Raw genomic sequence first — 132,321 nt, 5'->3', positions numbered from 1 at the left:
TCTTTAACCAACCAAACAACAAACCCAGACAAACTACACAAAAACCTAAACAAAACAAAACAAAATCCCCCAATTTTCCCCACTAAACAATCCCTCTTGTTTTTAACAATTTCAACACCTTTTGTCAGTTTTGAGTATTGGTTCTGAAGTCCCAATTAGTCCAATTAGTCCCCTAGGAGTGATTAAGTGTTTAGAAATTCCACCAGTGTTGGAGAACACGTTCGGTGGAGCGCTACGGGAAGATGACTCTTTGCTCACCAATATGGTTAGATGGTCAAATCCACTTTATTTCCGTGATACAGTGACTTAAATGCATTCTAGCAAGAGGCGTGCTCAGCTTAAGATTGGTTACAGTCAGAGGGTCCAGAGTTACATGTAAGGTGTGCATAGGTTAACTTATCACAACATTCTAAGGGTCAGCCTCTCAGACCACCCACTCCAGTCCCTTGGTTATCTAGTCTCTGCCCACTGCAGCTGTGTGTGGGGTGCTCAGTTGTTTAGATCTCGATTACCTAGCCTCGCTGGGAACCAAGGACGTTCTCAGCACAAGTTACCCACGTTTATGACTTTATGTCCTCGACTGGTGAGAAATTCTTCCACACACCAGTGCTTATCTTATTGCCTCTTTAGTGTCACTTTTGTTTCTCCTGGGTCCGAAGTCACTTGCCACTCCTAGACAGGTCCTTTTACTCGTGAGGTGTGTGTTCATCCTTCTTCTGCTGTTCTGATGGCCATTTCTGTGGTGAGCAACACAAGAAAAGGGCCTTTCCACATAGTTAACAAAGTTTCTTCTTTCCAAGTCTTTATCAGTACCTTATCACCAGGTTTAATTTTATGGATTGCAAACCCCAGAGGCGGAGTTTGATCTAGCATCCCCCTATTTCTGGATGTTCTCATCATTCATTCAACCTTCCCTGAACTCTGGGGGTGCCACGGAGTGTGATATTCCCATGAAATACCTAAGATTTCTGATAGTTTCCTAATTGTTTTTGAAGTGAAATGTGTCCCTTGATCTGAATCAATATGCTCCACTATTCCATACCTTGGTATTATATTTTCCAATAATACCTTTACCACCATATGTGCAGATGCTCTGCTCACTGGGTAAGCTTCCACCCATTGGGTTAGGTGATCTACTATAACTAATAAATATTTTTTTTCCTTCCTGCTTTAGGTAATTCTGTAAAGTCTATTTGCACTCGTTCGAATGGTCGATACGCTGTTTTTCTCCCTCCCTGAGCTTTTTGCTTAAATACTGCCTTGTTTACCCTTTTACAGGTTAGCCATCCCTGTGTGATCTGTTTTGCTATATCATATATCCCTATACACCCATACTGTTTCAGGAACTGGTCTCCTAATGCTTTGGTTCCCCAGTGGGTCTGATTATGCAGTCTTTGAAGAATTTGTCAGCTGCATGCCTTGGGCAAAATCTCCCTCCCGTCCAGGAGCTGCCACTTCCATCTTTAAACTCCGCTCCCATCTTCTTGATCTTATGAGGATAAGATCATTTAATTTTTCCACTGAAAACTTTTTTCCCATAAATGTGTTAATTTCCTGTTCTTGGTGAAGTGTATAGGTCTCACAAGGGCTGCCTTCACCTTGAACTGCAGCCTTTTGGGCCTCTATATCAGCCCTGTTGTTTCCCTGAACTCGTAAATCAAATCCTTGCTGGTGTCCCTTTATGTGTACTACAGCAACCTCCTTTGGTCCCCTTAATTCCTTTAATATCAGGGTTATCGATTCTTGATGGATCAATCCTTTCCCTTGGGTATTTATGAGTCCTCTTTCTTCCCATATTTTCCCAAATGTATGCACCACTCCGTAGGCATATTTAGAGTCTGTGTAGATGGTTCCTGTTTTGTCCTTTAATAATTTAAGAGCCCTGTAAAGGGCGTACAACTCACAGGCCTGAGCTGACCATGACGGATTTAGGGACCCTGATTCCACTGGCTCTACCTCCCCATTAATTATTGCATATCCTGATTTCCGTTTCCCTTCTATGACTCTAGAGGATCCATCCACAAACAATTTTTCCCCTTTATCTAATTCACTCTCCTGAAGGTCTGGTATGACCTTCGTCTGAGTTTCTATAACCCTTATACAGTCATGTTCTAAATTGTCTGGAGGTTTCCCATATAAGAATTGAGCAGGATTCTGAGCAGCTGTTATCCTTAATTCCAAACTTGGAGAGTGTTATGGAGGGTGACAAAGCCCCTGAAAGGCCCCCATGCCATGAAGGTTACAGTGTCTCACATTTACGCCAGAAGCATCGTAAAACCAAAACAATCATCTAGTCCCATGAGAAGTCTCCTCCCTAGAGGAGATAAAAGGTAAACACAGGCCTTGTTTTCCAACTTTTGGCCTTGGTTCTCAGACACACTGACCACCTGGTGATGGGCCGAGCTTTGGGTGGTCCTACAGGTTGTTTTGGTAAGAACTGTCCAATTATATAGGTTAATTATAACTTTGTACCAATCTGTAATAATATAGAAAAAATTGTCAGAACTGGTGAACACAGCTCTTTTGGACATTATAAAAATGGTGTGTCTGCCTGCTTCGTTGTTCGGACCACTCGGACTGTTCGGAACTGTTCGGACTGTTCGGGTCAGCTGGTTCGGTTCATATGCTACCAACCTGCCTGCGGCCCGTTCCACCTTATCAGCCTGCTCTAGCGTGCTTGCCTGCTGTGATCTGCCTGCTTGCTTCGGTCTCAGCCCGGCGTAAGACTGCTGACGCCCGACTCTCAGAGACCGAGGGCTGTTGGAAAACACGTTCGGTGGAGCGCTATGGGAAGATGACTCTTTGTTCACCAATATGGTTAGATGGTCAAATCCACTTTATTTCCATGATACAGTGACTTATATGCATTCTAGCAAGAGGCGTGCTCGGCTTAAGATTGGTTACAGTCAGAGGGTCCAGAGTTACATGTAAGGTGTGCATAGGTTAACTTATCACAACATTCTAAGGGTCAGCCTCCCAGACCACCCACTCCAGCCCCCTTGGTTATCTAGTCTCTGCCCACTGCAGCTGTGTGTGGGGTGGTCAGTTGTTTACATCTCGATTTCCTAGCCTCGCTGGGAACCAAGGACGTTCTCAGTGCAAGTTACCCACGTTTATGACTTTATGTCCTCGACTGGTGAGAAATTCTTCCACAGAGGGCCTGCATGGACCCGATCCTGGCCGGGGGAAAAGGGACAATGCCCTAGTGGTGCACCGAAACCCTGCTAAGCTGCTGACTGTGAGTAGACTGATGAACTCTTAAATCGAAACTGAACAACTTCAAAGACTCAAAACTCTTCAAAGAACCATAGACTCTCTTTTATTTACCATTTTCTGAAATGTTACTCTTGCCTAATCGAGAATAATTCACGTGGGTAATTCGGTTTTCGGGAAGGGGATCTTCGCTTTTGGCAATAAATCACTTGGTCTCTACAAGCCAGCCTCGCGTGTTTTCCCCATGAATTTCTCGTGAAACTGCGTTCCACGACAGAGAGTCAATGAGTATGGCTTCATATTTCAGTATTCGGCTGTCCGTGAGCCATCTCTCTGCTTTCTGTTGTAACACTCCCCTCACACTGTGGGGGGTGTAAGTTGTCAATTGAGCATGTAAGGTTATTCTTCTTGCTTCCTCAATTAAAAAGCTGTGGCCACCAAGGCTTGAAGGCAAGCTGCCCATCCTCTGCTTACCGGGTCCAATAATTTTGAACAATATGCCACTGGTTTCTTGCTCCCTGCCCAATCTTGAGCCAGTTCCCCATAAGCAGTTTGGTTTGAAATATTTACAAACAAATAAAAAGGCCTTCCCAAATCTGGTAAGCTCAAAACAGGAGCTTGCAATAAAATATTTTTAAGGTCACTCAACCTCTGCTCATCTTCCTGAGTCCACCTGGGATGTTCATGGGTGAGTTTTTCATATAGAAATTTTACCCTTTCGCTATATCCTTCTATCCATTGTCTACAATATCCAAGGAGTCCCAATAACTGTCTGACTTCCTTCTTATTTTCTGGAGTCTTCATCCCCAAGATCCCAGATATTCTTTCGGGGTCTAGTTTCTTTTCCCCTTTGCTCAACCAGTGTCCTAAATACTTTAGTTCTTGTTCCACAAATTGTAGCTTTGGTTTTGATACCTTAAGTCCTTTTGCTCCTAAAAAATGTAGAGTCTGTATGGTGGCTTCTCGGACTACCTCTTCAGTTTTTCCTGCTATCAATAAATCATCCACATACTGCAGCAATTTTATCCCTTCTGGAAACACCAGCTGTTCTAATAGCTTCTCCAGTGTCTGACCAAATAAGTTGGGGGATTCTGTAAATCCCTGAGGTAATACCGTCCACCTTAACTGTTGCCTTCTCCCTGTCTCTGGATCTTCCCAATCAAAGGCAAAGTAATCCCGTGATTCTTCCTTTAGTGGGCAAGCCCAGAAGGCAGCCTTTAGGTCTATGACACTGTACCACTGAAATTCTGGAGGTAAATTGTTTAGTAGGGTATGAGGGTTTGCTACCACAGGGAATTTAGTGACTGTTCTCTGATTTACTGCTCTGAGATCCTGTACCATCCTAAAGGAGCCATCCGGCTTCTTAACTGGTAAGATGGGTGTGTTATGTGGGGACATACAAGGTTCCAAGAGCCCCTGTTGTAACAATCTGTCTACAATAGGTTTGAGTCCTTTATGTCCCTCCTGAGAAATTGGATATTGTTTTATTCTGATTGGACATTTAGAATCCCTTATATGTATCTTGATGGGATCCATTTCTATTTTCCCCATCTCCTGACCATCAGACTATACAGAGGGGTTCACATGTTCTTCATCCCTTTGCGTTAAGGTGTACATCCTCACCTGTAATTTATTTCCCTCACTCTGAATTCCCAGTTTTAGTTTCAAGATTAAATCTTGTCCTAGTAGGTTATGCTCTGCCTCCAGCAATAATAACAAATCGTTTAGACAAATTTTATCCTCTGCTTCTATTTCTACTTCCTTTAAAACAGGTACTTTAAATGGTTCCCCTTTAGCTCCTATAACCATTGTGTGACTCTTTCCTTTTTGTACTCCTGTTGGGAGTTTTTTAATAGTGGTTCTCTCAGCTCCTGTGTCCACTAAAAATTCTACTTCCTCCTTATGGGGACCTATTAATAATTTTATCAAGGGCTCAGTAGATGGTGGGGTCCCCAAAAGATATAGCCCCTGACTCCCCTAGTCTTCCTTGAATAATTTCTCATCCTGTGTCCTTTTGCGGCACTGTTGCTGGATATGTCCCTTCTTGTTGCAACAATGACACAAAGGAGGTTCCCTTTCTCTTGCACTCTGATTCTCCAGATGCCCCTTGGGAGTACAAGCTACAACTAAAGAATTAAAAGTCCCTTTTAATTCTTTAGTTGTAGCTTGTACTTTCTGACTCTCCCTTACTGCTGCTACAAGGATCTTAGCTTTTGCTTTCTGTTTTTCTGCATCCCTTCGGACATACACTTTCTGGGCTTCTCTAAGTAACTCTTCTCTTCCCCTCTCCTGCCAGTTTTCCAATTTTTCAAGTTTCCTTCTAATGTCTTCCCAGGCTTTAGCCACAAATTGTGTCCTTAGGAGAGTAACCCCTGCCACTGAATTAGGCTCTATTCCTGAGTACATTTGTAAACTCTTCCTCAGCCTTTCCATCCATAATGTGGGGGATTCATCTTTTCCTTGTTCTTCCTCAAAGGCCTTGTTTATATTCTGTCCTCGAGGGACTGCTTCCTTTATTCCTTGTATTATTAGGGTTCTTAGGTCTCTCATATTCTGCCTTCCAAGGGGTTGCTGATGATCCCAATGGGGATCCACATTTGGCCATTTCTGATTCTGGTGTTCCCATATTCTCATTCCAGCTTGTCTGATCATTCCCCTTTCTTCAACAGTAGATAGGATACCCAAAATTGACTGTATTTCCTCCCACATATATGTGCTGGGACCTAAAAATTGGTCTAGCCTCTCAGCCACTCCTAAGGGATCATCCAGTAATGTTCCCATTTCCTTCTTAAAATTTCTTACATCAGTCGTGGTCAATGGTAGGGCCACGAATCCTATCCCTCCTTGATTGCCCCCTAAAGGGACTTCCCTTAGGGGATACAGGTCAGCCCCTGCATTCTCCCTTGTCCTGCTCCTCGTTCTGGTAGCTGGGGGTTGATTATCCTGCAGAAGTGGCACGGGGGCTGAGGCAGCAGTGGCAGCGAGGGGGAGAGGGGGAGCTGAGGCAGCAGTGGCGGTGAGGGGGAGGGGGGGGCTGAGGCAGGTGGTAAGTTATCTAAGGACTCCCATTCCTCCCTTTTCTCCCTCCCTCCTCCTTCTGCTGTTAGAGCATACAGTGCTGTAACTTTTCTTTCTGCTGATAGTTTCCAGAGCTCAGCATATTCACCCTCCTCCAGGCTTAACATTTTTTGTTGCCCACATATTCTACTAGGGCTTGACAAACCCAGTCCTCAAAAGATCCAAACATAGGCCAATACACATGTGGCCGTAGTGGTTTCTTTGGCCATATCCTCATACAATAATGGACTAATTTCATTTTTGTTTTTCCCTTTCTGGGGCCCCTATCATTCCAGTATTCAATCATTAATCCCAAAGGGCTTTCTGGGGGAATATCTGGTAACTTTGTTTCGCTCCCTTTGTTAGGGTCTCGGGTCCTCGACTTAGTTTGACCCATCTGTTCCTGACTGTCTAAAGAGTGTCTTGCAGGGGGTTAAACGACCCTCCTCTAACCCACTCACGAATCCTATAGGAATCGCTTCAGTCCTTTACCAGCCAAGTCCCCCGTGGGAGTTTGGAACCGTGGCTTATCGGACCTCCGCACTCGCTTCGGAGTCAGACTCTGTCTCAAACAGGCTCTTTCACACCAGGCAATCGAATCCCACCCAACCGAACGGATTCCACAGCACTCACGACTCTGTCGCCTTCGCTCGGGTCTGTGCGCACAGAATTAAGGTCTATAAATGGTTGCAGCCTCATCAGGGAGCTCAAAAAAATGTATTGGTTGATTCCAGCTGGGTTCAGGGTACCACCAGCCCCGACCGGCCCTCCCCAGGGAGCCACCAAGAGGTGGGGGCATCCCTCCCTAGGTGAACCTCCAGGGTCTAGTGATATCCCGGACGAGCCCCCAAGTTGTCATAAATAACAGGCACAAACTTGCGTTCATGCAAGGTAAGGCTTTAATAGAGTTGCAGGAATCAAGCAATGTACAGGCCTGGGTGCGTGGGGAGGCTCTGCTCTGCCCTAACGCACACCTTTTGTTTTCAGTGTTCCCTTTTTATATCCTATTCTATTACAGATTCATTACTTATTCTAAGAAAAGGTTGGGTTTTGCTTATCAGTTCTAAGAATGGGAGGTGTCTCTTCCACGCATGTCTCTTTTTACTCGGTGGTCCCTCTGGTGGTCTTCAGGGATGAAGTAAGGGGTCTTCAGGGATGAAGTAAGGGATCTTCCTCAAGTGTCTGCTCCGTGAACTCCCAACTAGTCCTCTGTTTGCTCATGCCAAAGGCTGTCTCTTCCACCTGCCTCACTCCTCCACCAAGCTTTCTAGCTTCTAATTATTTATTGCTGTTATCTTAAGCCAAGTGTATGCTTCTGTGATGGCTGTGCAAGGAGGAGTGCAGCTCCATTCAAACCCCCCCTTCCTCCCTGTCCTGGGCCTCCTGCCACGAATTGATCGGATCAGATATATATTTCTCACATTGGCATAGCAAAAGCCAATCTTGTAAAGCTGTCGGTGTCCTTCTCTCACAGGGAGGAAGAATTCAGAGCTTTCAGAGCTCTCTTTATTATTTTTTACAGCTGTTTCTGTCTCTTTCTTTCTCGGGTTCCAGTGTCAGGCCCACGGCTCTCAGCAGATACAGCTTTACGATGTTCATCACTGCCATAAATATCCTCCTGCCTTTTGCCAGACCTCTGTTAAAAACCTCTTGCTTAAGTCTTTTAAAAGTCTGAAACAGTTCATGAATAGCAATTTCTTCCCACTTGTGATGGTTTGGGCTCTTACCCGCCCCCCCCCCCACACACACTTTTGAATTTGCCCCAGCTAACTCAGATGGCCTCTGGGAATATAAATGAAGCAATTTATTGTACAGCAGCAAATATACAGGCAGATATTTACATTATATACAATTATATACAGAAATATACAAAGGATAAACAATACAGAAGCACAACTCCCCTCCCAGAAACCTGAGTCCCCAGGAGGGGCTCTCAAACCACCCCAATACCTCCCCCTTGCCCTCTCAACCTTACCCCAGTTCTCAGGAAGAAGAGAGGTGCAGCCAAGAGGTTAGGGAGCAAGGTTAGTGGGAGCAAAGTTAATGAGATGTGACTATGTCTGAAGGCAAAGACAGAAAAAAAAATGGAGAATGTTTTACTTCTTCTTCCCAGAGGTCTCAGCGTGACTGTGAGCAAAGGAGACACAATTGTTTTTCATTTCACTGCCCTTTATCTAGCTCTTTTACCAAAACATTCTAGCTTGCTTCAAACTAGCACACCACTTCACGCCCAATTCTAAGTCATGGCCAGAAAGAGCTTTGCCATGCTTCTTAAAGAGCTCTTTTCATAGCACATCTCTATTGAGGATGCTTAATTCCTCATGGTTGCTATCCACGAGTTTCCCTTTGGCTCACCTTTCTCTCTCTCCTGGAAAGGCAATCAACTCTGGGCCCAATCTTGCTTCCTTTCAGCAGCTTCAGTTCCGAGGGACCCCGTGGCCGGTCTCCTGCCCGGTGATCTCTTTCCCCACACGTTGGGGTCACCATTTGCCACGGGCATCAGAAGAGATGGGGAGATGCTTGGTACAAGCCAATCCATTTATGGCATTCCAAACTTGTGTTTCTAGACCTTCCATCAGAAGGCTACAAATTGTGTTAAACTGCAACTGGTTACATGAACTCGTGTTAGAAATTACACACTGATGGGCACAGACATCCATCACATTCCCTCACCAGCACATACACTGTGTCTGAGCAATCCAAGCCAGCAGAGATAGGAGAAAACCACAGGCTCCAGCCTTACCTCTGTTTCTGTTCGTTACACCATTCTCTAAGGTCATTCCAACCTTCTACTTTACCTTAACTCAGCACTTCTGAGCTCCTGCACTGTCACCTGCCCATGGCTTATGTTCCAGTAGCTGCACCATTCCAACAGTGTGGCTGCTCGAGGAGCTCATAGCCTGTGCCCTGTGCCAGAGGCCAAGCAGAGTCAGTCAGGGGTGGGAGGGGCTGCAGGTGAGAGATCAGAGCACAGGAAGAAGGTTTGGGGATGAGGTGTTCAGGGGAGGGCTAAGAGCTCAGAGCTGCCTTTGAGGTCTGGGTCTCAGGCCAAGGCTGAGGAGAGGCTTTGGTGTCCTGCTGAGGGTGCTGGGCAAGGCTCAGCTGAGGGCCAGCCCTGAGGGGCAGGGGATCTTTTTGGCTGAACTTGGGCCTGGGGTTAAGGCCAAGGGGTCAATGCCAGGGGTAAAGTCCGGGGCCAGGTCAAGCAATGGAGCCGGAGTCAGGGGCAGGTGTGGGCTTGAGAGGGTCTCAGCTGGAAGGGGTCAGGTGAGGGTTGGGGTCAGCTCTGCTAGTTTAGAGCAGGGCACTTGGATTCAGGGGAGGAACAGAGGATAGGGATAGGGTGGGGGGCAGTGGTTAGAGAGAGTGTGAGGGGCCCAGGCTCTACTGGGAGGGAATCAGTGAATCTAGGTGGTACTAGGAGGGGGCTAAATCTATACTGGGATGGGATCAGGGGATGGAGTTTAGTACTGTAAGGGGATCCACTCTTTTCTGGGCTGGTGCCGAGATTGTAGGAAGAAGGTGCCAGAGGATCCAGACTGTGAATCCTGGGGGTGGGCCACACTATAGTGAGAGAGGATAAAGCAGTTTGGGGTGGGTGGGAAGGGGCTCAGCTTGTACTGGGACAAGACCCAGTATCTACTGGTGGGAGTTGAAAGGATCCACTTCTAGCAGTCCTGGATCTGTTCACGAGTCCTGGACCTCATTGGGGATTTCAACTCCCTGACATCTGCTGGAGGAAGTGCTGGGCAGGGCTCAGGTGAGGGCCAGCTCTGAGGTGCAGGGACTGGGCTGGGACTGGGCTGAGGGCTGCAGTTAAGGCCAAGGAGTCAATGTAAAGGGTAAAGGCTGGGGCCAGGGTGAGCAATGGGGACAGAATCAAGGGCAGGGATGGGTTTGGGAGGGGCTGAGTGTGAAGAGGTGAGGTGAAGAATGGATTCAGGTTTGCTGTGTTAGAGCAGGGGCCTGGGGTCAGGGGAGGAGCAGAGGTTAGGGGCAGGGCTTGGGGCCACTGACTAGAGAGAGTGTGAGGGGACCAAAGTGCGCTGGGAGTGGATCAGGGGATCCAGTTTGTAATGGGCCTGAGCCAAGTGAGTATGGAGAAGGTATCCAGAGATCCACTTTGCACTGGGAGAGAGGCCAGGCTGTGCTGAGAGAGGTACTGGCAGTGGGCTGCAATATCAATTAGCAGAGCCAGGTGTGAACTGAGGGGGGGAAAACCAAAGCAGTTTGTACTGGTGTGTGGCCTGGTCTAGATTGGAGGTGATCAGGAGGTCTGATCTGTACTAGAAAATGTGCCAGAGTGACCTGGGATGGTGCCAAGGATCCACTGAGTACTGGGAAGGAGGACGGGAGGGGTTCAGAGTATCCATTTTGCACTTGGAGGGATCCAGTCAGTACCAGGTGGGTCAAGGGGATCCAGTTTGTACTGGGCTGTAGCCCAGTCTGTCCTGGGATGGGATCAGGGGAGCAAATTAAACTGGGACAATACCAAGTCTGTCCTTGGACATATTACTGGGATTCAGTTCAGACAGGGATGGGATCCAGCCTGTACTGGGAGGGGAAGAGAGGATTCATTTCACACTAGAGCTTGTCCTGTCTTTGCTGGGAGGGGATAAAGGGATCCACTTTTTAGTGGGACAAGGCTTAGCCTGTCCTTGGAGGGCTTAAAGGGACACTGTTAGAACTGGGACAGGGCTCAGACCATACTGGGGTGGGCTCAGATGTGCAGTTGGTACTGTAATGGACACAGGCACTGCTGGAAGGGGACAGGGGATCCACTCTGCACTGAAGGGAGACCCAGTTGGTACTGGGAGGGCATCAGTGGAACCAGATCATGCTGGGACAAGGCCAGGGCTGTGCTTGGAGATGTTGATGGGACCCAGGTTGTGTGAGCCAAGGCCCAGTCAGTACTGGGATGAGCTCAGGGTGTCCAGTTTGTGCTCTGGCCAGAGCCAGTCTGCCCTGGGAGCAGAGCAGGGCATGCAGTTTGTGCTGGGCCTGGGCCAGGCTGTGCTGGGAGGGGATCAGGGATACAGTTCCCACTGACATAAGGACTGCAAAGGATTCAGTGTGAATCCCACTGGAGATGGGCTCTGGCCAGGCCACACCTCGAGTGCTGGGTTCAGTTTGAGGCACCTCAATACAAGAGAGCTGTGGAGGTGCTGGAGGCAGTGCAGAGGAGGGCAAGGAAGCTGTGAAGGGCCTGGAGAGTAAATCTGATGAGGAGCGACTGAGGGAGCTGGGGGTGGTTAGTGTGAGGAAGAGGAGGCTGAGGGGAGACCTCGTTGCTGTCTGCAGCTACCTGAAAGGACATTGTAGAGAGGCTGCTGCAGGTCTCTGCTCACAGGGAACTGAAGACAGAACAAGGGGGAATGGCCTGGAGGCTGGAGGCTGGAGAGGTTCAGATTGAACATGAGGAAAAAGTTTTTCACAGAGAGAGTGGTCAGGGACTGGAATGAGCTGCCCAGGGAGGTGGTGGAGTCACCCAGCCTGGGTGTGTTTGAAAGTGCTTAGGATGTGGCGCTTGGGGCTATGGTTTAAGCTGAGTCTTGTAGAGTAGGGTTTGTTGTGGAGGGCCTGTAGGCCCGAAAAGAGGCTTGTTTATGCCCCTACATGCCTGGACATGTTTTTCTGCCAGGACCCCTGGTTGTAAACAAGTTGTGTAAGCCACACACACCCAGCTCGTGACTGCCTGGGGCAAGCCCATGTGATCCCCATATTTGGGACAGTCCAGGCAAGAGCCTCCTGCCTGTTATGGTAAGGTTTGGCTGACTGCCAACCTGATTGGTCACTCTGGTGTCCAAAGGGCACATCAATCTCAGCCCACAGTCAATAAAGATGGGTGCACAGGAGAACCACATGCTCAGCTCTCTGACCCACCTGCAAGGATCAGACACAGCTCTGACCTTCACCTGAAGCACTCAGCCACTCACACTCACACGCTCGGAAGCCATTGCACAGCTCTGATGCTCAGAGGCTCAGACCTCATGCTTTGATTCAAACGCAGCTAATCTGCCTGTGTACCTTAGATGCAGAGCTCATTTAAGCCTGCACATTTATGTAAGAGGAGCCTATAGCCTCCCAAGCCAGCTGTACACATCTGCAAGCTGTATTGCCGTCAGGACCTGAGCCTGCACTGATCTACAGAGCTCAGTCTCCCAGCAGCAGAGCACACTTCGCATGCCTGCTGCTTATTGCCTGGTAAGAGCCATTGCTGCTGAGAGAACCAGGAAGCAGACTTCTGGATTGTCTGCACACACACCCACGACCTGAACCTGTGAAGAGAACCATGCCAGAGGCAGCACGGACATTCTTCTCCTGTTCCTGTAACCCTGCCAAGCTGATAATCCCTGGATGCAGTATCCAGAAGAAGACAGCAGCATCAAGGCAGAGATCATCCCTCACCAGGAGAAAGGTTAGAAAACCTAAGACCCCAGTGACAGGGAAGATTTTTCCTCTCCCCTCAAGCCAGGAAGATTCCAGTGTCCAAGTCCACAGGCAGAGCCCCTGAACTCCGGACACTGGGCACAGGCTGTGACACAGCCCTGGAGGGTGAATAATAATAATAATAATAATAATAATAATAATAATAATAATAATAATAATAATAATAATACTTGTGAGTAAAGCTTTAATCCCTCTGTAATGTAAGTTGTCTCTGCCATAGAGCAGAAAGAGTTCCAGCCTCTCTGCTGGGCAAATAGCATCAGCTCCCAAGCGGCACTAAGCCAAAGGGAAAGCTCCTCTCTCTGTTTACAGTTTGATGTTTGCCAGTTAAATAACCAAATCCCTGTAGAGATTCTGTCCTAAGTTGTTTTCATAACCTTGCCCCAAACTAAACATTGATACACAGTGGTTGGGGGTGGCAGAGTTCATAAATATTAAATTTAATCAATTATATTTTTACATAAAATTTATATTGCCTGAAATTAAATTCTCTCCTCTGGCAAATAGGCGTAGGCACAGAAGTCCCCCTCTGAAACAGGGTTCTGAGTTGGCCTTGGTGCTCCTGAGGCTCTGCCTACCAGAATGTTTCTGTGACTCTGTGATTCTGTGACCAGAGCCAAACTTGGGCATCAGACTGAGCCTGGAGAAACCTCTGTGAAGCTTTGCTAAATGACATCAACCTGTGGCAAATGATCTCCTGCCTCAGAACAAGTCATTGCTGCTTGCCTGCTCTCAGATGCAGCTGGCTTTGGGCTTGTTTCTCTGCCCCCATGGCCATGCATGGCCCAGACATGGCAACCCTTTCTAGGCCAGGTGCAAACACCCCCATGGTGTATGTAGGGAGCTGCAGTCCTGTGGGAAAGGGCTGGGGATGTTAGGATCAAAGAGTGGTGGAATGGTTTGGGTTGGAAGGGACCTAAAAGAGCATCAGGTGCAAGCCCCTGAGCATGGGCAGGGACATCTGCCATTAGTTCAGGCTGCTCAGTTGCTAAGCTTGGGCACTTGCAGGGATGTGGCATCCTCTTCTCTGGGAAAGCTGTTCCAGTGTCCTGACACCTTCACCAGGAAATCGCTGCAGGCTGTGTGCCTGCTATCACTGCTTGCCGTCGGGACAGCGGCAGACAGGCTCATAAATCAGTATGGTTCGGGCCTGAGCTTCAGAAAGAGCCAAATCCGAATTGTGCCGAAGCCATTTATCGATCATGACAGCCCAAAGTGATACACTCAGCCAGCAGAGCACAGGCCCACACATCAGCACAGTCAGTCAGGGATGGCCCAGCACATCTGCACAAGTAGCGTCTTGTTCTCGTTTGACCAAGGTCCTCTGCCCACCGCCTCCGGGATAAGGTGCCCAGCTGCACGCGGAGCCGAGGTCTGTCGTTGTGAGAATCTGCCTGTTGGTTATCTCTCCTCACATCCTTGCCCATGGCTCTCCTGCACCTGCATTCCCACAGGAAATAGCTTTTCCTTCTCTGCAATCTAAGCCTCCTCTTGCAGCTCAAAGCCACTGTCTCTTGACTAGAGGTTTGCAGGCCTCTGGCATATGACCACTAAACAGAGGCTAAAGGATCTGGGCTCAGTGATGGGGAGGCTGAGGACAGCAGAGGAGTAGGCAGAGAGTGCTTGAGGAGTGCTCTAAGACATGGAGAAGGTTTTCTGCACAGTGAAGAGCAGCATGGGAAAGAAATAAAGGCACGAAATGAATCAGGAGAGGTCCAGGCTGGACATGAGGAGAGAGAAATGTCCCTGCCAGGGTAGTGCTGTGCTGCAAGACATCACCCAGCAGGGGCCTGCAGCAGCCCAAGGCTTTGTGCTTCAAGGAACACCCAGGGAGGATGCAGAGACAGCAGCAAAGGAAGGTGGCAGCAAGGTGAGCAGCTGGGTGGTGACTACAGCCTGCAGGGAAAGAGGCTGAGGGGATGCAGCAGCACAGGACAGCCTGAGGTGGAGAGGACAGAGGGGTGTGGAAGAGCTGAAAGGGCCTGGCAGAGCCAAGCTCTTCATGCCTTTGCTTCTGGCTGCTGTCTGTGCCACTGCTGCCTCTGAGGAGACAACTCCTCCTTCCAGCCCTGGGGCCTCAGTGCCTCCTTGTTCACCCTCAGGACCCTGGCAGGGTTTGTGCCACAGGCCTGCCCTTGGCATTGCTCCTGTCCACATCCTACTGCCTCAGGGAGAGCCCTGGGGAGTGAGTGAGGGACAGGATCTCCCTTCACAGGGTGTGGAGGTCAAGGCTTGGCCCTTTGGATTCATGAAAGCCCTCCAGGTGTGCTCAGCATCAGAGCCACCTTCCCCTGCTTGTCCTGCCCTCTCAGCACTGCCTCCAGTTCTCTACCCTAACCAGAGCCTGAGGACACCTTCCCAGTAGTGTCCTCCCTGGGACCCACTAACACTGCAAGAAACTTCAGAGTCTGAAGCTGACTTCAGCTTCTGGAGAGGTTTCCTCATCTTCCTCTCAGCCTCTGAGGCTTACCTGGCACCGAAGCCACCAGAGAGGTCATTAACATGCCCAGGGCTGCTCCTCTGCTGCTGATCTGGGCTGGGCTCCTGGGCTGCAGGGAGCTGCTGAAAGCAGGCAGCACAGAAAGGAGACAGCTCTGGCCAGGAGCAGCTCCTCTGCACAGCACAGCAGGGCTGAGAGCACTGCCAGGGCATCTCAGGCAGATGAGGGAGGCAGAGAGAGCTCCAAGGCGGCCAGGACCAGGAGGGTGCTGAGAACTCACTGGAGGAGAAGTCACTGCAGTCCCTGACATGGTGAGTCTGTGGGTGCAGGGCAGTGCAGGTGCAGGTCCTGGAGGCATCTCCTGCAGCTGGCACAGCCACAGCTGGTGAGCTCTGTAAGGAGGACTCCCTGCCCAGAGGCTCTCCTCAGACCATTCTGAGGAGCTGTGCAGCCCTGGGCTGCAGGCAGGGGTGGGCAGGGCTGTCCTGCAGAGCAGGGTCCCTGCAGCCCAGGGGCTGTGTGCTGGGGCAGGGACTCTGCTGCCTGCCAGCCTCAGCTCTCAGCCTGCCTGCAGAGCTCCCCATGGCGCTGTGGGCAGAAGCTGTGGGTGGGAGAAGCCCTCCCTGGCAGGGCAGGGGAGAACATGGCAAGGCAGGGTCCTTCTGCTGAGCAGAGGGTGCTGCATGGGTCAGGTTTGCTCCCAGCTGCAGCTCCCCCCTGGGCATTTCTGAGGAGCCTTTCCAGGAGATCAGGGCAGCCTTTTCTGGAAGGGAAGGAGTCTTGGCCCTGGAGTTTGCTCTCCTTGCTGGGCAGGGTGAGACTGGAATTTAGTTCTCCACTCTGCAGAAGACACTGAAGCCTCAGGTCCCCTTGGTGCTTCCTGAGCTGCTGCTGAGTCTCCGCACAGCTCCAGATCAGCCTGGGCAGTGCCCAGCTGCTGGGAGGGGTCTGCAGGGTAGAGCTGAGCACACAGCAGGTGGGATGAGCTCTGCCAGCAGGGACAGGGAGAGACCTGGGCACAGAGAAGCAGCTGCTGGCAGGGACAGCTGCAGGCAGCAGAGACATGGGCAGGCAGATGGAGAGGGATCTGCTGCCAAGAAGCCTGGCAGGGGGCATCAGGCAGCTCTGGGCCACTCTCTGCCCTGCAGACACTTTTCCCAATGCAACCTTTTGGTCTCCTCTCCTACCCAGCAGAGGCAGTGCCCTCAAAGCTGTGGGCTCCGGCTCATGAGTCGTGGCCTTGGCATCTGGACATGCAGCTGAAGGCTCCTGCAGTGTGCACACAGAAGGGTGACCAAAGGTCTTCAGTTGCACCGTGTGAGGTGCAGGGAGCAGAGCAGGGCAAGGAGAAGGCTTCACACCAAGCCCCTCTGCCTTTGTGCCTTCACTTCATTGTTTGCAGAGCTCTGCAGTGCTGCTCCCTGAGTCTCCCTTGAGCCACAGGACTCCTGCTGTGTGGGACTGGGGCTGGGCTGTGGTCACTTTGTGCTCTGACACTGGCTCTGGAGGTCCTGCCCCGGAGGTGGCTTCATGGCAACGAAGTGCCCAAGCTGCATTGGAAGCTGTGCTGAAGCCTGCCAGTGGTTGGTGGGGATGGGGCATGAGCAGAGCCCTTCCTCACTCAGCTGAGGCAGAGGCTGTTCTGTGGGCACTGAACCTTTGTTTCCAGAGAGAAGTGTCCCCTAACTTGTCACTGCTTTTCCTCCTTGGACAGGTCTCCATGGCCAGAGGCAGGCAATGTCCAACAGCAGCTCCATCACCCACTTCCTCCTGCTGCCATTCGCAGGCACACAGCAGCTGCAGCTGCTGCACTTCTGCCTCTTCCTGGCCACCTACCTGGCTGCCCTCCTGGGCAACAGCCTCATCATCACCATCATAGCCTGGCACCACCACCTGCACACCCCCATGTACTTCTTCCTCCTCAACCTCGCCCTCCTTGACCTGGGCACCATCTCCACCACTGTGCCCAAGTCCATGGCCAATTCCCTGAGGCACTCCAGGGCCATCTCCTATGCAGGATGTGTTCTCCAGCTCTTCTTTTTAGTATTCCTAATTGCTGCAGAGATTTCTCTCCTCACCATCATGGCCTACGACCGCTACGTTGCCATCTGCAGACCCCTGCACTATGGCACCCTCCTGGGCAGCAGAGCTTGTGCCCACATGGCAGCAGCTGCCTGGGCCTCTGCAGGTCTCTATGCTCTGCTGCACACAGCCAATACATTTTCCCTGCCCCTCTGCCAGGGCAATGCTGTGCACCAGTTCTTCTGTGAGATCCCCCAGATCCTCAAGCTCTCCTGCTCCACAGCCTACCTCAGGGAGGTTTGGCTTCTGGTGCCCAGTGCCTGTGTAGTCTTTGGCTGCTTTGTGTTCATTGTGGTGTCCTATGTGCAGATCTTCAGGGCAGTGCTGAGGATGCCCTCTGAGCAGGGACGCCACAAAGCCTTTGCCACCTGCCTCCCTCACCTGGCTGTGCTCTCCCTCTTTATCAGCAGTGGATCCTTTGCCTACCTGAAGCCCCCCTCCATCTCCTCCCCATTCTGGAACCTGTTTGTGTCAGTTCTGTACTCAGTGGTGCCTCCAGCAGTGAACCCTCTCATCTACAGCCTGAGGAACCAGGAGCTGAAGGCTGCCCTGAGCAAGCTGCTCACTGGATGCTTTCAGAAGCAGTAAACTGTTTCTTTTCTGCTGCAGGGCAGTTCTGGTGTCACTCAGTGCAGGCTCAGTCTGCTTCTCAGGTGTTTGCTGTTTGTGGTGGACTTTTAATCCTGTTTCCTTCCCCTTTCTTGTTCCCTCTGTGCTTTGTTTTTCTGACTGAGAGTCTATGCAGGAGGAGCTCTGATCCTTGCTTGGGTAAACCAACAAAAGGACCTTTCAGTAACATTTCTGTTCCTGAGATCCTTCCTCCAAGAGTTTTCTGGAGCTCCAGGGACAATTCCTGTGTGCAGAGTTGGCAGAGAAAAGAGTCCCAGACTAGCAGCACTGCCAGGCAGCAGCACTCCCTGTACCCCCTGGCCCCTTCCCAACACAGACTGGCTCCTTCCGGTGCCACTTGGATCTCCTGGACCCCTCCTGGTACAACCTCTTCCTCAGCCCAGTAAAAACTGATTCCCTGACCCTGTCCCACACCAGCTCCATCCATCCCAATACCAATTCCATATCTTGACCCCTCCCTGATGCCCTGATCCCATCCCACTGTAGACTCCCAGTCCCAACAGAGTCCCTTGAAGCCCTCAGTGTACAGACTTGGCCTTGTCCCAGCAAAAACTGATTCTCCTCATCCCATCCCAGTACAGCCTGAGACCCACCCCAGAACAAACTGGGAGCCCTGGATAGGTGCCAGTGTCAAATGAATTCCTTCCAAGGGCAAAGTCAGTAATGTGACCACGCTCCCAGAGCAGGCTGTGTTCCTTGCCAGTAAAAACAGCAGAGCCTGAACAGCTCCCAGTACAGCTGTGGCCTCCTCCCAGAACAATCTGGATCCTCTTGCCCTCTCCCAAAATCCTCCCAGTCCCATCCCAGTACAGAGTGCATCCCCTGCCTCCCTCCTAGCACTGACTGCATCCATTCCAGTACAAACAGGACACACCCAGCACAGTCTGGGCCCTGTCCCAGTCCAAACAGGGACCCTTTAATCTCTCCAAGTACACCTCAGGCCTTGTCCCAGTAGGAACTGGATCCCTGATCCCCTCCCAGCACAGACTGGGTAAAGCTTGCTCTAAACTTCATCCCTTGGTCCCTTCCCAGTACAGACCAGACCTGACCCAGTACAACTGGGGTCCCCTCTTGTTGGAGAGACTCTTGCTAGCAGAGGACACGAAATGATGAACAAGAGCAACCTGTGCTGGGAAGTGTCCTTGGGCCTGTCTCTGGCTCAGGAAACCAAACTGTAAGCAGTGAGCACCCCACACACAGCTGCAGTGGGCAGAGTTAGCCAGCCTGGGGGCTGCCCCTGTAGAGTGTTGTTGTGTACAACCCAATCCGTGCCTCACCTGTAACCCTGCACCATCCACACGTAACCAATCTCAGTCTTGCAGGAAAGCATCTAAGTGTCTGTGACACCAGAAATAAACAGACTGTGACCACCTAAGCACATTGGGGAACAAAGAGTCATTCTACCCAGGTGCTCCACCAGCACCCTCTCTCCATTCCAGTCACCTCAGTACAAGCAGCATCTCCTGAACCCCTCCCAGCACAGCTGTGGCCTCCTCCCAGCACACAGAGGATTGTTTCCCATCTCCCAGCACAGTCTGGCTCCCCTGCACACCCTCATTGCACATCCTCTGCAAACCCTCATTGCACCCCAGCACAGCCTGGGCCTCACTGCAGTGCCAACAGGACCCCCCCAGTGCCAGCCCAGCTCACACTGGGCTCTCCTCCCCCTGCAGACTGAGCCTCTTTAACCCCTCCCAGCACAGCCTGGCCCAGGCCCAGCACAAACTGCATGCCCTGCTCTGCTCCCAGGGCAGACTGGCTCTGGCCAGAGCACAAACTGGACACCCTGTGTGGTGAGGCAGATCTCGCGGAGAAGGGCTGAACTCACTATGCAAGGACACTGCACAATCCAATGTGGATCAAAAGCGAGTGACAACTTTATTTAGTAGCCACGCGCTTATATGTGTTACAGATAATATATGCATACATGTAAGAAGCTAAATGGCTGAATCTCTAAATACCCCATTTGCATGGTGCACCTACTTGCTACATGCAGCTGCAAGCAGCAAACTACTTCTTATCTTATTCAGAGTTAGCTGTATCCTGCTCTGCTTGAGTTGTCTGCTGACTCATCAAGGACAGTGCCTCCCTAGCTGGTTATATTAAATGCTGCCTTTGTTTATTCAATATGTCTTTGTTTCTTCAATGTGGCCTTTGTTTCAGTGTGGCCTAGCACAACCTTAATTTAGTTCCATATACTCATCCTGCTTGCCCACCTCTAAGTCATGTCCATTTTCCTTTAGCCATTCTGCAACAACCCTGAGCTCATCCCAGTACTGACTGGGCCTTGGCCCACACAACCTGGGTCCCATCAACATCTCTAAGCACAGCCCTGGCCTTGTCCCAGCATGACCTGGTTCCACTGATGCCCTCCCAGTACCAACTGGGTCTCCCTTCAGTGCAGAGTGGATCCCCTGTCCCCTTCCAGCAGTGCCTGTGTCCATTACAGTACCAACTGCACATCTGAGCCCACCCCAGTATGGTCTGAGCCCTGTCCCAGTTCTAACAGTGTCCCTTTAAGCATTCCAAGGACAGACCAAGCCTTGTCCCAGTAGAAACTGGAGTGGCTGGAGAGCAGCCAAACAGAAAGGGATCTGGGGGTGCTGATTGATACCCGCCTGAACATGAGCCAGCAGTGTGCCCAGGTGGCCAAGAGAGCCAGTGGCATCCTGGCCTGCATCAGGAATGGTGTGGCCAGCAGGAGTAGGGAGGTCATTCTGCCCCTGTACTCTGCACTGGTTAGACCTCACCTTGAGTGCTGTGTTCAGTTCTGGGCGCCCCAGTTTAGAAGGGACATTGAGATGCTTGAGCATGTCCAGAGAAGGGCGGCAAGGCTGGTGAGAGACCTTGAGCACAGCCCTACGAGGAGAGGCTGAGGGAGCTGGGATTGGTTAGCCTGGAGAAGAGGAGGCTCAGGGGTGACCTTATTGCTGTCTACAACTACCTGAGGGTTGGTTGTGGCCAGGAGGAGGTTGCTCTCTTCTCTCAGGTGGCCAGCACCAGAACGAGAGGACACAGCCTCAGGCTGTGCCAGGGGAAATTTAGGCTGGAGGTGAGGAGAAAGTTCTTCACTGAGAGAGTCATTGGACACTGGAATGGGCTGCCCGGGGAGGTGGTGGAGTCGCCGTCCCTGGAGCTGTTCAAGGCAGGACTGGACGTGGCACTTGGTGCCATGGTCTGGCCTTGAGCTCTGTGGTAAAGGGTTGGACTGGATGATCTGTGAGGTCTCTTCCAACCTTGGTGATACTCTGATACTGTGATACTTTTATCCCCTCCCAGCATAGACCTGGCAGCATCTCAGTCAAAACTGAGCCCCTTTAACCCCTGTCAGTACAGACAGGACAAGCTCTAGCATAGACTGGCTCCACTCTTCCCCTCCCAGTACAGCCTGTGCCCCATCCCAGTACACATTGATCCCCTGGTCCCATGCCAGTACAGTTTCACTCTCATCCCAGTCCAAACCTGATCCCCTGATGCCCAGCACATACTGGATCCCTTTTAGCTCTCTCAGCACAGACTGGGCCCTGTCAGAGTAGAAACTGGATACCCTGACCCCCTCCCAGCACAGACTGGGCAAGGCACCAGGTCCAGCCTGGCTGCCTTTAACCTCTCCCAGTAAAGTCTGGGCAGTCACATTGCAAACTGGATCCTCTGCTCCCAGTCCACTGCAGACTGGATCCCTCCCTTGTCCAAACTGGATCCCATTAAAGCCTCCAAGGATAGACTTGGCCCTGTCCCAGGTGCATTTGTTCCCCTAATGCCTTCCCAGCACAGACTGGGCTGCAATCCAGTACAAACTGGATCCCCTTCACCCTCCCTGCACTGAGTGGATCCCTGCAAGTGTAAAATGGACACTCTGACCCCTCCCAGTACTCACTGAACTCACTCCCAGGACAACCTGCACCCCTCAGCACCATCCCACTTCACTCTGGACCTTTTCTGGCACAAATCAGATCTGTTGATCCCCTCCCAGTCCAGACTGGGCCATGAGCCAGTGCAAACTGTTTTGCTTTTCCCCTTCCCACTTTGCATTTGGCTCAGCACAGCCTGGCCTCTGTCCCAGTGCAAGTTGGATCTTTGGACACCTTCCCCATAGACACTTGGTTCCACCCCATTACTGACTGGATCTTCTGATCCCTTCCAATACACCTTGGGCCCCTCACACTCTCTCCAGCCAGTGTCACCAAGCCCTACCCCTAATCCTTGCTCCTCCCCAGACTTTAGGCCCCTGCTCTAGCCCAAAGGATCTGAGCCCTTCCCTCACCTCACTCCTTAAGACTCAGTTTCTCTCCAAAACATCTCTGACTATGCCCCCATTGCTCACTCTGGCCTCAGCCTTCACTCCTGGCATTGACTCCTCCATCTAAACCCCAGCCCTCTGCCCAGCCCAAGCCAAATCCCTGTCCTTAGAGCTGGCCCTCTAAGGTGCCCAGCACCCCCCAGCAGGACACTAAAGCCTCTCCTCAGCCTTGGCCAGAGATCTAGACCTCAAAGGCAGCTCTGAGCTCTTAGCCCTCCCTTGAACACCTCATCCCCAAACCTTCTTCCTGTGCTCTGACCTCTCACCTTTTCCCCCTCCCCCCCCGACTGATTCTGCTTAGCCCCTGGCACAGAGCAGGATCTGTGAGCTCCCTGAGCAGCCACATGGCCTTGGAAGAGGAGCAGGAGGTGGCCTGTGGCTGAGCAGATGATGGACACCAGCAGGAGATGGGTGGCAATGCCATGGGGAGCTGAGCTGTGCCTCAGCATCTCAGGGCCAGCAGCAGGCACAAGGCTGTGCAGGGGTTGGGAGGTCACTGCTGCCTCAGAAGTTGAGAGGGCAGCAGCAGGAAGAGGGCAGCAAAGGGACTGGGGGGTCACTTCTTGCTGCAGCAGCTGAAGGGCAGCCCTGACTCCTGCCTGGGCTCTGTGCTTTTGGGCTGCCAGCTGCCAGTGTCCCCAGCAGGCAGCAGAAGGCCTGTGGTGGGCAAGGCACTTGTGTGAGTCTCTGTCCCTGAGCACCTGGTGGCCTCTGCAGGAAGAGGCTTGGGGCTGGGTTGTCACCTCCCTGCCCCCTGAGTGCCTGAGGGGACAGCAGCAGGCACAGGCCTTGGGAGCCCATGCAGAGCTTTCTGCTGCCCTCTCAGCTGCCAGCCACAAGGGAGCCTGAAGGGCAAGAGGTGCAGGCGTGGGACAGCACAGGACAGGCTGCAGTGGACATGGCCAAGGGTTCTGGCCAGGCTGAAAGGCCCAAGAGCATTGAGGCATTTGTCCCATCAGCTCTGGAAGTTGCTTCTGCTCCCATGGCAGCTGAGATGAAACTTTATTTGGAGGGTCTCAGGTGCTGCCTTTGCAAGGCCTCGGGGTCAGGGCTTGGCCTTTCTGCTTCACAAACCAAGCCCAGGGATTGCTGCCCTGCACTGTGCCTTTGTTTGCCTGCAGCCATGGCCCCTGTGAGCTGCTCTAACAAGGCCCTGGGAGGCTTTGTCAGTAACAACCCTCAGTGAGGCCAATCAATGCTTCAAGGTAGTTGAGGTTTTGCTTCTGACTTCCTGAGCAGTTTCTTCAGGCTCCTCTCAGTACCTGTGATGAGCCCCAGGTGCACTCAGGAGCTGTTTGTGTCTCTGAAGCTCTCTCCAAGCTGTCAAAGTGCAGCTAACAAAGCTCATTTGGGCAGAGGTGAGAATTCAGCAATGATTCCAGCCCAGGAGGTCTGCACTGGCAGAAGCTCTCCCTCGAGGACTGGCAGTGAATGGACAACTTTGCTCCTCGCCTGTGGGAATGCAGGTGCAGGAGAGCCATGGGAAAGGATGTGAGGAGAAGTAAACAATGAGCAGATTCTTACAATAACAGACCTTGGTTCTCACAAGCAACTGACCCACTCATCTCAGAAGAAGCAGGTAATGGGGGCTCTGCTAAGGAGAATAACAGGGCCTGTATGTATGCAGGTGGGGTGGGTTGTCCCTGACTAATTATGCTCATGTGCAGGCCTGTGCTCTGCTGGCTGAGTGTGTATGTTTTGGGCTGTGTGTAATAAAATTGGCTTCTGCATAATTCATATTGAATCATCTGAAAACCCTCGTGGCGAGTCGCAACCACACTGGTCTATGGGTTTGTTCACCACGGCCCAACGGCAAGCAGTGATAGCAGGCAGCACGGCCTGCGACATCTGGTGCACCGAACAGTGGGATCTGACCCCCCCTTCGGGTGAACGGAACCGAGAGGCTTAACCTTCCTCCGCAGCTGCAAGTTCTCCTTCTGGGGGATGTGAAGATGGCTGACGAGAGAGAAAGGGCGCGGGAGACTGGCCGCATCAATCCCTGCATGCCTAGAGAGGTAACTAGATTCTGCCCCTGATCAGGGCAGATGGCTGGGGAGGGGATGGGGTCTACACTCAGCAAGGAACAAGAGGCAGTAGTGAAGCTCCTCCAATGTTTTCTCTCTAAGAGAGGTTTATCGTGTGATGGTCAGACATTACAGGCCCTGTTTCGGTGGGCAAACAAACGTTTTCTGCTTTCTGGAGTGGAGGCAGCTTTTGAAGTGGTCACTTGGGAGGCTATGGGACAAGCTCTGAAAAAAGAGGTGACTGAGGGCTCCAAAGACACTGAAAGACTTTTCTTTCCATGGCAATTGATCTTTGACACCCTGGTGACTATCAGACTTTGGAGAACTGATAAGAAACACCTATCCTGCACACAAACTTTTGGCCCTGTTAACCGATCACTGCATAGAACAGAGGCCCATTCGGTCTGAAAGCCCAGTACAAGATTTAACTTTCTTTACAGATGTGGGGAAAAAATCTCGCAAAGCAGTTGCAACTTGGGTGGGTCAGGATGGCTGGATGGAACACATTCTGTCAGCATCCCCACAGGACTCACTGCAAATGTTAGAACTTAAGGCAGTGGTGTGGGTTTTTCAGAATTGGTCAGCCGAACCTGTCAATATAGTGTCTGACTCCCTCTATGTTGTGGGTGTGGTGTGGTGATTAGAATGTGCAATGCTTAGAGAAGTCTCCAATGCCCTTTTATTTGAACTTCTTCAATCCCTGTTGTCGCTGCTGAACCATCGCTCATCTCCCTATTTCATTACCCACATACGCAGCCACCAGAGCACAGAGGGCTTAGCAGCTGGCAACAACAGAGCAGACTGCCTGGTAGTGCCTGCTTGGAGTGGGCTGCCAGTTAACAGCTTTGAGCAAGCGCATCTGTCGCATTCCTTTTTTCACCAGGCTGCAAAGATGCTGTCGCGGAAGGTAGTTTGGGAGGTTGTGGGGAAAATACGTGGAGACTCACTTGTGGATTTTCAAGTGATTTATTGCTCAAACACGGAGATCCCCCTCCCGAACTAAATTCCCCACGTGAGTTCTTTTGGATTGAAGTTGTAAAATAACAGTTCAGAAAATAGCAGATAAAAGAGAGTCTGTGATTTCTTTAGAGTTCCTTTGAGTCTTTAAAGTTACTCAGTCTTTAGGTAAAGAGTTCTTTCTCCAATTTACTCACTGTTCATAGTTCAGTTCAGCAAAGTTCGAAGGTTTTGGGCGGTGTCCCTTTGTTCGTCAGGATCGGGCCCAAGCAGGTTTCAGGCCTCTGCGAGCCCCTCGTCGGGCAGGGCCGATCAGGAACGTGAGGGCACCGCGTCAGGAGCGAGGCAGGCAGGCAGGCTAGCGAGCGAGCGGGTAGGAGCAGGTACCAGCAAGCTCAAGCCAGCAAGCCCCGATCCAGGAAGGCACACCATTTTTATAATGTTCAAAAGAGGTGTAACCCTCCAGTCCAAGCTATTTTACGTTATTCTTGCAGATTGGCACAAAATTACAATTAACCTATATAATTGGACAGTTCTTACCAAAACAACCTGTAGGACCACCCAAAGCTCGGCCCACACCAGGTGTCGAGCGGGCATGAGAACTGCCGTTCCCCCTAGCCAAAACAGTGGCCATTGTTTACCTTTTATCTCGACTAGGGAGAGACTTTCTCATGGGGCTGAAGGACTGTTTTGGTTTATGATACTTCTGGCTTAAAATGTGAGACACTGAAACTTTTACAGCAGGGAGGCCTGCTAAGGGCTTCTGCTACCCTCCATGACAGATGCTCGTCAGGCAGTTCCAGATATCCAGCAATGATGCACAGGGCATCGTCAATACTTGCTCGTACTGTCAACAAATGGGTTTTGGTATGGAACTAGGAGTGAACCTCAGAGGCCTGTTACCCTTACAGGTCTGGCAGATGGATGTGACTCACATTGCAGAATTTGGCCACCAGCGATATGTACATGTCTGCATCAATGCCTTCTCATTGGTCGTTTGGGCAACAGCACAACCTGGTGAAACAGCTCAACACGTCATGAAACATTTATATGTGTGTTGCGCGGTCTTAGGTGTCCCATTGCAAATCAAAACAGATAATGGCCCGGCCTATATCTCTCAAACATTTAGGGACTTTTGTCAGAAGTGGGGCGTTCAGCATGTCACTGGAATCCCTTATTCCCCCACTGGCCAGGCTATGGTGGAAAGGGCACATCAGACTCTAAAGGCTTTGCTCAATGAACAAGAGAGAGGGGAAAGTAGAAGTGCTCCAAATGAACGATTAGGAAAAGCATTGAATGTGCTAAACTACCTGCGACTAGCAGGCGATAGGCAAGAACTGCCAGTGGTAATACATGGGAGTCATTTATGTAGAGAAAACAGGAAAGCAAAGGAGAAATTTCTTGTACAATATAAAGATTTAGATACAGGAGAATGGAAGGGCCCTGCAGAGGTAAAAATGACCTGCCAAGGTTACATGTGTTTACTTACAGGGAAGGGCATATGGTGGGTTCCACCATGATGGGTCAAACCGTGGAGACAGACTCCGGCGGATCCACCGTCAGGATAATGATTTTACCATGGGCAAAAGGTACAAGCCCCACACAAATGGGGTATACCACCCCCCCCCCCCCCCCCTCCTCCCTCCTTCCCCATAAAAGCACAGCTTGGTGTTGGGAGGCCCCCCCCACCTCCCTCCCCTGGCGCCTGCTGGTCCAGCAGACCTACACTCCCCTCCCCACTCCTTGCAACTTCTTCAGCTGAGATGAGCAGCTGATCCTTAAAGTGGCAGACTTACATTTTCTTTTTATGTTTTGCTGACTCTGCTTTCCTGATGCAAATTTTGATAATGCAATTTTGATAATATTTTTAGCCTTCTGCTTGTACATGGGTTTTTAGACATTACTAGATAAGCTGTTAAGTGCTTGTTAGTGGTAATACTGTATTAGAGTAAGAATATTAAGTTTATAGTTGTCTTTACCTGGGTAAGATTGATAGAATAGCAAATGATTTTTTTTTTTTAGTTAGCTGACTTACACAGGTTTTTTTTTCCCCTTTTTCCTTTTATTTTTTAACATGCTGGCAGCTCAAGAGAGCTCTCTGTAATACAGCATCTTGGATTCCCTTTTTCTTTCATACTGGCTTAATGGTATTTGAAAATTTTTCTTCATTTTAGCAATTTTTGGCATTAATATAGTTAAGGATAGCAGCTTATGTGCTAGTTTGAAGCAGGGTAGAATGTTTTGGTGAGAAGAACTAGATCATAGGCTGTGAAAGGAAAACAAAGGTGATGTCTCCTTCCCTCAGAGTCTTGCTGAAGAAGAAATGAAAACATTAACACTCTTGCAATTTTTTTTTTCACTCACTCTGCCTTGGGCTTCTGACTGAGCTGCATCTCCCTAACCTCACCTTCCACTCACTTTTCCTTCTTAACCTCTTGGCTGAACCTCTATTCTTCCTTGGGACTGGGGTAAGGTTGAGAGGGGCAGGGGGAAGGTGCAGGTGTGGTTGAGAGCTCCTCTTGGGGACTCAGGTTTCTGGGAGGGGAGTTGTGTTTCTGTATTACTTTTACCTTGTATATTTCTGTCTATAACTGTATGTACTGTAAATATCTGCTTGTATATTGTGCTAGCTGTAAATAAATAGCTTCATTTATATTCCCAGAGCCGGCTGAGTCTAGTCTCGGTAACTTCTAAAGTGTTGGGGGGCGGGGAACACCCAAACCATCACGTATCTTTAGTTGGCTCCCCCAACGTGGGGCAAATTCATTTTGAGTGACTGTTAATTAACTCTGGGAATCAGAATGAAGCTAATGAAGCAGCTATTTTACTTGGTGGGGGCTACTGTGTGGTCTGTTTTCTGTTTCCTTGTGCACAATTGGATCAAAGCCCACATTGGTTATTTCTTGCTTAATGTAGTTTTTAAGAAGGTCAAAGCTAAACTCGCAACTCTTTTCTGGAGCTGGGGTGATCTCATTCTTGGGTATGATGATTTTAATGCCTCTGAAAGTTTTACCAGTAATATTACAGGGGTATTTATCAATAATTTTACAAGCAATCAAAACACTGCTTTATCTACAGCACTGATGAGAGTTATCTTACCCCAAACTGAGATGCCAGACCCTTGTTCAGAATTTTATTCATGGCAGGCTATGGCATTTCTGGTGGGTGTGATTTTAGGTCTTGTAATTTTGATTTTCATATTAATTCTGCCATTCTGTGTGAAAAATTCGAGTGCAATGCCTGTAAGAACTAGGAAGCTGTCTGTGTCCAAACCGAAAGGGACAGTGTCGCAAAAACAAAGCGATCCAAACCAAAACAAAGATAACTCAGGGAGAACACCACCTTCTTCCCAACAAGGGACAGCTACCACTATGCCTTCCTTGCCAGATTCTGGGAAGGCTGCCAATACTCCTAGAGGCAAAGATAACATGGCAGGATTGGCAGGCGTCCCAGGAGTACAGGCAAATAATCAAAGCCAGAATGTTCCCACTACTAGTAACACCAGTAACACTAACTCAGCAAGTTCGAATCCCCAGCCAGCAGACAACCAGAACCCTGTTAGCTCTAAGTCAGATCTGAACTCACAGGCCTCAGGTCAGACCCCCAATGATTCAAACTCTCCAGTAGACACGTTAAAGTCTGTCACTGTGCAGGCCTTTTTGGCAGCTGCTAAAGCAAAAGCCAAGAAACAGCATTTGACAAAGTGTGATTCAAAGGAGGATGTAAGAGAGGGGACCTCTAGTGAGCAAGAGGAGTTAGAGGAGGCATCTCGTCTTTGGGATCTAGTGAACATGCTCAGATCTCAGTACTCTTATGAGAAGAGCACTGTGAGGTTGGCTGCCAAGAAAGGATGGTTCTGATGAGTTTAAGAATGCTCTTAGGAAAGTTCTGTTTCTAGGCCAAGGACAACCAGATCAACAATAGGAAGAGGAGGAGGATGACATCCAGGACTCCAACGATCCACTCAGGTCAGGGAAGTTAGAAAGGAATACTCAAGGGAATCAGGAGAGCCAATCCTAATCTGGCTAGTGAGATGCCATAGCATTGGTGCCAATGCCCTGCAGGTAGGAGACAAGTCTGCCAAACACCTAGGACCACTCACTAAGGAGAGTGGAGTGGACAAATACCTAGCAAGTCCTCTTGGAAAGGTTAGCTTGTGGACACGCCTCCTGTTGGCTGTGGCTATGAGATATCCTTCCCGACATGATCTGCCATGGGCTGCCAAGAAGTGGAACACCATTGAGCAGGGAATTAAGCTTCTGAAGGAGTTTGCTATGAAGGAAGTGCTCTATGGAGATTATGGCACACATGAGCCAGATGACTTTCCTCTTGGAACAGGTCTCATGAAGAAGCTTATTAAGCTTGCTCCTTCATCCTATGCTAATATCTTGGCCAGCAAGTTCCTATCAAGGAGTGATAATGGAAGGTCTTTCACTGTTGGTGAGTTCACTGACCACTTCAGGCAGGTAGAGGACAGCTTGGCACATTCTGCCATAATCTGTGCCTTAAAACCCCTAGGTACAGAGATAAAAGAAGGAATTAAAGATTGCATTAAGGATAGCATTGAGAATGGCATTAGAAATGGCATGAAAGAACTGAAGGAGGTTCTCAGAAACATTACCAATCTGATAAAAGATACTGTCCCTGCATCATCTGAATGGGTGCCTGTTTCTGCCATCAGGAACAGACGCCCACCTCCTGCAAGGCAATTCCAGCCCAGGAGGAGACAAATTCCACCCAGACATCAGCAATCATGTGCGTCACTGTGGATACTTCTGCGTGACACATATGGTGAGAACATGAACAAGTGGGATGGTCAACCTACTTCAGCTCTTTCAAAGAGAGTCAGGGAACTGCAGAGTGGCAGAAACAGAGGCAGCAATGCCAGAAAAGTAGCTGTCACTTCTTCAGCTCCCCAGAGCAACGGCAATTTCTGTCACAACAACACCAATCACTGTGTACACCCTACATGCCATGTTCAGCATTAGGGGTGCCCTGCCTCCAGCCAGGAGGAGGAAAGGGATAGTGGAGAGAACCGAATCTATTGGAATGTATTCATTAGGTGGCCTGGCAGTTCAAAAGTTTGGAAATACAGGGCTTTAGTTGACACAGGAGCTCAGTGTATTTTGTTGCCATCCAATTGCAAAGGGACAGAGTCCATATCTATTTTTAGAATCACTGGTGGATCTCAAGAGTTAACCAAGTTCCAGGCTGAGATCAGTTTAACTGGTCAAGAGTGGAAGACACATACTATTGTAACTGGTCCTGATGTGCCTTGCATTCTGGGAATTGACTTTTTGAGACAAGGTTGTTTCAAAGATCCTAAGGGTCACAAATAGGCTTTTGGAAGAGCATCTGTAGAGATTAAGGATGGTAACTGGAAATTGTCCATTAGACCTGAACTTTCAGATGAATCTGCAGTTGTGGGACATCATGACATAGACGACCTGGAAATGCCAATTGCATCTCAATCTGTGCACCACAGGCAGTACAGAACTAACTGTGACTCTTTGTTGCCCATTCATCAGCTGATTCGTCAACTGGAGAGTCAGGCTGTCATCGAGAAAGCTCATTCACCTTTCAGCAGTCCCATCTGGCCTGTGCGGAAACCTAAGTGAGACGGGAGGCTGACAGTTGATTTTCATGCCCTCAACGAGGTGACGTCACCCATGAGCACAGCTGTGCCAGACATGCTGGAACTCCAGTACGAGCTGGAATCGAAGGAGGCTAAATGGTATGCAACAATAGACATTGCTAATGCTTTCTTCTCTATTCCCATAGCAAAGGAGTGCAGGCCTCAGTTTGCATTCACCTGGAGAGGAATCCAGTACCAGTTCAATCGTTTGCCTCAGGGGTGGAAACACAGCTCAACCATCTGTCACTCAGTCATCCACAATGCACTGGAGAAAGGTAAAGCTCCAGAGCACATCCAGTACATCGACGACATCATTGTGTGGGGCCAAACTGCTGAGGAAGTCCTTGAGAAAGGTAACAAAATCATTGACATTCTGCTGCAAGCAGGTTTTGCCATTAAGAGAGACAAGGTCAAAGGACCTGCCAGAGAAATTCAGTTTCTGGGAGTGTGATGGCAGGATGGTCGCCGTCACATTTCTCAGGATGTGATCAACAAAGTCTCCACCATGGCAGTTCCCACCAATAAGAAGGAGATTCTCTCTTTCTTGGGTGCAGTGGGATTTGAGTGACTACACATTCCTGGTTTCAGTCAGATTGTCAAACCTCTGCACGATGTGACTCATAAGAGAAACGATTTCGAGTAGGGACCTGAACACCAAGCAGCCTTTGATCAGATCAAGCAAGAAGGAGTCCATGCAGTGGGCTTGGGACCTGTGAGATCTGGTCCGGACATTAAAAACATTCTGTACACGGCTGCCAGTGACAATGTCCAACTTGGAGCCTTTGGCAGAGAGCTCCAAACGAGACACGTGGTCGTCCTCTTGGTTTCTGGGGTTGTAGCTACAGAGGTTCAGAGGCAAATTACACCCCAACAGAGAAAGAGATACTAGCAGCTTATGAAGGAGAGAAAGCAGCTTCTGAAGTGATTGGAACTGAGTCACAGTTGCTTTTAGCTCCTAGACTGCCAGTTCTAAACTGGACATTCAAGGGCAGAGGTTCATCACCGTATCATGCCACAGATGCAACCGGGTCTAAATGGATGGCTTTGATAACCCAACGAGCACAAATGGGGAATCTTGACCGACCTGGTCTGGTGGAGGTGATCACCAACTGGCTGGAAGGCACAGACTGTACCCAAACCTCCAGAGGAGAAAATAACTCGTGCTGAAGAAGCTCCTCCCTATAATGAACTCTCTGATCAGGAAAAGAACTATGCTTTGTTCACAGATGGTTCCTGTCGTCTTGCTGGGAACAAGCGAATATGGAAGTCAGCAGTTTGGAGTCCAACCAGGAGAGTTACTGAAACGAAAGATGGAGAAGGAGAATCCAGTCAGTTCACTGAGGTAAAAGCTGTCCAACTTGCTCTTGATGTGGCTGAACGTGAAAATTGGCCTATCCTTTACCACTACACCGACTAGTGGACAGTAGCCAATGCTCTATGGGGTTGGCTAAAGGACTGGAAGAAGCATGGTTGGCAGAGGAAAGGAAAGCCTATTTCGTGTGCTGATCTATGGCAGGACATTGATGCATGGCTGGAGAGAACTCCAGTGAAGGTGCGGCACATAGACGCACTCATGCCCAAGAGCAGAGCTACTGAGGAACACCAACACAACCAGCAGGCAGACCAAGCTGCTAAGATCTCTCAAGTTGATACGAACTCTGATTCTTGACCTTGATTGGAAACACCGAGGTGAGCTGTTCTTAGCTCGGTGGGCCCATGACTCATCTGGACATCAAGGCAGAGATGCAACATACCGATGGGCACGCGATAGGTCAATTGACTTGTCCATGGATGCTATCACCCAAGTCACAGTATCACAGTATCATCAGGGTTGGAAGAGACCTCACAGATCATCAAGTCCAACCCTTTACCACAGAGCTCAAGGCTAGACCATGGCACCAAGTGCCACGTCCAACCTTGCCCTGAACAGCCCCAGGGACGGCGACTCCACCACCTCCCCGGGCAGCCCATTCCAGTGTCCAATGACTCTCTCAGTGAAGAACTTTCTCCTCACCTCAAGCCTAAATCTCCCCTGGTGCAGCCTGAGGCTGTGTCCTCTCGTTCTGGCACTGGCCACCTGAGAGAAGAGAGCAACCTCCCCCTGGCCACAACCACCCCTCAGGTAGTTGTAGACAGCAATAAGGTCACCCCGAGCCTCCTCTTCTCCAGGCTAACCAATCCCAGCTCCCTCAGCCTCTCCTCATAGGGCTTGTGCTCGAGGTCTCTCACCAGCCTTGTCGCCCTTCTCTGGACACGCTCAAGCATCTCGATGTCCCTTCTAAACTGGGGGGCCCAGAACTGAACACAGTACTCAAGGTGAGGTCTAACCAGTGCAGAGTACAGGGGCAGAATGACCTCCCTGCTCCTGCTGGCCACACCATTCTTGATGCAGGCCAGGATGCCACTGGCTCTCTTGGCCACCTGGGCACACTGCTGGCTTATGTTCAGGAGGGTATCAATCAGCACCCCCAGATCCCTCTCTGTCTGGCTGCTCTCCAGCCACTCCGATTCCAGTCTGTATCTCTGCATGGGGTTGCTGTGGCCAAAGTGCAGCACCCTGCACTTGGAGCTATTGAACCCCATCCCCTTGGACTCTGCCCATCTGTCCAGGTGGTCAAGGTCCTGCTGCAGAGCCCTTCTGGCCTCCAACTCAGTCACATCTGCCCCCAGCTTAGTGTCATCTGCAAACTTGCTGATGACTGACTCCATGGCCTCATCCAGGTCATCTATGAAGATGTTAAAGAGGATGGGGCCCAGCACTGATCCCTGAGGGACACCACTAGTGACAGCTGCCAGCTGGATGTGGCACCATTCACCACCACTCTCTGGGTCCGGCCCTCCAGCCAGTTCCTAACCCAGCACAGAGTGTTGCCATCCAAGCTGTGGGCTGATAGCTTAGCCAGCAGTTTGCTGTGGGGGACAGTGTCAAAGGCCTTGCTGAAGCCCAGATAGACCACATCCACAGGCTTCCCCACATCCACCAAGCAGTCACCTGATCATAGAAGGAGATCAGGTTGGATAGGCAGGATCTGCCCTTCCTAAACCCATGCTGGCTGAAGTCATCCATGACTGTGACATTTGTGCTGCTATTAAGCAGGCTAAGCGAATCAAGCCCTTATGGTATGGTGAGAGATGGTCAAAGTACAAGTATGGTGAAGCCTGGCAGATTGACTACTTCACTTTACCTCGATCTCGTTCTGGCAAGCAGTATGTGCTAACGATGGTAGAGGCCAGCACCGGATGGCTGGAAACCTATCCAGTTCCACATGCTACTGCACGTAACACCATTGTTGGCTTGGAAAGACAAATCATGTGGAGACATGGAACTCCAGAGGGAATCGAGTCAGACAATGGCACTCATTTCCAGAACAATCTTGTGAAAAACTGGGCCAAAGAGCATGGTATTGAGTGGATCTATCACATACCCTACTATGCACCAGCCTCAGGGAAGATTGAGCACTACAATGGTTTGCTGAAAACCACCCTAAAAGCCATGGGGGGTGGAACTCTGAAAAACTGGGACAAATATTTAGCACAAGCCACCTGGTTGGTAAATAGTAGAGGTTCAGTAAACAGAGCAGGACCTGCACAATCAGACTTGGTCCAAACAGTAGATGGTGATAAAGTTCCTGTTGTAGGTGAAAAGAATCTGTTAGGGAAAACTGTTTGGGTATTTTCTCCTTTGGGCGAAGGGAAACCTGTCCGAGAGGTGGTGTCTGCTGAAGGTCCTGGTCACACCTACTGGGTAATGCAGGAGAATGGTGAAATCCAGTGTGTGCCATAGAGAAATCTAACCTTAGCTGAGAGAGTCTAAATTCAGAGTGTATAATACAAGCTGTTAGGAGTTTCTGTTCTAGCTACCATCGGCGTCCAATGAAAGAATCTATGAGAGAATCTACAGTACGTGAGCACAAACCCAGTGTCATCTGGGAGTCCCTGTTCTCGTCTCATTTGTGAGGAGACAAACTGTTCTGAGCTTTTGAACAATCTACATCTGAGATAGAGTCACAGAATCATAGAATCAACCAGGTTGGAAGAGACCTCCAAGATCATCCAGTCCAACCTATCCCCTAGCCCTGGCCAGTCAACCAGACCATGGCACTGAGTGCCTCATCCAGTCTTTTCTTGAACACCTCCAGGGACGGTGCCTCCACCACCTCCCTGGGCAGCCCATTCCAATGGGAAATCACTCTCTCTGGGAAGAACTTCCTCCTAACATCCAGCCTATACTTTCCCCAGCACAACTTGAGACTTTGTCCCCTTGTTCTGTTGCTGGTTGCCTGGGAGAAGAGGCCACCCCCCACCTGGCTACAATGTCCCTTCAGGTAGTTGTAGACAGCAGTGAGGTCACCCCTGAGCCTCCTCTTCTCCAGGCTAAACAACCCCAGCTCCCTCAGTCTCTCCACATAGGGTTTATGTTCCAGGCCTCTCACCAGCTTTGTTGCCCCCTCTCGACATGTTCCAGCACCTCAACATCTCTCTTGACTTGAGGGGCCCAGAACTGGACACAGTACTCAAGGTGTGGCCTGACCAGTGCTGAGTACAGGGGCAGAATAACCTCCCTTGTCCTACTGGCCACACTGTTCCTGATGCAGGCCAGGATGCCATTGGCTCTCTTGGCCACCTGGGCACACTGCGGGCTCATCTTCAGCCTACTATCTATCAGTACCCCTGAAGTGTGAACTGAACTTTTAAATATTGTTTTAGTGTAAATATTGGTTTAGATTAGATCAGATAATTGTCAGCGATACTCTGAGTGAAGTAGACAGGGGTGGATTGTGCTAGTTTGAAGCAGGGTATAGTGTTTTGGTGAGAAGAACTAGATCATAGGCTGTGAAAGAAAAACAGTGGTGATGTCTACTCCCCTCAGAGTCTTGCTGAAGAAGAAATGTAAACATTAGATAACGCTCTCGCCATTTTTGTCTGGCACTCTGCCTCGGGCTGCTGGCTGAGCAACATCTTACTCCCTAACCTCACTTTCCATTTGGCCTAACCCACCTTTGCTTCTTAACCTCTTGGCTGAACCTCTATTCTTCTTTAGGACTTGGATAAGGTTGAGAGGGGCAGGGGGAATGTGAAGGCGTGGTTGAGAGCCCCTCCTGGGGACTCAGGTTTCTGGGAGGGGAGTTGTGTTTCTGTGTTACCTTTTCCCTTGTATATTTCTGTCTATAACTGTATATACTGTAAATAGCTGCTTGTATATTGTGCTAGCTGTAAATAAATAGCTTCATTTATATTCCCAGAGCCAACTGAGACTAGTCTGGGTGATTTCTAAAGTGTGGGGGGGTGGGGAACACCCAAACCATCACAGGGCCCCAGTTAATTGGCCTCTTTCCCCTCTGGCAGTTGCCTGTCAGCCATGTTGTCCCAGCACCAGAGCAGCCAAGCAGTAATCTGCTCTCCTGGCTGGCAGCTTATGGTGGAAGGCCATATAGGCCCAACTGGCCGTGTTTAAAAGCCTATTCTTGCCCGGACATGTTGTCTGCTCAAAAGGTGTTTTTCTATCCAAACCAGGGGAAAACAAATCAAGGGGGACAAAGGAGCACAATAAGCCTGGTGCCTTCAAGTCTGGCCTGCCTGCTTGCAAGGTTGAAGTAAACATGTTGTGTAAGCTCACGCGCCTAGGGTGGGGACCAACCTGAGCCCCCTCCATATTTGGGGGTACTGGACCCATGGATTTCACCTTATTTGGCATGTTTTTGCCTACTGCCAGACTCTTATTGGATAGTACTATGGCCAAGGGACTATTAACGAAGGCAGATGCTCCTCATGTCATCCAATGTGTAGGTTCTTCTGCACTCCAGTAACACAGGGTCGAGCTGGCAACTCTACTTTTGCAATTGACTACTCATTAAAATAGCGTTGCTAGAAGCTTGTGAAGCAGGAACCTGAATCATTCAGCCTGATCAAAAGCTTAACCATATGTCAGTATGCATTGCAATACAGTCATCTGAGCAAAAATCTTTGCACACCACCAAGAAAACAGACTGAACATACAAGCTGACATCCATCAAACCAAAATTCCAAGCACATTTGCCCACCTTTACCCCCCCCCCCTTTTTTTTTTATGCAAGAGCCCTGGTGTGCAATCAGCATAAGCAGGTGCAAAGTATAATATCTGAGCACATAACTTGCATAAGTGTGATGGTACAATTGCAGTGGCCTGTCACGGGCCAATCCCACAGAAAGCCAGGGCCTAAGCTGGCATGGAACTGGATCCAAGAATCTTTGCCATAGTAGCCTTGCCACAATCATAACCATGTTACCTCTCTGTGCTGTCTTGTTGTGTTTTGTTTCCACATGAGTCTTATCCTTAAAAGAAAAATCCTAAGAAAAGTTATCCTACAATATACCTATGAGAAACTACAGAATCCTTAACTATAGTAATGCTAAAAATTGATAAAGGAAAAATTTTGAACCGTGGAATCGATTCCCAATACAGAAAAATTAAGAAACCCAAAGGAAAAAAATTGAAAAAGAACTGTTACTCTACGTAGTGTTGTCAAAAAAAAAAAGAAAAAACTCATAAAGCCCTGGCATGTAGAAAAAAAAGAAACCTTTAGATCAGTCAATCCCAAAAGGGGAAAAAAGCAAACTGTTAATCTATCAGTTTTACCCTAGTAGAACCAGTCCAAACTTAGCATTCTTACTCCAATATACCATTACAATTAACAAGCACTGAACATCTTATCCAGTAACCTCTAGGATCCAGTGCAATCAGAAGGATAAAAACATCATCAAGATTTACATCAGTAACATACAGGTAGCAAGATACAAAAATGTGAATCTGTCACTTTAAGGAATCAAGGCACTGAGAAAGTGCAGGGAGAGGGGAGTGTAGCTGAGCCACGCTCATTACACACCGGGGGAGGGAGGTGGGGGGGGCCTCCCAGTTCCCCGGGGAAGGGGGGTGATGTATGTGTCCCACAGAGCCAGCGCCAGGAGGAGGTGGGGTGCGCACTCCCAGCGTGATCCTGCAGGGTGGGGGGGAAGAAGGAGGGTGAGCCACACTGCTTCAGCAGGCGTGGGGGGATGAGGGGGAAGTGTGGACATGAAACCAACAACTGAGAACCAGCCCAGAAACTCCCAAGACCCAAAATGTATTCAGACACCAAGGTGAGGGGCGTGCAGATGGCGAATCCAGTGAAGAGACGCCACCCTGTCGTCCTCCATCCTGCAGCTGAAAGTTCCAAGGCGAAGGAAAAAAAAACACTTGATCAGCCATCCAACCTGTTGAATGCAAACAGCCCAGCTCCTTGACGCCCAGACAGAGACCCAGCACCTCCTCAAAACAGACCCATCACCCTCGGCCACGATGGATCAGCCGCAACCACAGGAAATGCTGGATGGAAGCATTTCATAGGTCCCACAGTCAGTAACGACATGGATTATACTCAGCCGTCTCAGGAAGATCTTTCAGATGCTTCGACTTGCAGGGCTTCGTCTTTCATGGGACGATCTTATGAAGCATGGGGGATGGCAAGAGTAGGTCTCTGAAGGAGGATGAAGCATCTGCTGATGTGGACTTGGTCGCTTCTCCTTGGTCTCTTCTTTTCCTCTTGAAACTTCATGTCTGCAGCTGAAAAGTTAGCTTGAACGGACTTTGAGACACTTCAGCTGCCAGTTAATCACTTAGCTGGGATTCAGCTTATCAGCAAACAGTTGCAAACAGCAGTCTGGACTGAAATACCTCTGCGGCTTCTATTACTCTCCCCAGCCTGACTTTAAGGCAAATCTAAGAGTCTTTAGAAACAACATTCACATCTCTTTTCAGGTTTTTTCCCATTGTCACCTAGATGGCCGCTTCAAGACGTCACATATATATTGCAGGGATCAAGAATCGCTCCTTTTGGCCAGCAAAAATAGAGCCTTCACCATCTCATAGAGACTTCTTTGGGGGGCCTCCCACCACTGCTTCTCCAAGTGTGGACCCCAAGTACCCCCCAGCCACCTACCTTGGAGAGGGGGTAGGATCAGAGTATCTCTGGATGTGTGCATGTTTTAACCTGATCCCTGGGGCAGGGATCGATACAGCCGGTTCTCCTGCTCCCCTCTCTCTCATCAGCATTATTCCACATCCTCACAAGGAGAATTTACATCTGCGGAGGAAGATCAAGCCTCTCTATTCTGTGCGCCTGAGGGGATCAAATCCCACTGTTCAGTGTGCCAGATGTTGCAGGCCACACTGCCTGCTATCACTGCTTGCCAGCGGGCCATGGTAAACAGGCCCATAGACCAGTATGGTGGCAGGCCAGCTGTGAGGGTCTTCAGATGATTCAATGTGAATTATGCAAAGCCCAATTTTGTTGTTGTAACAGCCCGAACAGCTGTAACAGCTACTCAGCCAGTAGAGCACAGGCCTACACATTAGCATAATTAGTCAGGGACAACCCACCACATCTGCATACATACAGGCCTTGTTATTCTCATTAGCAAAGGTCCAGTATCTACCTCTTCTGAGATAAGGTGGCCAGCTGCATGTGAGAACCAAGGTCTGTTATTACAAGCATCTGCCTGTTGTCACTTCACTCCATTCCCACAGCTCTCCTGCACCCCACAACTCTTCCGCATTCTGCATTCCCACAGACTTTGTCTAGAAAAGCACAAACAGAGCAAGGGAGAAGGCAAAAAGGCTCCTGCCTTGAGAGGTTGTCTTGAAAAAGCGCCTGACAGAGTGCCCGAGAGGACAGGTTCCTCCTGTGACTGGACTATCCCTGCTTTTGGACAGCTCCTACCTTTTGTATAGCTTTTGGTTTTACACTGTTCCTTCCTTTGGGATGGTTCTCCCCACTTTTCCACCCTTCTGTGCAAACTTGCAGGCTTGGCAAGCTCTGGGGTCCTTTGAGAGAGCCACCAGCAGCATCCAGACCAGTTCCTCTTGGATCATATCAGCAGCCGACTTCCTGACTGCCTCCTGCATTTTGGCTCTCCCCTGCCACTGTGAAGGCAGCATCATTCCATGATCATCCCATTTGTAGAAGAAGTGCTTGAGACATTTCTGAGTTTGGTGGCTCTGCCACTCACCTAAGAGCTTCTGCTGTGTCGATCTCTATTATTGGATATTGCCTGTGATGTCAGAAGGCTGCTCCTGCAGAGGAATCCAGCAAGGGATCACTGTCAAATACCTATGTCACCTCCGTGAGTAAGACTCACTGTTCCCTTAATTCCCTGCTTCAGCTTGATTGATAGTGGGGTAAAGCTGTGTTTATAGCTTAGCCTTTTCTATTTCCTGACTTCCTAAATTTATCTGTAATATAATTTTTTAAGAAATTCCTGATTGAACTGAATCTGTAACTAAACCTAAGCTAATTATTGTATATAGTTTGGGGACAGGTGCTGCAATGAAGGGACGGGGAGACAGCTTGATGCAAGCTAAGTTCCGATTTTATTAGGCAACATACAGGAATATATATACTGTCAAGAAGGCTTAAGGCTTTTACCTATTGATTAGTCATTTCATCACATGCAAAATCATCTAATCTAAATTCTGTTGGCCACATCTGCTTCCCGGGGAGCAACAGTCTCAGCATATTCATCAGATAAGAAGGACGGTCTTAGCATATTCATCAGATAGCAAGGTCCTGTCTCCTTGCTTCTTCTGATCTGCAAATTCTCATTCTTCTTCTCTTGCACAATGTTCAGGTCCACTCTGACTCAGATAGTTTGCCCAAGGCTTGTGTTGACACTGATCCATGATTGACCATTGTTACATTAATGGCCTGTGATCCCACATTTCCCCCTTTCTGTTGCACAAAAAAGATCCTGAATGTGGAACGTTCAATCATTCTTTGAATACATTGCAAAAAAAAACAAGGTAATAATATAAGCAATAAGAGTATTACAATTATGACATAACAAATCATTTTTACAATACTACAAATCCATCCTGACAATCCCCATCCCACAAAAAGTTTGTCAAACCAATCTCCACTGTCATCCAAACACAGTTTACTGACTCCCTCTTCCAGTTGTCGAATGCTTGCATGTATTGATTCAGAATGATCAAATAGATTCATACAGCATAGTCCTTCAAAGTCTTCACAACCGTGTCCCTGCGCCAAAAGCAAAGAATCAGTCGCAGCCCAATTTTGCAAGGTAGCATGGCTGACACTATCTACAGCTAGTAGGAGACCTGAAAGTGACACGCTGGTAGCATTTGTTAGTTTTGCTAACCAGCATCCTAATTTATTTAATGTCGCTAAAGCTTGGGCTGATGCTACCTGTGGTGCAAAGAAGGCAGCAGCAATCCTTTCTCCTTCATTCCAGAATTCTACATTATCTTTACAACCTTGTTGAAAAGCATGAACTGATCTTTTTAAATGATGGGGAACATACCTTTTTTTCCCTTTTTCTGTTTTATTAAAAATAAAGGCAGTGCAAGGCGCCTTTTACAGAAAGATAACAAGCACAGCACTTTAAACATTGCCAGTAAAACTGTTGTTTCCCATCTTTACCTAGGAGTAGGAATTGTTGGAAACTCATTATTTTTTTCTTCTCTCTCTTTTCTCAAAAGAATCATTGGCATTAAAATTTCTGATAATCAGGGGTTGTTATCCATAAGAGAGCAGTTTAAAAATTGAAAATTTATAAGGTTTTCTTTTAGCAGTCCCTCTTTCAGGGTGGCTGCCCTCATACCCCCTCTTTTTATATTTTAAAAATTTTATTTTTATATAATCCTTATCCTACAATGCTATATTAATATACAGAAAAGACTTAAGAAAAAATATTTTATAATATTCTATTATAAACTCTTAACCTTAACTATATTATCAACTTAAAAAGTCTAAACCAGTAAATCATTACTGAGGAAAAAAGCACAGAAAATCTAAGCAGATGATACATTTGTGGAGCTCCTTGAAAATACCCTGGTATTCAGAAAAGGAAAAGAACCTTAAATCATAAAACCAGATACACTTACAAAACAACTCTTCCCATAATATTTCATTATATTCTACCACTTACTTAATATACTCTATCATAATAACTTTATTTTAAATACTTAAGCCTTATTACAATTATTCTGCTAAAACTATTCCTAAACTTATCCTATTGCAACTAACAATTATCCAGTAAATTCCTAAAACTCCAAGATGTATTACAATCAAAATTAGAAACATTATGAGGATTTTAATTTGCAAGGCATCTATTAGAAATTCAGTCTGGTCCCTTTAAGAAAGGTGCTTCTTCTTCCGAGCCGCTGTAAAGAAAAAAAACCTTTAGGAGAAGGCAGGGTGAGCCTCTGTAGTAGTAGGCTCTGGCATCATATTTTTGCTTCTGTGTGCCCGGTGAAAAGTTAGAAGACCTTCACAGAGGGATCAGGATTACCACAACAGACCCTGGGTGGATCTATTTGTGCCTCCCCTGCAGTGTGGGTTGCTCACCAGTGTGGGTGCAACGGTGTTGGGTCAGATATCTGTTCTGGCTGAAGCTCTTGCCACAATTGGTGCAGCTGTACGGTTTCTCACCGCTGTGGACGAGCTGGTGACGGATGAAACTGGTGCTCGTGGTGAAGCTCTTGCTGCATTCAGCACATGGGAATAGCTGCTCTCCCGTGTGGATGCGGCGGTGGATGTGGAGGGTAGAGACCCGGCTGAAGCTCTTACTGCAATCAAGGCAGGCGAAGGGCTTCTTACCACTGGTGCCGGTGCAGCGGTGTTGGGTAAGTCCAGACTTCTGTCTGAAGGTCTTGCCACAGTCAGGGCAGGTGAAAGGCTTCTTGCCAGTGTGGATGCGATGGTGTCGGAGAAGATTGCTCTTAATGCTGAAACTGCGGCCACAGTCAGCACAGCTGAAGGGCTTTTCACCAGTGTGGATACGGCGGTGTTCACTGAGACTGGTCCTCTGGGTGAAGCTCTTACTGCAGTCAGGGCAGGTGAAAGGCTTCTTGCCAGCGTGGATATGACGGTGCCGGATGAGAGTGGGCTTGCAGCTGAAGCTCTTGCCACACTCAGCACAGCTGAAGGGCTTCTCGCCGGTGTGGATGAGGCGGTGTTGAGTCAGATTGCCTCTGTTACTGAAGCTCTTGCCACAGTCAGTGCAGCTATACAGTTTCTCACCACTGTGGATGAGTTGGTGCTGGATGAAAGCGGAGCTCGTGGTGAAGTTCTTGCCACACTCAGCACAGGGGAACAACTTCTCTCTAGTGTGAATACGGCGGTGGACACGGAGGGTAGACATCAGTGTGAAGCTCTTGCCACAGTCAGGGCAGGTGAAGGCCTTCTTTCCAGTGTGGGTGAAGCGGTGTTGCGCGAGTCCAGAGAGCTGGCTGAAGCTCTTGCCACAGTCAGGGCAGGTGAAAGGCTTCTCACCAGTGTGGGTGCGACGGTGCCTGAGGAGAATTCTCCTGTCACCGAAGCCCTGGCCACACTCAGCACAGGTGAAAGGCCTCTCGCCAGTGTGGTTACGGTGATGGACAGTGAGCCTGTAGCTCTCGCTGAAGCTCTTACCACAGTCAGGGCAGGTGAAAGGCTTCTCACCAGTGTGGGTGCGACGGTGGATGATGAAATTGCCCCTGTGGCTGAAGGTCTGGCCACAGTCAGCACAGCTGAGGGGCTTCTCCCCAGTGTGGATATGGCGGTGATTGCTGAGCTGGTAGCTGTACCTGAAGCTCTTACCACAGTCAGGACAGCTGTAGGGCTTTTCACCACTGTGGATACGGCGGTGGCTGCTGAGATAGGAGCTGTGGCTGAAACTCTTACCGCAGTCAGGGCAGGTAGAAAGCTTCTCTGCGCTGTGGATACGGCGGTGTCTGATGAGGTTAGAGCTATCGCCGAAGCTCTTATTGCACTCAGGGCAGGTGAAAGGCTTCTCTCCAGTGTGAGCACGACAGTGCCGCAAGAGATTGCCCTTCTGGCGGAACCTCTGGCCACACTCAGCACAGCTGTAGGGTTTTTTATCGCTGTGGATAAGGCAGTGGTTGGTGAGGTTGCCTCTCTGACGGAAGCTCTTACCGCAGTCAGGGCATGTGAAGGGCCTCTCTCCAGTGTGGATGAGGTTGTGCCACATGAGTTTGGAGCTTGTAGTGAAGCTCTTGCCACAGTCACCACAGACAAAGGGCCGGGTGCCAGGCTGGGGGCAGTGGTGCTTCACTGGCTCTAAGCCAGGTGGGAGGTTCTGCCCACAGTCAGGGCATTGATTTGGCTCTTTGGGTGGCACAGAGGTGGCTGCCATAACATCATTCTCCTCTTTCTCCTCCTGGTCATCTTCAATCTCATCATCCTCCTCCTTCTCTTCAGACTCATCATTCTCATAGCCATCATTCTCCTCAGCATTGTCATCCTCCATCTTGTCCTCATCCTCCTTCTCTTCCTCAGGGCTGCACTTCGGCTCTTCTATTTTGTTCTCTGGCTGCTTCTTCTCCCACTTCTTGTCCAGGTCCTTCTGTGAGGCCATGCTGGTAGGGGAAGGGGGTGCTGCTGTGCCCTAGGGAAGATGGAAGCCCCTGAGCCCAGGACCCCAAACCCTGACATCCTACTTGAGTCATGACACCTCCTGACACTTCCCAAGACCCAGTGCTCAGCTAGGGCAAGGAATGGAAAGTGGCCCTCAAAGCCACACTTCTTGCCATGATGGGGGCCAAACCTCTAATCCCTGTGCTGAGATCCCAGGTCCCTGTGCTGGGGGTGCTGAGACACCTTGCTACTAATGCAGCAGTCTCATCCCCGCTGCTCCCAAGCCTTGCAGTGCTGGCAAGGTGGTTCCCAGCCCAGGTCCTGCCCTTTTACCTCTCCTGGCTCTCACAACAGAGGTGGCAGCACTGTCCCAGGAAGACCAAACCATCTCCAACATTCTCCTCTGCACCCTCCACATCCCACTCCTAATCACCTTCTTCCACACAACTGACCCCTGCAAGTCTGAGGGGACTCCAGACTCTCACCACAGTTCATTTCCCTCAGAACCCATGGAACAAGGAAATGTGGTGTGCAGGAGGATCTGAGGGAGGGGTCATGGATTACATGGATCAGCAATGAGCTGAAGTCCTGCTGTTGTCCCCTAGTCTGGGTTCTTTACCTGAGGGTCTTTCCAAGGAGCAGATCTGCAAACTCTGCTCTTCTCCAGCCCAGAGGGGCAGGTGTCCTGGAAGGCTAATAGGCCTTTTAGATGTCCTGGCTTGCCTCACCCTTCTGCTGATGGGGGAAGCAAGGGCAGAAGGAAAACAAAGGCTTGGCCCATTATATCCCCTCCTAAATTGATAAACAGGCCCCCACAGGTGTTTAGGTACTTGTTGGTGTCTTGCCCAAATAAAGGTGTGCAAGCCCTGGGGTCACCTAATACGGTCAGTTTTGCAAATGGCATTTTGATTGGTGAATCTCTGTGGCCAAAGGAGCCTTTGCACTTGGGCAAGTAACATAAATGGAGCTAAGCTGCAAGCAGTTGTGCTGCCTCTGCCTCATGGAGCCACCTCTGCCTCACTGCTCTTGCACAACGTGTTCTGCTCTGCCTCATGCTTCAGACCAGCTTAGCCCTGATGCTTTGGCGGGCTTGAACTACCTGGAAACTTAAGTGCCTCAAGTTTTCCAGGAGAAGCCATTTAAGTGCCTCAGGCCATGGCAAGAAGTGCCACCGACACTGTGCTCTCTGCACATCTGCAAGAGATCCTGCCCGCATCTCTGCAAACCTCTGTGCCAAGAGCAACCAGGATCAGGTCAGAGAGCCTCTGCCTCTTTCCCAGCACCCTGGGATGATCTAGAACCCTCTTGATGGCTGAGCACTTCCAACACTGTCACAAAGAAGCCAGGGACTATCTCGAAATTTCTACTCCACCACAGTGAGCAGAACAGACTTTCCCTAGGGCTCCAGGCTGCCTCTTATTTTTAAGTGGGGCAAAGCCATTTTTGTGGCCAAACCTCTCCCATTTTTAATGATTCTCCTAAATTAATGAATTGCCCAGAAGCATCCTTGTGAAGATTTTCCTGACTAAATTAGAACCCAAATTTAACTAATTTGTATATAGTTGTGGGTGGGGCTTTTTGGGAATAAAATAACTACATATTTTATAATTCCCGCCTTGTTAATTGACCCAACTAAATCAGCAGGGTTGATGGAGAGAGAAGGACACAGCCCCTGCCAGAGAGAAGCAAAGGGCTCAGAGGAGAGGACTGACCTGCAAGGGATGGCTCAGCACTGCTCAGGACCATGCAGCAGAGCTGGCCCTTGCTGAGGGCAGCTCCCAAGCCCAGCAGCATGGCCACAACAGCCAGGCAGGGCTGCTGAAGGTTGGACAGCTGAAGAAGCGCAGACTCAGCTCCTTGCCCAGCAGTCATCTGCAGTGCAGCACCACAGGAGAGCTGCCTCCAGCTGCACTTGCCAGAAGCTGCTGCTATGGTTCCAGGTCTCCTCCCTGAACCTGCCCCCACAGCACCCTCTCTGTGCTATGCTCTGCCCTTAAAGCACCTCTGTGATAGCCACTTTCCAAGAGAAGATCACAGAAGCTCTGAGGACACACAGCCCCTGACAGAAGTCCCTCTCCAGCTCTCCCACAGCCCCTATCAGGTACCACAAGGCTGCTCCAAGCTCTCCCTAGAGCCTTCTCCTCTCCATCCTCAACAGCCAAAACTCTTGCAGCCCACCCCCACAGGAGAGTTGCCCCAGCACTTCCACAATCCCCATGGCCTCCTGTGGACACCCTCCAACAGCTCAACCTCCTACCTGCTTTGGGGGCACCAGAGCTGGACACAGCACTGCAGGTGGGAGTACAGAAGCTGTCAGGAAAAAAAAATCTGATCAATAGCTTCAATGCACTCTCTACAACCCAAACTATTCTATTATTCTATCAACTCTATCAACACAGAAAAAAAAAAATCTAGCTCTGCAGTCCAAGGTAGCTGACAATTTTTATTCCTATGGATTCCTGTTCCATCAGTTGCAGAAGAGTTAAACCCTCTGAGGTGTCCGGTTTTGCCTTTAAGAGCAGACAGAGGCTCCTCAGCCCCTCTCAAAGCAGTTAATGAAAAACTTGCCACACCAGGCTGGAAAGCATTGGCAGTGCAAAGGGAACTGTTAGGAGGAACCACACAGACCACTACAAAAGCAGCTAAAATGCACAAGTCCAGAGTCTCCCTTGGCCACCATTCTCCAAAAGACCTCTTCAGATGTGCTAGGTTGTAGCTAGCCAGAATGTCTTGGTGAGAAGGATTAGATCACAGGCTGTGAAAGAGAAGCAATGGTGATGTCTACTTCACTCATAGGCTTGCTGCGATGTGTAAGAACAAGAGTATAAACATAGATAAGGCACTTCTTCATGGGGCACTACCTGAGCTGCATTTTTCTCTCTAACCTCTCTCTCTCTCTGCCTCTCTGATTAACCCACTTTGCTTCCTAACCCCCTGGCCGCACCTCCATTCTTCCTTGGGGCATAAGGCACCATCTGGGGTAAGGCAGGGGAGAAGCAGAAGGTGGAAGGGCGGTTGGGAGCCCCTCCTGGGGACTCAGGTTTCTGGGAGGGCTGCTGTGTTTCTGTATTACCTTTTACCTTGTATATTTCTGTATATCACTGTATACACTGTAAATACCTGCTTGTATATTCTGCTAAGCTGTAAATATAAGCTTCATTCAACTTCCAGAGCCAGCTGAGTCTAGCCTGGGTGATTTCCAAAAGTGGGGGGGAAAGTAACACTCAAACCACCACATCTTTTATTTTCGCACCCAACGTGGGGCAAATTAATTTTGAGTGTTAATTAACTCTGGGAATCAGAATTAAGCTAATGAAGCTATTTCACTTAGTGGGAGCTATTGTTTGGCCTATTTTATGCTTTCTGGTGTATAATTGGATCAAAGCCAAAGGTGGTTATCTTTTGTTTAATTTTATTTTGAAGAAGATAAAATCAAATCTTACCTCCATTTTTTAGAGTTGGGGGGATTACATCTTTGGTTATATTGGATTTAACATTACTGCATCTTTTACCAGTAACATTACAGGAAATGGAAATGATTCTGCTTTATCCATGGCTTTAAGGGGGGTAATTTTGCCTAAGACCCATGTACCTAACCCTTGCTCTGAATTTTACTCATGTGAGATTGTGGTATCTCTGTTGTGTATGAACTTAAGTCTTATAATTTTGATTTTCATGTTTTGTCATTATGTAAGAGAAACTCGAGTGTGATGTCTTTAAGAAGTAAAAAGAAGGGGCCAGTGTTCCAGACAAATGATAAACAGAGCCAGATAAGCACCAATGCAAATGTAAACAAGGCTAGCTCAGGGGGAGAGCAATGAGAGGCCACCACTACACCTCCTCCCCTAGATTCTGGGACAGCTGCCAATGTCCCAGCTAATAACAATAACATGGCAAAAAGCCCAGAAACACAGATAACTATTCAAAACTCCAGATGGTACTTCAACTAATCCAACTAATTCAAATCCTCAGGCAGCAAAAATCCCTAGCCCTAAGTCAGATTTGAACTCACAGGCCTCAGGCCAGACCCCCAATAATTCAAAACTGCTAGCAGACTCATCAAAGGCCATCTCAGCTCTAATCATTTTGCCTCCAGCCAAAGCAAGGGCTAAGACAAAGCACTTGACAAAGAATGATTCAAAAGAGGACTTAGAGGAGGGGACCTCTGATACACAAGAGGAGGAAGAAGAGAGGTATATCTTTGAGATTTGGCGAACATACTTAGATCTCAGTACTATGATGAGAGGAGCGTTGTGAGATTGGCTGCCAAGAAAGAGGATGGTTCTGATGAGTTTAAGAATGCTCTTAGGAAAGTTCTGTTTCTAGGCCAGGAACAACCAGATCAACAAGAGGAAGAGGAGAAGGATAACATCCAGGATTCTGATGATCCCCTCAGAGAGGTCAGGGAAGTTAGAAAGGAATACTCAAGGGAATCAGGAGAGCCAATCCTAAGATGGCTGATGAGATGCCATACTATTGGTGCAAACACCCTACAGGCAGGATAAAAATCTGCCAAGCAGCTTGGGCCACTCACCAAGGAGCGTGGAGTGGACAAATACCTAGCAAGTCCTCTTGGTAAGGTTAGCTTGTGCACATGCCTCCTGTTGGCTATGGCTATGAGATACCCTTCTGTGGTGGAGGGGATTTCTCTTATTCCTTCCTTATTAGGGGGAAGTGAGAAATTAATTTGAGGTGGTATTAAATTTTTTATAAAATTATTTATTAAAATTAATATTCACAGATTTGTACCACCCCCAACCACTATGTAACCAAGTTCTTTGTGCAAAGTTATGAAAACAGTTGGGATAGATTTACAGGGATTGGATTATTAAATGGAAATATCAAATTATCAACAACTATAGACAGAGAGAAAGATTCCCTTAGGCTTAATGCCCCTTAACAACTATACTGTCTGCCCAGCAAGGTCTGAAACTGTGTCTGCTCTTAAGACAGAGGTAACTTATTGTAGTGGAGGGAGTTTTTTCGGGTTAGGGGAATGAAATGCGAGGCCGAATTTGAAAGAATTTAAAATTATTTATTATTATAAACACTAGGAATCCCCTTCCCCAAACATTTATAACTGCCCCATGTAAGTTCTTTGTATGTGGTTGCGAATCAAATTACAGAATAACTATGTGTAAGAAATCAGGAATTTAGCAACAGTTTGAAAAGGATTTATGAAGAGAGTCTGTGACTTGAGAGAGAGTTCCACTGGAAGGCTTTGAGAGATTATTCTGTCTTTAGATCAAGTTTCAGCTACTCACTGTCCGAATTCAGTTCTGAAAAGTCCTAAATATCATGGATTGAGGCGTGCTGTCCGAGCTTCCGCGGGCCCGAGCCAAGCTGGGTGTTGGCTTCCGAAGGCTGGCAAGAATCGCAGCGTTGCTGAGTTGGTTCTGTAGTCGTGCTGTCCCAAGCCGTGCCGTGTGTGTGTGTGTGAGAGCGAGCGGTGCAAGCAAGCAAGCTATTTATTAAGGCAATGCAGCATCTTTTATAGTGTCCATAAGAGGTGTATCTAGCCAAACTCAGGCGAACATACGTGAACAATACAGATTGGTTCAAAGTTAGGTGTAAGGCATACATAGGCTGCTTTTACCCAAAACAACCTGTGGTACCACCCCAGGGGTCAGCCCCCAGCAGGTGTGCATAGGGTGGTCACAATGTCTGAAACCCAAGGGCTCTTTCTCAAAACAATGGTTCATGTTTACAGTTTTATGTCCCTCTGGGGGAGAAATCTTCCCACAGCTAGAAATGGCAGTTTAGCCAGTTCCCAGGGCTGGTATCATGGGTTTTGATTCCTTGATTGATGGTCTTTTGAGCCACAATTCTGTATAAATGAGGGTTTTGCAAGAGGGCTTTGTAACCCTCCACCACACTTTTATTACAAAGGAATTAAAGCTTGCTTAGATGCGTTGCTCTTAAGTATTAATTGTTAATCACTCTCCCGGGACTGTGTCACAGCATGTGCCCAGTGTTCAGGTCTTGGTGAAGCTGGAATCTGTCCCGGCTTGCAGGTGAATGATAAGTGTTCCCAGTCTCTGGGGTAAGCAGGATTTCTCTGACCTTCTCTCCTGGTGTGAAGTGGTCTCTGCCGCGGTGCTGCTGCTCTTCTGGATGCCGTGTCCAGGGATGGTCAGCTGGCAGGGTTTCCAGGTACAGGAGGAGGATTTGTCTGTGCAGCTTCTAGCACAGTCGTCTGTACTGCTAGCAGGCTGTGTTTGTAGGTTAGCAGACAGTCTGAAAGGTCTGCTGAGTCTGGATTTTTCCAGGCTTACAGGGCAGCTGGTAAGCAGGGTCTGCCAGGCTGCAGGGAGACTTGAGCTCCATAGATAAATGCAGGATAGCAAGCCAGTATGTACGGCTGCTCTAGGCTTAGGCAGGGGGCTCTTGGCTCCCCATATATGTATCAAGTGCAGGCGTGCAGGCGCTCTGCTTCTCAAAGGGTACACAGACAGCTTAACTGTGCCTTGAGATTAATTGCAAGAGGGCTGAGCCTCAGTAATGTTTGCAAGAGAGTAAGGGCCTGACTCTGTGTCTAGGCTGTGCAAGCAGGTCAGGGCAGCAGGGTGCTGCTATATGGATCAGAGAGCTGAGTCTGAACCTCTAAGTCTGAACCTCTGAACACATGGTGCTCCTTTGCACTCCTCTTTATAGATGCTGAGCAGAGATTCGTGGCTCATTTGGCCATCTAAAGTAACCAATCAGGTTGGCAGTAAGCCCAAAACCTTACCTTAATAGGCAGTAGCTGTTTGCCTGGACCCTCTCAATTAGAGGATCACCTGGGCGGACCCCAGGGGTACACAGACTGGGTGTGTGTTTGTTACACAACCTGTTTACTGCCATGGGTCCTGGCAGAAAAACATGTCCAGGCATGTAGAGGCATAGAGAAGCCTCAGTTTTGGGGCTGAGGCCCCTCCACCACACCTTCCTGAGATGACCTGCCATGGCCAGCTGTTGGAGAAATTCTTGTTAGCAGAGCACACAAGAATTGATAAACAATGAGCAACCCGTGCTGGGAATGTCCTTGAATCTATCTTGGGAGTTTAGATAGCAGGCACAGGGTAGCTTCCCCCCACATGCAGCTGCAGGTGGGCAGAGTTTAGCCAGCCCCAGAGGCTGACCCTCAGATTGTTATGGTATGCTGATCTATTGATACCTTACAAGTAACTCCGGACCCTCTGACTGTAACCAATATTGGTGGAGCACGCCTCTTGCTAGAAGTGCATATAAGTCACTGTATCACGGAAATAAAGTGGATTTGACCATCTAACCATATTGGTGAACAAAGAGTCATCTTCCCATAGCGCTCCACCGAACGTGTTTTCCGACATTTGTCACCCTGAACAGAGGAATCAGGCGTGGCAAGCTGGCTGCAGGTGAGACTGTGTTAGGAGGCCGGAGGGTTGGCCCGAAGAAGAGGGGGCTGATTATCTTGTGGGACGTTATCCGCATAGGAGAGAATAAGCGTCATTCGGTGCCGCTGGGCCGGGTAGCGCTGCCCAGAGGTGGCAGTAGTCTGGACATTCATTCCGGAGTGAACAGCCCGTGTGTGTAAGGCAGGTAAGGCCCACAGTGGATTTGCTGGGGCACTGCGTCTGCTGGCATATTTATCTCATGAGAGAAGTTCACCGGACATTGAGCTCTGAGAGCTGCTGGCCCGGGTGTATGCGCAGGGTCATGTGAGTAAAAAGCCTCCCATGATTTTGAAATCGAAAGTGCAGCGGGAGGTCGGAGACGCGCTGCGGGACACGGTTCTTAGCAACGGAAAAGACTCTGAGTCAATCCGACAGCCAAGTCGTGTCCGGCGGGAGGTGCTCCACGCATTACTAAAGATGAAAGTCGAAAGAAACGTGGCGGCGGTGGTTTTCCTGTTACTTCTCCTGGCCGTGCCGGCCATTGCAGAGAGCTCTGATGCATGCATGATGCCAGGTTTCTCCTCTGCCCCCGCCCCGAGCGTCCCGAAGAGAGAAAGCTCCATGCTTCGGTTTTTCGGTCTTGGCAGAGCTGCTTCCATTAAAGGCGTGGCTGGGAAGGTTGCCAGTTCTGTGGCGGAGTTGAAAATGAGTGTGCAGCACGATCCTGGTGGGCACCCATGTCGCCCGCCATGCGTCCCGCCTCCACCCTCCTTCCCTGCTGGAGCCACACCCGGTAATCTGATTGTAGCCACGTTGACTGCAGGGACATCGGTAAGAGACATGTTAAAACGTATCCACGGCAGGGAGCGATACGCGGTTCGCAACAAGGTTGCCGGCAATTTGCCTTTATAGTACCATCTGTGACTGAAGCTGAGCCTGCGAGCCGCTCTGAGTACACAACTTTGCCGCGAGGCATGCAGACTACACCGACTCTCTGTTGATTGTTTGTTGCAAAAGCATTGCAAGCCCCCAAAAAGAACTGGGCATGTGCAATTGTTTATCACTATGTGAATGACTTTGTTTTTTGTCTGTCCCCGCTGATGAGTCTTAGTCTCTGGGAGACAATCTCGTCTTGCTTCAGCTCTGTGGGCTGCGCATAGGAAGCTAAGGACTTTTTATTCAGTCTAGCTGGAGCGCTAGGAGAGATGCGCTTGGGACTGAGTTAAAATTCGCTCGAATCCACCCCTGACCGGCACCCATAATGGCGGCTGCCCGTAGTGACTCACTGACGCACCCGTAATGGCGGCTGCCTGTAGCGACCCGCTGGCAGCCAGTTACAAACGCTTCTCAGCTTGAAAAAGTTTTCAGACCTGCCGCGCGGAGGGCGGCTGCCTGCCGCTGTGTGTACTGTGTCGAATCTGCCGCTGTAGCCCATGCGTCCCCACGAATGACTGTATGCGATACGGGACACAGACTTTTAGTTTTCAACCAGTAAGAGATGCTACTGAAGGTACAGAGGAATGAATGGTAAAGAGAGAATGGACCGACGGCAGACGCGACCGCACCGGATGGCTCGGGACCCTCCCTTTCCCATGGCTCGGCAGAACAGTCTTCAGATCGCCCCCCCCCCCCCCCCGCCCGCCCATCTCCAACGGACCGCATCACAGAGTTCCCCCCCCCGCGAGTCTTCAATGGCTTGGGGGCTGAGGGAGATGCTGAGGGGATCGGTAGGGTGGGAAGAATTTGTGGGTTTCCTTGAGTCGTTTTCAGAGTTTAGTCAATTTTCGTTTGTATGGCTACAGGGGGATTAGCAATTCAATAGCTCACAGCTTAGCCTGTGTTTGTTTGTTTTTTTTTTTTCTCTCTCTGTCTTGAAGAGTCTGAGAGGACAGACGGCAGTTTGGACATTTTCAGAGTAGATTTCATATTGTGTAATAAGGATTGATAGTGGGAGAGGGAAGGACGGAAACAGCGAGTGGTGGCTGACCTGAAACAGATGGGGGTTGGGCAAGATGGAGGGCCAAGGACAAAAGCAGCGCTGCAGCTGCTGGCCTCCTCCCCCTCCTCCCCCCCTGCTTGCCACCTGTGGAGGGCCCGCGGGGCCCCGTTCCCCCCCCCCCCCCGGCCCGTTGTTTCTTTTACTGATTTTTTTTTTCTGCCGGAGTTATCTCCTCTTACGGATTTTGTTTTCCCCTGCTAGGAGGCAGCGAAGCCTCGGAATTGTTTTGACAATGCCAGATGTGAGGAGAGAGCTCTTCACTGGGAGACTGATTGGATACTGGAATGGGCTGCCCAGGGAGGTGGTAGAATCGCATTCCCCGGTGCCCTGGAGCTGTTCAAGGCAGCATCGGACGTGGCACTTGGTGCCACAATCTAGCATTGAGCCCCGTGGTATAGGGTTGGACTTCGTGATCTATGAGCTCTCTTCCAACCTTGATGGTGCTGTGATACTGTGATACTGAAGACAGATGTCAGAAAGTTTATGGAAATGATAGCAAGAATGACGAGGATGACTTAGGACCATTTTTACCCCTGTTACAGGCACGGACACGCACAGATGTATTTTTTAGCCACCTGATAATGACGGTTTGCACTCGAAATGATAGCTAGTAGTTCCTGGCTGGGGTATTTACCATCGCCTTACTGGTTAATTCCTTCTACAGACTACGCAGCAATGACTTTTGCCCCCCTGCTCAGTGGCAAAAAGAAAAAGAGGGAGATTGCTAGGACATAGCAGAGATGCCAGTGCCACTGACCATGGGTGGAAACTTATACAGACACGGAAGGCACCAGGCAGGACAGACTAGCACACTTATTACTAAGAACTCAGATGCATTGCCTCTCACAGCGAAGGGTATAGGCACTGAAATCTACATTGCAAGTCACTAACCAGACTCTGGACTAGGAGCAGGGAATGATAGAGCTTGTAGGCTAATGCCAGTCAGCTCCTTCCTCCAATAACAGATAAAGACAGGACTAGTATAGAAGTTTACTGGAACAGCTGCTAATTGCATGAACTGAGTCTTGTGACAATTCTGATTTTTCTTTTTCTGAGAATACCATGGGATTGTTATCTTCTTGGATTTTCTTTGCTTTTTCTTGAATTTCCTATAGCTGATAGATTTTTAGAGTAAGATAAGTTAAGACTAAGGGTTTGTAGTTTTGGGAACTTAGGACATAAGGATGTTATGGGATGTTTTTCTTGGATATATTTAGGCATTATTGAAAAGGGGAATATGGGTTAGAGGACAGTAGGATAGCAGAAGAAATCTTTTCTTTTCTCGAGATTTTTCTAATCACAGCATACAGACCAGGCCAGTGGATCTGCTAGCCTAGGCAATGGATATGTCTGCATTTGTTCTTGTATCTGCTTGTGTTTGACCACTTATCTTCACAGGCCTTGATGAAGACCAACCTGATTATGACCAACCTGTTTTTTCCTAAAGTGAGCAGAAGTCTTGCTCAGATGGCAGAACTGTGAAAGGACTTGAAAGAAGCACTGACATGATGATTGTATTTGTATGGATCTTTAAGGTTTGGACCACAGCTAACGAATTTGGGTATTTTTACAAGTTTTCAGTGATTGGGGTTTAATGGAATAGGTTCAGTTTAACAGCTTTGTAAAGGCCAAGGCCCACTCAACTTGGCATAAGATGGCAATGTGACTTTTGTCTCTTGCAAGGGCCCTGCAAGAGATAAAAAACACTGCCCTAAATTCTAAAAGCAGATGAAGAACTGTGGGAAAAGGCCTAAGTAGAATAGCCTGAAAGCAACATCTAGGGCATATCTTTGTATTGTATTTAGAGGTTAGCAGTTCTTAAGCACAATAGTCAGACACAGCTCATAGCTAAGGAGTGTAATGAGAACATGGAGTGAATCCAGAACTATGGGAGTCTGAGAAGAAATACTCGACAGCTGAATGATCTGCGAATCTGCAGCGTCGACTGCCACACAGAGCCAGTGAAGATGTGGCACATCTGCACTCTCCTGTGACTGTGATGTTCCTCTGGACTTTTGGGTTTTTGAACAAATGACTTACTGTCGCTTGCAGAAATAGCTTTTGGGATTGTTAGCTAAGCTTGGGTTGTTAGCTTGCCAGACTAATGCTACTGATGAAAGCTCTAACAGGTTTATTCCTTTTTGATTTTAGCACTGTTGATTTGTAGCTGCACCATTCACCCCTGTGTTAAACAGCCTATGTAAGTTGAAAGACCAGCCCAGGTTGCTCAAAAAGAAAAAGAGAGAATTGTTGGAGAAATTCTTGTTAGCAGAGCACACAAGAATTGATAAACAATGAGCAACCCATGCTGGGAATGTCCTTGAATCCATCTTGGGAGTTTAGATAGCAGGCACAGGGTAGCATCCCCCCACATGCAGCTGCAGGGGGTAGAGTGCAGCTGCAGGTGGGCAGAGTTTAGCCAGCCCCAGAAGCTGACCCTCAGATTGTTATGGTATGCTGACCTATTGATGCCTTACAAGTAACTCTGGACCCTCTGACTGTAACCAATCTTGGTGGAGCATGCCTCTTGCTAGAAGTGCATATAAGTCATTGTATCATGGAAATAAAGTGGATTTGACCATCTAACCATATTGGTGAACAAAGAGTCATCTTCCCATAGCGCTCCACCGAACGTGTTTTCCGACAGGTGACCAAGAAGTGGAACCATTGAGCAGGGAATTAAGCTTCTGAAGGAGTTTGCTGAGAAAGAAGTGCTCTATGGAGATCATGGCACACATGAGCCTGATGACATTCCTCTTGGAACAGGTCTCATGAAGAACTTAAAACCATTTGCAATCTGGTAAAGGATACCATTCCTGCATCATCTGAATGGGTGCATGTTTCTGCCATCAGGAACAGACACCCACCTCCTGCAAGGCAATTCCAGCCCAGGAGGAGACAAATTCCACCCAGACAGCAGCAATCACGTGTGTCACTGTGGGTAATTCTGCGTGACACATACGGTGAGAACATGAACAAGTGGGATGGTAAACCTACTTCAGCTCTTTCAAAGAGAGTCAGAGAACTGCAGAGTGCCAGAAACAGAGGCAACAATGCCAGAAAAGTAGCTGTCACTTCTTCAGCTCCCCAGAGCAACGGCAATTTCTGTCACAACAACACCAATCACTGTGTACACCCTACATGCCATGTTCAGCATTAGGGGTGCCCTGCCTCCAGCCAGGAGGAGGAAAGGGATAGTGGAGAGAACCGAATCTATTGGAATGTATTCATTAGGTGGCCTGGCAGTTCAAAAGTTTGGAAATACAGGGCTTTAGTTGACACAGGAGCTCAGTGTATTTTGTTGCCATCCAATTGCAAAGGGACAGAGTCCATATCTATTTTTAGAATCACTGGTGGATCTCAAGAGTTAACCAAGTTCCAGGCTGAGATCAGTTTAACTGGTCAAGAGTGGAAGACACATACTATTGTAACTGGTCCTGATGTGCCTTGCATTCTGGGAATTGACTTTTTGAGACAAGGTTGTTTCAAAGATCCTAAGGGTCACAAATGGGCTTTTGGAAGAGCATCTGTAGAGATTAAGGATGGTAACTGGAAATTGTCCATTAGACCTGAACTTTCAGATGAATCTGCAGTTGTGGGACATCATGACATAGACGACCTGGAAATGCCAATTGCATCTCAATCTGTGCACCACAGGCAGTACAGAACTAACTGTGACTCTTTGTTGCCCATTCATCAGCTGATTCGTCAACTGGAGAGTCAGGCTGTCATCGAGAAAGCTCATTCACCTTTCAGCAGTCCCATCTGGCCTGTGCGGAAACCTAAGTGAGACGGGAGGCTGACAGTTGATTTTCATGCCCTCAACGAGGTGACGTCACCCATGAGCACAGCTGTGCCAGACATGCTGGAACTCCAGTACGAGCTGGAATCGAAGGAGGCTAAATGGTATGCAACAATAGACATTGCTAATGCTTTCTTCTCTATTCCCATAGCAAAGGAGTGCAGGCCTCAGTTTGCATTCACCTGGAGAGGAATCCAGTACCAGTTCAATCGTTTGCCTCAGGGGTGGAAACACAGCTCAACCATCTGTCACTCAGTCATCCACAATGCACTGGAGAAAGGTAAAGCTCCAGAGCACATCCAGTACATCGACGACATCATTGTGTGGGGCCAAACTGCTGAGGAAGTCCTTGAGAAAGGTAACAAAATCATTGACATTCTGCTGCAAGCAGGTTTTGCCATTAAGAGAGACAAGGTCAAAGGACCTGCCAGAGAAATTCAGTTTCTGGGAGTGTGATGGCAGGATGGTCGCCGTCACATTTCTCAGGATGTGATCAACAAAGTCTCCACCATGGCAGTTCCCACCAATAAGAAGGAGATTCTCTCTTTCTTGGGTGCAGTGGGATTTGAGTGACTACACATTCCTGGTTTCAGTCAGATTGTCAAACCTCTGCACGATGTGACTCATAAGAGAAACGATTTCGAGTAGGGACCTGAACACCAAGCAGCCTTTGATCAGATCAAGCAAGAAGGAGTCCATGCAGTGGGCTTGGGACCTGTGAGATCTGGTCCGGACATTAAAAACATTCTGTACACGGCTGCCAGTGACAATGTCCAACTTGGAGCCTTTGGCAGAGAGCTCCAAATGAGACACGTGGTCGTGCGCTTGGTTTCTGGGGTCGTAGCTACAGAGGTTCAGAGGCAAATTATACCCCAACAGAGAAAGTGATACTAGCAGCCTATGGAGGAGCGAAAGCAGCTTCTGAAGTGATTGGAACTGAGTCACAATTGCTTTTACCTCCTAGACTGCCAGTTCTAAACTGGATGTTCAAGGGCAAAGGTTCATCACCACATCATGTCACAGATGCAACTTGGTCTAAATGGATGGCTTTGATAACCCAACGAGCATGAATGGGGAATCTTGACTGACCTGGTCTGGTGGAGGTGATCACCAACTGGCTGGAAGGCACAGACTGTACCAAACCTCCAGAGGAGAAAATAACCTGTGCTGAAGAAGCTCCTCCCTATGGTGATCTCTCTGATCAGGAAAAGAACTATGCTTTGTTCACAGATGGTTCCTGTCGTCTTGTTGGGAACAAGCGAATATGGAAGTCAGCAGTTTGGAGTCCAACCAGGAGAGTTACCGAAGCGAGAGATGGAGAAGGAGAATCCAGTCAGTTCGCTGAGGTAAAAGCTGTTCAACTTGCTCTTGATGTGGCTGAACGTGAGAATTGGCCTATCCTCTACCACTACACCGACTCGTGGATGGTTGCCAATGCTCTATGGGGTTGGCTAAAAGACTGGAAGAAGCATGGTTGGCAGAGGAAAGGAAAACCTATTTCGTGTGCTGATCTATGGCAGGACATTGATGCACGGCTGGAGAGAACTCCAGTGAAGGTGCGGCACATAGACGCACACATGCCCAAGAGCAGAGCTACTGAGGAACACCAACACAACCAGCAGGCAGACCAAGCTGCTAAAATTGCTCAAGTTGATACCAACTCTGATCTTGACCTTGATTGGAAACACCGAGGTGAACTGTTCTTAGCTCGGTGGGCCCATGATTCATCTGGACATTAAGGCAGAGATGCAACATACCGATGGGCTCGCGATAGGTCAATTGACTTGTCCATGGACGCTATCACCCAAGTCATCTATGACTGTGACATTTGTGCTGCTATTAAGCAGGCTAAGCAAATCCAGCCCTTATGGCATGGTGAGAGATGGTCAAAGTACAAGTATGGTGAAGCCTGGCAGATTGACTACATCACCTTACCTCGATCTCGTTCTGGCAAGCAGTATGTGCTAACAATGGTAGAGGCCAGCACCGGATGGCTGGAAACCTATCCAGTTCCACATGCTACTGCACGTAACACCATTCTTGGCTTGGAGAGACAGATCATGTGGAGACATGGAACTCCAGAGGGAGTCGAGTCAGACAATGGCACTCATTTCCAGAACAATCTTGTGAAAAACTGGGCCAAAGAGCATGGTATTGAATGGATCTATCACATACCCTACTATGCACCAGCTTCAGGGAAGATTGAGTGCTACAACGGTTTGCTGAAAACCACCCTAAAAGCCATGCGGGGTGGAACTCTGAAAAACTGGGACAAACATTTAGCACAAGCTACCTGGTTGGTAAATAGTAGAGGTTCAGTAAACAGAGCAGGACCTGCACAATCAGACTTGGTCCAAACAGTAGACGGTGATAAAGTTCCTGTTGTAGGTGAAAAGAATCTGTTAGGGAAAACTGTTTGGGTATTTTCTCCTTCGGGCGAAGGGAAACCTGTCCGAGGGGTGGTGTCTCCTGAAGGTCCTGGTTTCACCTGCTGGGTAATGCAGGAGAATGGTGAAATCCAGTGTGTGCCACAGAGAAATCTAACCTTAGCTGAGAGAGATTAAATTCAGAGTGTATAATACAAGCTGTTAGGAGTTGTCTGTTCTAGGTACCATCGGCGTCCAACACTGAAAGAGTCTACAGTATGTGAGCACAAACCCAAAGTCACCTGAGAGTCTCTGTTCTCATCTCACCTGTGAGGAGACAAACTGTTCTGAGCTTCTGAATCACCTGCATCTCAGATAGCCGGAATGAAGTGTGATCTGAACTTGTAATATCCATTAGTGTAAATATTGCTTTCGATCAGATAGCTCTTAGCAATACTCTGAATGAAGTACACAGGGGTGGATTGTGCTAGTTTGAAGCAGGCTAGAACATTTTGGTGAGAAGAACTAGATCATAGGCTGTGAAAGGAAAACAATGGTGATGTCTCCTTCTCTCAGAGTCTTGCTGAACAAGAAGAAAGTAAACAGTAGATAACACTCTGGCCATTTTGTCTTCTTTCTTGGGCTGGGCTTTGACTGAGCTGCATCTCCCTAACCTCACCTTCCACTCACCTTTACTTCTTAACCTCTTGGCTGAACCTCTCTTCTTCCTTGGGACTGGGGTAAGGTTGAGAGTGGCAGGGGAAAGGTGAGGGGTGGTTGAGAGCCCCTCCTAGGGACTCAGGTTTCTGGGAGGGGAGCTGTGTTTTGTATTACTTTTACCTTGTATATTTCTGTATATAATTGTATATACTGTAAATATCTGCTTGTACATTGTGCTGCTGTAAATAAATAGCTTCATTTAAATTCCCAGAGCCGGCTGAGTCTAGTTGGGTACTTCTAAAGTGTGTGGGGGCGGGATAACACCCAAACCATCACATTCATGTTCTCACCGTATTGGTCACGCACAATTATCCGCAGTGACACACGATTGCTGACGACTAGGTGGAATTTGTCTCCTCCTGGGCTGGAATTGTCTTGCAGGAGGTGGGTGTCTGTTCCTGATGGCAGAAATGTGTACCCATTCAGATGATGCAGGAATGGCATCCTTTACCAGATTGGCAATGTTTTTAAGATCCTCCTTCAGTTCTTTCATGCCATCTTCAATACCTTCCTTGATGCTATCTTTCATTTTATTCTTTCTCTCTTTCATCTCTGTAGTCATAGTTTGTACGGCAGAGACTAGGGCAGAACGCGATAAGCTGTCCTCTACCTGCCTGAGCTGGTCAGTGAACTCACCAACAGTGAAAGACCTTCCATTATCACTCCTTGATAGAAACTTGCTAGCCAAGATATTAGCATAGGATGAAGGAGCAAGCTTAATAAGCTTCTTCATGAGACCTGTTCCAAGAGGAATGTCATCAGGCTCATGTGCACCTCCTTCACAGCAAACTCCTTCAGAAGCTTAATTCCCTGCTCAATGGTGTTCCACTTCTTGGCAGCCCATGGCAGATCATCTCGGGAAGGATATCTCATAGCCACAGCCAACAGGAGGTGGGTCCACAAGCTAACCTTACCAAGAGAACTTGCCAGGTATATGTCCACTCCACGCTCCTTAGTGAGTGGTCCTAACTGCTTGGCAGACTTGTCCCCTACCTCTAGGGCATTGGCACCAATAGTACGACATCTCATCAGCCAGCTTAGGATTGGCTCTCCTGATTCCCTTGAGTATTCCTTTCTAATTTCCCTGACCTCTCTGAGGGGATCACCAGAATCTTGGATGTTATCCTTCTCCTCTTCCTCTTGTTGATCTGGTTGTCCCTGGCCTAGAAACAGAACTTTCCTAAGAGCATTCTTAAACTCATCAGAACCATCCTCTTTCTTGGCAGCCAACCTCACAGTGCTCCTCATCAGAGTACTGGGAAATGAGTATGTTTGCCAAATCACGAAGATAGTATGCCTCCTCTTCCTCCTCTTGCTCACCAGAGGTCCCCTTTCTTATGTCCTCTTTTGAATCACACTTTCTCAAATATGGTGTCTTTGCTTTCGCCTTAGCAGGCGCCAAGATGGCCTGAGCTGCCACAGACTTTGACAAGTCTACTGGAGGGCTTGAATCACTGGGGGTCTGACCTGAGGCCTGTGAGTTCAGATCTGCCTTAGAGGTACAGTCCTTTTTGTTGTCTGCTGGCTGGGGATTCAAACTGGCTGAGTTAGTGTTATTAGTTGAGGGAACATCCTGGCTTTGATTATTTCCCTGTACTCCTGGGAATCCTGCCAATCCTGCCATGTTATCATTCCCACTAGGAACACTGGTGTTGCAGAATGGCTAAAGGAAAATGGACATGACTTAGAGGTGGGCAAGCAGGATGAGTATATGGAACTAAATTAAGGCTGGGCTAGGCCACACTGAAACAAAGGCCACATTGAAGAAACAAAGACATATTGAATAAACAAAGGCAGCATTTAATATAACTAGCTAGGGAGGCGCTGTCCTTGATGAGTCGGCGGACAACTCAAGCAGAGCAGGATACAGCTAACTCTGAATAAGATAAGAAGTAGTTTGCTGCTTGCAGCTGCACGTAGCAAGTAGGTGCACCATGCAAATAGGGTATTTAGAGATTCAGCCATTTAGCTTCTTACATGTATGCATATATTATCTGTAACACATATAAGCGCGCGGCTACTAAATAAAGTTGTCACTCGCTTTTGATCCACATTGGATTGTGCGGTGTCCTTGCATAGTGAGTTCAGCCCTTCTCCACGAGATCTGCCTCACCGCACACTGGCAGCTTTCCCAGAATCTGGAGAGGGAGGTGTAGTGGCTGTCCCAGAATCTTGGGAAGGTGGTGTAATATTAGCTGTCCCATGCTATGCTCCTGAGTTATCTTTGTTTTGGTTTCTACTGGTACATTGTTTATCTTTGGTTTTGGGCACAGACAGCTTCCCGGTTCTTACAGGCATTGCACTCGAATTTTGCACACAGAATGTTAAAAGTATTATAAAATCAATAATTGTAAGAGCTAGGATCACACACACCAGAAATACCACAGCCCAATGTGTATAAAATTCTGAACAAGAATCAGCCTGACTTTTAGGTAAGATAACGCTCATCAGGGCTGTAGATAAAGCAGAAGTACTTCCACTTCATTGGTAGAAGAGATTTACCAATATCATTGGTAAATACCCCTTAATGTTACTGGTAAAACTTTCAGGGACATTAAAACCAGCATACCAAAGAATGAAATCCCCCCAAGTCCAGAAAATGGTTGTGAGTTTAGCTTTGACCTTCTTAAAAATTACATTAAGCGAGAAATAACCAATTTGGGCATTGATTGAATTATACACAAGAAAACAGGCCACACATTAGCCCCCAGTAAGTAAAATAGCTGCTTCATTAGATTCATTCTGATTCCCAGAGTTAATTATCAATCACTCAAAATGAATTTGCCCCTCGTTGGAGTGCCAAAGAAAAAAATGTGATGGTTTGGGTGTTACCCGCCCCCCCTCACTTTAGAAATCACCCAGATTAGACTCAGCTGGCTCTGGAAATATGAATGAAGCTTTTATTTACAGCTGGCACAACATACAAGCAGATAGTTACAGTATATACAGTTACAGACAGAAATATACAAGGTAAAAAGGTAATACAGAAACACCACTCCCCTCCCAGAAACCTGAGTCCCCCAGGAGGGGCTCTCAACCACCTCTACACATTCCCCCTATCCCTCTCAACCTTACCCCAGTCCCAAGGAAGAACAGAGGTTCGGCCAAGAGGTTAAGAAGCAAAATGGGTGTGTTAGAGAGATGCAGCTCAGTCAGCAGCCCAAGCGAGAGTGAGAGAAAAAATGGCCAGAGTGTTACCTAATGTTTTTCTTTCTTCTTCCCGTACATCTCAGCGAGACTGTGAGAGAAGTAGACATCACCACTGTTTTCCTTTCACAGCCTGTAATCTAGTTCTTCTCACCAAAACATTCTAGCTAGCTTCAAACTAGCACACTTAACCTAATATGGTCAAATTGGGTAGCTGCCATTCTGATTGGCTATTCTGTGTCCAAAGGCCTATTAGTCTCCAGCTACACTGATAAAAAGAGATTGCCAGGTAAACATGATGTGCTCTGTCATTGTATTCGTGCCTGCTGTTGCCTGCTGCTATTGCTCCCTGCTCCTGGCAGTGTACTGCCTTAGTGCCTTATTGCATCTTGCTACGCGATGCTAAGCTACAAGCCAGCTCTGCCACAAAGTAACAAACACTGAGGCTCTGAGTTTGTTTGCCTGGGATCTACACTGCCTCGAGTTTACCCGGAAAAGGCTTTACACACTTCCACGTGAGCAGCCTGCATAGCCAGTGTGACATCGTGCTAAGAATGCCCATCACAAGACATCCTGCCTACACCAGAAAGGCTCCTGCCAAGACAGGAAGTCCTGGCAATACACAGATCATCCAGAGAAGCCTGGATAAGGTCAGAGATTGTCTGCCTCCCTTCCCCAGCCTGGGAAGAATCAGAAGTCTCAGCAGTTGACAAGACAGTAACAGAATTCCCTGAAAGCATTTGGGCACTCTCTGAAGCTTTAGGTGTGAGCACATCAATGGTCTGCTTAACCAAGTGCCTGGACTGAAGGGTGAAGTGGAAAGGCTAAAGGCTATAAGAGAACGTGAAAGGCAGTTGGATTTATGGCACCATGCTCTGCAGACCCCCTTAGCAGAGGGAGGTGACCCAAGAAACAAGGGAGAATGGACACAGGTGCCTGACAGAAGGGGCAAGGGAAACCACTTCCAGCCCCCCTCACCTCCTCAGTTGCCCTTGCACAACAGATATAGGGCACTAGAGGTTGAGGGTGAGGTGGTTTTGGAGGAAGAAGCACCACTCTCTGAGGGGTTGACTAAAGTAAATAAGTTGACTCCATCACATCAGAACTTGTACCCAAAAGACAAAAGAGGAAGGTAATTGTTATTGGTGATTCTCTTCTGAAGGGAACAGAGGACCCCATATGCCAACCCGACCCCTCCCACAGGGAAGTCTGCTGCCTCCCCAGGGCCCATGTCAGGGATGCTACCAGAAGGTTGCCTGCTGTAGTGCAGCCCTCTGATTACTACCCCCTGTTGGTTAAAACAGGTGGGAAATGATGAGATTGATACCAGAGGTCTAAAAGCAACCAAAAGGGACTTTAAGGCACTGGGAAAAGCAGTTGAGGGATCAGGGGCACAGGTAATCTTTTCATCTGTACCCTTAGTCACAGGCTGGAACGCTGAGAGGAATAGGAAATCATCCCTGATTAACAACTGGCTCAGAGGCTGGTGCCACCAACACAATTTTGGGTTCTTTGGTCTCAGGGAACTTTATATGGCCCCAGGTCTGCAAACAACAGATGAGGTACAACTGTCTCAGAGGGGAAGAAAGATTCTGGCACATGAGCAGGCAGGGCTTGTTGAAAGGGATTTAAACTAGGCTGAAAGGGGCAGGGGGTCAAACACAACAGTACTAGAGACAAACCAAAGGAGGCTGAGGGTGGTAGGCCAGAGACAGGGGTAAAACCACCAGCCCAGCTGAAGTGTGTGTACACCAGTGCACACAGTAGGGGTAACAAACAAGAGGAGCTGGGAGCCTTGGTTCAAGGGAAAACTACGATGTCATCATCCCAGAAATGTGGTGGGATGACTCACACAAATGGAGTGCTCTAATCAATGGCTACAGACTCTACAGGAGAGACAGGTGAGGAAGAAAGGGTGCAGGAGTGGCCCTATATATTAGGGGGACTCTGGACATCATGGAAGTAGAGATTAAGGATGATCAGGTAGAGTCCCTCTAGGTAAGAATTAGGGGGAAAGCCAACAAGGCTGACATCCTGGTTGGAGTCTGTTATTACCCAGCCAGGAAGAAGAGGTTGATTTATTATTCTTTAAGCAGCTGGAGGCTGCCTCAAGATCACCTGCCCTTGTTCTTGTGGGCAACTTTAACCTGCCAGACATCTGCTGGGACTTTAACACTGCAGAGAAGAGGCAGCCTAGAAGGTTCCTAGTGTGTGTGGAGTGCAACTCCTTAGCTGTTATGTGAGCCTACCAGGGGTGCAGCCCTGCTTGACCTGCTGCTCACAAATAGAGGCTGGTAGGAGATGTGGTGGTCGGAGGCTGCCTGGGGTCCAGTGAAATTACAGAGTTTTCAACTGTAAAGGGCTAAGCCTCCTGAGGGAGTGGTCTTGACCCTGACCACAGGTCCTTCTGACTCCTCCTCAGGAATGGGCCCCCCAGGGACTCCAGGTGTAGTGGTTAACCCACTCCCACTTCCTGCCTAACCCCCTATAAACACAGAAGAACAGCCTGTTTCATTTGCCCTGCCTCCCTGCCTAACAGCACCATCTTCCTGTTCCTGCTACTCTGTTTTACCACGTGGCCATCAGTGCATGAGGTGGAAAAGCCATCGGCAGCAATCTGCTTGTATATATATATTTTGTATCTTGTTTTCCCTGCCCTACACCTTCTTTGTAACTCCCCTACCTCAAATACCTTTTGTTTATTGTTAAAGTTTTCTCTTCAAACTTCCAATCAAAGTGGGACTATTTACTTGGGTGTGTTTTACCTTTTCCTCTCTACATCTAATTCCCTTTCTTTGAAAAAGGAAGGGAAGAGGGAAAGGCATCCTATAAATTGTTATTGGCTCTATTACCTACATTTGAGTCTCTGGGAAATTTAAACTAGAACTGAGACACCAACACATGGTGAAACCAGGAGGGGCATCAACATAACCTCCACACTGGACTTCCAAAGGGCAGACTTTGGCTTAGTTAAGGAACTAACTTGGAAAGTTCCTCGGGAAACAGCCCTTAAAAAAAAAGAGGTCCAGAAAGGCAGGACCTGCTTCAAGAAAGAACTCCTGAAGGTGCAGGAGCAGCTGTGCCATTGTGCCGGAAGATGAGCCCATGAGGGAGGCAGCCAGACTGGATGGGCAAGGAGCTGCTAAAGGAATTAAGGGGGAAAAGGAGGGGGTATCACCTTTGGGAAAAGGGAGGTATCCCAGGAAGAGTTCAAGGATGTTGCTAGGTCTTGTAGGAAAAAAATGAGAGAGGCAAAAGCCCATTTAGAGCTTAGGCTGCCACTGCTGGTTAGAGAATAAACAATGTTTCTGTAAGTACATTAACGGCAAGGGAAGGGGCAAGGACAAGCTCCAGTCCTTATCAGATGGAGAGGGGAACAGAGTAATAAAACATGAAGAAAAGGCAGAGGTGCTTAACATCTTCTTTGCCTCAATCTTCAATAGTGGGACAGGTTGTCTCCAGGACAACTGGCCTCCTGTGCTGGCAGATGGAGCCAGGGACCAGTAGAGTCCCCCTGTAACCCAGGAGGAAGCAGTAAGGGACCTGCTGAGCCACTTGGATCCTCACAAGTCCATGGGACCATGCTGAGAGCGCTGGCAGCTGAGCTGGCCAAGCTCTCCATCATTTATCAACAGTCCTGGCTTACTGGAGAGGTCCCCAAAGACTGGAAGCTGCCAATGTGATCCCACCCACAAGAAGGGCCAGAAGGAGGAACCAGGAAATTACAGACCTGTGGATGGAGTCTACCTTGACTTCAGCAAAGCCTTTGACACCATCTGCCACAACAAGCTCCTGGCACAGCTGGCAGCTCCTGGCTTGGACAGATTCACTGTGATGTGGGTCAAGAACTGGCTGGAGGGCTGGGCCCAGAGAGTGGTGGTGAATGGTGCCACATCCAGCTGGCAGCTGGCACCAGTGGTGTGCCCCAGGGATCAGTGCTGGGCCCAGTCCTACTTGATATCTTCATTAATGATCTGGAGCAGGGGATTGAGTCCAGCATCAGTAAATTTGTAGATGACACCAAGCTAGGAGCAGCTGTGGAGCTGTTGGAGGGCAGGCAGGAAAGCCCTGCAGAGGGACCATGCCAGGCTGGATGGGTGGGCAGAGGCCAACGGGATGAGAGTCAACAAGGCTAAGTGCAGGGTTTGACACTTTGGCCACAACAACCCCAAGCAGCGCTACAGGCTGGGGACAGAGTGGCTGAGAGCAGCCAGGCAGAGAGGGGCATGGGGGTGCTGGGAGAGAGGAGCTGAAGATGAGACAGCAGTGCCCAGGTGAGAAGGAGAGCCCTTGGTCTTGGGGCCAGAGGTGTGGAAGGGAACCCTGGAGCTGAGGCTGCTGCCCTGGGGAGGGCTCTGTGGGGCTGCCGAGGGAGGAGGCTGTGGGGCTCTGGGCGGGGGGGGGGGGGGCTGTGGGGTTGGGATCCCTTAGGGCTGAGGGCTGTGATCTGGATCCTTTGGGGCACATGGAGGGAAACCTGTGGCTGGGATTGGGATCCCCTGGGCTTGGGGGTGGGCTGGGGGTCTGCAGCACTGGGGCTCTGATGTGGCCTGAATGAGCTGGGCACACTGGGCAGGGCAAGGCAGGGCCACTCAGGCACCACAGGCCCCAGACATGTCCCCAGCTGTGCCCACAGCCAACAGCAGCTGCAGCAGGGCCGGGGCTGGAGCCTCCCCCTCCAGCCAGGACAGCAAAAGCCTCCAGGCCAGTGGGAGAAGCTGAGGCAGAAGCTGGCAGCACATACAGCCTGGGGGGGCTGGGAGGGTGTTTTGGCGGGGGCGGGGCTGTGGCTCTGGGGGGTTCTGACACCTCCTGAACCTCTCTGCCCAGCTCTGCAGAAGGCCCAGCACAAGGAGCAGGCACTGTGGGGCCAGGCCCAGGGGCTGAGCCAGGAGCACCCCTGGCTGCTGGCCCAGCACTGCCAGCTGCAGGCACTGGCACTGGGGGGGGCCTAAAGCCCTGAAGCCCTAAACAGCCTCCCCTGATCACCTGTGCCCCCCAGGCAATCCAAGCTGCTCCCCCCCGCCCCCAAGCAGGAACAGCTAAGGCAAAGCCAAAAATGCCCCCAGGAAAACCACAGCAGCAGCCTAAGACCTCCAAATGCCTCCCTGGCAGCCTCAGGTACCCCCTGGCACCCCAAAACTATCCCAAAGGAACCCAAAATGACCCCCAACACCCAGGAAGCAGGAAAGGACCCACCCCCAACAGACTCGGGACTGGGATGGCTCCAGAGGCATTCTGGGGGCAGGGCCCATGGCAGTGCCAGTTTGGACCCCTCCTGCCTAGGGGCACAGACAATGCAGGGGGCAGCAACATTCTGGGCCCCTCCTGCTCTGCCCTCTCCACACCTGGGGACTCCTCCATTGCCCCCAGTCTAGGGACCCCATGTCCTGGCCTCCTTTCAGCAGTCTCCTTTGTCCCCAAATGGGGGCTCCTGCCCATGAGGGCCCCCCCAGCCACGAGGACAGGCCAGGTTCTGAGGTGCCCTGCAGCCAGGCCAAGCTGAGTCCAGCTCCAAGCCGCTGCTGAACCCCCCTGGGCTCTGTATTGGAGCCCCCCAGCAAGGGCAGTGCTCAAGGAGGTGTCCTGCAGCTTGGGCAGGGCTGAAGGCAGCTGAGGAGAGGGGAGGGAAGGCAAAGAGAGGGCAGAGAGCAACCAGCAGGGAGCTCAGCACCATCCCAGGCTCCAGCAGCCTGCAGCAGGGCTCCCATCCAGGCTGCCAAGGTGCTGGGCACCCACTGGGCTGGGCTGGGGGTGCCACCACTGCCAGCTGGCAGTGCCCAGCTCCAGGCAGCCATGCAGCTCCAGGGCAGGAATTCTCCTGTCCCAGGCACTTGGATTCTTGCTTCCTACAGCCAGAAGGCACCAAACTGGTGGCTGCAGCCCGGAAGGCCAAGGGCAGCCTGGGCTGCACCCACAGCAGCGTGGGCAGAGCTGCAGAGAGGGGATCCTGCCCCTCTGCCCTGCCCTGCCCTGCCCTGGGGAGACAGAATCACAGAATCTCAGGGGCTGGAAGGGACCTCCGAAGCTCCTCCAGTCCAACCCCCTGCCAGAGAAGGATCACCTGGATCAGATCACACAGGAACACATACAGGCAGGTTTTTAATGGCTCCAGAGAGGGAGACTCCATATTCCCCCTGGGCAGTCTGTTCCGGGGTTCTGTCACCCTCACAGGGAAAAAAATCCTCTTGTTTACATTAAACATTTCCTATGCCTCAACTTCCACCATCACCTCTGTCCTGTCCCTGGGCATCACCCAGCAGAACCTGGCTTCAGCCTCCTGGCACTCACCCTGCACATAGTGACAACCATTGATGAGGTCACCTCTCAGGGTCCTCTTCTCCAAGCTCCCAGCCCCAGCTTCCTCAGGCTCTCCTCATGACAGAGATATTCCATTCCCTTCATCATCCTTGTAGTTCTGCCCTGGACTTTCTCCAGCAGTTCTGTGTCTTTCTGGAACTGGGGCCCCAGAACTGAACACAATACTCCAGATGTGGCCTCACCAGGGCAGAGCAGAGGGGCAGGAGAACCTCTCTCGACCTACTAACCACGGTGCTTCTAATACACCCCTGGATGGCTTTGCCCCTCCTGGCCCCCAGAGCACATTGCTGGCTCATGCTCAACCTCCCACCCACCAGGACCCCCAGATCCTTCTCCCCTCTGCTGCCTTCCAACAGCTCAGTCCCAACCGATCCTGATTTCTGGGGCTGCTCTTTCCCAGGTGCCAGACTCTGACCTTGTCCTGGTTCAATTTCATTCAGTTTCTCCCTGCCCAACTCTCAGCCTGTCCCAGCCTGGCTGAATGCCAGCACAGCCCTGCAGGCTCTCAGCCACTCCTCCCAGCTCTGTGCCACCAGCACACTGCTGGCAGTGCCTCTGTGCCCTCAGACAGGGCTCTGATGAATGAACAGAGTGAACAGAACTGGTCCCAGCACTGGCCCCTGAGGGGCTCCACTAGCTACAGGCCTCCAACCAGACTCCATCCCATTGACCACAGCTCTCTGGCTTCTTCCCTTCAACCAGTGCCCATCCCCCTCACCCACACCACACTGCCTCAGGTTAGCTGTGGGGGTGCTGTGGCAGACAGTGCCAAATGCCTTACTGAAACCAAGAGAAACCACACCCACTGCCCTGCCACCATCTGCCCCCTGGCGGTGTCCTCACCAAAGGCTGTCACTTCGGTCAGCCATGACTGCCCCTTGGTAACACCATGGTGGCTGCTCCAAATGACCCCCTGGGCCTTGAGATAGCTAAGGACAGGACCAGGAGGCTGCTGCAGCACTGCCACAGCCTGCCCAGGGAGGGGCCTGAGGCCCAGCCCTGCACACAGCCCAGGGCAGGCTGCACAGGGCCCTGAGCGCCCTGCTCTGCTGGCAGTGCCCCTGGGCCTCTGCCACCTGTGCCTTGGCCTCTGCAGCCCTGCCCCGATGGCAGCAGGGAGCTCCTGTACCTGCCAGCAGCTGGGGGCTGAGCCCAACCCCCACAGACCCCCAGGACTGCTGGCAGAGGGCTGGGGGGTGCCCACCCTGGGCAGGATGGCAAAGGAGCAGCTCTGGGCAAATGCAGCCTGAAAAGAGCTGCAGGGACAGCTGGGATCAGAGCTGCCACCCACCATGGCCACCTCTCACCTGAAAACAACTGCAAGAAACCACTCCACAAGCTCTGGGGGCATTTGGGGGATCCAGAGACACCATCTTGGGGTGCCTAGGGGCAATTTTAAGGTGACAGGAGGGAAACTAAAGGATCCTGGGAAAAGATTTTGGGCTCCCAGGCTGCTATTTCACACTGCTTAGGGACCATTTTGGAGTCCTGAACTCCACTGAGGTGTCCTGGGGCAACATTTTGAATGCCAGGACCTATTCTGGAGTAATCCAGAGCCTTTTTGCTCTGCAGCAGTTTTAGGCCCAGTTTTAGCTCCCATTGAAAAAGTGTCCTGGAAGTAACTGAGAGTCTCCCAAAACCAGGGAAGTCCTCCTCATGGGGGCACCTGGAACCTGCTGGGAGCAGCACAGGGGGCAGGGGGCTGGGGGCAGCCTGCAGTGAGAGGGTCCCCAGACACAGGCAGGGGGCTGGGGGCAGCCTGCAGTGAGAGAGTCCCCAGACACAGGCAGGGGGCTGAGGGCACTCGAGGCAGTGCTGGCAGCACAGGGCTGGGCACACCACACCCCCACAGCAAGGCTCTGGCGGGCACAGAGGGCTCCGATGCCACCGCCCCCAGCACAGCCAAACCGCCCCACAGCTGCCACCGGCCCCAGGCGCTCCCAAGCTCGGGCTCGCCACGGCCACAGCACCCACGCCTGACACCCCCACCAAAGCCAGCCCACGGCCCACCCCGGGCTCCCCCCCCCGCCCGGCCCTCAGCCCAGCGCTGCCCTGCAGCACCGCAGCCGCCCGGCCCCTGCCGCCACCAAGTCTCCAAGCCCCCAGGGCTCGCCGCGGACACGAAGCCCCCACGGCAGCCTCTGCCGCAAGCCAGCCCCACGCTCACCGCCACCTCTCCTGCCCACACCAGCCCCCACGGCGCCGCTCCCACCTCAGCTCTGCCGCCAGCCCAGCAGGCAGCAGAGGGGCCAGGGCCAGGCACACAGCGTCAGGGCAGCCCCTGGGACACAAGAAAACTCAAGGGATGCTGGTAAAAAGGTCCCACAGAGCAGATGCTCATCTTGAGGGTGTCTCTCACAAAGTGTAACACATCAGACTCTGGGCAGATGTTTCTTTATAGCAACCAGTTGATAATCTGCAAACCTACACAAGGGCGACTGGAGGAGTGGCTGCAGCTAATCGCTGGAGATCTCTGATGAACAACCTGGTAAAGACCCAGGCCTGCAGTGACAAGAAGCAGGGAGATCCTGACACCAGCAGCAGAGAAGGGTCTGCTTGACCTGGGATGAGAAAGAGCCTGGAAGGAAGACTGCGTGGGATGTTGATCGCAGATAACCGTCCCAGACCACCTGGGCTGGAATTGTTGGAACTGGGGTGGAGAATGGCAAAATGCTTCTGGGAATGAACTCCAAGAAGTAATTGCCATAACCCTACCTCCTGTGATGAATATGCCTGCTCCTGAGACGTAAACTGTGCCTTGTGCCAGCGCGGGGTGCACAGGATGGATGGAGCCATCCTGCCTGCAGCCAGCGCTGGGATAAAACAGACCTGCTGCAGAGCTCTGCACGAGTGTTGGGGTTCATGCCGCAGGGCACCTGCAGCCCACCCGTGGGCTCCGCTCGCTCACACAGCAGCGGCCACAGGGCGCCTGCAGCTGCCCCGAGCAGCGACAGCGAGCGGCAGAGCGGCACCAGGAGCCCCCCACACGCCCACCCCTCACCGGCCCCACCCGCGCCCACACAGCCGCACACAGCCCTCCCACGGCACCGCACACCCCCACCCTGCACACCTCTGCCGGCCCCACCCGCACCCCACCCGCACAGCTCCCACACCGCCCCCAGCGCCACACACCCACACAGCTCCCCACGGCCTGCCCGCGGCCCCACGCAGCTCCCCACACTCACACCCCCCACACCCGCACACAGCCTCTCACAGCCCCAGCGCTGCCCACTCCCACCCTCACGCCCCTCACCCACACCACAGCCACACACAGCCTGCCCCACACCCACCCACTGCTGCCGCACAAACCTGCACCCACCCAGCGCACCCACACGCACCCACACGCACCCCACGCACCCCAACCCCACGCACCTGGCCCCGGAGCCCCACACGCCCCTCCCGGACCCAGCACACGACCCTCGGCCCCCGGGGGCTCCGCTCCCCCTCAGCCCCAGCGCTGCCCTCTCCCCACCTGGCACACGCGGGGGGCGCAGAGCGGAGGCCGAGGCAGAGCTCCGCGCACAGGACGGTGCCGAGCGCCGGCCCCGGCAGGCTCCTGCCGGCCTGGGGAGCTCAGAGCCTGCGGCGGAGGCCCCGGAACGGACCCCGCGGGCGGCAGAGGAGCGCGGGGCGGAGCGGAAGTCCCGCCCCCAGCCGGGCAGTCGCAGCCAATCAGCGCCGCCGTGACCGCCACCTCCCTCCCCCTTCCCGGCCCAGCCCTCCCCTCCTCCCGCCGCTCTCCGCCTATCAGCGGCCAGGCTGCTGTGCCCGCGGCCAACCGCTACGCGCGGCGGTGCGCGCAGAGCCAATCAGCAGCGAGGAGGGCGGGACCAGCGCCGCGGAGCGCTGGGGTTGGGCAGGGAGGCGGCGGCGCCGCAGCTCTGCGGGTCCCAGCAGGCGCCGCGGCGGGGCCTGGGGCTCGGCCCGGGGCAGGGCAGGGCTGTGCGGGGAGGCTGCGGCCCAGCGGCGCTCGGGGGGGCCGCCCCAGTGCCCCCAGGGCACCGCAGCCGCCGGGGGTGAGCTGCGCCCGGCAGCGACTGCAGCCTCCGGCTCTGCCCGGCCGGCAGCAGCTGCAGCCCGGCCCTGGGCCTCTGCTTCCCCCCGGCGCTGGCAGGAGGCAGCTCAGGCCTGGCGCTGGGCAGCAGGCCCCAGATGGCTGCGGTGAGGACCAGCCTGGTGGGATCCTGCTCCTGGCAGGTCTCGGAGGGGTTTCCTTGGCGGGGAGAGGCTTCTGGAGCCCTCTGAGGGGCTGCAGGTGGTGTGGGGGCAGTGCCCCAGCTCCGCTTGGTAGGCACCGGGGGGATGGGAGAAAACCTTGGAGGTGATGGAGCCCAAGCATGGCCCCAGGGCACCTCCAGGCCGTGGCCCTCAGCACCACACCTCCAGGGCTTGGAAACCCTCCGGGCCTGGGGCCTCCACCCCTGCCGTGGGCAGCCTGAGCCAGACCTGGGCAAGCCTCAGGGGGCAGAAATTGTTCCTCACGGCCAAGCTCAACCTCCCTTGGGCCAACATGAGGCCATCTCCTCTTGTCCCATCACTTAGGAGAAGACTTAGAGCCCAGAAGGCTGCATGCTCCTCTGGGGAGCTGTAGAGAGCTGAAGGTCTCCCCTCAGCCTCCTTTGTCCCCCAGGCTCCCTCAGCTGCTCCTCACAAGTTCTCAGACCCTCGCCCACCTTGGTTGCCCTTCTCTGGCCCTGCTGCAGCCTCTCAGTGTCCTGGCAGTGAGGAGCCCAAGCCTGACCCCAAGCTTCCAGCTGTGGCCTCCCCAGTGCCCAGCCCAGGGGGACAGTCCCTGCCCTGCTCCTGCTGGCTCTGCGTTCAGGAGTCCCTCTGCATCTGCCCTGCCCCTGGAGCAAGATGGGAGGAGGGCTGGGAGGTGACAGCAGCAGGCACTGGAGCAGGCTGCCCAGGGAGTGCCCATCCCTGGGGGTCTGGGAGAGACCTGTGGCCACTTGGGGATGTGGTTTGATGGCCATGGTGGGGTTGGGTTGATGGTTGGACTGGATGCCCTTAGAGGTCTTCCTGATGCTCTTAGAGGTCTTCTCCAACCTCCATGATTCTGTGGCTGTTGTCTCATCTGAGCAGCAATTTGTCTCCCCTCAGGACATGGTTTGGTGCCATGATGGTGTTGGGTGGGTGGTTGGACTCAGTAACCTCAGAGACCTTCTTCAGCCCAACCCATTCTCTGGCCTGCAGGACCCCAGGTCTCCTGTGGAGAGCCTGCTCCATGCAGACCGCCCTGGGCCCTGGCTCACCTGCCCCAAGGAGCAGAGCAGGCAGCTGAGGGTGGAGCTGCAGCTGGAGAGGGCCTCCCCCGTGGGCTGTGTGGGCTTGGGTGGGTGGGCACCAAGGAGGGCAGGACCCTGGGCTGGGCTTGGGGTGGCTCCAACCCCCTGCTCCTTGTTGTCTACATGCAGGGAGCTGTGGCTGTGCCTTTGTCCAGCTGGAGGTTGGAGCTTCCTCAGGGCCCTGGGCCAAGCCTACCTCAGCCTGCTGCTAGCATGGCCTTGGGGACAGCAGCAGAAGCCAAGCTGGACCAGAGCTGCTGCAGGGCCTGGATGGTCAAGGAAGGTGAGAATGGTGGTGGGATGGAGCTGGCTGGGAGGTGAGGAGCAGAGATGACATCAAGGTCCCCTCCCCACAGAGGACTTCCCAGCGCTGGTGGTGGGACAGAGGTGGCACCGCCTGTGAGTGACCTGCAGTCAACCCTGCCACAAGCACAGCCAGGCTGAGTTGAGCTTCCTGCACCTGTGCAATGCCAGCAGACCCCCAGGTGTCCCCCAGGTGTGTCCCCCTGTTGTGAAGGGGTTTCGTTTGGGTTTGGGGGGAGGAAATAGGAGGCTGAATTTAGAAGGGTTTAAATAATTTAATATTCTATACACAAGGAATTCCCTCCCCCCTTTTCCCCAGACTGTGTGCAGTTACCCCACACAGGTTCTTTGTATGCAGTTGTGAAACTATATTACAGAATGTCCATTCACAGCAAAATCAGAAATTTAGTAGAGGTTTGGAAGGATTTAGATAAAGAGTCTGCGGCATGGAAGTGCCAGTGGTAAAATTACTGAGAGTCTGTGCTGCCCGAGTTGGGATTGCTCAGTTCCTCACTGGCTGGAGTCACAGTTCGGTGAGCCCAGATATGTGCAGCAAAGCCACGTTGCTGACCCTCGTGGGTCTGAATAGTTCAGGTATTCCTGGGGCGCGCTGTCTGAAGGCTCCACGGGCACGGTGAAGCTGGGAACTACAGGCTGGGGCGGCGGCTGGCCCGGAGTGCCTTGGCTGAATTTTCCCTGGGCTGGTGCAAGGCACCGTGGGCTGGAATCACGCAGCGGCGGTGGCTCCAAAAGCAGCAAAGCGGCTAGGAGCGGCGGGTGGAGGAGAGGAGAGGTGGCAGGAACACTGATTGTCCCTTTTATGAGGTTTGTGCCTGAGATTGATGGTCCTTGGCCACAATTCTGTCCAATAAGAGTCTGGCAGCAGGCCAAAACATACCAAATAAGGTGAAATCCACAGGTCTGGTACCCCCAAATATGGAGAGGGGTCTGGTGGATCCCCACCCTAGGCGGGTGAGCTTACATAAGGTGCTTACTTCAGCCTTGCAAGCAGGCAGGCCAGACTCAAAGGCACCAGGCTTATTGTGCTCCTTTGTCCCCCCTTAATTTGTTTTCCCCAAGTTTGGGCAGGGTAACACCTTTCGGGGGGACAACATGTCCAGGCATGAATAGGCTTGTAAACACGGCCATCTGGGGCCTGTGCAACCCTCCACCACAGCCCCACACAGCAAGGCCTGGTAGGTTCCTCTCCCCTCCACTCTGTCTTTTCCTCCCCAGAGCTGCTGAGGCTTCTCCTCTGCCCCATGGAGAGGCATCAGGGGGCTGTGACCAGGCTGGGAGACACAGTCCTGAGCTGTCTTCTGCTTGACCTCATGTTCCCCAGGAGGATGTGAAGCCCATGGACAGCCTCTGGAGCTCCAGCCCTGCCTTCTTCAGAATTTTTTTCCAGAACCAGACTCATAAGTAGGCTGCTGAGGTCCATCTGCAGGCCTGGAGACACCTTCAGGTGTTGTCACCAAGTCCATGGGTGCCTGGAGCCTGACTCTGATCTCCCCATGGGGCTGGGTATGTCCCCATGGGGTTGGTTGGTTGACCTCTGGGGCTGAGAACCTCTATCTGCATTAGCTTCACCGAGTAGGAGTGGCTGAAGAACCTCCTGCAGCAGCAGGCAGCTGGAGACCTTCTCACCTCAGCCTCCTGGTGCAGATGCTGCTGTTGGTGGCACAGAGCTGGGCATGGAGGCTCCAGACTGGCACAGGCCCTAGAGTGACCCATCTGAGAATCCAGGAGGTCCCACAGAACCAGGTGAGACAGATAGAGGCCATGCTGAGGTGCAAGGAGGGCTCCCCATGAAGCTTTCTCTGGTGTTTGCTACTCAACAGGATGAGGGGCACCGTGGCCACGCACTGGGACCTGCCCTTGGGTCACAACAACCTCAGGAAGGCTCCAGGCCTGGAGGGGTCCCAAAGCCATGGAGATGTGGTGCTGAGGGCCATGGGTTCACAGAATCCCAGGCTGTTATGAGCTGGAAGGACCTAAAAAGCTCATCCAGTCCAAGCCTTGCCAGAGCAGGTCGCACAGGAACACAGCCAGGTGGGGCTTGAATATCTCCAGAGGGAGATCCACACACCCCTGGGCAGCCTGTGCCAGGCTCTGTCACCCTCACAGGGAAAAAAATCCTCCTCATGCTTCCATGGAACTTCTATGGCTCAGCCTCCACACTACCCTTCTGTCCCTGGGCATGGCCCAGTAGAGCCTGGCTCCAGCCCCAGGCACTCAGCTCTACATCTCCATCAGCATTCATGAGGTCACCTTCAGGCTCCTCCTCTTGGAGGTCCCAGCCTCATCTCCCTCAGGCTCTCCTCAGCAGAAGCTCTTCCACTGCCTTCAGCATTTTGGGGCTCTGCACTGGACACTCACAGAGGGAAGTTTGAGAGGCTCAGGAGCAGCTGTCCCTGGGTGCCAAGAAGCAAGCGAGCAGGGCAGGCTTCGGCCTGGCTGGAAGGGGACCTGTGGATGGAGCTGAGGAGCAGAAGGTGAGTCTCTGCCCTGTGGCAGAGGGGACAGGCCTCTCTGGTGAGGGCTATCAACCTAGAGTGAAGCTGTGCAGGGAGAAGATGAGGAGAGCCAAGGCCCAGCAGGAGCTCAGCCCAGCAGGAGCTCAGCCCAGCTACAGCCATTGAGGGCAGTAAGAAATGTGTCTATGAATTCATCTCCAACCAAAGCAGGACTTGGGAAGTCTCCATCCTGCGTTGGGTGCAGAGGGCAGCAGTGACTGAGGAGGAGGAGGAGGAGGCTGAGCTGCTCAGTGCCTACTGTGCCTCAGCCTTTAGCTCTGGGTCTAGCAGTTCCCTGGACAGCAGCTTCAGGAACCAGGGGCCAAGGAGGGGAATCAGAGCGAGGTCACCACAGTGAGGCAGTGGTCAGGGATCTGCTAAGCCACTTAGACCCACACAAGTCCCTGGGGCCTGACGGGCTGCAGCCAAGGGTGCTGCAGGAGCTGGCAGCTGTGCTGGCCAAGCTGCTCTCCCTCATTCACCTGCAGTCCTGGCTCGTGGGGAGGTGCCAATGGTCTGGAGGGTAGCAAATGTGAGACTGCCTGGAGGAAAGGAGGAGACTGTGAGCCTGTGAGTGTGCCCTGGGTGCCAGGGAAGCCATGGAGCAGGGCACCTCAAGCACCATTGCACACCATAAAGGGAACAACCAGGGGAGCAGGCCCAGGCAGCAGGGGTTTGTGGAGGGCAGGTCCTGCCTGACCAACCTGGCCAAGCACAAGATGACTGTGGGGTGAGGGAAAGGCTGTGGGTATTGCCCACCCAGAGTGTGGAAAAGCCTTTGGCACTGCTCCCCACAGAGCTCTGTTGTGGAGGCAGGGAATTAACATGGCCGAGTCAGGAATATAGATAAAAATAGAGTTATTTTATTTCCCTGAAACCTGCCCCAAAACCATACACAGAAATTAATTTAGTTTTAATTAGCAGATTGAGTTTGACTGAGAAGGTCTTACAAGGATAACATAGGTAAATTTGACTATTTCAGAAGTCAGGAGTTGGAAAAGGCTAAGCTACTAAACACAGCATTCCCACTGTCCATCAGGCTGAGCCAGAGTTACTCACAGGTGAGCCAGGCTGGCTGAGAGAAAGGGCATTCCAGATGCTTGTCCCCTCGCTCTGTGTCAAAAGACATCCGAGGCTCGTTCAGGCCTATGAAGCTGCATAGAGGAGGTGCTTATGGTGGAAGCTGTCCAAAGCAGGGACGGTCCTGTCCCTCAGGAGCTTGTACTCAGAGCACCAGGGGACTCTTTCTGCAGGAACTATCCAGGTGGGGGAGAACTCTGAGGCAGGGACCCCAAGGTGGCAAATACCCCAATATTTATACCCTTCCTAGACAAAGAGCAGAGTTACCACTTCCTAGGTGCAAAGACCACAGCCAATCCCCATCTCAGTTCCAGCGCAGGCACTGCAGGGGCACCTCTCGTGCTGGAAGGGCCTTTTGCTCCCCCCTTTCACACCTGCAGGGCAGGGGGGGGATACAGGTTTTCTGTGCCTTTCCTCTCCCACTCAAACCATGGAGGGAGAAGAATTTTGGGGTTTACAGGACTCCAGGACATTCCCAACCCAGTGGTAATGAGCATCTTTGTCTAGAAATTCAGAGTGGTAGGTGACCCCCTTGCAATCCAGTAAGCTGTGTGACCTATGTACATATACAGCTTAGCCGTTCCAATATTAACAATATTTAACGGCACTTAGTAGGAGCTCCAGCAATGCTTAACAAGGCTTAACAGTAGCCCAAATATTAAATGAAGCTACACAGTAATTTGAGTAATTAATTGCTCTGTTCCTGGTGGAGCAATAGAGTTCATGGCAGAGCCTCAGATGCTCTGAGTCCATGGCTGGAGGTCACACTCTGCGAGTCCTGATGCCATCATCCACTGGCCACCCCGGTGATACGCCTCCATCTCTTGTGTAGCTGGTTCTCCCTTTCCCAGGTGCTGGTCAGGAACTGGTCCTTGGCTGTGACCTTAACCTGTAGGGAGACAAAACCTGCCTTGGCCCATAAAGGCCAGGCTTGACAATAACTGGGGACGACTCACCGTGCACTAATGTGGCTTTTTCCATTGGCATCTAGAGCTTCCCAGGCATATAAGCCTCTGGGTTTATCCAGTGTCATTGGCACTACCCCTGCAGAGGGTAGCCTGACGAGCCCAGGTTGGCCCACTTGCATCTGGGACAAGGGTTTATCCTTAATCCCTCCTGGCACAAGGTCACTATCCACTATCAGCTCAGCTGGGCAGAAGGCTTTAATCTTGGGGCTTCCATAGCTTCCCCAACGATTACTGACTGTGAAGACTGCTTGGGCCAAATATGAGTCCCAGCCACCTTTAGACACATTTGCATGTCTTTTGGTCAGGCCATTTGCCCTCTCGACAATGCCATTTGCCTGGGGGTAATACGGGGTATGAAACACCCATTTCACCCCTTCACTGCTGCCCAGTCTTGCACTGGGGTTGCAGTGAAGTGTGATCCATTGTCACTCTGGATGCACTCAGGCATTGGCAAGATGCCAAACCAACGACTGAGTCTAGTCTGGGTAATTTCTAAAGTGGGGGGGGGAGGGACGACCACCCAAACTGTCACACAGGCTAGGCACTGCTGCTGCGAGGGGAGGGGTGTTAGCATTCAGCTTCCTGCAATCTATAGTAAGCCTCCAGCATCCATCCATTTTTTTAACTGGCCAGACCGGGGAATTGTATGGGGAGTGAGTCCCACAGATTATCTGTCTCCTCTCCGAGGCGGCGATCACCTCCGAGAGGCCTTGCCTGGCTGTTGCAGGTAAGGGGTATTGGGATACATAGGTGATGCCAGCTTGGGGTAACGCTGGAGCCAACTGCAGGGTGTTTACATTGGCTGTTCTCACCCTCCTTGACTCCACCCCATAGGAGCTGAAGCTCCAAAGAGACCCCTTTGGAAGATGCCATCTTTTGCCAGCCAGCACAGCAAACCCCAATACATTCCCTGGGTAGGGGCTTAAGGCACCTTCCACCAAGGTGCTGCGTTTGCCCCCTGGGAGCCATACCCTTGTTTTAGCTCGATAGCAGATACCAGGTGGCCCTGTAACACCTTGTATTTTTGTCCTGTTATGGGGTGGCTGTATCCCCAGGCTCTTTGCCAGGGCTGAATTTAGGACACTAATTTGAGCACCTGTGTCAATTAGCAGTTTCACAGCAGTTCTGTTGGGTCCAGTCAGGGTTAAGATAAAAGGCTCATCATTGGCAGACATTAACAAAGCGGTGACAGAGGCCTGACGCAGCCACCGCCTCGTTTAGTTTTTTGTCTCCTGTCAGGAAGGTAAGGAAGAGTTAACCTCCCTGCCCAGGGACGCCAGGGAAACAATCACACAGGGGGGCTGCTGCTTCTGTGCTCCGGCGTTTGCTACGAGAGCCACCACTGGGCAAGGCACTGGCCCTGGGCTTGTCGTGGCTGTCTCTGGGCTTATCAGCCAGATTTTGAATGCATCGTACTAAATCTTTCAGCTGCCAATCTGCTAAGCTCTTTCAGGATGATTTTGGATAGCCCTAGGGATAGGGCTTGCCTGTAGCATCTGTCGGAGAGTTCAGCTGTCTGGATCTCAAATTGCCCTGTTTGTGTTGGTCCCTTCCTATACGTCTCCTGGGGAGAAGTTTGCAAGATCTGTCCCCCTGGAGTAGTCCTTTACTGACCGGACCTGTCAGAGCATGGTCCTGGTTTTTCCTGTGGGAGAAGCACCAGATCGTCTCTCCCCAGACTTTCTGTCTTCGGGAGAACCAAACCCAAACTGGAGCCCATGAGCATTTAAGTCTGTCAGAAGTTCAGCCCAAGTCATCACAGGTTCTTGTGCCTCTTCCTCTGCATTTTCTGCGATCACCCTTTGAATTATCTCTGTATTTTTCTCTGTATTTTTCACTGCTCAGACTTGCAGGCTCGCTGGCAATCCCTGCACAATAGGGTGTAACTGCTCTGGATCTAAGGGAGCATTTAAGGGGCAGTTGTATTTTCCCTTATCCTATATTGCCTGCACACAGGCGAGTCTGCGGAGAGCTGTGATCAGGTCAGAGGATCTGGTAACTCTTAGTTCCATTGGCTCCCCCCTGTAAGCTGGCTGAAAGCTGCTTCCCCAGTGAGCTATCTGGGCAGTGAGGCTGTGCGTCCCCTTGGGCTCACATGTCAGGAACACATCATCCCCCCAGTCTCCAGCTGCTTCTTCGGAGTCTAAGAGGACTTTGTCCCCACCAGCTCGAGAGGCCCTGTAGACATTTTCTGCCAGCAAGTCACCTGGCTCTCTCGTGTATTTGATCTGCAAGTCACTGAGCTGCATGTCTGTGTATTGCTTTTTAACAGTGGTGGTGGCAGTGCCACATTTTCACAGTATCACAATATCACCAAGGTTGGAAGAGACCTCACAGATCATCAAGTCCAACCCTTTACCACAGAGCTTAAGGCTAGACCCTGGCACCAAGTGCCACGTCCAATCCTGCCTTGAACAGCTCCAGGGATGGCGACTCCACCACCTCCCCAGGCAGCCCATTCCAGTAGCCAATGACTCTCTCAGTGAAGAACTTTCTCCTCACCTCCAGCCTAAATTTCCCCTGGTGCAGCCTGAGGCTGTGTCCTCTCGTTCTGGTGCTGGCCACCTGACAGAAGAGAGTAACCTCCTCCTGGCTACAACCTCCCCTCAGGTAGTTGTAGACAGCAATAAGGTCTCCCCTGAGCCTCCTCTTCTCCAGGCAAAACAATCCCAGCTCCCTCAGCCTCTCCTCATAGGGCTGTGCTCAGGGCCTCTCACCAGCCTTGTTGCCCTTCTCTGGACATGCTCAAGCATCTCAATGTCCCTCCTAAACTGGGGGGCCCAGAACTGAACACAGCACTCAAGGTGTGGTCTAACCAGTGCAGAGTACAGGGGCAGAATGACCTCCCTGCTCCTGCTGACCACACCATTCCTGATGCAGGCCAGGATGCCACTGGCTCTCTTGGCCACCTGGGCACACTGCTGGCTCATGTTCAGGCAGGTATCAATCAGCACCCCCAGATCCCTCTCTGTTTGGCTGCTCTCCAGCCACTCCGACCCCAGCCTGTATCTCTGCATGGGGTTGTTGTGGCCAAAGTGCAGCAACCTGCACTTGGAGCTATTGAACCCCATCCCCTTGGACTCTGCCCATCTGTCCAGGCGGTCAAGGTCCCACTGCAGAGACCTACTGCCCTCCAACCCAGACACATCTGCCCCCAGCTTAGTGTCTTCTGCAAACTTGCTGATGACTGACTCCATGCCCTCATCCAGATCATCTATGAAGATGTTAAAGAGGATGGGGCCCAGCACTGATCCCTGAGGGACACCACTAGTGACAGCTGTCAGATGGATGTGGCACCATTCACCACTACTCTCTGGGTCCGGCCCTCCAGCCAGTTCCTAACCCAGCACAGAGTGCTGCCATCCAAGCCATGGGCTGACAGCTTAGCCAGCAGTTTGCTGTGGGGTCAGTGTCAAAGGCCTTGCTGAAGTCCAGACAGACCACATCCACAGGCCTCCCCACAGGCACCAAGCGGGTCACCTGATCATAGAAGGAGATCAGGTTGGAGAGGCAGGATCTGCCCTTCCTAAATCCATGTTGGCTGGACCCGAGCCCTTTGCCATCCCTCAGGTGCGCAGTTATCGCCCCCAAGAGAACCTGCTCCATCAGTTTCCCTGGCACTGAGGTCAGGCTGACAGGTCTGTAGTTCCCAGGTTCCTCCATCCGACCCTTCTTGCGGATGGGGATCATGTTGGCAGTTTCCAGTCTCCTGGGACCTCTCTGGTGAGCCAGGACTGCTGGAAAATGATGGAGAGCAGCTTGGCCAGCTCAGCTGCCAGCTCTCTCAGCACCCTGGGATGGATCCCATCTGGTCCCATGGACTTGTGGGTGTCCAGGTGGCTCAGCAGGTCCTGAACTAATTCCTCATGAATTTCCAGGGCAACACACTGCTCCATGACCCCATCCCCCAGTTCAAGAGGCCACTTGCCCTGAACTCCTCCCTCCTTGCTGTTGAAAACTGAGGCGAAGAAGGCATTCAGGACCTCAGCCTTTTCCTCGTCGTCAGTTATAGTGTTCCACTCCTGGTCCAGTAAGCAGTGGAGGCTCTTCTTGCCCTTCTTTTTAGCATTGGTACATTTATAAAAGTGCTTTTTATTATCTTTCACGGAAGTGGCCAGCCTAAGTTCTAGCTGGGCCTTAGCCTCTCTAATTTTTCTCCTGCATAATCTGGCTACTTCCTTAAACACATCTGCCTTTAATGTCCAAGATCTGTGTCGTTGTGACAGGCAGGAGGCTTTTATGCCCCATGGCATCCTCCTCACCAGAGCTCTCTTCCCCGCTAGCTACAGGGGAGTCTGGCTGGTGTTGCAGAATGGCTAAAGGAGAACAGACAGGACTTAATGCTGGGCAAGCAGGATGCATATATAGAACTAAAGTAAGGCTGTGCTAGGCCACACTGAAACAAAGGCTTCATTGAAAACAAAGGCAGCATTTGATATAGCTCGGCCGGGAGGCACTGTCCTTGACGAGTCAGCAAACAACTGAAGCAGAGCAGAATCCGTCTGACTCTGCCTGAGGTAAGAAGGTAGGTTTGCAGCTTGCAGCTGTAGCAGCAAGTAGGTGCACTATGTGTCCTGGAGTCTTGTACCCCTAAATTCCTCTCCTGCCCGGACTTCGGGGGGAAAGGGGAAAAGCCGCCTGGTTTCCCTCCCTCCTTGCCTGCCCTGCAGCCGTGAAGGGGCGGAGGACTGCCCCGTGAGTTCCCGCACTGGATCCAGGCTGGAATTGGCCGTGCACTTTTGTGCCTAAGATGTGGTAACTCTGCCCTTTGTCTAGCGAAGGTTATAAATATTGGGGGTCTTCCTGCCTTTGGGGTTCCCGCTTTGGAGTTTTGCCTGTGCCTGGACGTATGTGTCTGCCTGAACTCACACACTCTCCCCGCCTTGACTGCAGAGACCTTCAAAGGGATTGCTTTCCTATTGACACCTTTGTGTGCCTAACGACCCTTAACGACCTCTTAACGATCCACCTGCAGCCGTTGAAAGGGATCGAGAGAGAGAAACAGACCGCAGGAAGAAGCCTGAGTGAGTTATTTGGCTTAGCTTAATTTAGCAAGAAACCGCTATTAATTAATAGCTGAGGCCTTTTCCAACTTATGACTTCCAAAATAGTCAAATTATTGATAGTATCCCTGTAGTTTAATTCTCATGCGACTGAATCTGCTTATTAAACTAAATTAATCTTTGTATATATGGTTGTGGGGGCGGGTTTTTGGGAAAATAAAAAATAACTATTTTTGATAAATTCCCGACTCGGCCACATATTAATTCCTGCTCTCTGCAACACCATGCAAGTGAGGTCTTTCTGGATTCAGCCATTTGGCTCCTTACATGCATGCATATATTGTCTGTAGCACATACAAGCGCACGTCTACCGCATGCAGTTGTCACTCGCTTTTGATCCACACTGGACTGTGCAGTGTCCTTTCTTTAACCCTTCTCCGCGAGATCCTCTCCACAGGTTGGGACCTGGGCTTCCTGCGCGACTTCGTAGCTTTTCGCTGCACAGGGACAGACACAGCAGAATTCTCTGAGTGCCAATGTCTCTTCTACCTGATTTCGGAGGATTCCCTTCCCCTACATTGTCCCTGGGGACATTCTCTGCTTTTCTGCACCTCCACGCCTGCAGGACAGGGGGGAAACAGGTTTTTTGCGCCTTTTTCCTCTCCAAACCAGGGAGGGAGAGGCATTTTGGGGTATACAGGACTCCAGGACAAGCTCTTGGGACCAAACTGCTGCTGATGTCTTGGACAGGCACAGCTCTCCTGGGTAAAGCTCTGCTGGGCAAAAGGGCCCCAAGGGTGGTGGTCAGTGGAGCTAAATCCAGCTGCAGCCGGGCACAAGTGGTGTGCCCCAGGGTCAGCATTGGGACCACTTCTGTTTGACATCTTCATTGATGCCCTGGGAGCAGACACAGAGTGTGCCAGCAGCGAGTCTGCAGATGGCACCAAGGGAGGTGGCAGAGTTGATCTGCAGGAGGCTGAGGAGGCTCTGCAGAGGGACTTGGGTAGGTTGGATTCGTGGCCAGTGTCAATGGGATGAGCCTGAACAAGGTCAAATGCCAGGTCCTGCACTCGGGCCGCAACGACCCCAAGCAACACTACAGGCTTGGGGAAGCTGAAAGCTGCCTGCAGAAAGGGACCTGGGCATGTAATAGGCAAACAACTGAGCAGGAGGCAGCAGTGCCCAGGGGGCAAGGAACGCCAAAAGCAGCCTGGCTGGGGCCAGAAATGCTGTGTCCAGCAGGTGCAGGGAGGGGATTGTCGCCTTGGACTCGGCTCTGGTGAGGCCACAGCTCGAGTGCTGTGTTCAGTTTGGGGCAGCTCAGTCCAAGAGAGATGTGGAGGTGCTGGAGGGGGTGCAGAGGAGGGCAAGGAAGCTGGGAAGGGCCTGGGCAATCACTGCGATGAAGAGCGACTGGAGGAGCTGGGGAGGGTTAGTGTGAAACAGGAGGCTGAGGGCAGAGCTCATCACTGCCCACAGCTACCTGAAAGGAGGCTGCGGGGAGGCTGCTGCTGGTCTCTGCTCACAGGCAGCGACAGAACCAGGGGGAAGGGCCTCAGGCTGCCGCTGGGTAGGTTTGGACTGGACATGAGGGGACATTTTTTCGCAGCGAGAGCGGTCAGGCACTGGAGTGCGCTGCCCGGGGGGTGGTGGAGTCAGCGACCCTGGAGGTGTTTAAGAGCCGTGCAGGGTCGGCGGAGCGATGCCCTCTGTGCCCGCCCACCCCTGCCCCAGAACTCTCTGCCGGTGTGGGGCTCCTTGCGCAGATCAGCTGGAGCCTAAGTCTCCCTCCCTGTCCGTGCCCCTTGCCTGGTTTTGTGCGCTCAGATTCTCTCCTCCCCGAGGCAGGCAGAGGCAGAGGGCTCCGAGCAGGGCGCAGCCGGAGCCGTTTCCCTGTCGTCAGTGGCGGCAGCAGCGGCGGGGAGCAGGGGGCGGAGCAGGGGAGGGGGCGTGGCGGGGAGGTGGGTGGGGATTATGCTAATGAGGCAGCGATGGGAGCCGCAGGGTGGGCGTGACCAGCGCAACCCACGTGACCCAGAGGGGAGCGCGATGGGTACCAGGGGGCGGAGTGATGCTAATGAGGGGAGAAGGCAGCGAATGGGACGCCAGGAGGCCGCGCCGAGCCCTGCCAATGAGGAAGGGTGGGCTGAGAGAGGGGCGGGGCTTGCGAGGCCCGGGGCGAGGCGGACGATGGCCCTGGCCGGAAGGCAGGACAGGGGCGGGGCGAATGCAGAGAGTGGGCGGGGGCATGGTAATGAAGAGCGCGAGGCTTGCCGGGACACAGGCTCAGGGAGCCTTCGGGGGGGCTTGAGCGGCGCTGGGTGTCCGCGCGGAGAACCGAGACCGGGCGGGAGGGGCGGGGAGCGGAGCGGGGAGGCAGCTGGTGTGGGCAGGGAGGTGTCCGTGAGCTAGGGGAGCCCCGCGGAGCACGGGTGGGTGTGTGGGGAGGTTTGGGGTTATCGCTTCTCGGCCTTTTGGCTAAGATCAAGTGTAGTATCTGTTCTTATCAGTTTAATATCTGATACGTCCTCGATGAGAGGACTTTATATTAAACGGATTTTTGGCCGTGGGAGTTGGATCCGGAGCTTGCTCCCTCCGCTCCGCGCATCGTCCTGGTATTGCAGTGCCTCCAGGCACGGTGCACCCCCGCACGGGGACCTTTGGTGGTTAACGACAGACGTGAAGCAGCTGAGGCGCCTCGGCCCGCCCGTGAGGGGCAGGATCTGCCTGCGCAGGGGCTGCGCTCGGGGCTTGGCCTCTCTGCTGCTCTCCACAGGCACAGAGGAACTGTCGCTGCTGGGACGCAGAGCACAGCAGGGCTCAGACAGCTCCGCCAGCGCCCCGAGCCCCGCGGAGCCTGCTCGGCACAGGCTGTCTCTCGCAGGTTGCCTCTCCCCAGGGCGCGCTCCGAGCAGCGATGCTTTGGGCAGGCAGAGAGCAGAGAAGCACCGAGCCAGAGGCGGCGCAGGGCGCAGGGAGGCTGCGCACAGCAGCTCAGCCTCTGCTCCCCGCAGCGCAGAGCAGCAGCAGAGGTGAGAGGAACCTGAGCGAGGGCAGAACGAGGGGAGCGGAGCAGCGGAGCAGGGCAGAAACGGCCTCTGGCTGCGCAGCTGCGGCGCAGAGGTGAGGGCAGAGCTGGGCGCAGTGTGCGCGGCCACTGCTGCTGCCCGCGGGCAGGAGCCATGGCGGGGCGGGGCCCTGCTCCTCCTGCGGCGCTGATTGGCTGCGGCTGCCCGGCTGGGGGCGGGACTTCCGCTCCGGCCCGCGCTCCGCTCCCGCCCCTGGCGCACGTGGCTGCGGCAGCGGCAGAGCAGAGATCTGCGCCGCAGGCTCTGAGCTCCCCAGGCCGGCAGGAGCCTGCCGGGGCCGGCGCTCGGCACCGTCCTGTGCGCGGAGCTCTGCCTCGGCCTCCGCTCTGCGCCCCCCGCGTGTGCCAGGTGGGGAGAGGGCAGCGCTGGGGCTGAGGGGGAGCGGAGCCCCCGGGGGCCGAGGGTCGTGTGCTGGGTCCGGGAGGGGCGTGTGGGGCTCCGGGGCCAGGTGCGTGGGGTTGGGGTGCGGAGGGTGCGTGGCGTTCGTGTGGGTGCGCTGGGTGGGTGCAGGTTTGTGCGGCAGCAGTGGGTGGGTGTGGGGCAGGCTGTGTGTGGCTGTGGTGTGGGTGAGGGGCGTGAGGGTGGGAGTGGGCAGCGCTGGGGCTGTGAGAGGCTGTGTGCGGGTGTGGGGGGTGTGAGTGTGGGGAGCTGCGTGGGGCCGCGGGCAGGCCGTGGGGAGCTGTGTGGGTGTGTGGCGCTGGGGGCGGTGTGGGAGCTGTGCGGGTGGGGTGCGGGTGGGGCCGGCAGAGGTGTGCAGGGTGGGGGTGTGCGGTGCCGTGGGAGGGCTGTGTGCGGCTGTGTGGGCGCGGGTGGGGCCGGTGAGGGGTGGGCGTGTGGGGGGCTCCTGGTGCCGCTTTACTGCCAGGCACAGGGGGAGAGCCCAGCCCTGTCCGTGGCTTTGGTGGGGGTGTCAGGCGTGGGTGGTGTGGCTGTGGCGAGCCCGAACTTGGGAGCGCCTGGGGCCGGTGGCAGCTGTGGGGCGGTTTGGCTGTGCTGGGGCTGGTGGCATCAGAGCCCTCGCGTGGGGGTCTGCTGTGCCCACTCCTTCATCGATGCTGACTCTGCAAGTCTTTTCTACGCTTTTGAAGCATTTTGAGCGGAGTCGAAGTCTTACAGAGCCTAATACCATAGAAGAGAGAAGGGTTTGGGTTTGGAAGAGACCTCCAGTGCTCATCCAGCCCAAGCCCTGCAGTGAGCAGGGAGATCCTCCACTGGCTCCTGCAGCCATAACCTTAATTGTTCTCTATCATTAGGGCTGGGGTTAGTAGGAGCTGCTGTTGGCATAGTGCCCATCTGTGTGATGGGTACAGCAGAGGCTCTGCCCTCAAGCCCATGGTGCTTGTGTGGGGTAAATAACCCACTGCAGACATGCACAGAGAACAGAAGCAGACCTGTGAGTGCTGTGGTGCCTAGGGGGTAGGGGAGCTTAACGAGGAGTGGTTTAAGGTAGTTCCTGTGGTCCAATTTCCAAGGACAGCCTTTTGAGTCAGAGACCGTGGAGAAAGGCCAGGCAGGAGCTGCTGTGCTCTATTTGATGCTGTTCCTAGGGGGTTGGCAGCTGCATCTAATCCATGGCTGCCCTGTGGGGTGGTTGGGTTGGTGTCAGCAGCAGCTGCAGGGTGTGAGTGGTTGCTGAGCCTTCGGGGTTCCTTTGTGGCTTTGGTGTTGTTTGTGGTTAATTTGGGGGCAGTGTTTGTGAGTTTTGTCTCTTGCATATCTGTGGTGGTGGATCCTGTTCCAGAGGCTTGGGGGCACTGAGGTGTGCTGAGGCATGTTTGGGTGTGGCACTTGTTGGGTGCTGCTTGGTGGCTTTGTGCAGTGTTGGCAGTTTGGGGCTCTGGCTGTTGGTGCTGGGGGAATGTTTTGTGTCTGTCTGGATTTCAGGGGTGTGTCTCTGTTGTATTCGTGCGGGGTTGGGATGCTCTGGGTGGAGGTTGTTGCTAACTCTTTGCTGTGTTAGAATCAGTGCAGGGCTTACCCCGAGGGGCGATTGGGGTGGCTCAGTGGGGGTGCTGAGGCAGCTGTGTTGAGGCTGGGTGAGAGTGGGAGTTGTGCTGGAGAGCTCTGGGGCTGGGGCAGTGCCGGCAGTGGTGCGGGGATGGCTGCAAGGCTGTGGGGATGTTTTGGGACAGTAAGGGGTGTAAGGAGTTGTCTGCTGTGATGGTGCTGGGGCAGACAGTGATAGGGTTAATGGGGTGAGTGTGGAGGTGCAGTTGGCTCCTGTTTGTACCAGTGAGGGCTGCTCTCCAAAGGGGTGCTGGGACATGGCAGCTGTGGAGTTGATGATGTCAGTGGGGGTCAGTTCTGGGGCAGGACCTTTCATTTGGAAGGGGAGGATGAAACTGGAAAGAAGGAGGAAAATATTTTGGTAGCAGCACTACAAGAAGGAGTGAATAAGCAAAAGGTCACAAGAATAAGGTTAGAAAAGGATCAATGTGCCCTGTGCAAAAAGAGGAGCACTGGTAAAATGAATGCCCAGAGAGGAGGAAGTCTAAACGGCATTTGCAAGCACAGATGGAGGAAGCAGAATAGGGAGGACCAGGACGGCCTACCCTAGCAGAGCCACTGGCTATAGTGAGGCTAGGGAAAAGGGAAAAGCAGCTGGAATTCTTGGGAGATCCAGGAGCAGCTTTTTCAGTGTTGAATCAAGCCTTGGCACCTCTTGATGAGAGCAGGGTTGCTGTGGCAGGGGCTGCAGGCCAAGCTGAGAAAGCTTACTTTCTGAAGCCTCTTAAGAATAAATTGGGGAACTCTTGGGGCATACAAATTTTTTCGTATATGCCCAAAGCACCAAAGTCACTATTGGGAAGGGATCTTCTGGAAGCCTTGGGAGCAGAAATCAAATTTGATAAAGGGAACATTGAATTTAAAGTGGGGAAGGATCAATGAATTGAGGTGTTGAGTTTGGACCTTCTAGAACCATCTGTCCAGAAAATGAGTGGGAGGCAGGAAATAGAAGCTCAGGTATAGCCCAAGGTATGGGACACAGACCAACCAGGTAAAGCTAAGAATGCCCCTCCAGTTATAATACATCTTAAAGAAGGGGCACAACCAATTAGAATCAAGCAGTATCCTTTAAGCAAAAAGGGTTCTTCCAAATCGGCAACGACAAGGCAGATGCTGCTGCAAAAGGGCTGTGGATGCTAAGAGATGCCCGCCAGCTGCATGAGTCTCTCCACATCAGAGCCAAAGTGCTAGCAAAGAAATGTGGGATCTCGGTCACTGACGCGAAACACATAGTAGCCACATGCCCCCACTGCCAGAAAGCACCACTGTGGTCCAGCAGCATCAACCCCAGAGGCCTTAAAGCCTCCGAAGTGTGGCAGATGGATTTCATGTTCTGTCAGTTACTGAAACCTCGAGCATGGCTAGCGGTAACTGTAGACACATATAGCAGAGTGATCGTAGCTACACAACATCTCAGGACCGACTCCAAAGCGACCATCCAACATTGGCTGACAGCCATGGCATGGCTTGGTGTCCCTAATCAGATTAAACCGGACAGTGGTCTGAATTTTGTCTCTAAATCAGTCCAGACACTTGCTTCGAAATGGGGTATCACCCTGATACACAGCATTCCGTACAACAGCACAGGACAAGCTATAGTTGAATGAGCAAATCAAACCCTGAAAGTTAAATTGGAGGTATTAGCAAAATCAGAAGGGTTTGCCAATGCCATTCCCTCAGGAGATCAAGCGTGCTTGCTAGCAACTGCTCTGTTAGTATTAAATCAGTTCCCCAGAGGGGAGGAGGTAAATAGCCGTTCCCAAAAACATTGGGCCACTCGGATGCTAGAAGAGGGCCTGTCAGTCATAGTTAGAAATGAATTGGGAGAATGGGAACCAGGGTGGAAATTAGTTTTGACAGGGCGAGGGTACGCTGCTGTCAAAAGATGGCAGGGTTAAGTGGTGTCCACTTACGTCTATTAATCAGACCTCCAGAATAAAGCAAATGAAAACTGTGAGTTTCTGTCCACAGGACTGGATTATCGGACGCCCGCGTAATGTGTATGTCCCGGTGGCAGAAGAGGACAACAAGTCAGCAAGCATTCTACCCGTGCCCGAGGGTGTCGCAACAATGAAATCCAAGCAACGGCAAGATAGCCCCCAGAGGGGGTGGCTGCGATGTTTTTGTGTGATCTTGATTTTAGGGCTTGTCACCATAGGACAGGCAGAATCAGAGCACCATCCCCATCGGCCATTCAGGTGGGTCCTACGAAACCCTGCAGATGGTAAAATAATAAAGGAAAACACAACAGCAGGTGCCCCGACCTTTACGACAACAATTGGTGACCTATTCCCCCAGGTAGGAGGACCCAACTCTAAATCATTATGGGGAACATATTGGTGCCCCAGTTCGAACCCAGGAAAGAGTTATTGTGACTATCCAGGATACTGGTTTTGTGGCTACTGGGGATGCGAGACCATTGTAACAAGTGATAGATGGAAACCAGAAAAAGAGGATGACTTTTTACGGGTAAGATGGGGACCAGATGGGTGCGTCAATCCAAAATTCGCGAGCGATGGAATGGTAGCTTCTAAAGGTACTTGTAAACATTTGTATTTAGAAATCCTACACCCGACTTCTGCGGGTTGGGCTGTGGGGAAAATGTGGTCAGTGTTTATTCACAAAGCTTTCACAGATCTAGGAGTGGTGATACAAATTATCAGGCTCATACCAGAAGCACCCCAAGCAATTGGACCTAACCCGGTTATTAACCCACAAATATCTACACCTTTATTATATAATACTACAAGTAATACCGAAGTTATCACACCTGCACCGACACACACCACCAAAATTATGGAACCCTATGGAAATCCTCTTTGGAAACTGATGCAAGCCAGTTACCTGGTGTTAAATAAAACAAACTCAAATCTTACTGAACATTGTTGGTTGTGTTATGGGATAAAACCACCCTTTTATGAGGCTGTAGGAGTAAGTGACATACCCATACAAGTAAATGAATCAAATCCAACCCAGTGCATATGGGACACAGAAAAGCAAGGGATTACATTAGCACAGATGGTGGGAAGTGGCGTGTGTGTAGGCAAAGTCCCAAAGCACAAAGAACAACTGTGTGTTAATAAGACAATATATAAAACCCATAAACCTCCTGCAAAGTGGTTAATACCGGCCAAAAATGCCAAGTGGCTTTGTTCTACTTCGGGAGTTACACCTTGTTTGTCATTGGAAAAAATTAATGAATCCTTAGAATATTGTGTCCAGGCAACTATAGTCCCTAAAATATTTTACCATTCCGAAGAATTTGTCTACGACTCGCAGAGTACCCCAGAACATCATCTGTCAAAACGAGAACCCCGTACGGCACTAACAGTAGCTACTCTACTGACTGTAGGGCATGTGGGAGAAGGCACAGGAGTAACCTCGCAGGTACAACAGAGCAAAGAATTTAAAGCATTAGGGATGGCAGTAGACGAGGACTTGGTAGAAACTGAACAATCAGTAACTGCGTTGGAAAAATCCGTTAGATCATTATCAGAAGTGGCACTACAAAACCCAAGGGGGTTAGATCTAAGGAATTTACAACGAGGGGGGCTATGTGTAGCCCTGGGGGAGGAATGCTGTGTGTATGCAGACCACACTGGGATAGTGAGGGACAATATGGCCCAACTGCGAGAAGGTTTGGAAAAACGGAAACAAGAGCGAGAGGCACAACAACAAAATTGGTTTTCGTCGTGGTTTAACCAATCACCATGGCTGACCACCCTGATAGCCACCTTGATAGGGCTGAGCATAATAATCATGGTAGCATTGACCTTTGGACCCTGTGTGCTGAATAGGCTCGTGTCGTTTTTTTAAGAGCCGGCTAGAGAGTGTTAACATCATGTTGGCAGAACGCCAGCAACTGCTTTAAGAATGTTCTTACTTGAAATTTTCCCCTAGCTAGCCCCAGTTACACCCCCTTATTCCCAGTTACCTCTTCTGACTGTGCCTTATGTTTCCTAGTCAAGTTTGTGGTATGTACATTTTAGATTGCTGTAAAGCACAGAATAAGAACAGGATATTTGAGCTGGATTGGTTATGCATTTAGCTGGATTGGTTGTGCATTTAGTGTGGTTTTATTCGAGATTACGATCTGTATCTTCTTTGAGACTGTTATATTTCAGCCAATTCAATTATGCATAGGGAGGGGGGAAATGCAGGCAGCTAGGGTCAGGCGGCCGGAAGATATCGCGCTGTACGGAAAGGCAGGGACCCTCTCCCTATAGCCAATAGTGCCTAGCTTATGATGTAAGCAGACGGGGGTGACGTTGTAACCCACGCTACATAATCCCGCACCAGCCATCAATAAACGCCATTTGCCGTCCACCACGGTGTCTGTGAGCTGATGGTCCCAGCGGCCTGGGATTGGTCACCATGCCTGAACCAGGTTGCCACGCCACAGAAGGCAACAACTGTAATAACCCTACCTCCTGTGATGAATATGCCTGCTCCAGTGACGTAAACTGTGCCTTGTGCCAGCGCGGGGTGTGCAGGATGGATGGAGTCATCCTGCCTGCAGCCAGCGCTGGGATAAAACAGACCTGCTGCAGAGCTCTGCACGAGTATTGGGGTTCATGCCGCAGGGCACCTGCAGCCCACCCGTGGGCTCCGCTCGCTCACACAGCAGCGGCCACAGGGCGCCTGCAGCTGCCCCGAGCAGCGACAGCGAGCGGCAGAGCGGCACCAGGAGCCCCCCACACGCCCACCCCTCACCGGCCCCACCCGCGCCCACACAGCCGCACGCAGCCCACCCACGGCACCGCACACCCCCACCCTGCACACCTCTGCCGGCCCCACCCGCACCCCACCCGCACAGCTCCCACACCGCCCCCAGCGCCACACACCCACACAGCTCCCCACGGCCTGCCCGCGGCCCCACGCAGCTCCCCACACTCACACCCCCCACACCCGCACACAGCCTCTCACAGCCCCAGCGCTGCCCACTCCCACCCTCACGCCCCTCACCCACACCACAGCCACACACAGCCTGCCCCACACCCACCCACTGCTGCCGCACAAACCTGCACCCACCCAGCGCACCCACACGCACCCTCCGCACCCCAACCCCACGCACCTGGCCCCGGAGCCCCACACGCCCCTCCCGGACCCAGCACACGACCCTCGGCCCCCGGGGATGCCGCTCCCCCTCAGCCCCAGCGCTGCCCTCTCCCCACCTGGCACACGCGGGGGGCGCAGAGCGGAGGCCGAGGCAGAGCTCCGCGCACAGGACGGTGCCGAGCGCCGGCCCCGGCAGGCTCCTGCCGGCCTGGGGAGCTCAGAGCCTGCGGCGCAGATCTCTGCTCTGCCGCTGCCGCAGCCACGTGCGCCAGAGGCGGGAGCGGAGCGCGGGCCGGAGCGGAAGTCCCGCCCCCAGCCGGGCAGCCGCAGCCAATCAGCGCCGCACGAGGAGCAGGGCCCCGCCCCGCCATGGCTCCTGCCCGCGGGCAGCAGCAGTGGCCGCGCACACTGCGCCCAGCTCTGCCCTCACCTCTGCGCCGCAGCTGCGCAGCCAGAGGCCGTTTCTGCCCTGCTCCGCTGCTCCGCTCCCCTCGTTCTGCCCTCGCTCAGGTTCCTCTCACCTCTGCTGCTGCTCTGCGCTGCGGGGAGCAGAGGCTGAGCTGCTGTGCGCAGCCTCCCTGCGCCCTGCGCCGCCTCTGGCTCGGTGCTTCTCTGCTCTCTGCCAGCCCAAAGCATCGCTGCTCGGAGCGCGCCCTGGGGAGAGGCAACCTGCGAGAGACAGCCTGTGCCGAGCAGGCTCCGCGGGGCTCGGGGCGCTGGCGGAGCTGTCTGAGCCCTGCTGTGCTCTGCGTCCCAGCAGCGACAGTTCCTCTGTGCCTGTGGAGAGCAGCAGAGAGGCCAAGCCCCGAGCGCAGCCCCTGCGCAGGCAGATCCTGCCCCTCACGGGCGGGCCGAGGCGCCTCAGCTGCTTCACGTCTGTCGTTAACCACCAAAGGTCCCCGTGCGGGGGTGCACCGTGCCTGGAGGCACTGCAATACCAGGACGATGCGCGGAGCGGAGAGAGCAAGCTCCGGATCCAACTCCCACGGCCAAAAATCCGTTTAATATAAAGTCCTCTCATCGAGGACGTATCGGATATTAAACTGATAAGAACAGATACTACACTTGATCTTAGCCAAAAGGCCGAGAAGCGATAACCCCAAACCTCCCCACACACCCACCCGTGCTCCGCGGGGCTCCCCTAGCTCACGGACACCTCCCTGCCCACACCAGCTGCCTCCCCGCTCCGCTCCCCGCCCCTCCCGCCCGGTCTCGGTTCTCCGCGCGGGCACCCAGCGCCGCTCAAGCCCCCCCCGAAGGCTCCCTGAGCCTGTGTCCCGGCAAGCCTCGCGCTCCTCATTACCATGCCCCCGCCCACTCTCTGCATTCGCCCCGCCCCTGTCCTGCCTTCCGGCCAGGGCCATCGTCCGCCTCGCCCCGGGCCTCGCAAGCCCCGCCCCTCTCTCAGCCCACCCTTCCTCATTGGCAGGGCTCGGCGCGGCCTCCTGGCGTCCCATTCGCTGCCTTCTCCCCTCATTAGCATCACTCCGCCCCCTGGTACCCATCGCGCTCCCCTCTGGGTCACGTGGGTTGCGCTGGTCACGCCCACCCTGCGGCTCCCATCGCTGCCTCATTAGCATAATCCCCACCCACCTCCCCGCCACGCCCCCTCCCCTGCTCCGCCCCCTGCTCCCCGCCGCTGCTGCCGCCACTGACGACAGGGAAACGGCTCCGGCTGCGCCCTGCTCGGAGCCCTCTGCCTCTGCCTGCCTCGGGGAGGAGAGAATCTGAGCGCACAAAACCAGGCAAGGGGCACGGACAGGGAGGGAGACTTAGGCTCCAGCTGATCTGCGCAAGGAGCCCCACACCGGCAGAGAGTTCTGGGGCAGGGGTGGGCGGGCACAGAGGGCATCGCTCCGCCGACCCTGCACGGCTCTTAAACACCTCCAGGGTCGCTGACTCCACCACCCCCCGGGCAGCGCACTCCAGTGCCTGACCGCTCTCGCTGCGAAAAAATGTCCCCTCATGTCCAGTCCAAACCTACCCAGCGGCAGCCTGAGGCCCTTCCCCCTGGTTCTGTCGCTGCCTGTGCGCAGAGACCAGCAGCAGCCTCCCCGCAGCCTCCTTTCAGGTAGCTGTGGGCAGTGATGAGCTCTGCCCTCAGCCTCCTGTTTCACACTAACCCTCCCCAGCTCCTCCAGTCGCTCTTCATCGCAGTGATTGCCCAGGCCCTTCCCAGCTTCCTTGCCCTCCTCTGCACCCCCTCCAGCACCTCCACATCTCTCTTGGACTGAGCTGCCCCAAACTGAACACAGCACTCGAGCTGTGGCCTCACCAGAGCCGAGTCCAAGGCGACAATCCCCTCCCTGCACCTGCTGGACACAGCATTTCTGGCCCCAGCCAGGCTGCTTTTGGCGTTCCTTGCCCCCTGGGCACTGCTGCCTCCTGCTCAGTTGTTTGCCTATTACATGCCCAGGTCCCTTTCTGCAGGCAGCTTTCAGCTTCCCCAAGCCTGTAGTGTTGCTTGGGGTCGTTGCGGCCCGAGTGCAGGACCTGGCATTTGACCTTGTTCAGGCTCATCCCATTGACACTGGCCACGAATCCAACCTACCCAAGTCCCTCTGCAGAGCCTCCTCAGCCTCCTGCAGATCAACTCTGCCACCTCCCTTGGTGCCATCTGCAGACTCGCTGCTGGCACACTCTGTGTCTGCTCCCAGGGCATCAATGAAGATGTCAAACAGAAGTGGTCCCAATGCTGACCCTGGGGCACACCACTTGTGCCCGGCTGCAGCTGGATTTAGCTCCACTGACCACCACCCTTGGGGCCCTTTTGCCCAGCAGAGCTTTACCCAGGAGAGCTGTGCCTGTCCAAGACATCAGCAGCAGTTTGGTCCCAAGAGCTTGTCCTGGAGTCCTGTATACCCCAAAATGCCTCTCCCTCCCTGGTTTGGAGAGGAAAAAGGCGCAAAAAACCTGTTTCCCCCCTGTCCTGCAGGCGTGGAGGTGCAGAAAAGCAGAGAATGTCCCCAGGGACAATGTGGGGGAAGGGAACCCTCCGAAATCAGGCAGAAGAGACATTGGCACTCAGAGAATTCTGCTGTGTCTGTCCCTGTGCAGCGAAAAGCTGCGAAGTCGCGCAGGAAGCCCAGGTCCCAACCTGTGGAGAGGATCTCGCGGAGAAGGGTTAAAGAAAGGACACTGCACAGTCCAGTGTGGATCAAAAGCGAGTGACAACTGCATGCGGTAGACGTGCGCTTGTATGTGCTACAGACAATATATGCATGCATGTAAGGAGCCAAATGGCTGAATCCAGAAAGACCTCACTTGCATGGTGTTGCAGAGAGCAGGAATTAATATGTGGCCGAGTCGGGAATTTATCAAAAATAGTTATTTTTTATTTTCCCAAAAACCCGCCCCCACAACCATATATACAAAGATTAATTTAGTTTAATAAGCAGATTCAGTCGCATGAGAATTAAACTACAGGGATACTATCAATAATTTGACTATTTTGGAAGTCATAAGTTGGAAAAGGCCTCAGCTATTAATTAATAGCGGTTTCTTGCTAAATTAAGCTAAGCCAAATAACTCACTCAGGCTTCTTCCTGCGGTCTGTTTCTCTCTCTCGATCCCTTTCAACGGCTGCAGGTGGATCGTTAAGAGGTCGTTAAGGGTCGTTAGGCACACAAAGGTGTCAATAGGAAAGCAATCCCTTTGAAGGTCTCTGCAGTCAAGGCGGGGAGAGTGTGTGAGTTCAGGCAGACACATACGTCCAGGCACAGGCAAAACTCCAAAGCGGGAACCCCAAAGGCAGGAAGACCCCCAATATTTATAACCTTCGCTAGACAAAGGGCAGAGTTACCACATCTTAGGCACAAAAGTGCACGGCCAATTCCAGCCTGGATCCAGTGCGGGAACTCACGGGGCAGTCCTCCGCCCCTTCACGGCTGCAGGGCAGGCAAGGAGGGAGGGAAACCAGGCGGCTTTTCCCCTTTCCCCCCGAAGTCCGGGCAGGAGAGGAATTTAGGGGTACAAGACTCCAGGACACATAGTGCACCTACTTGCTGCTACAGCTGCAAGCTGCAAACCTACCTTCTTACCTCAGGCAGAGTCAGACGGATTCTGCTCTGCTTCAGTTGTTTGCTGACTCGTCAAGGACAGTGCCTCCCGGCCGAGCTATATCAAATGCTGCCTTTGTTTTCAATGAAGCCTTTGTTTCAGTGTGGCCTAGCACAGCCTTACTTTTAGTTCTATATATGCATCCTGCTTGCCCAGCATTAAGTCCTGTCTGTTCTCCTTTAGCCATTCTGCAACACCAGCCAGACTCCCCTGTAGCTAGCGGGGAAGAGAGCTCTGGTGAGGAGGATGCCATGGGGCATAAAAGCCTCCTGCCTGTCACAACGACACAGATCTTGGACATTAAAGGCAGATGTGTTTAAGGAAGTAGCCAGATTATGCAGGAGAAAAATTAGAGAGGCTAAGGCCCAGCTAGAACTTAGGCTGGCCACTTCCGTGAAAGATAATAAAAAGCACTTTTATAAATGTACCAATGCTAAAAAGAAGGGCAAGAAGAGCCTCCACTGCTTACTGGACCAGGAGTGGAACACTATAACTGACGACGAGGAAAAGGCTGAGGTCCTGAATGCCTTCTTCGCCTCAGTTTTCAACAGCAAGGAGGGAGGAGTTCAGGGCAAGCGGCCTCTTGAACTGGGGGATGGGGTCATGGAGCAGTGTGTTGCCCTGGAAATTCATGAGGAATTAGTTCAGGACCTGCTGAGCCACCTGGACACCCACAAGTCCATGGGACCAGATGGGATCCATCCCAGGGTGCTGAGAGAGCTGGCAGCTGAGCTGGCCAAGCTGCTCTCCATCATTTTCCAGCAGTCCTGGCTCACCAGAGAGGTCCCAGGAGACTGGAAACTGCCAACATGATCCCCATCCGCAAGAAGGGTCGGATGGAGGAACCTGGGAACTACAGACCTGTCAGCCTGACCTCAGTGCCAGGGAAACTGATGGAGCAGGTTATCTTGGGGGCAATAACTGCGCACCTGAGGGATGGCAAAGGGCTCGGGTCCAGCCAACATGGATTTAGGAAGGGCAGATCCTGCCTCTCCAACCTGATCTCCTTCTATGATCAGGTGACCCGCTTGGTGCCTGTGGGGAGGCCTGTGGATGTGGTCTGTCTGGACTTCAGCAAGGCCTTTGACACTGACCCCACAGCAAACTGCTGGCTAAGCTGTCAGCCCATGGCTTGGATGGCAACACTCTGTGCTGGGTTAGGAACTGGCTAGAGGGCCGGACCCAGAGAGTGGTGGTGAATGGTGCCACATCCATCTGACAGCTGTCACTAGTGGTGTCCCTCAGGGATCAGTGCTGGGCCCCATCCTCTTTAACATCTTCATAGTTGATCTGGATGAGGGCATGGAGTCAGTCATCAGCAAGTTTGCAGATGACACTAAGCTGGGGGCAGATGTGTCTGGGTTGGAGGGCAGTAGGGCTCTGCAGTGGGACCTTGACCGCCTGGACAGATGGGCAGAGTCCAAGGGGATGGGGTTCAATAGCTCCAAGTGCAGGTTGCTGCACTTTGGCCACAACAACCCCATGCAGAGATACAGGCTGGGGTCGGAGTGGCTGGAGAGCAGCCAAACAGAGAGGGATCTGGGGGTGCTGATTGATACCTGCCTGAACATGAGCCAGCAGTGTGCCCAGGTGGCCAAGAGAGCCAGTGGCATCCTGGCCTGCATCAGGAATGGTGTGGTCAGCAGGAGCAGGGAGGTCATTCTGCCCCTGTACTCTGCACTGGTTAGACCACACCTTGAGTGCTGTGTTCAGTTCTGGGCCCCCCAGTTTAGGAGGGACATTGAGATGCTTGAGCATGTCCAGAGAAGGGCAACAAGGCTGGTGAGAGGCCCTGAGCACAGCCCTATGAGGAGAGGCTGAGGGAGCTGGGATTGTTTTGCCTGGAGAAGAGGAGGCTCAGGGGAGACCTTATTGCTGTCTACAACTACCTGAGGGGAGGTTGTAGCCAGGAGGAGGTTACTCTCTTCTGTCAGGTGGCCAGCACCAGAACGAGAGGACACAGCCTCAGGCTGCACCAGGGGAAATTTAGGCTGGAGGTGAGGAGAAAGTTCTTCACTGAGAGAGTCATTGGCTACTGGAATGGGCTGCCTGGGGAGGTGGTGGAGTCGCCATCCCTGGAGCTGTTCAAGGCAGGATTGGACGTGGCACTTGGTGCCAGGGTCTAGCCTTAAGCTCTGTGGTAAAGGGTTGGACTTGATGATCTGTGAGGTCTCTTCCAATCTTGGTGATATTGTGATACTGTGAAAATGTGGCACTGCCACCACCACTGTTAAAAAGCAATACACAGACATGCAGCTCAGTGACTTGCAGATCAAATACACGAGAGAGCCAGGTGACTTGCTGGCAGAAAATGTCTACAGGGCCTCTCGAGCTGGTGGGGACAAAGTCCTCTTAGACTCCGAAGAAGCAGCTGGAGACTGGGGGGATGATGTGTTCCTGACGTGCAAACCCGAGGGGACGCACAGCCTCACTGCCCAGATAGCTTATTGAGGAAGCAGCTTTCAGCCAGCTTACAGGGGGGAGCCAATGGAACTAAGAGTTACCAGCTCCTCTGACCTGATCACAGCTCTCCGCAGACTCGCCTGTGTGCAGGCAATATAGGATAAGGGAAAATACAACTGCCCCTTAAATGCTCCCTTAGATCCAGAGCAGTTACACCCTATTGTGCAGGGATTGCCAGCGAGCCTGCAAGTCTGAGCAGTGAAAAATACAGAGAAAAATACAGAGATAATTCAAAGGGTGATCGCAGAAAATGCAGAGGAAGAGGCACAAGAACCTGTGATGACTTGGGCTGAACTTCTGACAGACTTAAATGCTCATGGGCTCCAGTTTGGGTTTGGTTCTCCCGAAGACAGAAAGTCTGGGGAGAGACGATCTGGTGCTTCTCCCACAGGAAAAACCAGGACCATGCTCTGACAGGTCCGGTCAGTAAAGGACTACTCCAGGGGGACAGATCTTGCAAACTTCTCCCCAGGAGACGTATAGGAAGGGACCAACACAAACAGGGCAATTTGAGATCCAGACAGCTGAACTCTCCGACAGATGCTACAGGCAAGCCCTATCCCTAGGGCTATCCAAAATCATCCTGAAAGAGCTTAGCAGATTGGCAGCTGAAAGATTTAGTACGATGCATTCAAAATCTGGCTGATAAGCCCAGAGACAGCCACGACAAGCCCAGGGCCAGTGCCTTGCCCAGTGGTGGCTCTCGTAGCAAACGCCGGAGCACAGAAGCAGCAGCCCCCCTGCGATTGTTTCCCTGGCGTCCCTGGGCAGGGAGGTTAACTCTTCCTTACCTTCCTGACAGGAGACAAAAAACTAAACGAGGCGGTGGCTGCGTCAGGCCTCTGTCACCGCTTTGTTAATGTCTGCCAATGATGAGCCTTTTATCTTAACCCTGACTGGACCCAACAGAACTGCTGTGAAATTGCTAATTGACACAGGTGCTCAAATTAGTGTCCTAAATTCAGCCCTGGCAAAGAGCCTGGGGATACAGCCACCCCATAACAGGACAAAAATACAAGGTGTTACAGGGCCACCTGGTATCTGCTATCGAGCTAAAACAAGGGTATGGCTCCCAGGGGGCAAACGCAGCACCTTGGTGGAAGGTGCCTTAAGCCCCTACCCAGGGAATGTATTGGGGTTTGCTGTGCTGGCTGGCAAAAGATGGCATCTTCCAAAGGGGTCTCTTTGGAGCTTCAGCTCCTATGGGGTGGAGTCAAGGAGGGTGAGAACAGCCAATGTAAACACCCTGCAGTTGGCTCCAGCGTTACCCCAAGCTGGCATCACCTATGTATCCCAATACCCCTTACCTGCAACAGCCAGGCAAGGCCTCTCGGAGGTGATCGCCGCCTCGGAGAGGAGACAGATAATCTGTGGGACTCACTCCCCATACAATTCCCCGGTCTGGCCAGTTAAAAAAATGGATGGATGCTGGAGGCTTACTATAGATTGCAGGAAGCTGAATGCTAACACCCCTCCCCTCGCAGCAGCAGTGCCTAGCCTGTGTGACAGTTTGGGTGGTCGTCCCTCCCCCCCCCCACTTTAGAAATTACCCAGACTAGACTCAGTCGTTGGTTTGGCATCTTGCCAATGCCTGAGTGCATCCAGAGTGACAATGGATCACCCTTCACTGCAACCCCAGTGCAAGACTGGGCAGCAGTGAAGGGGTGAAATGGGTGTTTCATACCCCGTATTACCCCCAGGCAAATGGCATTGTCGAGAGGGCAAATGGCCTGACCAAAAGACATGCAAATGTGTCTAAAGGTGGCTGGGACTCATATTTGGCCCAAGCAGTCTTCACAGTCAGTAATCGTTGGGGAAGCTATGGAAGCCCCAAGATTAAAGCCTTCTGCCCAGCTGAGCTGATAGTGGATAGTGACCTTGTGCCAGGAGGGATTAAGGATAAACCCTTGTCCCAGATGCAAGTGGGCCAACCTGGGCTCGTCAGGCTACCCTCTGCAGGGGTAGTGCCAATGACACTGGATAAACCCAGAGGCTTATATGCCTGGGAAGCTCTAGATGCCAATGGAAAAAGCCACATTAGTGCACGGTGAGTCGTCCCCAGTTATTGTCAAGCCTGGCCTTTATGGGCCAAGGCAGGTTTTGTCTCCCTACAGGTTAAGGTCACAGCCAAGGACCAGTTCCTGACCAGCACCTGGGAAAGGGAGAACCAGCTACACAAGAGATGGAGGCGTATCACCGGGGTGGCCAGTGGATGATGGCATCAGGACTCGCAGAGTGTGACCTCCAGCCATGGACTCAGAGCATCTGAGGCTCTGCCATGAACTCTATTGCTCCACCAGGAACAGAGCAATTAATTACTCAAATTACTGTGTAGCTTCATTTAATATTTGGGCTACTGTTAAGCCTTGTTAAGCATTGCTGGAGCTCCTACTAAGTGCCGTTAAATATTGTTAATATTGGAACAGCTAAGCTGTATATGTACATAGGTCACACAGCTTACTGGATTGCAAGGGGGTCACCTACCACTCTGAATTTCTAGACAAAGATGCTCATTACCACTGGGTTGGGAATGTCCTGGAGTCCTGTAAACCCCAAAATTCTTCTCCCTCCATGGTTTGAGTGGGAGAGGAAAGGCACAGAAAACCTGTATCCCCCCCTGCCCTGCAGGTGTGAAAGGGGGGAGCAAAAGGCCCTTCCAGCACGAGAGGTGCCCCTGCAGTGCCTGCGCTGGAACTGAGATGGGGATTGGCTGTGGTCTTTGCACCTAGGAAGTGGTAACTCTGCTCTTTGTCTAGGAAGGGTATAAATATTGGGGTATTTGCCACCTTGGGGTCCCTGCCTCAGAGTTCTCTCCCACCTGGATAGTTCCTGCAGAAAGAGTCCCCTGGCGCTCTGAGTACAAGCTCCTGAGGGACAGGACCGTCCCTGCTTTGGACAGCTTCCACCATAAGCACCTCCTCTATGCAGCTTGATAGGCCTGAACGAGCCTCGGATGTCTTTTGACACAGAGCGAGGGGACAAGCATCTGGAGTGCCCTTTCTCTCAGCCAGCCTGGCTCACCTGTGAGTAACTCTGGCTCAGCCTGATGGACAGTGGGAATGCTGTGTTTAGTAGCTTAGCCTTTTCCAACTCCTGACTTCTGAAATAGTCAAATTTACCTATGTTATCCTTGTAAGACCTTCTCAGTCAAACTCAATCTGCTAATTAAAACTAAATTAATTTCTGTGTATGGTTTTGGGGCAGGTTTCAGGGAAATAAAATAACTCTATTTTTATCTATATTCCTGACTCGGCCATGTTAATTCCCTGCCTCCACAACAGAGCTCTGTGGGGAGCAGTGCCAAAGGCTTTTCCACACTCTGGGTGGGCAATACCCACAGCCTTTCCCTCACCCCACAGTCATCTTGTGCTTGGCCAGGTTGGTCAGGCAGGACCTGCCCTCCACAAACCCCTGCTGCCTGGGCCTGCTCCCCTGGTTGTTCCCTTTATGGTGTGCAATGGTGCTTGAGGTGCCCTGCTCCATGGCTTCCCTGGCACCCAGGGCACACTCACAGGCTCACAGTCTCCTCCTTTCCTCCAGGCAGTCTCACATTTGCTACCCTCCAGACCATTGGCACCTCCCCACGAGCCAGGACTGCAGGTGAATGAGGGAGAGCAGCTTGGCCAGCACAGCTGCCAGCTCCTGCAGCACCCTTGGCTGCAGCCCGTCAGGCCCCTGGGACTTGTGTGGGTCTAAGTGGCTTAGCAGATCCCTGACCACTGCCTCACTGTGGTGACCTCGCTCTGATTCCCCTCCTTGGCCCCTGGTTCCTGAAGCTGCTGTCCAGGGAACTGCTAGACCCAGAGCTAAAGGCTGAGGCACAGTAGGCACTGAGCAGCTCAGCCTCCTCCTCCTCCTCCTCAGTCACTGCTGCCCTCTGCACCCAACGCAGGATGGAGACTTCCCAAGTCCTGCTTTGGTTGGAGATGAATTCATAGACACATTTCTTACTGCCCTCAATGGCTGTAGCTGGGCTGAGCTCCTGCTGGGCCTTGGCTCTCCTCATCTTCTCCCTGCACAGCTTCACTCTAGGTTGATAGCCCTCACCAGAGAGGCCTGTCCCCTCTGCCACAGGGCAGAGACTCACCTTCTGCTCCTCAGCTCCATCCACAGGTCCCCTTCCAGCCAGGCCGAAGCCTGCCCTGCTCGCTTGCTTCTTGGCACCCAGGGACAGCTGCTCCTGAGCCTCTCAAACTTCCCTCTGTGAGTGTCCAGTGCAGAGCCCCAAAATGCTGAAGGCAGTGGAAGAGCTTCTGCTGAGGAGAGCCTGAGGGAGATGAGGCTGGGACCTCCAAGAGGAGGAGCCTGAAGGTGACCTCATGAATGCTGATGGAGATGTAGAGCTGAGTGCCTGGGGCTGGAGCCAGGCTCTACTGGGCCATGCCCAGGGACAGAAGGGTAGTGTGGAGGCTGAGCCATAGAAGTTCCATGGAAGCATGAGGAGGATTTTTTTCCCTGTGAGGGTGACAGAGCCTGGCACAGGCTGCCCAGGGGTGTGTGGATCTCCCTCTGGAGATATTCAAGCCCCACCTGGCTGTGTTCCTGTGCGACCTGCTCTGGCAAGGCTTGGACTGGATGAGCTTTTTAGGTCCTTCCAGCTCATAACAGCCTGGGATTCTGTGAACCCATGGCCCTCAGCACCACATCTCCAGGGCTTTGGGACCCCTCCAGGCCTGGAGCCTTCCTGAGGTTGTTGTGACCCAAGGGCAGGTCCCAGTGTGTGGCCACGGTGCCCCTCATCCTGTTGAGTAGCAAACACCAGAGAAAGCTTCATGGGGAGCCCTCCTTGCACCTCAGCATGGCCTCTATCTGTCTCACCTGGTTCTGTGGGACCTCCTGGATTCTCAGATGGGTCACTCTAGGGCCTGTGCCAGTCTGGAGCCTCCATGCCCAGCTCTGTGCCACCAACAGCAGCATCTGCACCAGGAGGCTGAGGTGAGAAGGTCTCCAGCTGCCTGCTGCTGCAGGAGGTTCTTCAGCCACTCCTACTCGGTGAAGCTAATGCAGATAGAGGTTCTCAGCCCCAGAGGTCAACCAACCAACCCCATGGGGACATACCCAGCCCCATGGGGAGATCAGAGTCAGGCTCCAGGCACCCATGGACTTGGTGACAACACCTGAAGGTGTCTCCAGGCCTGCAGATGGACCTCAGCAGCCTACTTATGAGTCTGGTTCTGGAAAAAAATTCTGAAGAAGGCAGGGCTGGAGCTCCAGAGGCTGTCCATGGGCTTCACATCCTCCTGGGGAACATGAGGTCAAGCAAAAGACAGCTCAGGACTGTGTCTCCCAGCCTGGTCACAGCCCCCTGATGCCTCTCCATGGGGCAGAGGAGAAGCCTCAGCAGCTCTGGGGAGGAAAAGACAGAGTGGAGGGGAGAGGAACCTACCAGGCCTTGCTGTGTGGGGCTGTGGTGGAGGGTTGCACAGGCCCCAGATGGCCGTGTTTACAAGCCTATTCATGCCTGGACATGTTGTCCCCCCGAAAGGTGTTACCCTGCCCAAACTTGGGGAAAACAAATTAAGGGGGGACAAAGGAGCACAATAAGCCTGGTGCCTTTGAGTCTGGCCTGCCTGCTTGCAAGGCTGAAGTAAGCACCTTATGTAAGCTCACCCGCCTAGGGTGGGGATCCACCAGACCCCTCTCCATATTTGGGGGTACCAGACCTGTGGATTTCACCTTATTTGGTATGTTTTGGCCTGCTGCCAGACTCTTATTGGACAGAATTGTGGCCAAGGACCATCAATCTCAGGCACAAACCTCATAAAAGGGACAATCAGTGTTCCTGCCACCTCTCCTCTCCTCCACCCGCCGCTCCTAGCCGCTTTGCTGCTTTTGGAGCCACCGCCGCTGCGTGATTCCAGCCCACGGTGCCTTGCACCAGCCCAGGGAAAATTCAGCCAAGGCACTCCGGGCCAGCCGCCGCCCCAGCCTGTAGTTCCCAGCTTCACCGTGCCCGTGGAGCCTTCAGACAGCGCGCCCCAGGAATACCTGAACTATTCAGACCCACGAGGGTCAGCAACGTGGCTTTGCTGCACATATCTGGGCTCACCGAACTGTGACTCCAGCCAGTGAGGAACTGAGCAATCCCAACTCGGGCAGCACAGACTCTCAGTAATTTTACCACTGGCACTTCCATGCCGCAGACTCTTTATCTAAATCCTTCCAAACCTCTACTAAATTTCTGATTTTGCTGTGAATGGACATTCTGTAATATAGTTTCACAACTGCATACAAAGAACCTGTGTGGGGTAACTGTACACAGTCTGGGGAAAAGGGGGGAGGGAATTCCTTGTGTATAGAATATTAAATTATTTAAACCCTTCTAAATTCAGCCTCCTATTTCCTCCCCCCAAACCCAAACGAAACCCCTTCACAACAGGGGGACACACCTGGGGGACACCTGGGGGTCTGCTGGCATTGCACAGGTGCAGGAAGTTCAACTCAGCCTGGCTGTGCTTGCAGCAGGGTTGACTGCAGGTCACTCACAGGCGGTGCCACCTCTGTCCCACCACCAGCGCTGGGAAGTCCTCTGTGGGGAGGGGACCTTGATGCCATCTCTGCTCCTCACCTCCCAGCCAGCTCCATCCCACCACCATTCTCACCTTCCTTGACCATCCAGGCCCTGTAGCAGCTCTGGTCCAGCTTGGCTTCTGCTTCTGTCCCCAAGGCCATGCTGGCAGCAGGCTGAGGTAGGCTTGGCCCAGGGCCCTGAGGAAGCTCCAACCTCCAGCTGGACAAAGGCACAGCCACAGCTCCCTGCATGCAGACAACAAGGAGCAGGGGGTTGGAGCCACCCCAAGCCCAGCCCAGGGTCCTGCCCTCCTTGGTGCCCACCCACCCAAGCCCACACAGCCCACGGGGGAGGCCCCCTCCAGCTGCAGCTCCACCCTCAGCTGCCTGCTCTGCTCCTTGGGGCAGCTGAGCCAGGGCCCAGGGCGGTCTGCATGGAGCAGGCTCTCCACAGGAGACCTGGGGTCATGCAGGCCAGAGAATGGGTTGGGCTGAAGAAGGTCTCTGACGTTACTGAGTCCAACCACCCACCCAACACCATCATGGCCACCAAACCATGTCCTGAGGGGAGACAAATTGCTGCTCAGATGAGACAACAGCCACAGAATCATGGAGGTTGGAGAAGACCTCTAAGAGCATCAGGAAGACCTCTAAGGGCATCCAGTCCAACCATCAACCCAACCCCACCATGGCCATCAAACCACATCCCCAAGTGGCCACAGGTCTCTCCCAGACCCCCAGGGATGGGCACTCCCTGGGCAGCCTGCTCCAGTGCCTGCTGCTGTCACCTCCCAGCCCTCCTCCCATCTTGCTCCAGGGGCAGGGCAGATGCAGAGGGACTCCTGAACGCAGAGCCAGCAGGAGCAGGGCAGGGACTGTCCCCCTGGGCTGGGCACTGGGGAGGCCACAGCTGGAAGCTTGGGTTGGCCCAAGGGAGGTTGAGCTTGGCCGTGAGGAACAATTTCTGCCCCCTGAGGCTTGCCCAGGTCTGGCTCAGGCTGCCCACGGCAGGGGTGGAGGCCCCAGGCCCGGAGGGTTTCCAAGCCCTGGAGGTGTGGTGCTGAGGGCCACGGCCTGGAGGTGCCCTGGGGCCATGCTTGGGCTCCATCACCTCCAAGGTTTTCTCCCATCCCCCTGGTGCCTACCAAGCGGAGCTGGGGCACTGCCCCCACACCACCTGCAGCCCCTCAGAGGGCTCCAGAAGCCTCTCCCCGCCAAGGAAACCCCTCCGAGACCTGCCAGGAGCAGGATCCCACCAGGCTGGTCCTCACCGTAGCCATCTGGGGCCTGCTGCCGAGCGCCAGGCCTGAGCTGCCTCCTGCCAGCGCCGGGGGGAAGCAGAGGCCCAGGGCCGGGCTGCAGCTGCTGCCGGCCGGGCAGAGCCGGAGGCTGCAGTCGCTGCCGGGCGCAGCTCACCCCCGGCGGCTGCGGTGCCCTGGGGGCACTGGGGCGGCCCCCCCGAGCGCCGCTGGGCCGCAGCCTCCCCGCACAGCCCTGCCCTGCCCCGGGCCGAGCCCCAGGCCCCGCCGCGGCGCCTGCTGGGACCCGCAGAGCTGCGGCGCCGCCGCCTCCCTGCCCAACCCCAGCGCTCCGCGGCGCTGGTCCCGCCCTCCTCGCTGCTGATTGGCTCTGCGCGCACCGCCGCGCATAGCGGTTGGCCGCGGGCACAGCAGCCTGGCCGCTGATAGGCGGAGAGCGGCGGGAGGAGGGGAGGGCTGGGCCGGGAAGGGGGAGGGCGGTGGCGGTCACGGCGGCGCTGATTGGCTGCGGCTGCCCGGCTGGGGGCGGGACTTCCGCTCCGGCCCGCGCTCCGCTCCCGCCCGCGGGGTCCGTTCCGGGGCCTCCGCCGCAGGCTCTGAGCTCCCCAGGCCGGCAGGAGCCTGCCGGGGCCGGCGCTCGGCACCGTCCTGTGCGCGGAGCTCTGCCTCGGCCTCCGCTCTGCGCCCCCCGCGTGTGCCAGGTGGGGAGAGGGCAGCGCTGGGGCTGAGGGGGAGCGGAGCCCCCGGGGGCCGAGGGTCGTGTGCTGGGTCCGGGAGGGGCGTGTGGGGCTCCGGGGCCAGGTGCGTGGGGTTGGGGTGCGTGGGGTGCGTGTGGGTGCGTGTGGGTGCGCTGGGTGGGTGCAGGTTTGTGCGGCAGCAGTGGGTGGGTGTGGGGCAGGCTGTGTGTGGCTGTGGTGTGGGTGAGGGGCGTGAGGGTGGGAGTGGGCAGCGCTGGGGCTGTGAGAGGCTGTGTGCGGGTGTGGGGGGTGTGAGTGTGGGGAGCTGCGTGGGGCCGCGGGCAGGCCGGGGGGAGCTGTGTGGGGGGGGGGCGCGGGGGGCGGTGTGGGAGCTGTGCGGGTGGGGTGCGGGTGGGGCCGGCAGAGGTGTGCAGGGTGGGGGTGTGCGGTGCCGTGGGAGGGCTGTGTGCGGCTGTGTGGGCGCGGGTGGGGCCGGTGAGGGGTGGGCGTGTGGGGGGCTCCTGGTGCCGCTCTGCCGCTCGCTGTCGCTGCTCGGGGCAGCTGCAGGCGCCCTGTGGCCGCTGCTGTGTGAGCGAGCGGAGCCCACGGGTGGGCTGCGGGGGCTGCCCTGGCGCTGTGTGCCTGGCCCTGGCCCCTCTGCTGCCTGCTGGGCTGGCGGCAGCGCTGAGGTGGGAGCGGCGCCGTGGGGGCTGGTGTGGGCAGGAGAGGTGGCGGTGAGCGTGGGGCTGGCTTGCGGCAGAGGCTGCCGTGTGGGCTTCGTGTCCGCGGCGAGCCCTGGGGGCTTGGAGACTTGGTGGCGGCAGGGGCCGGGCGGCTGCGGTGCTGCAGGGCAGCGCTGGGCTGAGGGCCGGGCGGGGGGGGGGAGCCCGGGGCGGGCCGTGGGCTGGCTTTGGTGGGGGTGTCAGGCGTGGGTGCTGTGGCCGTGGCGAGCCCGAGCTTGGGAGCGCCTGGGGCCGGTGGCAGCTGTGGGGCGGTTTGGCTGTGCTGGGAGCGGTGGCATCGGAGCCCTCTGTGCCCGCCAGAGCCTTGCTGTGGGGGTGTGGTGTGCCCAGCCCTGTGCTGCCAGCACTGCCTCGAGTGCCCCCAGCCCCCTGCCTTTGTCTGGGGACCCTCTCACTGCAGGCTGCCCCCAGCCCCCTGCCTGTGTCTGGGGACCCTCTCACTGCAGGCTGCCCCCAGCCCCCTGCCCGTGTCTGGGGACTCTCTCACTGCAGGCTGCCCCCAGCCCCCTGCCCCCTGTGCTGCTCCCAGCAGGTTCCAGGTGCCCCCATGAGGAGGACTTCCCTGGTTTTGGGAGACTTTCAGTTACTTCCAGGACCCTTTTTCAATGGGAGCTAAAACTGGGCCTAAAACTGCTGCAGAGCAAAAAGGCTCTGGATTACTCCAGAATAGGTCCTGGCATTCAAAATGTTGCCCCAGGACACCTCAGTGGAGTTCAGGACTCCAAAATGGTCCCTAAGCAGTGTGAAATAGCAGCCTGGGAGCCCAAAATCTTTTCCCAGGATCCTTTAGTTTCCCTCCTGGCACCTTAAAATTGCCCCTAGGCACCCCAGGATGGTGTCTCTGGATCCCCCAAATGCCCCCAGAGCTTGTGGAGTGGTTTCTTGCAGTTGTTTTCAGGTGAGAGGTGGCCATGGTGGGTGGCAGCTCTGATCCCAGCTGTCCCTGCAGCTCTTTTCAGGCTGCATTTGCCCAGAGCTGCTCCTTTGCCATCCTGCCCAGGGTGGGCACCCCCCAGCCCTCTGCCAGCAGTCCTGGGGGTCTGTGGGGGTTGGGCTCAGCCCCCAGCTGCTGGCAGGTACAGGAGCTCGCTGCTGGCAGGTACAGGAGCTCCCTGCTGCCATCGGGGCAGGGCTGCAGAGGCCAAGGCACAGGTGGCAGAGGCCCAGGGGCACTGCCAGCAGAGCAGGGCGCTCAGGGCCCTGTGCAGCCTGCCCTGGGCTGTGTGCAGGGCTGGGCCTCAGGCCCCTCCCTGGGCAGGCTGTGGCAGTGCTGCAGCAGCCTCCTGGTCCTGTCCTTAGCTATCTCAAGGCCCAGGGGGTCATTTGGAGCAGCCACCATGGTGTTACCAAGGGGCAGTCATGGCTGACCGAAGTGACAGCCTTTGGTGAGGACACCGCCAGGGGGCAGATGGTGGCAGGGCAGTGGGTGTGGTTTCTCTTGGTTTCAGTAAGGCATTTGGCACTGTCTGCCACAGCACCCCCACAGCTAACCTGAGGCAGTGTGGTGTGGGTGAGGGGGATGGGCACTGGTTGAAGGGAAGAAGCCAGAGAGCTGTGGTCAATGGGATGGAGTCTGGTTGGAGGCCTGTAGCTAGTGGAGCCCCTCAGGGGCCAGTGCTGGGACCAGTTCTGTTCACTCTGTTCATTCATCAGAGCCCTGTCTGAGGGCACAGAGGCACTGCCAGCAGTGTGCTGGTGGCACAGAGCTGGGAGGAGTGGCTGAGAGCCTGCAGGGCTGTGCTGGCATTCAGCCAGGCTGGGACAGGCTGAGAGTTGGGCAGGGAGAAACTGAATGAAATTGAACCAGGACAAGGTCAGAGTCTGGCACCTGGGAAAGAGCAGCCCCAGAAATCAGGATCGGTTGGGACTGAGCTGTTGGAAGGCAGCAGAGGGGAGAAGGATCTGGGGGTCCTGGTGGGTGGGAGGTTGAGCATGAGCCAGCAATGTGCTCTGGGGGCCAGGAGGGGCAAAGCCATCCAGGGGTGTATTAGAAGCACCGTGGTTAGTAGGTCGAGAGAGGTTCTCCTGCCCCTCTGCTCTGCCCTGGTGAGGCCACATCTGGAGTATTGTGTTCAGTTCTGGGGCCCCAGTTCCAGAAAGACACAGAACTGCTGGAGAAAGTCCAGGGCAGAACTACAAGGATGATGAAGGGAATGGAATATCTCTGTCATGAGGAGAGCCTGAGGAAGCTGGGGCTGGGAGCTTGGAGAAGAGGACCCTGAGAGGTGACCTCATCAATGGTTGTCACTATGTGCAGGGTGAGTGCCAGGAGGCTGAAGCCAGGTTCTGCTGGGTGATGCCCAGGGACAGGACAGAGGTGATGGTGGAAGTTGAGGCATAGGAAATGTTTAATGTAAACAAGAGGATTTTTTTCCCTGTGAGGGTGACAGAACCCCGGAACAGACTGCCCAGGGGGAATATGGAGTCTCCCTCTCTGGAGCCATTAAAAACCTGCCTGTATGTGTTCCTGTGTGATCTGATCCAGGTGATCCTTCTCTGGCAGGGGGTTGGACTGGAGGAGCTTCGGAGGTCCCTTCCAGCCCCTGAGATTCTGTGATTCTGTCTCCCCAGGGCAGGGCAGGGCAGGGCAGAGGGGCAGGATCCCCTCTCTGCAGCTCTGCCCACGCTGCTGTGGGTGCAGCCCAGGCTGCCCTTGGCCTTCCGGGCTGCAGCCACCAGTTTGGTGCCTTCTGGCTGTAGGAAGCAAGAATCCAAGTGCCTGGGACAGGAGAATTCCTGCCCTGGAGCTGCATGGCTGCCTGGAGCTGGGCACTGCCAGCTGGCAGTGGTGGCACCCCCAGCCCAGCCCAGTGGGTGCCCAGCACCTTGGCAGCCTGGATGGGAGCCCTGCTGCAGGCTGCTGGAGCCTGGGATGGTGCTGAGCTCCCTGCTGGTTGCTCTCTGCCCTCTCTTTGCCTTCCCTCCCCTCTCCTCAGCTGCCTTCAGCCCTGCCCAAGCTGCAGGACACCTCCTTGAGCACTGCCCTTGCTGGGGGGCTCCAATACAGAGCCCAGGGGGGTTCAGCAGCGGCTTGGAGCTGGACTCAGCTTGGCCTGGCTGCAGGGCACCTCAGAACCTGGCCTGTCCTCGTGGCTGGGGGGGCCCTCATGGGCAGGAGCCCCCATTTGGGGACAAAGGAGACTGCTGAAAGGAGGCCAGGACATGGGGTCCCTAGACTGGGGGCAATGGAGGAGTCCCCAGGTGTGGAGAGGGCAGAGCAGGAGGGGCCCAGAATGTTGCTGCCCCCTGCATTGTCTGTGCCCCTAGGCAGGAGGGGTCCAAACTGGCACTGCCATGGGCCCTGCCCCCAGAATGCCTCTGGAGCCATCCCAGTCCCGAGTCTGTTGGGGGTGGGTCCTTTCCTGCTTCCTGGGTGTTGGGGGTCATTTTGGGTTCCTTTGGGATAGTTTTGGGGTGCCAGGGGGTACCTGAGGCTGCCAGGGAGGCATTTGGAGGTCTTAGGCTGCTGCTGTGGTTTTCCTGGGGGCATTTTTGGCTTTGCCTTTGCTGTTCCTGCTTGGGGGGGGGGGGGGGGGAGCAGCTTGGATTGCCTGGGGGGCACAGGTGATCAGGGGAGGCTGTTTAGGGGTTCAGGGCTTTAGGCCCCCCCAGTGCCAGTGCCTGCAGCTGGCAGTGCTGGGCCAGCAGCCAGGGGTGCTCCTGGCTCAGCCCCTGGGCCTGGCCCCACAGTGCCTGCTCCTCGTGCTGGGCCTTCTGCAGAGCTGGGCAGAGAGGTTCAGGAGGTGTCAGAACCCCCCAGAGCCACAGCCCCGCCCCCGCCAAAACACCCTCCCAGCCCCCCCAGGCTGTATGTGCTGCCAGCTTCTGCCTCAGCTTCTCCCACTGGCCTGGAGGCTTTTGCTGTCCTGGCTGGAGGGGGAGGCTCCAGCCCCGGCCCTGCTGCAGCTGCTGTTGGCTGTGGGCACAGCTGGGGACATGTCTGGGGCCTGTGGTGCCTGAGTGGCCCTGCCTTGCCCTGCCCAGTGTGCCCAGCTCATTCAGGCCACATCAGAGCCCCAGTGCTGCAGACCCCCAGCCCACCCCCAAGCCCAGGGGATCCCAATCCCAGCCACAGGTTTCCCTCCATGTGCCCCAAAGGATCCAGATCACAGCCCTCAGCCCTAAGGGATCCCAACCCCACAGCCCCCCCCCCCCGCCCAGAGCCCCACAGCCTCCTCCCTCGGCAGCCCCACAGAGCCCTCCCCAGGGCAGCAGCCTCAGCTCCAGGGTTCCCTTCCACACCTCTGGCCCCAAGACCAAGGGCTCTCCTTCTCACCTGGGCACTGCTGTCTCATCTTCAGCTCCTCTCTCCCAGCACCCCCATGCCCCTCTCTGCCTGGCTGCTCTCAGCCCCTCTGTCCCCAGCTTGTAGCGCTGCTTGGGGTTGTTGTGGCCAAAGTGTCAAACCCTGCACTTAGCCTTGTTGACTCTCATCCCGTTGGCCTCTGCCCACCCATCCAGCCTGGCATGGTCCCTCTGCAGGGCTTTCCTGCCTGCCCTCCAAAAGCTCCACAGCTGCTCCTAGCTTGGTGTCATCTACAAATTTACTGATGCTGGACTCAATCCCCTGCTCCAGATCATTAATGAAGATATCAAGTAGGACTGGGCCCAGCACTGATCCCTGGGGCACACCACTGGTGCCAGCTGCCAGCTGGATGTGGCACCATTCACCACCACTCTCTGGGCCCAGCCCTCCAGCCAGTTCTTGACCCACATCACAGTGAATCTGTCCAAGCCAGGAGCTGCCAGCTGTGCCAGGAGCTTGTTGTGGCAGATGGTGTCAAAGGCTTTGCTGAAGTCAAGGTAGACTCCATCCACAGGTCTGTAATTTCCTGGTTCCTCCTTCTGGCCCTTCTTGTGGGTGGGATCACATTGGCAGCTTCCAGTCTTTGGGGACCTCTCCAGTAAGCCAGGACTGTTGATAAATGATGGAGAGTTTGGCCAGCTCAGCTGCCAGCTCTCTCAGCATGGTCCCATGGACTTGTGAGGATCCAAGTGGCTCAGCAGGTCCCTTACTGCTTCCTCCTGGGTTACAGGGGGACTCTACTGGTCCCTGGCTCCGTCTGCCAGCACAGGAGGCCAGTTGTCCTGGAGACAACCTGTCCCACTATTGAAGATTGAGGCAAAGAAGAGGTTAAGCACCTCTGCCTTTTCTTCATGTTTTATTACTCTGTTCCCCTCTCCATCTGATAAGGACTGGAGCTTGTCCTTGCCCCTTCCCTTGCCGTTAATGTACTTACAGAAACATTGTTTATTCTCTAACCAGCAGTGGCAGCCTAAGCTCTAAATGGGCTTTTGCCTCTCTCATTTTTTTCCTACAAGACCTAGCAACATCCTTGAACTCTTCCTGGGATACCTCCCTTTTCCCAAAGGTGATACCCCCTCCTTTTCCCCCTTAATTCCTTTAGCAGCTCCTTGCCCATCCAGTCTGGCTGCCTCCCTCATGGGCTCATCTTCCGGCACAATGGCACAGCTGCTCCTGCACCTTCAGGAGTTCTTTCTTGAAGCAGGTCCTGCCTTTCTGGACCTCTTTTTTTCTAAGGGCTGTTTCCTGAGGAACTTTCCAAGTTAGTTCCTTAACTAAGCCAAAGTCTGCCCTTTGGAAGTCCAGTGTGGAGGTTATGTTGATGCCCCTCCTGGTTTCACCATGTGTTGGTGTCTCAGTTCTAGTTTAAATTTCCCAGAGACTCAAATGTAGGTAATAGAGCCAATAACAATTTATAGGATGCCTTTCCCTCTTCCTTTCCTTTTTCAAAGAAAGGGAATTAGATGTAGAGAGGAAAAGGTAAAACACACTCAAGTAAATAGTCCCACTTTGATTGGAAGTTTGAAGAGAAAACTTTAACAATAAACAAAAGGTATTTGAGGTAGGGGAGTTACAAAGAAGGTGTAGGGCAGGGAAAACAAGATACAAAATATATATATACAAGCAGATTGCTGCCGATGGCTTTTCCACCTCATGCACTGATGGCCACGTGGTAAAACAGAGTAGCAGGAACAGGAAGATGGTGCTGTTAGGCAGGGAGGCAGGGCAAATGAAACAGGCTGTTCTTCTGTGTTTATAGGGGGTTAGGCAGGAAGTGGGAGTGGGTTAACCACTACACCTGGAGTCCCTGGGGGGCCCATTCCTGAGGAGGAGTCAGAAGGACCTGTGGTCAGGGTCAAGACCACTCCCTCAGAAGGCTTAACCCTTTACAGTTGAAAACTCTGTAATTTCACTGGACCCCAGGCAGCCTCCGACCACCACATCTCCTACCAGCCTCTATTTGTGAGCAGCAGGTCAAGCAGGGCTGCACCCCTGGTAGGCTCACATAACAGCTAAGGAGTTGCACTCCACACACACTAGGAACCTTCTAGACTGCCTCTTCTCTGCAGTGTTAAAGTCCCAGCAGATGTCTGGCAGGTTAAAGTTGCCCACAAGAACAAGGGCAGGTGATCTTGAGGCAGCCTCCAGCTGCTTAAAGAATAATAAATCAACCTCTTCTTCCTGGCTGGGTAATAACAGACTCCAACCAGGATGTCAGCCTTGTTGGCTTTCCCCCTAATTCTTACCCAGAGGGACTCTACCTGATCATCCTTAATCTCTACTTCCATGATGTCCAGAGTCCCCCTAATATATAGGGCCACTCCTGCACCCTTTCTTCCTCACCTGTCTCTCCTGTAGAGTCTGTAGCCATTGATTAGAGCACTCCAGTTGTGTGAGTCATCCCACCACATTTCTGGGATGATGACATCGTAGTTTTCCCTTGAACCAAGGCTTCCAGCTCCTCTTGTTTGTTACCCCTACTGTGTGCACTGGTGTACACACACTTCAGCTGGGCTGGTGGTTTTACCCCTGTCTCTGGCCTACCACCCTCAGCCTCCTTTGGTTTGTCTCTAGTACTGTTGTGTTTGACCCCCTGCCCCTTTCAGCCTAGTTTAAATCCCTTTCAACAAGCCCTGCCTGCTCATGTGCCAGAATCTTTCTTCCCCTCTGAGACAGTTGTACCTCATCTGTTGCTTGCAGACCTGGGGCCATATAAAGTTCCCTGAGACCAAAGAACCCAAAATTGTGTTGGTGGCACCAGCCTCTGAGCCAGTTGTTAATCAGGGATGATTTCCTATTCCTCTCAGCGTTCCAGCCTGTGACTAAGGGTACAGATGAAAAGATTACCTGTGCCCCTGATCCCTCAACTGCTTTTCCCAGTGCCTTAAAGTCCCTTTTGGTTGCTTTTAGACCTCTGGTATCAATCTCATCATTTCCCACCTGTTTAACCAACAGGGGGTAGTAATCAGAGGGCTGCACTACAGCAGGCAACCTTCTGGTAGCATCCCTGACATGGGCCCTGGGGAGGCAGCAGACTTCCCTGTGGGAGGGGTCGGGTTGGCATATGGGGTCCTCTGTTCCCTTCAGAAGAGAATCACCAATAACAATTACCTTCCTCTTTTGTCTTTTGGGTACAAGTTCTGATGTGATGGAGTCAACTTATTTACTTTAGTCAACCCCTCAGAGAGTGGTGCTTCTTCCTCCAAAACCACCTCACCCTCAACCTCTAGTGCCCTATATCTGTTGTGCAAGGGCAACTGAGGAGTTGAGGGGGGCTGGAAGTGGTTTCCCTTGCCCCTTCTGTCAGGCACCTGTGTCCATTCTCCCTTGTTTCTTGGGTCACCTCCCTCTGCTAAGGGGGTCTGCAGAGCATGGTGCCATAAATCCAACTGCCTTTCACGTTCTCTTATAGCCTTTAGCCTTTCCACTTCACCCTTCAGTCCAGGCACTTGGTTAAGCAGACCATTGATGTGCTCACACCTAAAGCTTCAGAGAGTGCCCAAATGCTTTCAGGGAATTCTGTTACTGTCTTGTCAACTGCTGAGACTTCTGATTCTTCCCAGGCTGGGGAAGGGAGGCAGACAATCTCTGACCTTATCCAGGCTTCTCTGGATGATCTGTGTATTGCCAGGACTTCCTGTCTTGGCAGGAGCCTTTCTGGTGTAGGCAGGATGTCTTGTGATGGGCATTCTTAGCACGATGTCACACTGGCTATGCAGGCTGCTCACGTGGAAGTGTGTAAAGCCTTTTCCGGGTAAACTCGAGGCAGTGTAGATCCCAGGCAAACAAACTCAGAGCCTCAGTGTTTGTTACTTTGTGGCAGAGCTGGCTTGTAGCTTAGCATCGCGTAGCAAGATGCAATAAGGCACTAAGGCAGTACACTGCCAGGAGCAGGGAGCAATAGCAGCAGGCAACAGCAGGCACGAATACAATGACAGAGCACATCATGTTTACCTGGCAATCTCTTTTTATCAGTGTAGCTGGAGACTAATAGGCCTTTGGACACAGAATAGCCAATCAAAATGGCAGCTACCCAATTTGACCATATTAGGTTAAGTGTGCTAGTTTGAAGCTAGCTAGAATGTTTTGGTGAGAAGAACTAGATTACAGGCTGTGAAAGGAAAACAGTGGTGATGTCTACTTCTCTCACAGTCTCGCTGAGATGTACGGGAAGAAGAAAGAAAAACATTAGGTAACACTCTGGCCATTTTTTCTCTCACTCTCGCTTGGGCTGCTGACTGAGCTGCATCTCTCTAACACACCCATTTTGCTTCTTAACCTCTTGGCCGAACCTCTGTTCTTCCTTGGGACTGGGGTAAGGTTGAGAGGGATAGGGGGAATGTGTAGAGGTGGTTGAGAGCCCCTCCTGGGGGACTCAGGTTTCTGGGAGGGGAGTGGTGTTTCTGTATTACCTTTTTACCTTGTATATTTCTGTCTGTAACTGTATATACTGTAACTATCTGCTTGTATGTTGTGCCAGCTGTAAATAAAAGCTTCATTCATATTTCCAGAGCCAGCTGAGTCTAATCTGGGTGATTTCTAAAGTGAGGGGGGCGGGTAACACCCAAACCATCACATTTTTTTCTTTGGCACTCCAACGAGGGGCAAATTCATTTTGAGTGATTGTTAATTAACTCTGGGAATCAGAATGAATCTAATGAAGCAGCTATTTTACTTACTGGGGGCTAATGTGTGGCCTGTTTTCTTGTGTATAATTCAATCAATGCCCAAATTGGTTATTTCTCGCTTAATGTAATTTTTAAGAAGGTCAAAGCTAAACTCACAACCATTTTCTGGACTTGGGGGGATTTCATTCTTTGGTATGCTGGTTTTAATGTCCCTGAAAGTTTTACCAGTAACATTAAGGGGTATTTACCAATGATATTGGTAAATCTCTTCTACCAATGAAGTGGAAGTACTTCTGCTTTATCTACAGCCCTGATGAGAGTTATCTTACCTAAAAGTCAGGCTGATTCTTGTTCAGAATTTTATACACATTGGGCTGTGGTATTTCTGGTGTGTGTGATCCTAGCTCTTATAATTTTTGATTTTATAATACTTTTAACATTCTGTGTGCAAAATTCGAGTGCAATGCCTGTAAGAACCAGGAAGCTCTCTGTGCCCAAAACCAAAGATAAACAATGTACCAGTGGAAACCAAAACAAAGATAACTCAGGAGCATAGCATGGGACAGCTAATATTACACCACCTTCCCAAGATTCTGGGACAACCACTACACCTCCCTCTCCAGATTCTGGGAAAGCTGCCAGTGTGCGGTGAGGCAGATCTCGTGGAGAAGGGCTGAACTCACTATGCAAGGACACCGCACAATCCAATGTGGATCAAAAGCGAGTGACAACTTTATTTAGTAGCCGCGCGCTTATATGTGTTACAGATAATATATGCATACATGTAAGAAGCTAAATGGCTGAATCTCTAAATACCCCATTTGCATGGTGCACCTACTTGCTATGTGCAGCTGTAAGCGGCAAACTACTTCTTATCTTATTCAGAGTTAGCTGTATCCTGCTCTGCTTGAGTTGTCCGCCGACTCATCAAGGACAGCGCCTCCCTAGCTAGTTGTATTAAATGCTGCCTTTGTTTATTCAATATGTCTTTGTTTCTTCAATGTGGCCTTTGTTTCAGTGTGGCCTAGCCCAGCCTTAATTTAGTTCCATATACTCATCCTGCTTGCCCACCTCTAAGTCATGTCCATTTTCCTTTAGCCATTCTGCAACAATTCCCCTCTTTTCTTTTTGGGCAAGCAGGGCTGTACCCCCGGTAACTCGATCCACACCCCTCAGAATGCATCCATACCCTATGCGTAGTAATATAAGCATAAGCAGTACTATTCCCAGCAGGCAGAGGCCCTCCTTGATAAGCTGTAGTATCCAGGGAGACAAACCTCCAAAAGTTGATCTTAGCCACTGGTCAAAGGGATTTTCATTAACAACAATGTGGTTAGTATGGTTTTTCAGCCAAGCAAGCTGTTTGTGGATAGACTCCCCATGATCCGAGAGATTAAAGCAACATATTCCCTCAAAATCGCTATAACCATAGTGCTAAAATCAGAAAGAGAATAAACCTGTTAGAGCTTTTACTAGTAGCATTAGTTTGGCAAGCTAACAACCCAAGCTTAGCTAACAATCCCAAAAGCTTTTTCTGCAATCAGTAAGTCATTTGTTCAAAAGACCAAAAGTCCAGACGAATGTCACAATCACAGGAGAGTGCAGGTGTGCCACATCTTCATTGGTTCTGTGTGGCAATTGATGTTGTAGAGTCGCAGATGTATCTGCTGTCCAATATTCTTCCTCAGACTCCCATAGTTCTACATTCACTCTGTAGTTCTCAGTAACCTTGATGCTTTCATCACACTCCTAAGCTATGAGCTGCGTCTGTCTATTGTGCTTAAAAACTACTAATTTCTAAATACGATACAAAGATACGCCCTAGATGTTGCTTTCAGGATACTCTATTAGGCCTTTTCCCCACAGTTCTTCATCTGCTTTTAAAAATTTAAGGCAGTGTTTGTCATCTTTCTACAGGGCCCTTGCAAAAATATGACAAGCACATTGCCATCTGTGCCAATTTGAGTGGGCTTTGGCCCTTACAAAAGGAACTAAACTGAATCTATTCCATTAAACCACAGTCACTGAAAACTCATGAAAATATCCAAATTCGTTAACCATGATCAAAACCTTATGATCCATACACACACAATCATCCTGTCAGTGCTCCTTTCAAGTCCTTTCACAATTCTGCCATCTGAGCAAGACTTCTGCTCACTTTAGGAAAAAACAGGCTAATCATACTCAAGCTGGTCTCCATCTTAAGGCCTGTGAAGATAAGTGATCAAACACAAGCAAATACAAGAACAAATGCAGACATTCATTGCCTAGGCTAACAGATCCACTGGCCTAGTCTGTACGACACAACCACAGAAATTTCAACATTCTCTTTTCCTTCTCCTACTTTCCTTTCCTTCCTTTCTCTATTCTCCCCCCTCTGTTTTTTTTTTTTTTGAGTTATACATAATCCCAGTGCTATCTAAATATACAGAAAAATCTTTAAAAATATTCTACAATATCCTTATATCCTGAAATTCTACAATTATATTTACAAACTCTTATACTTAATTATATTATCTGTCAACTTAAAACATACATCAACTAAAGGAAATGAAGCCATTAACTCAGTACTGAGAAAAAAACAAAGAAAATCAGGAAGATACTACATTCATGGAGCTCCTTTGAAAATACTCTGGTACCAGAAAAGGAAAAGAATCTTAAATTAGAAGTTATACACTTACAAACAACTCTTACTATAATATTCTATTATATTAACTGTTAAACATGTGCAGCTATCAAGTACTTAACATACTCTATTTTAATTGCTTAAGTCTTATCCCAATTACCCTTCTAAAATGATTCTAAAACTTACTAAAATAAACATCTTATCAAGTGACGAAATAGCTATCACAAATTCAGCTTGTTTCTTTAAGAAACAAAATAGTTTTGTTCGCAGCAACTGCAAGGGAAAGAAAAACACAGGAGAGAGGGAGGGAAGTGGGGGAAGGTGATAACGCCGGGGGATGGGGGGGGGAGGGAGGCTCGTATCACTCGTCTGAGCCATCCGGTCTCTCAGTCCCCATCCCATACTGTCTCTGTTGCTTCTACTTCTTTTTCTTCTCTGTTGATCGTCCCTCTGTCTCTCTGGCGTTTTTTTCTCTTTTTCCTGTGTTACTGTCGGTAGAGACGCGGGGGGGGGCTGCATTGTCAGGTGCTTAACAGAGTCCTGTGGGCAGGTCACCAGGCAAAGTTGGTACACACGGCTGCAGGAGTGCTGAGAAACTTTTTAAACTGAGAAATCTTTGATGCTGTTGCCGGTTGAGTGCTTGCTTCCATGTGAGACAATGCTACCTTTTTTTTTTTTTTATGCGTGGTCTTACTCCAGCTTCTACACTCCAGGCTCTCATCGGACTCCTCAGATTTCTCGCCTCCACCTGTATCTGAGCTTTTGCTGCCGAGCTTGCCACTTGCATGGGGATCTCCGTGGCAGGGGCTCCCGACTCCAAGGCTGGAAACAGCTGCCTCTCCTCCTTTCCGACACAGTTCTGAGGAGTCTTTAACCGAGTCATTGCCAAACGCCCTCCATTCTGCTTCATCAAAATATGACTCGGGGGTTTTAAAAAAACCCTTAGCATAGCCATATGCACAAAGACCTGGCAAATACTTGGTATTAAAATTCACTTTGCGCTTTTCTAAGAAGCAAGATAGCAAGGAAAGGGCTACCTCTTTATCCATGATGCAGCGTCCCGCTTGCCCCCCTTGCAGCGACGAAGGCTGGCTCTCTTGTCGTCAGCCTCAGGCCCACCTAATTGGTCCGCCACCCCGTCCTAGGTTCGTCTTGCTAGCAGGCGTCGCTCTCCTCCGGCGGCCCGCTCCGCCGGCCTGTCCTCCTCCGTGTTTCCTAGGGTCCCCCAAATCGGGGTCCCTGTTCGGGCACCAATCTGCAGTGAGACAGATCTCACGGAGAAGGGCTGAACTCAATATGCAAGGACACCGCACAATCCAATGTGGATCAAAAGCGAGTGACAACTTTATTTAGTAGCCGCGTGCTTATATGTATTACAGATAATATATGCATACATGTAAGAAGCTAAATGGCTGAATCTCTAAATACCCCATTTGCATGGTGCACCTACTTGCTACGTGCAGCTGCAAGCAGCAAACTACTTCTTATCTTATTCAGAGTTAGCTGTATCCTGCTCTGCTTGAGTTGTCCGCCGACTCCTCAAGGACAGTGCCTCCCTAGCTAGCTATATTAAATGCTGCCTTTGTTTATTCAATATGTCTTTGTTTCTTCAATGTGGCCTTTGTTTCAGTGTGGCCTAGCCCAGCCTTAATTTAGTTCCATATACTCATCCTGCTTGCCCACCTCTAAGTCATGTCCATTTTCCTTTAGCCATTCTGCAACACCAGTGTTCCTAGTGGGAATGATAACATGGCAGGATTGGCAGGATTCCCAGGAGTACAGGGAAATAATCAAAGCCAGGATGTTCCCTCAACTAATAACACTAACTCAGCCAGTTTGAATCCCCAGCCAGCAGACAACAAAAAGGACTGTACCTCTAAGGCAGATCTGAACTCACAGGCCTCAGGTCAGACCCCCAGTGATTCAAGCCCTCCAGTAGACTTGTCAAAGTCTGTGGCAGCTCAGGCCATCTTGGCGCCTGCTAAGGCAAAAGCAAAGACATCATATTTGAGAAAGTGTGATTCAAAAGAGGACATAAGAAAGGGGACCTCTGGTGAGCAAGAGGAGGAAGAGGAGGCATACTATCTTCGTGATTTGGCAAACATACTCATTTCCCAGTACTCTGATGAGGAGCACTGTGAGGTTGGCTGCCAAGAAAGAGGATGGTTCTGATGAGTTTAAGAATGCTCTTAGGAAAGTTCTGTTTCTAGGCCAGGGACAACCAGATCAACAAGAGGAAGAGGAGAAGGATAACATCCAAGATTCTGGTGATCCCCTCAGAGAGGTCAGGGAAATTAGAAAGGAATACTCAAGGGAATCAGGAGAGCCAATCCTAAGCTGGCTGGTGAGATGTCGTACTATTGGTGCCAATGCCCTACAGGTAGGGGACAAGTCTGCCAAGCAGTTAGGACCACTCACCAAGGAGCGTGGAGTGGACATATACCTGGCAAGTTCTCTTGGTAAGGTTAGCTTGTGGACCCACCTCCTGTTGGCTGTGGCTATGAGATATCCTTCCCGAGATGATCTGCCATGGGCTGCCAAGAAGTGGAACACCACTGAGCAGGGAATTAAGCTTCTGAAGGAGTTTGCTGTGAAGGAGGTGCACATGAGCCTGATGACATTCCTCTTGGAACAGGTCTCATGAAGAAGCTTATTAAGCTTGCTCCTTCATCCTATGCTAATATCTTGGCTAGCAAGTTTCTATCAAGGAGTGATAATGGAAGGTCTTTCACTGTTGGTGAGTTCACTGACCAGCTCAGGCAGGTAGAGGACAGCTTATCGCGTTCTGCCCTAGTCTCTGCCATACAAACTATGACTACAGAGATGAAAGAGAGAAAGAATAAAATGAAAGATAGCATCAAGGAAGGTATTGAAGATGGCATGAAAGAACTGAAGGAGGATCTTAAAAACATTGCCAATCTGGTAAAGGATGCCATTCCTGCATCATCTGAATGGGTACACATTTCTGCCATCAGGAACAGACACCCACCTCCTGCAAGACAATTCCAGCCCAGGAGGAGACAAATTCCACCTAGACATCAGCAATCATGTGTGTCACTGCGGATAACTGTGCGTGACCAATACGGTGAGAACATGAATGTGATGGTTTGGGTGTTATCCCGCCCCCACACACTTTAGAAGTACCCAACTAGACTCAGCCGGCTCTGGGAATTTAAATGAAGCTATTTATTTACAGCAGCACAATGTACAAGCAGATATTTACAGTATATACAATTATATACAGAAATATACAAGGTAAAAGTAATACAAAACACAGCTCCCCTCCCAGAAACCTGAGTCCCTAGGAGGGGCTCTCAACCACCCCTCACCTTTCCCCTGCCACTCTCAACCTTACCCCAGTCCCAAGGAAGAAGAGAGGTTCAGCCAAGAGGTTAAGAAGTAAAGGTGAGTGGAAGGTGAGGTTAGGGAGATGCAGCTCAGTCAAAGCCCAGCCCAAGAAAGAAGACAAAATGGCCAGAGTGTTATCTACTGTTTACTTTCTTCTTGTTCAGCAAGACTCTGAGGGAAGGAGACATCACCATTGTTTTCCTTTCACAGCCTATGATCTAGTTCTTCTCACCAAAATGTTCTAGCCTGCTTCAAACTAGCACAATCCACCCCTGTGTACTTCATTCAGAGTATTGCTAAGAGCTATCTGATCAAAAGCAATATTTACACTAATGGATATTACAAGTTCAGCTCACACTTCATTCCGGCTATCTGAGATGCAGGTGATTCAGAAGCTCAGAACAGTTTGTCTCCTCACAGGTGAGATGAGAACAGCGACTCTCAGGTGACATTGGGTTCGTGCTCATGTACTGTAGACTCTTTCAGTGTTGGACGCCGATGGTACCTAGAACAGACAACTCCTAACAGCTTGTATTATACACTCTGAATTTAATCTCTCTCAGCTAAGGTTAGATTTCTCTGTGGCACACACTGGATTTCACCATTCTCCTGCATTACCCAGCAGGTGAAACCAGGACCTTCAGGAGACACCACCCCTCGGACAGGTTTCCCTTCGCCCGAAGGAGAAAATACCAAACAGTTTTCCCTAACAGATTCTTTTCACCTACAACAGGAACTTTATCACCGTCTACTGTTTGGACCAAATCTGATTGTGCAGGTCCTGCTCTGTTTACTGAACCTCTACTATTTACCAACCAGGTAGCTTGTGCTAAATGTTTGTCCCAGTTTTTCAGAGTTCCACCCCACATGGCTTTTAGGGTGTTTTTCAGCAAACCGTTGTAGCGCTCAGTCTTCCCTGAAGCTGGTGCATAGTAGGGTATGTGATAGATCCATTCAATACCATGCTCTTTGGCCCAGTATTTCACAAAATTGTTCTTGAAATGAGTGCCATTGTCTGACTCGACTCCCTCTGGAGTTCCATGTCTCCACATGATCTGTCTCTCCAAGCCAAGAATGGTGTTATGTTCAATAGCATGTGGAACTGGATAGGTTTCCAACCATCCAGTGCTGGCCTCTACCATCGTTAGCACACACTGCTTGCCGGAACGAGATCGAGGTAAAGTGATGTAGTCAATCTGCCAGGCTTCACCATACTTGTACTTTGACAATCTCTCACCATACCATAAGGGCTTGATTCGCTTAGCCTGCTTAATAGCAGCAGAAATGTCACAGTCATGGATGACTTGGGTGATAGCGTCCATGGACAAGTCAATTGACCTATCGCGTGCCCATCGGTATGTTGCATCTCTGCCTTGATGTCCAGATGAATCATGGGCCCACCCAGCTAAAAACAGTTCACCTTGGTGTTTGCAAGCAAGGTCAAGGTCAGAGTTTGTATCAGCTTGAGAAATCTTAGCAGCTTGGTCTGCCTGCTGGTTGTATTGATGTTCCTCAGTAGCTCTGCTCTTGGGCATGTGTGCGTCTATGTGCCGCACCCTCACTACAATTCTCTCCAGCCGTGCATCAATGTCCTGCCATAGATCAACACACCACATAGGCTTTCCTTTCCTCTGCCAACCATGCTTCTTCCAGTCCTTCAGCCAACCCCATAGAGCATTGGCTACCATCCACGAGTCGGTGTAGGGGTAAAGGATAGGCCAATTCTCACGTTCAGCCACATCAAGAGCAAGTTGAACAGCTTTTACCTCAGTGAACTGACTGGATTCTCCTTCTCCATCTTTCGTTTCGGTAACTCTCCTGGTTGGACTCCAGACTGCTGACTTCCATAATCGCTTGTTCCCAACAAGACGACAGGAACCATCTGTGAACAAAGCATAGTGACGGCGACCATCCTGCCACCACACTCCCAGAATCTGAATTTCTCTGTCAGGTCCTTTGACCTTGTCTCTCTTAATTGCCAAACCTGCTTGCAACAGAATGTCAATGATTTTGTTACCTTTCCCAAAGACTTCCTCAGCAGTTTGGCCCCACACAATGATGTCGTCGATGTACTGGATGTGCTCTGGAGCTTTACCTTTCTCCAGTGCATTGTGGATGACTGAATGACAGATGGTTGAGATGTGTTTCCACCCCTGAGGCAAAAGGATGAACTGGTACTGGATTCCTCTCCAGGTGAATGCAAACTGAGGCCTGCACTCCTTTGCTATGGGAATAGAGAAGAAAGCATTAGCAATGTCTATGGTAGCATACCATTTAGCCTCCTTCGATTCCAGCTCGTACTGGAGTTCCAGCATGTCTGGCACAGCTGCGCTCATGGGTGGCGTCACCTCGTTGAGGGCACGAAAATCAACTGTCAGCCTCCCGTCTCCTTTAGGTTTCCGCACAGGCCAGATGGGACTGTTGAAAGGTGAATGAGCTTTCTCGATGACAGCCTGACTCTCCAGTTCACCAATCAGCTGATGAATGGGCAACAAAGAGTCACGGTTAGTTCTGTACTGCCTGTGGTGCACAGATTGAGTAGCAATTGACACTTTCAGATCGTCTATGTCATGATGTCCCACAACTGCAGATTCATCTGAAAGTTCAGGTCTAATGGACAATTTCAATTTATGATCCTCAATCTCTACAGATGCTATTCCAAAAGCCCATTTGTGACCCTTAGGATCTTTGAAACAACCTTGTCTCAAAAAGTCAATTCCCAGAATGCAAGGCGCATCAGGACCAGTTACAATAGTATGTGTCTTCCACTCTTTACCAGTTAAACTGATCTCAGCCTGCAACTTGGTTAACTCTTGAGATCCACCAGTGATTCTAGAAATAGATATGGACTCTGTCCCTTTGCAATTGGATGGCAACAAAGTACACTGAGCACCTGTGTCAAATAAAGCCCTGTAATACCCAACTTTTGAACTGCCAGGCCACCTAATGAATACATTCCAATAGATTTGGTTCTCTCCACTATCCCTTTCCTCCTCCTGGCTGGAGGCAGGGCACTGCTAATGCTGAACATGGCATGTAGGATGTACACAGTGATTGGTGTTGTTGTGAGAGAAATTGCAGCTGTGTCCTGTGTAAGGCACGCCGCCGCCCCTCGGTCCGCGGGGGCCGGAGGGTTCCTGCATCGTGCCCACTGCAGCGGGTGCGGCTGGCGCCGGCGCACGGTCCAGCGGCAGCGGGTCCCGCGGGGGGGCCCCCGGGCTGGCGCCCCGCCTCGGCCGGCGCCTAGCAGCCAGCTTAGAACTGGTGCGGACCAGGGGAATCCGACTGTTTAATTAAAACAAAGCATCGTGAAGGCCCACGGCGGTTGTTGACCTGATGTGATTTCTGCCCAGTGCTCTGAATGTCAAAGTGAAGAAATTCAATGAAGCACGGGTAAACGGCGGGAGTAACTATGACTCTCTTAAAGAGCATAGTTGCTAACTGGGCTTTGCTGCAGAGGTCACGCCTCCCCGTGGCCCCGCTGGATACCCTTCTGAATTGAAGGGGAACTAAGTTGGCCTCTGCCCCAGTCGCCGGGAGCTTAGACGCTCCCGCTTTCAGTCACCTCACCAGTGGCTGATCGTATTTTGGCAAAAAACCCTTTAGCGGCAATTGAATTGTCGCATTCCGCGTAGCCTACAGCGTACATAGTTGGGCAAAGTTGGTTCCTCCTGGGGGGAGGAGGTTCTGACTAATTCATCCCCCACATTGACGTGAAATAATGGGCCGACAACTACCTTTTTACCACCGTTGGCACCCAGACCAGTGCAAAGGACTGGCTGGAGGTTGCGACCACACCACACAGTATCACAGTATCACAGTATCACCAAGGTTGGAAGAGACCTCACAGATCATCAAGTCCAACCCTTTACCACAGTGCCCAAGGCTAGACCATGGCACCAAGTGCCACATCCAACCTTGCCTTGAACTGCCCCAGGGACGACGACTCCACCACCTCCCCAGGCAGCCCATTCCAGTGCCTAATGACTCTCTCAGTGAAGAACTTTCTCCTCACCTCGAGCCGAAATTTCCCCTGGCGCAGCCTGAGGCTGTGTCCTCTTGTTCTGGAGCTGGCCACCTGAGAGAAGAGAGCAACCTCCTCCTGGCCACAACCGCCCCTCAGGTAGTTGTAGACAGCAATAAGGTCACCCCTGAGCCTCCTCTTCTCCAGGCTAAACAACCCCAGCTCCCTAAGCCTCTCCTCGTAGGGCTTGTGCTCAAGGCCTCTCACCAGCCTCGTCGCCCTTCTCTGGACACGCTCAAGCATCTCAGTGTCCTTCCTAAACTGGGGGGCCCAGAACTGAACGCAGTACTCGAGGTGTGGTCTGACCAGTGCAGAGTACAGGGGCAGAATGACCTCCCTGCTCCTGCTGACCACACCACTCCTGATACAAGCCAGGATGCCACTGGCTCTCTTGGCCACCTGGGCACACTGCTGGCTCATGTTCAGGCGGGTATCAATCAGTACCCCCAGATCCCTCTCTGTCTGGCTGCTCTCCAGCCACTCCGACCCCAGCCTGTATCTCTGCATGGGGTTGTTGTGGCCAAAGTGCAGCACCCTGCACTTTGAGCTATTGAACCCCATCCCATTGGCCTCTGCCCATCTGTGCAGGCGGTCAAGGTCCCGCTGCAGAGCCCTTCTGCCCTCCAGCTCAGTCACATCTGCCCCCAGCTTAGTGTCATCTGCAAACTTGCTGATGACTGACTCGATGCCCTCATCCAGATCATCTATGAAGATGTTAAAGAGGATGGGGCCCAGCACTGATCCCTGAGGGACACCACTAGTGACTGGCCGCCAGCTGGATGTGGCACCATTCACCACCACTCTCTGGGTCCGGCCCTCCAGCCAGTTCCCAACCCAGCACAGAGTGTTACCATCCAAGCCGCGGGTTGACAGCTTAGCCAGCAGTTTGCTGTGGGGGACAGTGTCAAAGGCCTTGCTGAAGTCCAGATAGACCACATCCACAGGCCTCCCCACATCCACCAAGCGGGTCACCTGATCATAGAAGGAGATCAGGTTAGAAAGGCAGGATCTGCCCTTCCTAAACCCATGCTGGCTGGACCTGAGATCTTTGCCATCCCTCAGGTGCGCAGTTATTGGCCCCAAGAGAACCTGCTCCATCAGTTTCCCTGGCACTGAGGTCAGGCTGACGGGTCTGTAGTTCCCAGGTTCCTCCATCCGACCCTTTTTGTGGATGGGGACCACGTTGGCCATTTTCCAGTCTCCTGGAACCTCTCCGGTGAGCCAGGACTGCTGGAAAATGATGGAGAGTGGCTTGGCCAGCTCAGCTGCCAGCTCTCTCAGCACCCTGGGATGGATCCCATCTGGTCCCATGGACTTGTGGGTGTCCAGATGGCTCAGCAGGTCCTGAACTAATTCCTCATGAATTTCCAGGGGAACACACTGCTCCCCGACCCCATCCCCCAGTTTAAGAGGCCATTTGCATCCTCCTCCTCTCTGACTTTGCCAGAGAGAGATGTGGAGGTCGTGAACTTGGAGGGATTGGAGTTTTATAACTCCACGATAGCCAAGGACATTGCTTCCTACACCCCCCTCGGGGGAGAGACTGTCAGCATTCCCGGATGCATATGGGGGTTCCCCCTCGCCCGCCCAAAGGACTGATTCCCCGGAAGGGGATCGTGAATTGAGTGGGATTGAGGAGGAAGGCTTGCCTGCTGCCCGAGATGGCAAGTGCAGGTACGCCTGTGGTGAAGATGCCCGACAAAAATCCACCTTGTCCCTGCTGCACCACTCGAGTAGGAAAACTGACGGGACTAATTGACCATCTTAGGAGAGCCCATGGAAAAAGAAAGATCATTTTCCAATGTGCCCAATGCGGGAGGACTGATTTGAAACATCACAGTATCTCCTGACACATACCCCGGTGTCGAGGGGTCCAGGATTCTGCCCAGCATGAGGGATTCCAGTGCGAGGAATGTAAGCGAGCATTCCAAACCAAAATTGGCTTGGGTCAGCACAAACGCATTGCCCACCCCGCCGTGAGAAATAAAGAGAGAATTGAAATGACTCGCCCCAAAGAGTGCTCTAGGCAAGGTGCCCATAAGCAAGTTTGGTCACAAGAGGAAATTGAACTGTTGTGAAATTTAAATGAACAATTTAAAGGAACCAGGAATATTAACAAATTAATTGCCGAACATTTGCCATCTAAAATGGCTAAACAAATTAGTGATAAAAGAAGGATGTTGGAAAGAACGGTACAGCCACCTGAAATTAAAGCGACACCTGGGCGAAAAAGTAAATTGAAACTGGGTAAAAAGATTGATTTATTGTCTGAAGGTGGTGGGGAAGTTCTTGCTCATTATAGACAGACGAACTATTAGTGAATGGGTTACAACTGGAACAGTGTCGGCCCTACAAACGGAATTCAATCAAATTATTGAAGGCAAGAAAGATCCAACTAAAATTATAAATGAAGTGGCTGAGGGGGAATACTCGCACCTCTTTGAGAAGGTGTTGGAGAATAAGAAACCATCTAAAAA

General features: G+C 52.2%; 3 protein-coding genes, 1 long non-coding RNA gene and 2 other non-coding genes across 15 annotated transcripts; 3 read left to right on the top strand and 3 right to left on the bottom strand.

Moving 5' to 3' along the window:
• Positions 1–16,897: 16,897 nt before the first annotated feature.
• On the top strand, positions 16,898–17,940 carry LOC135174198 (olfactory receptor 14J1-like). Its single transcript, XM_064141431.1, has one exon. It carries the CDS (start codon positions 16,898–16,900, stop codon positions 17,828–17,830), a length of 933 nt encoding a protein of 310 aa, XP_063997501.1. The 3' UTR covers positions 17,831–17,940.
• Positions 17,941–40,154: 22,214 nt separating this feature from the next.
• Positions 40,155–73,535, bottom strand: LOC135174190 (oocyte zinc finger protein XlCOF6-like). 5 transcript variants are annotated; one of them, XM_064141414.1, is made up of 3 exons: positions 73,362–73,535; positions 46,437–46,489; positions 40,155–44,210 (listed from the first exon to the last, which is right to left on the bottom strand). In XM_064141414.1, the coding sequence occupies exon 3, from the start codon at positions 44,178–44,180 to the stop codon at positions 42,135–42,137; it is 2,046 nt and encodes a 681-aa protein (XP_063997484.1). In that variant the 5' UTR covers positions 44,181–44,210; positions 46,437–46,489; positions 73,362–73,535; the 3' UTR covers positions 40,155–42,134. The 5 variants fall into 5 exon arrangements, 2 of the variants coding, with proteins under 2 accessions (XP_063997484.1, XP_063997485.1); XR_010301779.1 differs by lacking the exons at positions 40,155–44,210; positions 46,437–46,489 and adding exons at positions 72,268–72,450; positions 72,605–72,731; XR_010301780.1 differs by lacking the exons at positions 40,155–44,210; positions 46,437–46,489 and adding exons at positions 72,268–72,467; positions 72,605–72,702.
• Positions 73,536–73,834: 299 nt separating this feature from the next.
• Positions 73,835–94,469, top strand: LOC135174203 (atherin-like). 5 transcript variants are annotated; one of them, XR_010301785.1, is made up of 3 exons: positions 73,835–74,086; positions 75,307–75,460; positions 92,115–94,469. XR_010301785.1 is itself a non-coding variant. In XM_064141435.1 (3 exons), the coding sequence occupies exons 1-3, from the start codon at positions 88,230–88,232 to the stop codon at positions 92,443–92,445; spliced, it is 486 nt and encodes a 161-aa protein (XP_063997505.1). In that variant the 5' UTR covers positions 88,215–88,229; the 3' UTR covers positions 92,446–94,469. The 5 variants fall into 5 exon arrangements, 1 of the variants encoding a protein (XP_063997505.1); XR_010301784.1 differs by having other exon boundaries at positions 73,838–74,050; XM_064141435.1 differs by lacking the exons at positions 73,835–74,086; positions 75,307–75,460 and adding an exon at positions 88,215–88,484 and having other exon boundaries at positions 92,115–92,341; positions 92,442–94,469.
• LOC135174220 (U2 spliceosomal RNA) lies at positions 87,506–87,696 on the top strand. The gene has a single exon (XR_010301807.1). It is a non-coding gene; the product is annotated as a U2 spliceosomal RNA (small nuclear RNA).
• On the bottom strand, positions 94,193–95,461 carry LOC135174206 (uncharacterized). 2 transcript variants are annotated; one of them, XR_010301789.1, is made up of 2 exons: positions 95,318–95,461; positions 94,193–94,697 (listed from the first exon to the last, which is right to left on the bottom strand). It is a non-coding gene; the product is annotated as an uncharacterized LOC135174206 (long non-coding RNA). The 2 variants fall into 2 exon arrangements; XR_010301788.1 differs by having other exon boundaries at positions 94,193–94,668.
• Positions 95,462–96,105: 644 nt separating this feature from the next.
• On the bottom strand, positions 96,106–96,296 carry LOC135174218 (U2 spliceosomal RNA). Its single transcript, XR_010301804.1, has one exon. It is a non-coding gene; the product is annotated as a U2 spliceosomal RNA (small nuclear RNA).
• Between the last annotated feature and the right edge of the window lie 36,025 nt (positions 96,297–132,321).

Source organism: Pogoniulus pusillus, unplaced genomic scaffold (genome assembly GCF_015220805.1).
Source record: "Pogoniulus pusillus isolate bPogPus1 unplaced genomic scaffold, bPogPus1.pri scaffold_50_arrow_ctg1, whole genome shotgun sequence".
NCBI lineage: Eukaryota > Metazoa > Chordata > Aves > Piciformes > Lybiidae > Pogoniulus > Pogoniulus pusillus.
Note: the sequence above shows the minus strand (reverse complement) of the source record. Positions and strands in the feature narration are given on the sequence as shown.

Bases quoted from the DNA above. Each gene is read 5' to 3' on its own strand.
- LOC135174190 (XM_064141414.1), bottom strand. From the start codon at position 44,180: ATGGCCTCACAGAAGGACCTGGACAAGAAGTGGGAGAAGAAGCAGCCA.
- LOC135174198 (XM_064141431.1), top strand. From the start codon at position 16,898: ATGTCCAACAGCAGCTCCATCACCCACTTCCTCCTGCTGCCATTCGCA.
- LOC135174203 (XM_064141435.1), top strand. From the start codon at position 88,230: ATGGCGGGGCGGGGCCCTGCTCCTCCTGCGGCGCTGATTGGCTGCGGC. The intron at 88,485-92,114 runs GTGGGGAGAGGG...TTCTGTCCACAG, and splicing joins GCGCCCCCCGCGTGTGCCAG to GACTGGATTATCGGACGCCC.